Genomic DNA, 129,577 nt, shown 5'->3' with positions numbered 1-129,577 from the left:
GAGACAGACTGTTTGGTGAGCCATTGGCTGAAATCATAAAACAGTCCAAGGGTAAGGACTCTTCCTTACCACAGCCCAGAGCAAGTAAACCTCAACAGAAAAAGTGGCAGTCGAGGTTTCGGTCCTTTCGAGGCTCGGGCAAGGCCCAATTCTCCTCGTCCAAAAGGACTCAGAAAGAACAAGGGAGCTCAGATTCCTGGCGGGCTCACTCACGCCCCAGGAAAGCAAATGGAGGAACCGCTTCCAAAGCGGCTACCTCATGACTTTCGGCCTCCTCCCTCCGCATCCTCGGTCGGTGGCAGGCTCTCCCGCTTTTGCGACATTTGGCTGTCACAGGTCAAAGACCGATGGGTAACAGACATTTTGTCTCGCGGGTACAGAATCGAGTTCAGTTCTCGGCCTCCACTTCGGTTCTTCAGAACCTCCCCACACCCCAACCGAGCAGATGCCCTGCTGCAGGCGGTGGACTCTCTAAGAGCAGAAGGAGTCGTGATCCCTGTCCCCCCTCAGGAACGGGGGCGAGGATTTTACTCCAATCTCTTTGTGGTTCCAAAAAAGGACGGCTCCTTCCGTCCTGTTCTGGACCTAAAACTGCTCAACAAGCATGTGAACGCCAGGCGGTTCCGGATGGAATCCCTCCGCTCAGTCATTGCCTCAATGTCTCAAGGAGATTTCCTAGCATCAATAGACATCAAAGATGCTTATCTCCACGTGCCGATTGCTACAGAGCACCAACGCTTTCTACGCTTCGTGATAGGAGACGACCATCTTCAGTTCGTAGCTCTGCCATTTGGTCTGGCGACAGCCCCTCGGGTGTTCACCAAGATCATGGCGGCAGTGGTAGCAGTCTTGCACTCTCACGGACACTCTGTGATCCCTTACTTGGACGATCTACTGGTCAAGGCACCCTCTCAAGAGGCATGCCAACTCAGCCTGAATGTTGCACTGGAGACTCTCCAGGCGTTCGGGTGGATCATCAACTTCCCAAAGTCGAATCTGTCACCGACCCAATCACTAACGTATCTTGGCATGGAGTTTCATACTCTCTCAGCGATAGTGAAGCTTCCGCTGGACAAGCAGCGGTCTCTACAGACTGGGGTGCAGGCTCTCCTTCAAAGTCAGTCGCACTCCTTAAGACGCCTCATGCACTTCCTCGGGAAGATGGTGGCGGCAATAGAAGCGGTTCCGTTTGCGCAGTTTCATCTGCGTCCACTTCAATGGGACATTCTCCGCCAATGGGACGGGAAGTCAACATCCCTGGACAGGAAAGTCTCCCTTTCCCAGACGGCCAAGGACTCTCTGCAGTGGTGGCTCCTTTCCACCTCATTATCACAGGGAAGATCCTTCCTACCACCGTCTTGGGCGGTGGTCACGACAGACGCGAGTCTGTCAGGGTGGGGAGCAGTCTTTCTCCACCACAGGGCTCAGGGTACGTGGACTCAGCAGGAGTCCACCCTTCAGATCAATGTTCTGGAAATCAGAGCAGTGTATCTTGCCCTACTAGCCTTCCAGCAGTGGCTGGAAGGAAGGCAGATCCGAATTCAGTCGGACAACTCCACAGCGGTGGCATACATCAACCACCAAGGGGGGACACGCAGTCGGCAAGCCTTCCAGGAAGTCCGACGGATTCTGATGTGGGTGGAAGCCACAGCCTCCACCATATCCGCAGTTCACATCCCCGGCGTAGAAAACTGGGAAGCAGACTTCCTCAGTCGCCAGGGCATGGACGCAGGGGAATGGTCCCTTCACCCAGACGTGTTTCAGGAAATCTGTCGCCGCTGGGGGGTGCCGGACGTCGACCTAATGGCGTCACGGCACAACAACAAGGTCCCAACCTTCATGGCACGGTCTCGCGATCAAAGAGCGCTGGCGGCAGACGCCCTAGTGCAAGATTGGTCGCAGTTCCGGCTCCCTTATGTGTTTCCACCTCTGGCACTCTTGCCCAGAGTGCTACGCAAGATCAGATCCGATTGCAGCCGCGTCATACTTGTCGCCCCAGACTGGCCGAGGAGGGCGTGGTATCCGGATCTGTGGCAGCTCACGGTCGGCCAACCGTGGGCACTCCCAGACCGACCAGACTTACTGTCCCAAGGGCCGTTTTTCCATCGGAATTCTGCGGCCCTGAACCTGACTGTGTGGCCATTGAGTCCTGGATCCTAGCGTCTTCAGGATTGTCCCTAGGGGTCGTTGCCACCATGAGACAGGCTAGGAAGCCCACGTCCGCTAAGATCTACCACAGAACGTGGAGGATATTCTTATCCTGGTCCTCTGCTCAGGGAGTGTCTCCCTGGCCATTTGCATTGCCTACCTTTCTTTCTTTCCTGCAATCTGGGTTAGAAAAAGGTTTGTCGCTCGGCTCCCTTAAAGGTCAGGTCTCGGCGCTATCCGTCTTTTTTCAGAGGCGTTTGGCACGTCTTCCTAAGGTGCGCACGTTCCTACAGGGGGTTTGCCATATCGTACCCCCGTACAAGCGGCCGTTAGATCCATGGGATCTGAACAGGGTACTAGTTGCCCTCCAGAAGCCGCCCTTCGAGCCTCTGAGGGAGGTTTCACTTTCTAGACTATCACAGAAAGTGGCTTTTCTGGTAGCGATCACATCTCTTCGGAGAGTGTCTGAGCTGGCAGCACTATCATCCAAGGCTCCCTTCCTGGTCTTCCACCAGGACAAGGTTGGGCTGCGCCCCATTCAGGAGTTTCTCCCGAAGGTGGTATCCTCTTTTCATCTTAATCAGGATATCTCTTTGCCTTCGTTTTGTCCTCATGCAGTTCATCGGTATGAGAAGGATTTACATTTGTTAGATCTGGTGAGAGCACTCAGAATCTACATTTCCCGCACGGCGCCCTTGCGCCGTTCGGATGCACTCTTTGTCCTTGTCGCTGGTAAGCGCAAAGGGTCGCAGGCTTCTAAGGCCACCCTGGCTCGATGGATCAAAGAACCAATTCTTGAAGCCTACCGTTCTGCTGGGCTTCCGGTTCCATCAGGGCTGAAGGCCCATTCTACCAGAGCCGTGGGTGCATCCTGGGCATTACGACACCAGGCTACGGCTCAACAGGTGTGCCAGGCAGCTACCTGGTCGAGTCTGCACACTTTCACCAAACATTATCAGGTGCATACCTATGCTTCGGCGGACGCCAGCCTAGGTAGAAGAGTCCTGCAGGCGGCAGTTGCCTCCCCGTAGGGGAGGGCTGTCTTGCAGCTCTAACATGAGGTATTTCTTTACCCACCCAGGGACAGCTTTTGGACGTCCCAATCGTCTGGGTCTCCCACTAGAGCGCTGAAGAAGAAGGGAATTTTGTTACTTACCGTAAATTCCTTTTCTTCTAGCTCTTATTGGGAGACCCAGCACCCGCCCTGTTGTCCTTCGGGATTTTTGGTTTGTTTGCGGGTACACATGTTGTTCATGTTGAACGGTTTTCAGTTCTCCGATGTTACTCGGAGAGAATTTGTTTAAACCAGTTATTGGCTTTCCTCCTTCTTGCTTTTGCACTAAAACTGGTGAGCCAGTGATCCCACTGGGGGTGTATAGCCAGAAGGGGAGGGGCCTTACACTTTTTAGTGTAATTGCTTTGTGTGGCCTCCGGAGGCAGTGCTATACACCCAATCGTCTGGGTCTCCCAATAAGAGCTAGAAGAAAAGGAATTTACGGTAAGTAACAAAATTCCCTTCTTTGCCTTTATTTTAATAAAATCAATGTTTTTCCCTTCCCCCATGACAACCCCACCAGAGAGCGAGGTCCATCCATCCAGGACAGGAAACCACACTAAAATAAAAAGGCGGCACTTCTCCTCCAGCAGTTTCGGTTTCCTGTCCTAGTTGGGGAAGTCCAAGTGCTGGAAGGCGACCTACCTGCCGTGGCGTCGGACCTCTGCCCTGGAAGCACCTCCCCAGTGCCTCTGTGCCGCTTTGCCTCTGCGATGGCGGGCACAGGCATCAAGGACCGGAAACCGCACTAAAATAAAAAGGTGGCACTTCTCCAGCAGTTTCGGTTTCCTGTCCTAGTTGGGGGCTTAGGATGTCCCAGGGCTGAACAAGTGCTGGAAAGCGACCTACCTGCTGTGGCGTCAGATCTCGGCCCTGGAAGTACCTCCGTGCCCCTTTACCTTTGCGACGGTGGGCCCAGGCATGGAGGCTTGGACAGGGTCCTCTGCCTGACGTTGCCCCGGGTCTGTCTGCGTACGTCTCCCATCTTCCACATGGGTACCCTGTGAGAAGTGTATCGGAGTGAAGAATCCAGATGTGAAGGCAGGAAGGTCCGGCGTCATGCTCTGATGATGTGGCGAAAGTGGATTTTCACATGCGTGATCCACCGCACAGACCTGGCACATGGAGAGTGGAGTTTATATTTAAAGGTGCCCTGCTGGGGTAACGGCATCATGCCTCCTATGATGGAGAGGAGAGCGGCAGCAGCGAGCTTGCCCAGAAGGCAGTGGAGACAGTCGCTCTAGTATGAGTGCCAGCAGAACCAGCCAGAGGTCCAGGGAGTCTCAGAAAGATCAACCCCGTGACCTCGCCCAGCCTCCAGATCTATGTTCTAATGAGGGTCCCCCTTGTCTGCGTTTCCCTTAGGAGAGACCTAGGAAATGGATGGCAGAGTTGAAAGGTTGGGAGTGTCCTTCAGAGGGGCGGGGGGGGGGTGTGTGACTGTGCCTAACCCATGGTTGTATTATCTGGCCTCCCAGCTGCAGGATTTTAGAGGCTGGGGAACAGAGAAGAAATATCATGTTGGGGGTCGACTAATGAGGGAAGGGAACAAAATGGAAATACCCGGTATGCGCATTGGAGGTGAGACGGATGATATTTAACCAATCCAAATGTCCAACATTGACAATGATTTACAAAGTATGGGATAGAGAGAGAGAAGGTTCTACTTGGGATATCGGGTGTAACTAAGTATTATCCACTGTAGCACAACCCGGAACTGCCAGAGATAGGAAAGCTGTTTGGCTTCCGCTCTTGGGAGGACACCGGAATGTGCCTGATATTCCATTTATATCATAAAGTATTTAAGAGCTTTGAACACCTCCAAAATGAATATAGGTTACCATGTACGACCTTTTATCAGTACCTGCAATTGTGGCATGCAGCTAAAACACAAATGACAATTTCCATAATCAAAATTGAAAGGAATAACGCCATTATGGACCTTTTCACCTCCGAGTTTTCCAGGGATGCAATTTACACGCTATATAAGTCATTATTACAGGTAGTTATACAAAAATCCCCATTGGCGGTCACACTAAAGTGGGAAAATATTTTAGGGCCCCTAACAGACGATTAATGGACAGATATTTTAGAGCAGACGCCGAGACACATCTGAAAGTCAGAGACTATCGCAATTATTTCTTCTCCATAAAGTACATAGAACGCCCAGCTTCATAACAATAGGGGTTCGGTCAGATGCACGGTGCCTAAGGTGCAGACAGGATGATGCGCATCTTATCCATGTGATGTAGAAATATGGCAAAATAGAGCAATTCTGGAGGGGCACATTATGTCTTATAAGGCAGGTGTTTGATATTCTGATACACACGGATCCGTGTGTATGTGTGTTGGGCCTCTGGGAGGGCGGAGCTGATGGACTCTCCTACTGCACTGACTGTCACACGGGTGCTATATCAGGCAAGGAAGGTAATTGTGTACCACTGGATGGATCCTGCCCCTGCTACTAGTCTTGGGACTTAAAAATGAACAATATATTCCACATGGAATGGAAAAATGTTTATTTGAAAAGAAATGCTTTACATAAATTCCATAAAAGTGGAGGTGTTGGTTGGAGACTCCGGGCCTTCCGTCTGCAGCACTCATGCAGGATAGCATTATGGATCAGGTATTGATGCTCATGAGATAATCCCGAAGATTTGCACCAAATGTTATAGTCCTTAGCTTAGCATGGCAGTACTTTTCACGAGGCGACTGTGCTACACTTGGTAGGAGTACAAGGAACATGAATAGTTATGTTAAATGTATCCTGTGCAGTTAAGATCTTTTGTTTCCAATGAACAGGTCAGATTGTAGTCTTTGGAACACTGTATTGAATTGTTTGCTGAACAAATGTGTTTTTTTCTGTTCTTATATGTACAAAAAGTTGATTTATGTCTGCTATATTGAATTGTTTGAATCATAAAATCAATAAAAATTGAACCAGATTTTTAAAAAGAAAGGTTGTGTTACGGTTTGGGGTTCTCCAGAGCCTTGAACCACTCGTGCCTCGGCCTCATCTCCTGCTGTGGTGTTGGCTGACTCTCCTGCACCACCTGTCCGCCGCTCCAGGCGCTTGGCTGCTAGGTGTCAGGTGTCCAGGGTCTTTGTTTCTTCTGAGACTAAGTCCCTGTTTTGCCCTACCGTGCATGCGTGGGTTCCGGCTGCATTTCCTGGCTTTAAGTGCAAGATTCGCGCTACTGCGCATATGCAGATTTTCTTTATCGTTCCTTTGGGAGACCCAGACCATGGGTGTTTAGCTTCTGCCTCCGGAGGACACACAAAGTACTACACTTAAAAGTGTAGCTCCTCCCTCTGAGCTTATACACCCCCTGGTAGCCAGTCCTAGCCAGTTTATCGCTTTGTGTCAGGAGGCATACATCCACACATGCATTCTCATCTGATTTGTTTGACTTTTGGAAAGAGTTTGAAGAAAAGCGGGTCCATGTCTGGACCCCCGGCATGTCCCTTCTCACCCCACTGTGTCGGCGGTGTTGTTAAGGTTGATTTACAGGGCTGAAGCCTTACATGCCGCGCTCCTTCACCATCCGTTCTGGGCTCTGGCTTGAAGTGGGAGCCAGCACGGTCTCCATGCCTGGCAGGAGTCCGGTCTCCATCCACAGCCCCTTGAGGATTCTGCTGGACCGGAGCACTCATCCCCAGGGACATGGCCCTGCGTCTCAGCAGCTAAGTACCTGAGACGTTTATGTTGGGGGTCCCGTTTCTTTATTGTATGGGGAGAGTATGCTGTATGTGATTGTTTTTAACTTTTCCGGCGGGTTCTCCAGCTTTTGCCTGAGAACCGCGCCGATGGTGCCTGCTTGTCGGCCTCGTCGCATAAATTTAGGCCCCGTCTTCGCCGGAGGCCTAGTTTCGTTTTCCTGCCCTCGCATGTCACTCATTCAGAGGGACAGGTTAGGCTCCTCCCGGCGGCCGTTCTACACAGGGGAGGGACACTCCCCACTGCTGGGGCGTCCCTCCTTCCCTGCAGGTCTCTGTAGCCCTCCAGTTCCCGCTCTTTTATAGGAACGCCCCTAGTTCCGCCCCCTCTCTTCGCTCCAGCGGCCATTTCTCAGGCAGAAGTTCACTCTGCTCTGGGACATCCTGCATTCTGCATCTCTGCTGAGGTGCTGCGCACTGGGGGACCGGGCTTCGGGATCTGGAGGGCACACAACACCGCGCTCAGCGGTCTGGTAAGCCACAGCCGGTCTCCGGTTGTGGACCTCTGTATATTCTCCCTGGGGTTCATTCTCTGCAAAGCCCCCACTCCAGCAGCATGTCTCACACAAGGAGCAAGGCTCCAAAGCTGTATGCTGTATGCACTGCATGTAAGCTCCTGCTGCCTGAGCCGAGCATTTATCCACACTGTGATGGTTGCTCTAACTTGACGGTGCCACAGCCTGGAGTCTAACCCCCAGTGGTCTCTCAGGCTGCTGCTGCTGCACCTGTGACTGAAACCCCGGCCTAGGTAGAGTCCTTTTCTAGGTCCATATCCCAGTCATTTGCTGAGTCCATGGGACTTTTGTCCAGGACTTTGATGAATATGCATCAGCCCCCCTCACAGGGTGCCTCTAATACTCTTGACAGAGGACTCCTATCCTCTGACCTCCGTCCATCAGAGCTCACGGAGGATTCATCATCTGATCCCAGACCCCGTCCTTCTAAGAGAAGGCGCAGGGTTTCCTCCCCCTCCCCATCCCACGGCTCTGTCTCAAGAGCTGACTCTCAAGATGAGGAGGATGCCCTCACTGGGGGCTCGGAGGCTATGTATCCCATCGATTTCTCTGAGGGTGACTCAGACCTTAGGGATTTGATTGCTTCTATTAATTCTGTGCTGGATCTCAATCCGCCAGTGTCAGAGGAGCAACTCTCTTTGGCAGAAAAACATCAGTTTACCTCGCCTAGGAGAGTGAAGAGTGTGTTCTTTAACCACTCCAGTTTTCAGACCGCTGTGACCAAACCCAGGGCCTGCCCTGACAAACGCTTTCCAAAGCGTGGTTCTGATGACCGGTTTCCATTTCCACCTGAGGTGGTCAAGGAGTGGTCTCACTCCCCAAAGGTAGACCCTCCGGTGTCTAGGCTATCAGCCCGGACCGTTGTGTCGGTGGCTGATGGCACCTCACTTAAGGATTCCACTGACCGTCAGATTGACCTTCTGGCCAAATTTGTGTATGAAGCTGCGGGGGCCGCGTTTTCCCCGACTTTTGCAGCAGTGTGGGCTCTCAAAGCCATCTCTGCTTCTCTAGAGGAGATGCATTCCCTCACCAAGGAATCTATGCCTGAGATGGTTACCTTAACTGCTCAGGCTTCAGCCTTTTCATCTTATGCCATGTCTGCCATGCTAGAGGCTGCTCACCGCACTGCGGTGGCTTCAGCTAATTCTCTTGTTATCCGCAGGATTTTGTGGCTTCGAGAGTGGAAGGCAGATGCTTCTTCCAAGAAGTTTCTTGCTGGGCTCCCTTTTGCTGGTTCACGGCTGTTTGGTGAACAGCTGGATGAAATCATTAAGGAAGCTACTGGCGGGAAGAGTACTTCCATGCCACAAACCAAGACCAGGAAACCCGCCCAGGGTAGGAATCAATCGAGGTTTCGTTCCTTTCGTTCCTCCAACTGGTCATCCTCTAAGCCTTCCGCCTCGTCCACTAACTCAGCCAAGGATCAGAAATCCAACTGGCGCCCAAAAGCGCGTCCGCAGAAGACCGCAGGAGGTTCTGCCACTAAGGCAGCTTCCTCATGACTCTCGGCCCGCTCCAGCCACGTCCTTAGTCGGTGGCAGGCTCTCCCACTTTGGCGACGCTTGGTTAAAGCAAGTCTCCGATCAGTGGGTGAGAGACATCATATCTCACGGCTACAGGATAGAATTCTCTTCCAGCCCTCCAAACAGATTTTTTTCTCTCAACTCCCCCCTGCTCCAAGGCCGCCGCCTTCTCGCAGGCCGTGGCGTCCTTGCAGGCAAATGGAGTGATTGTCTCAGTTCCCGCTCAGGAACGGTTCAGAGGTTTTTACTCAAATCTCTTCCTAGTTCCAAAAAAGGACGGTTCCTTCCGGCCCATCCTGGATCTCAAGCTTCTCAACAAGCATGTCCGGGTGCGACATTTTCGCATGGAGTCTCTGCGATCAGTCATTGCCTCTATGACCCAAGGGGAGTTCCTGGCGTCCATCGACATCAGAGATTCCTATCTGCATGTGCCAATCGCAGTGTCACATCAGCGTTGGTTACGTTTTGCGATAGGAGAGGATCATTTCCAATTCGTGGCTCTCCCCTTCGGGTTAGCCATGGCCCCTCGGGTATTCACCAAGGTCATGGCGGCAGTGATTGCGGTCCTGCACCTCCAGGCGTTAGCAGTGCTTCCTTATCTGGACGACCTTCTGGTCAAGGGTCCATCCAGCGCAGACTGTCAGCGGAGTGTTTCGCTCACTCTCGCCACCCTAGCCCAATTCGGGTGGATTGTCAATGTTCCCAAATCCACTCTGACTCCGACCCAGAGTCTCACGTACCTAGGGATGCAGTTCGAGACTTTGCCGGCACTTGTGAAGTTGCCCTTAATCAAACAGCAGTCTCTCCGGCTAGCGGTGCGCTCTATCCTGAGGCCCCGCCGTTATTCCCTCAGGCGCCTGATGCAGGTGCTGGGTCAAATGGTGGTTTCCATGGAGGCGGTTCCCTTTGCCCAGTTCCATCTGCGTCCTCTGCAGCTGGACATCCTCCGCTGTTGGGACAAGCGGCCTTCCTCCTTACAAAGGTTAGTGGCTCTGTCGCCACGGACCAGGAGCTCTCTTCAGTGGTGGCTTCGTCCCCTCTCCCTGTCCCAGGGGCGCTCTTTCCTGGCTCCGTCCTGGGTGATTCTCACCACGGATGCCAGCCTATCTGGCTGGGGAGCGGTACATCTCCACCACAGAGCTCAGGGCACTTGGACTCCGTCCGAGTCAGCCCTTTCAATCAATGTGCTGGAAACCAGAGCTGTGCTTGTAGCTCTCCTAGCCTTTCACCACCTGTTGGCGGGCAGGCACATTCGAGTCCAGTCAGACAACGCGACAGCGGTTGCCTACATCAATCACCAAGGCGGGACACGCAGCTGCCTGGCAATGTTGGAGGTCCAACGCATCCTTCAATGGGCGGAGGACTCCAAGTCCACCATATCCGCAGTCCACATCCCTGGCGTAGAAAACTGAGAGGCGGATTATCTCAGTCGTCAATCCGTGGACGGTGGCGAGTGTTCCCTGCACCCGGCAGTGTTTCAGTCAATCTGCCGCAAGTGGGGCACTCCGGAAGTGGACCTAATGGCATCCCGTCACAACAACAAGGTTCCGGTTTACGTGGCTCGCTCCCACGATCCTCAGGCCTTCGCCGCGGACGCTCTGGTTCAAGATTGGTCCCAGTTTCGTCTGTCCTACGTGTTTCCCCCTCTAGCTCTCTTGCCCAGAGTCCTGCGCAAGATCAGAATGGAGGGCCGTCGAGTCATCCTCATTGCACCGGACTGGCCCAGGCGAGCTTGGTATCCGGGCCTACTCCAACTGTCCGTGGAGATGCCATGGCATCTTCCGGACCGTCCAGACCTGCTCTCGCAAGGTCCGTTTTTCCGCCCGAATTCTGCGGCACTCAAATTGACAGCGTGGCTCTTGAGTCCTGGATTTTGACGGCTTCTGGTATTCCTCCTGAAGTCATCTCCACTATGACTCGGGCCCGTAAGTCTTCCTCCGTCAAGATCTATCACAGGACTTGGAAAATTTTCCTGTCCTGGTGTCGCTCTTCCGGCCATTCTCCTTGGCCATTCTCGTTGCCGACCCTTCTGTCTTTTTTACAGTCCGGTCAGCAGCTAGGACTGTCCCTCAACTCTCTCAAGGGACAAGTCTCAGCTCTATCAGTGCTGTTCCAGCGGCGTCTCGCCCGGCTGGCTCAGATCCGCACCTTCATGCAAGGTGCGTCTCACATCATTCCACCTTATCGGCGGCCCTTGGATCCCTGGGACCTTAACTTGGTCCTCACGGTATTGCAGAAACCCCCCTTTAAGCCTCTTAGGGAGGTTTCTTTGTCTCGTCTTTCTCAAAAGGTGGCCTTTCTAGTTGCCATAACTTCTCTCAGGAGAGTCTCTGATTTGGCTGCGCTCTCCTCGGAGTCACCTTTTTTGGTTTTTCACCAAGACAAGGTAGTTCTCCGTCCGATCCCGGACTTTCTTCCTAAGGTGGTCTCTCCCTTCCACCTTAACCAGGACATTACCTTGCCTTCCTTCTGTCCGGCCCCTGTTCATCGCTTTGAAAAAGCGTTGCATACTCTGGATCTGGTGCGTGCTCTCCGGATCTATGTGTCTCGCACCGCTGCTCTTAGGCGGTGCACTTCTCTTTTTGTGCTAACCACAGGCCGGCGCAAGGGCCTCTCGGCTTCTAAGCCGACCTTAGCCCGTTGGATTAGGTCGACCATTTCGGACGCCTACCAGTGTACTCAGGTGCCTCCCCCGCCGGGGATCAAGGCACACTCGACCAGAGCTGTCGGTGCCTCTTGGGCTTTCAGGCACCAGGCTACGGCTCAACAAGTCTGTCAGGCTGTCACTTGGACTAGCCTGCATACCTTTTCGAAGCACTACCAAGTGCATGCTCATGCTTCGGCAGATGCGAGCTTGGGCAGACGCATCCTTCAGGCGGCTGTCGCCCATTTGTGAAGTTAGGTTCTGCCTACTTCTTAGTTTTCTGTTTATTTCCCACCCATGGACTGCTTTGAGACGTTCCATGGTCTGGGTCTCCCAAAGGAACGATAAAGAAAAAGAGAATTTTGTTACTTACCGTAAATTCTTTTTCTTATAGTTCCGTATTGGGAGACTCAGCTCCCTCCCTGTTGCCTGTTGGCAATTTTCTTGTTCCGTGTGTTATCACCGGCTGTTGTCGTGGACAGAGTCTCCGGTTGTTCCGGTTCTTACTCGGTTCTACTTGTGGGTGGCTATTCTCCTTCAGCTTTTGCACTAAACTGGATAGGACTGGCTACCAGGGGGTGTATAAGCTCAGAGGGAGGAGCTACACTTTTAAGTGTAGTACTTTGTGTGTCCTCCGGAGGCAGAAGCTAAACACCCATGGTCTGGGTCTCCCAATACGGAACTATGAGAAAAAGAATTTACGGTAAGTAACAAAATTCTCTTTTTTACTAAAAATGTCCTGAAGGGGCAATTTAAGGGTGAGATTTTTACTAAAAATGTCCTGAAGGGGCTCAAAGGGACTCTTGGTTAACGCCTCCAACACTAAATTTAAATCCCAGGGGGGAACTCTGGGGATGGGCACCAGGGTGGACCTACTTTAAGATCTAACGAACCTTTTGACCCAGGTATTGTCAGCAAGGTTGTAATTGTACAAGGCCCCGAAGGCCGACATCTGCATCTTAAGGGTACTAATAGCTAAACCCAACTCCAACCCCTTCTGAAGAAATTCTAGAATGGACCTAATTGGAACTTCCCCTCTCGGGGTCTCCTGTAAGCTAGAGAGGAATTTCCTCCAGATTCTACCATATATTTGGGCTGTTACCGGTTTCCTATTCTTCAGGAGGGTGGAAATTAGACCCTGAGAAAACCTGGTGTTCCATTAGAAGTCCCTTCTCAAATTCCAGGCCGTCAAATATAGGCTTGAAGGGGAAACACTGGCCCCTGTGAGAGCAGATCCGGAGTCTCTGCTATAACCCAAGCGGGTGACACTGACAGCTGACACACCCAGAAGAACCATGACCTCTTTGTCCAAAATGGGGCAATCAATATCACTCTCGCCTTGTCTTTTATTTTCCTCAAGACTGCTAGAACTAGCAGGAGAGGGTGAAAAGCATAAAGAAGGCCTGACCCCCAGCATATTTAGAAAGTCTCCACCAAAAGAGGGCTGATGCTTGGGTTAAGGGAATAGAATTGCTCTAACTTCCTGTTGTCTCTGCTCGCGAAGAGATCTGTGTCTGAAACACCCAATTTTCCTATAATATGAGTGAAGATTGTCACACTTAGGGACCATTCCCCCTATTTTATTGCTCAGAAAATCCACAGTGAGCAGAGTAGTTTTGATAAAATTCCTGTTTAAACAGCAGCAGATTATCATTACAGGACTACTTGGCGTGCTGCCAGGTAGTCCTGCATATTTATGAGCTCTGTATTAGGCCCAAGCCACACGGCGAGAAAATCGGTGTGAGTGGAGTGCGATTAAACATCGCATTCCACTCGGACCAATTCTAGCCTGTGTGTCAGCACACATCAGTGATTATTTTCTCAGTCCTAATCGGAACGAGAAAACAATCGCAGCATGCTGCGATTGTAATGCGAGACTCTTTTCTCTCGCACCCATTCAAGTGAATGGGGCGAGAGAAAAATCGCACTGCACTCGCGGTACATCGGTGTACCGCGCGTGCAGAGCGAGAAACGCAACAGCCGGCTACGAAGGAGAGAGGAAGATAAATCTCTCCCCTCCGCAGCACCGGCCCGCCCCTCGCAGCTGAGGTCCGCTTGCACAGTTGGACCGCAGTGGCAGGGATCCTAGCATGACACTCAGCTCCTGCTGTGCTGCCAGCGCGAGCCAAGTGTCATGCGAGCATCGCACTAGTGCCCCGTGTAGTCCCAGCCTACCTGCTAGATCTGCAGCAGAGAAAACAATGATTTTTATCAAAATAACAGCAAACAGCTCAGTAAGTAACATCACTGGAATCAGGGTCTCTGTCTCTACATTATGCTGCTCTTAGGGGAGTAAAAACAAGGTGCCAGATTCTCTTTAAAAGGGAGTTATCGCCATTCACCATATAATGGGAGTACGGTATATACAGTTAGGTCCAGAAATATTTGGACAGTGACACAAGTTTTGTTATTTTAGCTGTTTACAAAAACATGTTCAGAAATACAATTATATATATAATATGGGCTGAAAGTGCACACTCCCAGCTGCAATATGAGAGTTTTCACATCCAAATCGGAGAAAGGGTTTAGGAATCATAGCTCTGTAATGCATAGCCTCCTCTTTTTCAAGGGACCAAAAGTAATTGGACAAGGGACTCTAAGGGCTGCAATTAACTCTGAAGGCGTCTCCCTCGTTAACCTGTAATCAATGAAGTAGTTAAAAGGTCTGGGGTTGATTACAGGTGTGTGGTTTTGCATTTGGAAGCTGTTGCTGTGACCAGACAACATGCGGTCTAAGGAACTCTCAATTGAGGTGAAGCAGAACATCCTGAGGCTGAAAAAAAAGAAAAAATCCATCAGAGAGATAGCAGACATGCTTGGAGTAGCAAAATCAACAGTCGGGTACATTCTGAGAAAAAAGGAATTGACTGGTGAGCTTGGGAACTCAAAAAGGCTTGGGCGTCCACGGATGACAACAGTGGTAGATGATCGCCGCATACTTTTTTTGGTGAAGAAGAACCCGTTCACAACATCAACTGGAGTCCAGAACACTCTCAGTGAAGTAGGTGTATCTGTCTCTAAGTCAACAGTAAAGAGAAGACTCCATGAAAGTAAATACAAAGGGTTCACATCTAGATGCAAACCATTCATCAATTCCAAAAATAAACAGGCCAGAGTTAAATTTGCTGAAAAACACCTCATGAAGACAGCTCAGTTCTGGAAAAGTATTCTATGGACAGATGAGACCAAGATCAACCTGTACCAGAATGATGGGAAGAAAAAAGTTTGGAGAAGAAAGGGAATGGCACATGATCCAAGGCACACCACATCCTCTGTAAAACATGGTGGAGGCAACGTGATGGCATGGGCATGCATGGCTTTCAATAGCACTGGGTCACTTGTGTTTATTGATGACATAACAGCAGACAAGAGTAGCCGGATGAATTCTGAAGTGTACCGGGATATACTTTCAGCCCAGATTCAGCCAAATGCCGCAAAGTTGATCGGACGGCGCTTCATAATACAGATGGACAATGACCCCAAGCATACAGCCAAAGCTACCCAAGAGTTCATGAGTGCAAAAAAGTGGAACATTCTGCAATGGCCAAGTCAATCACCAGATCTTAACCCAATTGAGCATGCATTTCACTTGCTCAAATCCAGACTTAAGACGGAAAGACCCACAAACAAGCAAGACCTGAAATCTGCGGCTGTAAAGGCCTGGCAAAGCATTAAGAAGGAGGAAACCCAGCGTTTGGTGATGTCCATGGGTTCCAGACTTAAGGCAGTGATTGCCTCCAAAGGATTCGCAACAAAATATTGAAAATAAAATTTTTTTTTTGGGTTTGGTTTATTTGTCCAATTACTTTTGACCTCCTAAAATGTGGAGTGTTTGTAAAGAAATGTGTACAATTCCTACAATTTCTATCAGATATTTTTATTCAAACCTTCAAATTAAACGTTACAATCTGCACTTGAATTCTGTTGTAGAGGTTTCATTTCAAATCCAATGTGGTGGCATGCAGAGCCCAACTCGCGAAAATTGTGTCACTGTCCAAATATTTCTGGACCTAACTGTATAAAAACTGGTACAGTGGAAAAGTAGACCTGTCTGCATAGCAACCGCAATCGTTCCAGCTCACATTGAGAAGCGATCTGGATGCTCAGTGCAGATGTTCCAGGTTTCCTTTGCTCTTTTTCTAAAGATGATGATTTTTTTTTTATTTCCAAAACTAAGGGGGTAGGCTCTGAAATCATAGCTGCCAGGGACTGAGCCGCGGTATTACTAGTCGTATAGTCGGATCCCCGAGGCTTCTCCCCACCCAATGACCATGACTGACAAGTTCATGCCTATACTCTCACTATTTTTAAACCCTCTCCCTGCATATGGAGAGGGAAGAAAATTTAACTACTTAAATGCCACTCTCAATTACGGACAGCAGTAATTTTAATGGCGCTGTTGCAAGTGCTCATGCGCTTGATGGGTTACCATGGCAACAGACCACCGTCTCCGCTATCTTACTACTAACTGTGACTCTTAGCCACAGGTTGCGTTTCATGGGAGACCATGATTTTCACTGTATACTGCAAAACTATGGTGGCTATATAGCTCCCCCTTTAAAAATAAAAAAATGAAAAGCTAACAAAAAAACCCCCAAAAAACCATATCTGTCGCGTCAGTAAAAGTCCAGCCTGTTAAAAAATAAATAAGTAAGGTAAATGCTGTAAAAAGAAAAAAAAATCACAACTCCTGAATTGTGATTGTTAGGTCACCTCTCCTTTCTAAAAAAGAATCTAGAAATCCTTATTGCTCAATAGCAAGAGATCACATTTTCCCTTTCTAGTCTATCCAGTATTTCCATATCACCTGCTGCACCCATTACAGCTTCAGTAATGGTACAATAACAGTTTTTCTACAACATTCAGAGCCTGTCTGACCAGTTTAGTCGGCAAGTAGTCATGGGGCCCCATAGCAGAAGCTCTAAATGCCTCCCCAAAAAAACAAACAAACTACAAGTGCATCTCAATAAATTAGAATATCATCAAAAAGTTAATTTATTTCAGTAATTCAATACAAAAAGGGAAACATTATATAGTCATTACACACAGAGGGCTCTATTTCTGTATATTATATACAGTCATTACACACAGTGATCTATTTCTGTATATTATATAGAGTCTTTACACACAGAGTGATCTATTTCTATATATTATGTAGAGTCATTGCACAGAGCGCGATCTATTCCTATATATTATATAGAGCCATTACACACAGAGGGATCTATTCCTATATATTATATAGAGCCATTACACACAGAGGGATCTATTTCAAGTGTTTATTTCTGTTAATGTTGATGATTATGGCTTATAGCCAATGAAAACCCAAAAGTCATCTAAAAAAATTAGAATATTATATAAGACCAACTCAAAAAAAGATTTTAACCTCAAAAATGTTGGCGCCTACTGAAAAGTCTGTACAGTAAATGCCTCAATACTTGGTCGGGGCTCCTGTCGCATGAATTACTGCATCAATGCGGCGTGGCATGGAGGCGATCAGCCTGTGGCACTGCTGAGGTGTTATGGAAGACCAGGTTGCTTTGATAGCAGCCTTCAGCTCATCTGCATTGTTGAATCTGGTGTCTCTCATCTTCCCCTTGACAATATCCCATAGATTCTCTAAAGGGGTTTAGGTCAGGCGAGTTTGCTGGCCAATCAAGCACAGCGATACTGTGGTTAGTAAACCAGGTATTGGTCTTTTTGGCAGTGTGGACAGGTGCCAAGCCTACTGGAAAATGAAATTTCCATCTCCAAAAATCTTGTCGGCAGAGGGAAGCATGAAGTGCTCTAAAATTTCCTGGTGGACGGCTGCGCTGACTTTGGTCTTGCTAAAACCGTGGACCTACACCAGCAGATGACATGGCTCCCCAAACCATCACTGATTGTGGAAACTTCACACTAGACCTCAAGCAGCTTGGATTGTGTCCTCTCCACTCTTCCTCCAGACTCTGGGACCTTGATTTCCAAATGAAATGCAAAAATGTACATTCATCTGAAAACAACACCTTGGACCACTGAGCAACAGTCCAGTTCTTTTTCTCCTTGGCAGAGGTAAGACTCTTCTGGCGTTGTCTATTGGTCATGAATGGTTTGACACAAGGAATGTGTCACTTGTAGCCCATGTCCTGGATACGTCTGTGTGTGGTGGCTCTTGAAGCACTGACTCCAGCAGTAGTCCCTTCTTGTGAAACTCCCCCAAATTTTTGAATGGCCTTTTCTTAACAATCCTATCAAGGCTGCAGTTAACCCAGTTGTTTGTTCACCTTTTTCTACCACACTTTTTCTTTCCACTCAACTTTCCATTAATATGCTTGGATACAGCACTCTTTAACAGTGACCTTTTATGGTTTACCCTCCTTGTGGAGTTTGTCAATAACTGCCTTCTGGACATTTATCAAGTCAGCAGTCTTCCCCATGATTGTATAGCCTACTGAACCAGACTTAGGGGTACTTTACAAGCTGCGATATCGGTACCGATATCGCTAGCGAGCGTACCCGCCCCCGTCGGTTGTGCATCACGGGCAAATCGCTGCCCGTGGCGCACAACATCACTAACACCCATCACACGTACTTACCTTCCCTGCAACGTCGCTCTGGCCGCCGATCTGCCTCCGTTAAAAGGAGGCAATTCGTGCGACGTCACAGCGACGTCACATGGCAGCCGTCCAATAGCAGAGGAGGGGCGGAGATGAGCAGCCGAAACATCCACCTCCTTCCTTCCTCATTGCCGGTGGACGCAGGTAAGGAGATGTTCGTCGTTCCTGCGGTGTCACACATAGCGATGTGTGCTGCCGCAGGAACGACAAACAACATCGTACCTGCAGCAGCCACGATATTTGGAAAAGGAGCGACGTGTCAACAAGCAACGGTTTTTCACAATTTTGCACTCGTTGATCGTCGCTCCTTGGTGTCACACGCTGCGATGTCGCTAACGGCGCCGGATGTGCGTCACTAATGGCGTGACCCCGACGATATATCGATAGCGATGTTGCAGCGTGTAAAGCACCCTTTAGGGACTAACACTTAAGGCCCCGTCACACTAAGCAACATCGCTAGCAACATCGCTGGTAACGAACAACTTTTGTGACGTTGCTAGCGATGTTGCTGTGTGTGACATCCAGCAACAACCCGGCCCCTGCTGTGAGGTCGTTGGTTGTTGCTGAATGTCCTGGGCCATTTTTTAGTTGTTGCTGTCCCGCTGTGAAGCACAGATCGCTGTGTGTGACAGCGAGACAGCAACAACTAATGTGCAGTGAGCAGGGAGCCAGCTTCTGCGGAGGCTGGTAACTAATGTAAACATCGGGTAACCAAGAAGCCCTGTCCTTGGTTACCCGATATTTACCTTTGATACCAGCCTCCTCCGCTCTCACTGCCTGTGCTGCCGGCTCCTGCTGTGTGCACAGATAGCTGCAGCACACATCAGGCAATTAACCCGATGTGTGCTGTAACTAGGAGAGCAAGGAGCCAGCGCTCAGTGTGCGCTGCTCCCTGCTCTGTGCACATTTAGCTGCAGCACACATCAGGCAATTAACCCGATGTGTGCTGTAACTAGGAGAGCAAGGAGCCAGCGCTCAGTGTGCGCTGCTCCCTGCTCTGTGCACATTTAGCTGCAGCACACATCGGGTTAATTAACCTGATGTGTGCTGTAACTAGGAGACTGGGGGCTGGTCACTGGTTGCTGGTGAGCTCACCAGCAACTCGTGTAGCCACGCTCCAGCGATCCCTGCCAGGTCAGGTTGCTGGTGGGATCGCTGGAGCGTCGCAGTGTGACAGCTCACCAGCAACCTCCTAGCAACTTACCAGCGATCCCTATCGTTGTTGGGATCGCTGGTAAGTTGCTTAGTGTGACTGGACCTTAAGGAAGCCTTTTCAGGTGTTTTGTGGTAATTATTCTAACCTAACTTTCTGAGATAATGACTTTTGGGTTTTCATTGGCTGTAAGCCATAATCATCATCAACATTAACAGAAATAAACATTTGAAATAGATCACTCTGTGTGTAATGACTCTATATAATATGTGTTCCTCTTTTTGTATTGAATTACTGAAATAAATTAACTTTTTGATGATATTCTAATTTATTGAGATGCACTTGTATTTGGCTGGGTCATATGAGAACATATCACACCTTTTGAAGCTCCCCTCCACACAACCCTCCATGCAGTATAATGGGCCTCCAAACACTAATGGTCCCCAACACAGCCCTTCGCACAGTATTATGGACCCCACACAAACCTTTACACTGTATAATTGCTTGAACACAATATAATGGCACTGAAATAGCCCTCTATAAAGTATGAAGGTTCCCTCAATGCCTCCAAATAGTATAATGGCCTCTACATAGTCCTCCAAATAGTGTAATAGCCCCCACACAGACATATAGTATAATGGGCCTCACATAGTCCACAATAAATAGTATTATGTGCCCCATAGTTCTCCATATGTTATAATGGATCCCACATTACCTTCAGTATAATGCACCCCCTATAGTCGTCCATATATTATAATGCATTTCCCCTAGTCCTCCATTATAATTGGCCCTACATAGTCCTCCACATACAGTGGTGTGAAAAAGTGTTTGTCTCCTTCCTGATTTCTTGTTCTTTAGCATATTTATTAAAGGGAACCTGTCAAGTGCAATATGCATCCAGAACCACAAGAAGTTCTGGGTGCATATTGCTAATCCCTGCCTAACCGTCCCTGTATACACTAGCATAGATAAAGAGATCTTTAGAAAAAGTATTGCTAAAGATCTTTTATCATATGCAAATGAGTCCAGGAACTGGTTGCAAGGGCGTTATTTCCCCCCCGACTAGTCCGTTTTCTTATGTTAGTACGCCCACAGGGGAGTGCTCACATGCTACTCAATGCAGCATCACCAGTTGTGATGTGTGTACCTGCGTTCGCTGTGACCACTGATCAGAAGTCCCCTGCACTTCCAGTCATGCACAATAGACCTCTATGAAGCCAGGACGTGTACACCCGGCTTCATACTGTGCATGACCGGAAGTGCCCACTATTCAGATCAGCGGTCACAGGTACGCGCATACAAAAACTGTCCACGGCGTCTCCACAAACTGTCACATGTGCTCAGTGTGAATCTGCTCTCATCCGTGAAGACCACAGGGTGCCAATGTCAAGTCTAACAATATTCAATATTGCTGTTCTCTGGCAAATGCCAATCGCCCTGCACAGTGTTGAGCTGTAAGCCCAACACCCACTTGTGGACAATCAGCCCTCATACCACCCTCATGGAGTCTGTTTGTGACAGTTTGAGCAGACACAGGATATTAGTGGCATGCTGGAGGTCAGTTTGCAGGGCTCTGGCACTGTTCCCCCTTGCACAAAGGAAGGGGTAGCAGTCTTTGTGGTACCCCACTCTTAACTGTGACCCAATGAGAGTGTATTCCATTAATAACCACCCTTTGTTTGCTATCAGTGATCTAGTTGTTAACCCAGTTACACATATTGGCCCCTAGTCCCATTAGTCTAATTTAATGTACCAACTTTTTTGTGTGGCACCGTATCAAACGCCTTTAAAAAGTCCAGGTAGACAACATTCACTGTGTTTCTCTGGTCCAATCTGGAAATGCAGACTGGACCAGGGATCTTGGAATAAAAAGTTCAACTATTGGATGTGATTAAAAAAATTGTTCCTCATTTAGAGAGGCTGGGTAGGGGGGCGTTTAAATATAACAGGGTAGGCAAATAAGTCTATATATGTGCATAGGTTTATACATGGAAATGTGTAAGAGGTGTGGGGCTAAGGTTTGTTTTTTTTTTTTCCTCTCTCCCACAGTCCCTCTCTTTAATAGATACATAGGTCATTAAAGTAACTTTGGCTTTCAATCCGGGGCAGGTAGCCATGCATTGGAAAGCACTCCCCGATTGGGATCAACGTCACGCGTTAGTGACCTTGTTGTTCTATCCCACAGATACGTATTCTAAGAGACTGTTGTTCAGTTTAAATATTTAAAGTGATTTAGGGTGCGATAGTACCCAATAGTTTGTATTATCTTGTTTTCCTTCTTTTTTAGCATCCTTTCTCTTCTTTCTCTTACCTTTTCATCTTCTCTCTCTTGGTCTTTCTAGGTGCTTTTTTCTCTCCCTCTTTCTTCCATATTACCTTTCCCCTGCTTTAACTCTAAATTCCTCCTGCCTAATCCGCATCGGGCTCACCCCTGGTCTATATTTCAGTTGGGTCCCCTCTGGACTTAAGGTCCAGTCACACTAAGCAACTTACCAGCGATCCCAACAACGATGGGGATCGCTGGTAAGTTGCTAGGAGGTTGCTGGTGAGATGTCACACTGCGACGCTCCAGCGATCCCACCAGCAACCTGACCTGGCAGGGATCGCTGGAGCGTCGCTACACGAGTTGCTGGTGAGCTCACCAGCAACCAGTGACCAGCCCCCAGCGCCGCGTGGAAGCGATGCTGCGCTTGGTAACTAAGGTAAATATCGGGTAACCAACCCGATATTTACCTTGGTTACCAGCGCACGCAGCTACACGAGCAGGGAGCAGCGCACACTGAGCGCTGGCTCCCTGCTCTCCTAGTTACAGCACACATCGGGTTAATTACCCGATGTGTGCTGCAGCTAAATGTGCACAGAGCAGGGAGCAGCGCACACCGCTTAGCGCTGGCTCCTTGCTCTCCTAGTTACAGCACACATCGGGTTAATTACCCGATGTGTACTGCAGCTAAATGTGCACAGAGCAGGGAGCAGCGCACACCGCTTAGCGCTGGCTCCCTGCTCTCCTAGTTACAGCACACATCGGGTTAATTACCCGATGTGTACTGCAGCTAAATGTGCACAGAGCAGGGAGCAGCGCACACCGCTTAGCGCTGGCTCCCTGCTCTCCTAGTTACAGCACACATCGGGTTAATTACCCGATGTGTACTGCAGCTAAATGTGCACAGAGCAGGGAGCAGCGCACAATGCTTAGCGCTGGCTCCCTGCTCTCCTAGCTACAGCACACATCGGGTTAATTAACCCGATGTGTCCTGCAGCTACATGTGCACAGAGCAGGAGCCGGCACTGACAGTGAGAGCGGCGGAGGCTGGTAACAAAGGTAAATATCGGGTAACCAAGGACAGGGCTTCTTGGTTACCCGATGTTTACTGTGGTTACCAGCCTCCGCAGAAGCCGGCTCCTGCTGCCTGCACATTTAGTTGTTGCTGTCTCGCTGTCACACACAGCGATGTGTGCTTCACAGCGGGACAGCAACAACTAAAAAATGCCCCAGGACATTCAGCAACAACCAACGACCTCACAGCAGGGGCCAGGTTGTTGCTGGATGTCACACACAGCAACATCGCTAGCAACGTCACAAAAGTTGTTCGTTAGCAGCGATGTTGCTAGCGATGTTGCTTAGTGTGACGGGGCCTTTAGTTTCCCCCATATTAATATCCTTTCCTATCAGCTTCTGACCTCTCGTTCCCTTTTCTGGAATCACCTCTCCCTCTCAAAATAACACAAATTAAAGGGGGATCCATTAAAGCAAGGGGGCTGAATGTCCCGCAAAAGGAACCCAAGTGTTCTATGATATGCATAAAAAAGGTACATATTCTGTTGATACAAGAGACACATTTTAAGACTGGCCATCTCCCCTGCTTTAAAGACAGATACTATACATCATGGATACATGGTACAAACCCGGAATCTAAATCAGGGGGGGTATCTCTATAGGCTTGCATAAGTCCCTGGTTCATTCGGTTAAGGATCAAGTAATAGACGCCAAGGGTAGATATATCTTCTTAAAGATTTATGTTAACTCCACCATTTTCACCATAGCATACTGGTACCTCCCTAATAGAGATCATCTATGTGCTTCTCCCTCCTGTCCGCACTGGCAGAGTTTGCGGAGGGTATTTTGGTGGTGGGGGGGGGATTTCAACTTCACATTGGATCCTAAGTTGGATTCTTCATCAGGCTCCCATCCCGTCTCAAAGGAAAATCAATGCGGTGAAAAGAGCCATTCAACATCTCCGTCTGGTAGATGTGTGGAGAGCGCAACACCCCACGGATCGCGATTATTCATACTTTTCCCCGGCGCATTCCTCATACAGTCGCATACACTTATTCTTAATTAGCCAGCGTGCTCTGACCTGACAGATACAGTCCTCTATCGGAAGTATCTCCTGGTCCGATCATGCCCCAATATTCCTGTGTGTCACTATACCAGATGGGGTGGTGAAACCATGGAATTGGAGGCTCAATGACACACTGCTGAGAGACAAGGGGTGCGTAGACGAGATACGGCGCACTATTTCAGAGTTTTTGGAGGTGCATGCGGGGGACCCCACGGCTCTTCCAACACAGTGGGAAGCGCTCAAATGCGTTGTAAGAGGGATCTTAATAAAGAATGGGGCCAGGCTTAAGAGGGAAAGAGCGCAGGCGATCTCATCATTGGTAGAGAGGGTATCAGTCCTGGAGCGGGCCCATAAGAAATCACTTTTGCCATCTGTAATGAGCGATCTCACCAAAGCAAGAGAGGACCTCAAAATTATGGTTAATCAGCATTATGAGCGCCAAAAAATTAGATTCAAACGTTTTATATACGAACATAGTGATAAATGCGGGAGACCATTGGCCAGACTCCTTCACCCGCGGGGGGATCCTTGCTATATCCCAATGATTAAGCGCAGGGACGGTACTGCTACTCAGAATCCGATTCAAATTGCGGAACGGTTTCAAGAATTTTATAGGGACCTGTACCACATTAAGGGGCAGTTTGGAGATATGGCCCTAGAGGACTTGGAGCAAAAAATTGAGGAGTACATACAAAAAACATCTCTCCCGTCTGTCCCCGTGGAATCGATAGAGGCACTGGAAGAGGATTTCTCGGAGGCAGAGGTCACAGACATCATTGGGGAATCTCCGGCGGGGAAGAGCCCGGGCCCGGACGGTTTCACACCCAGGTTCTACAAATTATTCAAAGACCAGATAGCATTAAATAATCTTGTTAGAAATGGGGCTGTCTCTGTTAGTGCCCCCTGGGTAGCCCAGTCACTGGAGGCACATATAAGCGTTATCCCCAAGCCAGGAAAGGATCATACGGGAGTAGCCAATTACAGACCTATTTCCCTAATTAATATCGATATCAAACTATATTCAAAGGCCTTGGCCAATAGATTGGCTCCGTTGCTCCCGGAAGTAGTACACACAGACCAGGTGGGGTTTGTTAGGGGTCGAGAGGCCAGAGATAACACCAATAAGCTGTTCCTCCTTATGGCACGGTCGTGGGCTCGGTCATTACCCATGTGCCTGCTTTCGGTAGATGCAGAGAAGGCCTTCGATCGTGTCAGCTGGAGGTTTATGCTGGTGTCTTTGCGGCAGTTGGGGTTGGGGGTCAAAATTTATAGAGCGGGTGGCATCCTTGTATAATGGACCCACGGCAAGAGTGCAGGCAAATGGATTTTTGTCCTCCCCATTCCATATTCATAACGGAACCAGGCAGGGGTGCCCATTGTCTCCACTGCTGTACGTTATCACAATGGAACATCTGGCAGTAGCCATCCGAAGCAACAATCACATTCAGGGAGTCGAGATGGGGGGGGAGACAGTGTAAATTGGACCTCTTTGCGGACGATCTCCTTTTGTTCATTACTCAGCCGCGGATCGCGTTTCCTTCCCTCATTAGAGAGTTTGAGGTGTTCGGGAATCTAAGCAACTTCAAAGTGAACTTCTCCAAGAGCGAGGCCTTGGATGTGACCTTGCCGGACGAGGACTTAGAGTTTCTTAGGGACAATTTTCCTTTTAAATGGCAGAATTCGGCTTTAAAATACCTGGGGATAATGGTTTCAAAGGACCCTACACAAATCTTTTCTTTAAATTTCTTGCCCCTATTGGAAAGAACAATTAGAGACTTGAATACATATGATAAACGTAGCCTTTCCTGGTTTGGGCGTATCAACGCAATTAAAATGGATATCCTCCTTCGATTTTTATTTTTGTTTCAGACTATCCCTATGGGACTACCAGCTAGTTTCTTTGCCAAACTCCAGTCGGCTCTGTCGAGATTCGTGTGGGGAAACAGGAGACCTCGAATTGGTTTTAAGACCCTATCAAGGCACAAAGACACAGGGGGAGCAGGGCTTCCAAATTTCAGAGTTTACCACAAGGCGGCCATCCTCACGAGACTGTTTGACTGGCAGTTCCATGGAAGGTCTAAACAATGGGTGAACTTAGAGCAATCTACAGTGGAGCTTCCTTTACAGTATCTCCCATGGTTGGGAGTGGCATGCAGGGGTCGATTGGGAAAGGAGACAGAGCTGATAAAGGTGGCGTTGAAGGCTTGGGACTTGGAGGTTAAGGCTGGGGGATTATCCTCGGGGAGGGGACCACTGACTCCTCTTTTTGGCAACTCAGAGTTTCCCCCTGGTCTCTCTTCAGGACGTTTCTTGGGGTGGAGTCGGGAGGAGGAACCTCGTTTCCATCATATCCTTGGGGGCCAGGTGTTGCCTCCTCGGGAGATCCTTGCAGCTACAAGGGGGAGGTGTCTTGGTTGGAATACTCACAGATGAGGTCTTTTCTTTCCAAAGGAGGAGGGTATTTGGGGCATGTCCAACTCAGTTTGAAAAGTTGTTCCTTATGGGGGCGGCACCCGCTCACTCTATCTCACTTTTATACAAGTATATGAACCGAAGAAATGAAGTGGACAGTCCCAAGTTCGTTATGGGTTGGAGGGAGGAGCTTGGAGTGGATGTTGGGGAGGAGGAATGGCAGCGGGCGTTTTTCTGGACGCACAAATTATCGATGGCTTGCTCAGCACAAGAAAAAAATTATAAAGTTCTTACTCGCTGGTACCGCTGCCCAGCGACCTTACATAAGATGTTCCCCGCGGTTTCGGATAGATGTTGGAGATGCGGAGTGGACAGAGGTTCCATGCTACACATCTGGTGGAGCTGCCCCAGGATTCAACCCTTTTGGAAGTCTGTATTTTCAATCTACTGTAAGAGGAGTGGGAATCAGGTGGATAGTTCTCCACAGATAGCTCTTCTCTCTGTCCTCCCGGGCTCCGTTAAATCCCAGAGATGTGACCTACTAAGATTTTGCTTAACCGCAGCGCGGATGGTTATCCCAAGACTGTGAAGGTCGGTGGAGTGTCCTGCCGTGGGGGACTGGGTGAGGGAGATGGCCAATCTCCAGAGGATGGAGGACCTTACTGCAGAAAAAGATGGTACAAGTGACAAATATACTCGAATATGGGGACCTTGGATTATGTTCTTGGACTTCCCCGAGTTCAGAGAGATACTTGAACGAGTTTGAGCGGGAGAGGTGATTCCTCCCCGCCTCTTTTCCTTCCCCTTCCCCCTAGCACCTTCTTAATCCTTAATCCTTTTTTTTTTTTTTTCCTCTCTCTCTCACTTTCCTTTTCTTTATTCTTACCTAATCATTCACTCTAACATATTTTCTTCTTAATTCTTGTTCTTAAAGTTTTCTCCCTATCTGTTCTATTTCTTCTTTTATGTACTTATGCTTTCGGTTAGGAGGTCATGTAGGGTATTTAAAATATTAGAGAGTAGGATGTTCTTAGCAACATTGTCCTGCACACCCTATGTACAGTTATTTCTGGAAAAAACTCATTGTAATTGAGTATGTGTCAATATGTTATGCTAATAAACACAGTTTGAACATAAAAAAATTGTTCCTGTGCTGAGATAATCATATATTTTTTCCTGCTACTGTGTAATGGCCATGTCTGACTGTACAGGGACTGATCATACCACCTTTTCACTCTACTCCAGTTCACATCTCACCACCTGTCCACTTGACCCACTCCCATCCAACCTCATTCCCAATCTCACCAGTCTTCATCCTAACCCATCTCTTCAACCTATCACTAAACAACTGGCGTATTCCCTTCATGCTTTCAACATGCCTCCATCACCGATAAATGAAAAAGGTGATCCAGCTGAGTGATCAGGTGATGAATTCAGTGCAGTTCAGACAATGCATAGAGACGTTGTTAACACGTTTCTGGCTAGTGAATGACTAGTTGTTAATCATAACAACTAGTCATTCACTAGTTGTTACGATTAAGGGCGTTAAGCCAGAAACGCGTTAACAACGTCTCTATGCATTGTCTGAACTGCACTGAATTCATCACCTGATCACTCAGCTGGATCACCTTTTTCATTTATCGTTGCTGTGCGGCCAGGGCAGGGCCGGATCCGAGTCTGAGGCACGGTGAGGTCAGACGTGGGTGAGCTGGATTCCTATACATGCCTCCATCACACCCATCCTCAAAAAGCCCTCCCTTGACCCTTCCTCTGTGTCAAACTATCTCCCCATATCACTTCTCCCCTATGCCTCAAAACTACTGGAACTGCATGTCCATCTTGAACTGTCCTCACACCTCTCTTCCTGCTCCCTCTTTGACCGGCTACTATCTGGCTTCCAACCTCATCACTCCACTGAAACTGCCCCAACTAAAGTCACTAATGACCTACTAACTGCCAAAGCCAAGCAACACTAGTCTGTCCTCCTCCTCCTAGACATTTCCTCTGCCTTTGACACAGAAGACCACTCCCTCCTATTACAGATTCTCTCGTCTCTGGGCATCACAGACTTGGCGCTATCTTGATCTCCTCATACCTAACCGACAGAACTTTCAGTGTCTTCCACTTTCACACCACTTCCTCATCTCGCCCCCTGTCGGTGTCCCCCAATGTTTTTGGACCACTGCTGTTCTCCATCTACACCTTCGGCCTGGGACAGCTCATAGAGGCCCACGACTTTTAGTATCACCTCTATGCTGACAATACACAGATCTACCTCTCTGGACCTGACATCACCTACCTACTAACCAGAATCCCAGAATGTCTGTCCGCTATTACATCCTTTTTCTCTGCTCAATTTCTAAAACTGAACATAAACAAAACAGAATTATCTTGCCTCCTCCTCACTCAACCCCCCCCCCCCACCCCCACCTCACATATCCATCAAAGTCAATGGCTGCTCACTTTCCCCGGTCCCACATGCTCGGTGCCTGGGAGTAACTCTAGACTCTGATCTCTCTTTTAAGCCACACATCCAAACCCTCTTCACCACCTGCAACTCAAAAATATTTCCTGGATTCGTACATTACTTTCCCAAGAAGCTGCAAAAACCCTAGTGCATGCCCTTATCTCCCGTCTGGACTATTGCAACCTCCTGCTCTGTGGCCTCCCTCATAAAGGGTGCTTTACACGCTGCGACATCGCTAGCAATCTCGTTAGCAATGTGACTTGCAAGATCGCAGATGCGATCTGCCGAGATCGCACATGTGGCCGGTGCTATAAAACCAACTTATGTGCGATCTTGGCAGATCGCATCTGCGATCTTACTTGTCACATCGTTAACGATATTGCTAGCGATGTCGCAGCGTGTAAAGCACTTAGACTTGCACCCCTACAATCTATTCGAAACAATGCTGCCCGACTAATCCACCTATCCCCCTGCTACTCCTCAACCTCTCTACTGCCAATCCCTTCACTGGCTTCCCATTGCCCAAAGACTCCAGTTCAAAACCCTAACCATGACCAACAAAGCCATCCACAACCTGTCTCCTCCCTATATCTATGACCTAGTCTCCTGGTGCTTACCCGCACGTAACCTTCAATCCTCACAAGATCTCCTCTACTCCTCTCTTATCTCCTCATCCCACCACTGCATCCAATATTTCTCCCATGCATTCCTCATACTCTGGAATGCTCTGCCACAACATATCAGAGTCGCCTACCTTGACAAGCTTCAAAGGAAACCTGAAGACCCACCTCTTTCAACAAGCCTACATTCTGCAGTAACCCTCAGTCCGCTACAGCACCGCACAACCATCTCTACCTTCACCTACTGCATCCTCACCCATCCCTTGTAGACTGAGCCCTCGCGGACAGGATCCTCTCTCCTCCTGTACCAGTCTGTGCCTTGTCTTATTTATGATTATTGTACTTGTCCCTACTAAGTATAACTCTTTTCACTTGTAAAGCACCATGGAATAAATTGCGCTATAGTAATAATAGCGCAGCTCCTGGACCAGGGAGGACACAAAAGTATTCGTATAACACAGAATGGGAGCACAGCTGATTCTTTTTGTGAGGTAAAACATTTCACTGCCTGTTTTTACGCAATGTTTTACCTCAAGAAAGAATATTTTGTGATCCCGTGCTGTATTGTCTGTATACTCTCCTCAGTCCAGGAGCTGTGGTATGATCAGACTATATCCCTGTAAGGTCAGACACGGCCATTACACAGTAGATAGCGGGACACATATACAAGATTTTTTTAAATCACATCCAATTGTGGAACTTTTTAATTCAAAGATCTCTAGTCCAGTCTGCATTTCCAAATTGGGCCAAGGAAAAACCAGTGGATGTTGTCTATATGGACTTTTCAAAGGTGTTTGATACGCTACCGCACAAAAAGTTGGTACATTAAATTAGACTAATGGAACTAGGGGCCAATATGTGTAACTGAGATCACAACTGGATCAGTGATAGCAAACAAAGGGTGGTTATTAATGGAACACACTCGCATTGGGTCACAGTGAAGAGTAGAGTACCACAAAGATCAGTATTGGGCCCTCTTCTTTTTTAACAGTTATTATGGAGCTTCTTTTTACATCAAAATCTATTGATTAAAATTACCTTTGTGGAAAAACCCACTTAAAAGAGGAAAACATTTTTTGTACAGGGTGTTAAAAGAAAAACTTATTTTAGACAAAAAGGGAATAAAAAAAAACAACACATAATATAAAATAATTGTTTAATTCATACAGAAATTCATTGTAAATTTTCCAGACCATAAAAAAATTACAAATATTTATTCATTTAATTATTTTATACAAGAAACGCTGTTAGATATCCACATACCAGTCAAAAATATAGGGAAAAAATATATATATATATTACACAGCCAGCATTCCTCCACAATTCTTTCCTTACCAGCGACCTACAATATTAATTATATATGTGAGGTGCAGCTCCTTATGGCTCAGAATTAGAGTTGAGCGAGTATCTAACTATTTGTACTCGCTATACTCTTAATGAACGTTTAATACTCGCGTATTTGTTCAGAATAGCATGTGCAATGCAAGTCAATGGGGAATACTTGCAATGTAACAAGTAACTCAAATTTCGCACTGTTCACTACTTGCACGAATAGTACGGCATTTGGGTTACTCGATACTTTGCAAGTTTTTCCTATTGACATGCATTGCACATACGTGAGTATTAGACAGTTCTCGTTATGAGTATAGCGAGTACGAATAGTTAGGTACTCACTCAACTCTACTGAGAATCCATTCTGATCCAGTACTGCAGAATTACCAGAGGGTAGATTAAAATTTGTTTTCCTTGTTAGAAGATAAAAATATTTATTTTTTTATTAAAAAAAAAAAGTTCCTTGCACAATGGTTGCATCAGATTAGGAGCACTTCCATGGATGGTTTGTGGTGTTGCAGCTCAATCCCTTTAAAATGAATAGGACTGAGCTATAATATAAGAAACTTGCCACGTACAAACGTATTTCAAATCCACTTTATTAAAAGCCACCAGTAAGTAATATCACCATCCCCACCACCCTATCCAATCTCTATATATTCGCCTGCAGGTCTTTGAAAGCTAAATCCATCAGCCCCTTTATATCTTCTATCTGTTGCTGCATTCCCGAGGAGAAATTAGTGGTTTCATTCATGTGTGTGTGACAACACTTGTAGAGTCTCTACCTCCCCAGGTTAATTCCCACCAGCTTCTTTAGCCTGAGTGATAGCCTAATGTCGATTTCCTTACCTGGTGCCTGACATCAAACTGAAGAGAGTAGTGGTAGGTGGGGAAACAACCTCAGAAGGCAGAGGCTATTTGAAGTGCTCTGTCACACCCAGAGCACTTAACACTTCAGTTGCATATTAATTAAAATACTGATTTCTTGAAAATGTAGCAACAGATAAAAGCTATAAAAGGTGTTGATGGATTTAGGGGGGGGGGGATCTTAACTACCAAATTCTCTTCATATCTGCATGCAGATAATATGCCATATACAGGGGTATGTTTATCAGACCACCTAATAATGCTTTACCTGCAGAGACTGTGGCTTGGTATCATGGCCAGATGTCTTCGTGCCACCTATAGATTGCATGTATAGTCATTTACAGCATAAAGCTCACAATATTGTAACAAATATAGTGGGTTCTCCAGCCAGTCCTCAGAGAAATACCCCAGTACTGCAAATTTCATAATTACTGAAATCGGAAAAAAAAAAAAAAAAAAGGGAGTATCCAAAACAGCCAAAGTCTCATGGTATCTTCACTTAGGAAACTGAGGTGTCTCAGGGACTCTGAGCACGTCTGAAGACCATCATGTCCGCTATAAGAGTGTGGGCCCCCAGAACGGGATCGTGCCAATCGTGCCAATTCAGGAAAGGTTTCACACACCATATTTGGCTACACTAAAAATGGTACATGTATTGTTCCTGATATTTTAACTGCACTTTGCCATTTTTTTTCTATTAATTTTCCATATTAAAAATTTGATGTCATTTAAATACTCCATTCAGGTACCAATACATGGAGTATATACACATCAGGATATGTAAATCTATGACAGAAATTAGCGGTAGACCGTCCGGATTCTCCCTTTGATCTGCACAGGGGTCTGCCCCATTCAGAGGTGCTAATCCTCTGGACCAGCATAAGATTTTTTTGTAACTTTTGTTTTCCCATGTGGATTTTAGTGTGAAAGTGCTTTTTGGCACCTTGCATGAACATACTTTAAGAGTTAAATGATTACACCCAAAAAAAAGGGCAGGGTTATTTTCAAGAAACAATGTGTAAGAAGAGGTCCGGAGGTTTGGGTTTTTGTTTGTTTTTTTTTTGTAGTGGGGGGGTAACTAAACAGGCACTTTCTTACATTGAAAACATTTGCTGTTAAAATTAAAGGGAATCTGTCAACAGGTTTTTGCTACCTCATCTGAGAGCAATATATTGTAGGCAAAGAAATTCTGAATCCAACGGTGTATCACACAGATTACTGGCTGCAGCTGTTCTGTCACAATCAAAGAATTGGAGTTTTTAAGCATGTAGCTGAGCCCAGGGAGCTGCCCCCATCCCACACCAGGCTCTATAGAGATTGTGCATGGACTGTGGTGTGGATCATAGCAGGGGGAGTGTTGGACTGGTGTGCACTGAGTTTCTAGTCCTGTAAAGGTAATCACAGGTTAATAAACCATTAGATTACAAACAATATCTCACACACAGATAAGAGAAGCACAGTTGCTTTTTGTTTTTAAACTCTTACAGCATGCTGTTCTCAGCCTACATAGCAAAAACCTGCTGACAGATTTCCTTTCACTGCTAACATGTCTCTAAAAATCCAATGTGCAAGGCATGAGAATTACAGCTAAGAAGTGATATGCACGTCAGGTTGGAAGTGCATTGATTCTTCCAAGGGCACTAACACACCCTCAATGCACTTCCAACTTGATTTGCATATGGCTTCTATGTTAAACAGCGGCTTTTTCATGTGCCAGGAAACGTAAAGTAACGGAATAGTGGTTTCTCTGTGCGAGTTCTCAGTGGTTTTTTCTTGGATAATTAATGTGGGATTATTTCAGTATTACAATTCAGGAGTTCTGTCGGGTGGCTCATGCTTTTTCTTTAATGGATGTCTGACAAAATGCTGTCATTTATAGATTTTTTTTTCTCTAAGATTCTGCCAAGAAAATTCTTGTATCCAAGAACCAATCAATCAATGAGAGATGGAGTAGTAGAACGTCACCGATATATCGGTACAATAGATGGTCTTACCCTGTGCTGCTGAGATATTTGTAAACTATTATATTCAGTAGATAAAGGCGATTTAAAGGGAATCTGTCACTTTTTGGAGGAGTTATTAATATGGTCATACAGATTGTATACAGCTGAAATTAACCATACCTGTATGCCTCCTGGATGATGGCTTGTTCTGTAAAAATCATCTTTTATAGCTTTGATCTTCCAGGTTATGGGGCGTGCGCTGCCCAGAAGATAAGACTACCTCTGGGCTTCATTATACAGGATTACTCCTCCTCTTCTCCTCCTCAGAGTCCCTGTGACATCAGGAGCGCAGCCAGAGATCCCGCGCCTGCCGTCCCTCCCTGCGCTTTCACCCTTCTGTGGGCAATGTCTTCAATTTTGATGTGCAGGGGAGAGACGGCAGTCAGAATGCGCAGGCCGAACATCTCACATCACAGGCACAGTGGAGAAAAGGAGAAATCTTCAGTAATGAAGCCAGGAGGTAGTCCTACCACCTGGGCAGCGAATGCCCCATAGTCTGGAAGATTGAAGCTATAAGGCGAGTCACACTTGCAAGTGATTTGCGTTGCATCAGCTGGCATGGCCTGCCGCTCTCCGGATAGGAGCCTCTCTGCTGCATAGAAATACATGCTGCTGACCCGCTCCTGTCAGGAGAGTATGCGGCCATGCCAGGTGATGTGAAGCGAGTCACACTGGCCTAAAAGATGATTTTTACTGAATAAGTCATCATCTATAAGGCATACAAGTATGGTTAATTTCAGCTGTATACAACCTGTATGCCCACATTAATAGTCCTCTAAGGGGTGACCGATCCAATGTCGTCTTCCACAGAATTCATTGTATCCAATCTTAATTAAATTCAATTAATGTCATCAATAAATGTTATCACTATATATATATATATATATATATATATATATATATATATATATATATATATATATATATATATATATATTATATATATATATATATATATATATATATATATATATATATATATATATATAAAATTAATCAGAGAGCTTAGTTTGCATTCCAGAAACAAATAGGCGAATATTTTTTCCTCAGTTTTACAGAGTGAATCATTACTACAGGGCGAGGTTATAATGACAGCACTGCTGGAGACTGGATAGGCAGGATTATATGGGCGTACACACACGGCACCGGCTATATGCGGCACACATCTGCTATGTAGGGTCTAATGAGGGCTTACAAAAGTAAATAAGAATCACCGTACACATCCTTGAATACATAAAAATAAAATGTGTGAGACTGATACAAGTGGATGTGTCACCCCTGACCGGTCTGTAGAGTAATACCTGCATCCCGTATGAAAGGCTTCTGAAGCTTTTCTTAAATCTCTACATTGTGTAGTTCCTTTTATCAACAGAATGAGATCTTCTTTGTAATGTAAAACCATTAAACATCCAAAAAAATATATAATTTTTTTTAATTATTAATCTGCAGGTGCCCAGAAGAATAGTGTCTGAATTCTGTGTGGTGGGCTCCAGGCTGGGGCTGGCGCTCCCCTACTCACCATGTCGGCACAGTGAAAAGTTTGTAAAGTTTTTGAGATTTTGCGGCTCTAACAAAAAGAATTTTTTTTTCATACTATTTTTTGAGCTCTTACAAGTACTGCTTAGTTTTTTTAAAGGGAACCTGTCACCAGATTTGGCCCCTATAAGCTGCAGCCACCACCAGTGGGCTCTTATATACAGCATTCTAAGATGCTGTCTATAAGAGCCCAGGCCACTGTGTAGAACGTAAAAATCACTTTATAATACTCACCTAGAAGGTGGCTGCGGTGGAGTTGGGTCATATGGGTGTCTCCATTCTCCAGTGTCGGCGCCTCCTCTTTCGGCCATCTTCGTCATCCTTCTGAAGCCTGTGTGCATGACGCTTCCTATGTCAAGCACACTCGCCGGTCCCGCGCACTACAATACTTTGATCTGCCCTGCTCAGGACAGATCAAAGTGCGCCTGCTCAGGACCTCAATGCCGGCGAGTGTGGATGACGTAGGACGCGTCTTGCACCCCGGCTTCAGAAGGACGACAAAGATGGACGAAAGAGGAGGCGCTGGCACCGGAGACGCCCATATGACCCAACTCCACCGCAGCAACCGTTTAGGTAAGTATTATAAAGTGATTTTTATGTTCTACACAGCGGCCTAGGTTTTTAAATACAGCATGTAAGAATGCTGGATATAAGAGCCCGCTGGTGGTGGCTGCAGCTTATAGTCACCAAATTTGGTGAGAGGTTCCCCCTTTAAAAAGAGTTATTCTGGCTCTAATCCATTCTGCATGGTGCTGCTGACATCCCGTCTGTCGGGACGTCTGCCCTTTCTGCAGGGAGCACCTTCCCGATGCGGAAGTTACCGGCTTTGGAATAACCCTGTAAGTTTCTTGTGATCTATACAACTTTTAAGTTTTACATAGTTTAGATTTTTAGAAATATTTTTCTGGGGGATATTATTTATTTTTTTGATCCTCGAAGTACTGAGAGTCTATTGGAGTGGATTTGGTGTTCTCAGCTGCGGGATGGGGCTTACGGGTGACAAACCCCCACTAAGCGGATATTGAGGACCTATCCTGGTGGTAAGTCTGAACAACCACTTTTATACGGCTATGTTGGCTTCCTAAATACAATCTGAATTGTGTTCCTTTGTTACACCCCTTGGAAACATTAAGGCGACTAGTTCCAGTCTCAATCAATAATGCATGTCCCTGCCGTCCTTGGCACCGATCTGTGCCAAATTGTGTAGACATACTCCCTGGTGACAAGTGGAATAATAACACTCAGTCGCCAACTGATTTATAGGAACAGCAGAATGCACAGTTCTAAGAAAGGATGCCACGGAATTGTGATTACATGGAATATAGACGTAAAGAGCAGCATAAGACCACGATGCAATATTAAAAATGGAGAGTCCTAATTCCCCCCACCCATATTACCAAATCACCAGTCCTATGTATCTTACAGGAAGAGCAAACATGCCACCAGGGTGCTGGACTGTGGACTCTTAATAAAATGAAGAGGTGCCATCACACTAGACCACCTTCTAAAAATACCAGAAGGGCGTCACTGGGGGACACCACGTCTTGTGACACGTATACAAAGCTGCCCTGTGCTTCGTACAAGCTGTATGTGGATGACGTAATGGGGTTCGGGCCTCATGGTAAGAAGGGAACGTGCCCTCTAATACCAAACAATGTCATTTGGCAACATCACCTATGTGCGATGGAGGTGACAGACGTCAGCTCATTTACACTCTCCCATAGGGAGCAGCCTGAAGAATTGTACAAAGCTCGCTGACCACAGAAACAAAAAAAATGTCAACCCAGATCTTCATGAAGTAGAAAAATAGAATTTGAGTGCAAAAGTCATCACTATGTAAAATCAGTTGCAGTCAGAGTAGTAAACCAAGTATTGAGCAGTCCCCGACATGTGGGAAGACTGAAGCTTCTAGAATGTGAAGGGAGTAAATTACACATGTACACGGATCCCGTTCCTCCTTTCCGGAACTACCATCTTCCTCCCGTAAATAAATAGAGCCACCAGTTTTGATTGATTTGTTTCTTCCTTAGTCCTCGTCTCCGAATTTCAGAATTTAGTACACCGTAGTGTATTCAGCTGTGATGTGTATAGAAGACTTCACGCGTTTCAGTCGTTATCAGAATGCGGAGGGGGTAAGAAGACCAGAGCGTCGTTAAAGCTGTGCCCATATGCCCGCAGCCTATACACGCCGTACATCATAACCTGCATGTGGTTCGGAGATATACCACTGAATGTGATGGCCATGTCTGAGCAACAGCCTTCCACAACCTTCTGAGGATCATTTGCCATGGCTTCTTTAATTAAGGCCCCTACAGATTTGGTGTTGAAGACATTCTTCCCTTCGGAGTCTTCGGCATTTTCCGCCACTACTCCCTTGTACTTCAGGCACATGGCCAGCTGCTTATCTCCTGGAACTTTCCATATGATGCCACCTGTTTCTGGACACTTATCAGGCTCGTTCATGACGTGGATAAGACGATTTAATGACCCGATACTGAGCACGATGCCGCCTGCCAAATCCACGTAATCAAGGTCCCCATCTTTAACAGTGTGACCGATGTAGAAAGGCTCCAAAGGATTTTTCTTCAAAACAAAATACTTTAGGTTTTCAATGATGGCAAAAGTAGAGGGCTGAGCGATGAAAAACCAGTTGTACTCCTTTTTATGTTTCTCATAAGCCATCTGGATGGCTTTCCTCATCATGGTCCACATGTCGCTGCTGTCAACGACAATGGATTCAAATACCTTGACATGCTCCGAGCTGTAGTAGTCAGTCCGGTCGCAGTGCTTACTCCACGTGTTTATGACGGCAGACCAGAGGCTCAGTTCTTTTGGTTTGACAAGGATGATACAGTAGACCCGCATGCTCTTACTCAACTCCATCCTTTCGACATTGGAAAGCTTCATAACATCTTCTTTGTTAGGTGCCTGGATATGATGGTGCTCATGGGGGGAGGCAGATTCATGTCCCAACTTAATGTGTCCGAGAAGAGTTACCACCAGGCAAAAGGCACCTCCGATTAACATGCCCCGCATAAACGAGCCACCCTCTGAAATCATCTTTCCTGGAACACAAAAATAACATCTATTACTAGGCTGATGACTATAAATAATTAGAGGGGTTGTCCATTACTGGACAGCCCCTGCTTAATCAATTTGAACACAATTAAAATAAAAAGTATATACCTCCCGAAGGCACTGTCCCTGCGAGGTGAGGGATGCTGTTCCTAGAGGGAGATGTGACAGTGTAGTCTCTTGTGCCCGCTGCAGTCAATGATTGGCGGCTGCTCATCATTATTACATCAGAGAAGATGATATAGGGGAAACTATAGTCAAAGAGCATCCAATCATTGGCTGCAGCCTACAGGTGACTCAACAATGTCACGTCATTCTCCAGGTACAGTGGTGCCAACAATACTTGGACGGTGCCACTGCGGGAGGAGAGTACACACTGGTTCTATTTTAATTGGGATCTAAATCCTGAATTGATTACACAGGGGTTATCCAGTAGTGGACACACTCTTTGAGGAGTTGCTCTACAACTTTTATACTGATGAGCTACCTATAAATAAGTTATTGGTATCAGATCTGTGGAAACCCAGCACCCCCACTTGTCAGCTGTTCTTGGTGCCAGCAGTTACAGAGTTGACCAGCTCAGCTCTGTACACTGTAGTGACAGTTTCAGGGTGCTGCAGATCAGACCCCATGCTTGTCACAATAAAAGCTGTTCAACTATATAGATCCAGCCACCAATAGTGGTGAGAACAGCTGATTGGTTAGGGGGGCTGAATGCCAGACCCACGCCATTCGTTAGGGGGGCTGAATGCCAGACCCACGCCATTCGTTAGGGGGCCTGAATGCCAGACCCACGCCATTCGTTAGGGGGCCTGAATGCCAGACCCACGCCATTCGTTAGGGGGCCTGAATGCCAGACCCACGCCATTCGTTAGGGGGGCTGAATGCCAGACCCACGCCATTCGTTAGGGGGGCTGAATGCCAGACCCACGCCATTCGTTAGGGGGGCTGAATGCCAGACCCACGCCATTCGTTAGGGGGGCTGAATGCCAGACCCACGCCATTCGTTAGGGGGGCTGAATGCCAGACCCACGCCATTCGTTAGGGGGGCTGAATGCCAGACCCACGCCATTCGTTAGGGGGGCTGAATGCCAGACCCACGCCATTCGTTAGGGGGGCTGAATGCCAGACCCACGCCATTCGTTAGGGGGGCTGAATGCCAGACCCACGCCATTCGTTAGGGGGGCTGAATGCCAGACCCACGCCATTCGTTAGGGGGGCTGAATGCCAAACCCACGCCATTCGTTAGGGGGGCTGAATGCCAGACCCACGCCATTCGTTAGGGGGGCTGAATGCCAGACCCACGCCATTCGTTAGGGGGGCTGAATGCCAGACCCACGCCATTCGTTAGGGGGGCTGAATGCCAGACCCACGCCATTGGTTAGGGGGGCTGAATGCCAGACCCACGCCATTGGTTAGGGTGGTTGAATGCCAAACCCACGCCATTGGTTAGGGGGGCTGAATGCCAGACCCATGATGATTTTGTATTCCTGATCTATCCATTTTTACTGTCTTCAGGCCTCAATAAAATACTACACAAATATGAATATTTAACCAAAGAAATCATAGCCTTTTTTATTCTATCATTGTAATAAGTAGTTCAGTGTGTGTGCCGACGCGCCCTTCTCGGCTTTTAGTACAGCTGGATTACACCATCCTGCGCCCCTCCTTGTCAGGTGCCATTCTGGTTTCTCCTTCTTCACAAAAGAAATGATCTTCCAATATGTCACATGTATATCTCAGAAGATCAGAATGTTAAAGTCACTTCTACATCAAGGATTGTCAGGAATGTTGGAAAAATCCATAGTATTACAAAAAAGGACAGGACTAAGGAGGCGCAGCATGCTTGTTTTTTTGAATGGCCTTTTTTTAAGAAAGAAAAAAAAAATCCTCCTGGATGTACAGGAATTTGCATTACAGAATCCTTCTGCCCAAACTGTGGTAATCAGAGACCGATCCCCTCATTACAATCATGTAATGCTGCTAAATTATAGAGAAAAGCACAATGGAAGCGGAGTCGGGACAAGGTGACGAGCGCTGACGTCTGATTTCTATGGCCCCTGACAGCTTCTGTCCATGCAGGACAAACAATGGGGCAAGGGAGGAAGCGAAGCAAATCCAGCCACTGAGGAGCCGGCACGTAACATCTACCATAGAGCCATCCGCTGCTCCGCAGAACTCACCGCGGGTCCGGAATACCTGGTCCAAATGCTTAAAGGGGTTGTCTGGTGAAAACAAGCTTGTAAGGAGAGGTGATAACTTGCTGATTGGTGGGTCCTCGGGTGCAGGACCCTCACTGATCAGTGGGACGGTAAGGATGGAGCTCTAGTGCTCGTGTGACTGCAGCTCCATTCATTCCCTATGGGGCTGCCGGAAAAAGCTGAATGCAATGCTCAGTTACCCACAGGGAATGAATGGAGCAGCGGTCACACGTGCACTACAGCTCCACTCCAAAGGGGATAACATGGCCTGCTCTCTTAAACAATGTGGGTCCCAACGCTTGGACCCCATCAATCTGTCAGTTATCACCTGCAATGTGGACTAACCCTCTAAGCTGCATGAATGTATTCAATATTTACCTACCTCAGTGGCAAATCAATACAATAATAAACTGGGCAGTTTGCTATATGAATGAAAGATTGTGGCAGTCTGTACAGTGCTCCCAGACCTGCTCATGTAGGGGGCTGGGGCCTCACTCCTGCGCACGGGCCACCGGGGGATTCTCCTGTTGTCCTGCGGGCCAGTCGGAGTCTGGGAGCACATGACCTCAGCAGCCAATCACTGACTCTGCAGCACTGGTAAGCCCCTGGGTTATCTGGGACCCGTATTGATCAGCAGGATGTGGGGGCTGCAGTGACGCTACAGATAAGCGCGACCACCTGTGTGCGGGCCCCGGCTAGTGCGGTGTGGACCTCCGCGGACTGTGCACTGTGGGGCACTGCTACAGTGAATGATCACACAGCAGCGCAGCCGGCACTATGTGTATATGGGGGATCCGAGAGAGCACAGCACCCGCTACACTGATCCGCATACACACGGCCGTGACGTAAACTGCTCCGGGGAAGGAAGGGTTAACAGGTCCCCGCTGGAGCCCCGGTGTCCGGCCCGGGCCCCGCACTCACCCTGCCGCTCCTGAGCGCCGCCGTCCACTCTGCTGCTGCTGCTGCCGGATCTTGGATTTCCGCCTTCATGCGCAGGTGACATGGAGTCACGTGTGCTGTCGTGACGTGTCACTTCTCCAACTTGAAGCGCCGCCTGGCCGCCATCTTTGATCCTGGCATGAAAAAAATATCAATGTACGAAGTTGTGAGAAATTAATGATACCGTGGAATTTTGAAAGGAGAATTGATGTAAATGAGAAGTGACCTGAATTTTGAGGTCTATTATATACAAAATAGAGAAGCTTTCTGAATTCCAGTACAGAAAATAAAAGCATCACTGGTTGCTATGGACGATCGCTCTTCTGTATGTTCAGGACAGGAATCACTGTGTATATATATATATATATCTATATATATAATTGCCTTATTCTGTCTGTCTGTCTGTCTGTCTGTCTGTCTGTCTGTCTGTCTATCTGTCTGTCTGTCTGTCATGCTCCAAAATTGTGTCCTTACGGTGACACAAAGCTGATTGGCCGCTGGGCTCGCCATGGCCCCGCCCCCCCACACGGATTGGCCGCTCGCCCAGGCTGCGCCCCCACACGGATTGGCCAGCCGCTCGCCCAGGCTCCGCCCCCCCCACAGATTGGCCTCTCGCCCCGGCACCCTGCAGGCATTGGCAATTCAGCCACGCCACGCCCCGCCCCCCTCACGCAATGCACGTTAGCTCTGGCCCCACCCCCTCCCTCCCCCCGCGCATTTCTCTAACTGACACGGCTGTCACGGAGGTGAGTACGGTACTCCCTATCCCCCCCCAACCCTCCCCCCCCCCCGGCCCCCGCTCCCAAAGGGGTGGTGTGGATACTCGCATGGTTACAAGCGCTGTCACGGAGGTGAGTACTGTACTCCCTCCCCCTCCCCCGGCCCCCGCTCCCACGGCAGTGGTGGGAGTGGTGTGGATACGTTGGTAACCATGCTCGCATGGTTACAAGCCCATCAAGGTCCTGCTGCGCCGGAAGGTCCACACGCACACACACAAACATACACACACATCAGATCACACTCACACTCACTCTCATACACACCTCACACACACCTCACATCGCATCCACATACTCACGACATCCTGGGATATCGCTTGCTTCTCGGCGGCGAAAATGTGCTGTTGTGATCTTCCAGGACCTGACGGAGGATCACATGGCCAGAAGCATGTGATATCCCCGGATGTTGTGAGTATGAGCGCGTAAGTGCGATATCGTCAGTGTCTGTGTGTGTGAGTGGATGCGATCGGGTGTGTGTGTGAGTGGATGCGATCGGGTGTGTGTGTGAGTGGATGCGATCGGGTGTGTGTGAGTGGATGCGATCGGGTGTGTGTGTGAGTGGATGCGATCGGGTGTGTGTGTGAGTGGATGCGATCGGGTGTGTGTGTGAGTGGATGCGATCGGGTGTGTGTGTGAGTGGATGCGATCGGGTGTGTGTGTGAGTGGATGCGATCGGGTGTGTGTGTGAGTGGATGCGATCGGGTGTGTGTGTGAGTGGATGCGATCGGGTGTGTGTGTGAGTGCATGCGATCGGGTGTGTGAGTGTCGGCAGAGGAGCAGGGCGTGCTGGAGGAGGCTGGGAGCAGAGAGGCTGATCATGGGGAAGAGGGAAATGCTGATGCTGAAGGAGGCTGGGATCGGAAGGCTGGGAAGAAGGAGGCTGGGAGGAGAGAGGCTGATCCTAGGGAAGGCTGGGGAGAGGAGGCTGATGCTGAGGGAGGCTGGAAGGAGAGAGGCTGATGCTGAGGGAGGCTGGGACGAGGGAGGCTGATGCTTAGGGAAGCTGATGCTGGAGGAGGCTGGAAGAACAGAGGCTGATGCTGGTAGAGGCTGATGCTTGGGGAAGCTGATGCTGGGGGAGACTGGGAGAGGAAGGCTGATGCTGAGGGAGGCTGGGAGGCGGAGGCTGGGAGGAAGGAGGCTGAGAGGAGAGAGGCTGATCCTTGGGAAGGCTGGGAAAGGGAGGCTGATGCTGAGGGAGGCTGGAAGGAGAGAGCCTGATACTAGGGACAGAGACGCTGATGCTGGGAGGAGAGAGGCTGATGCTGCGGGCAGAGAGGCTGATGATGCGGGTAGAGAGGCTGATGCTGGCGCAGCATGGCGGATGGAGCACGTTTGGTAATGCGCAGCATGGCGGATGGAGCACGTTTGGGAGTGCGCAGCATGGCGGATGGAGTACGTTTGGGAGTGCGCAGCATAGCGGATGGAGCACGTTTGGGAGTGCGCAGCATGGCGGATGGAGCACGTTTGGGAGTGCGCAGCATGGCGGATGCAGCACGATGGCGAGTGCGGAGTATGGCGGATGGAGCATGTTTGGGAGTGCGCAGCATAGCGGATGGACCACGTTTGGGAGTGCGCAGCATGGCGGATGGAGCACGTTTGAGAGTGCGCAGCATGGGAGATGGAGCACGATGGGAGGTGCGCAGCATAGGGGATGGAGCACGATAGGGAGTGCACTGCATGGGGGATGGAGCACGATGGAGAGTGCCCAGCATGGCGGATGGAGCACGTTTGGGAGTGCGCAGCATGGCGGATGGAGCACGTTTGGGAGTGCGCGGCATGGCGGATGGAGCACGTTTGGGAGTGCGCAGCATGGATGATGGAGCACGATGGGGGGTGCGCAGCATAGGGGATAGAGCACGATGGGGAGTGCGCTGCATGGGGCATGGAGCACGATGGGGAGTGTGGAGTATGGCGGATGGAGCACGTTTGGGAGTGCGCAGCATGGTGGATGAAGCACATTTGGGAGTGCGCAGCATGGCGGATGGAGCACGTTTAGGAGTGCGCAGCATGGGAGATGGAGCACGATAGGGAGTGCGCAGCGTGGCGGATGGAGCACGATGGGGAGTGCGCAGCATGGGGAATGGAGCACGATGGGGAGTGCGCAGCATGGCGGATGGAGCACGTTTGGGAGTGCGCAGCATGGCGGATGGAGCACGTTTGGGAGTGCGCAGGATGGGAGATGTAGCACGATGGGGGGTGCGCAGCATAGGGGATGGAGCACGATGGAGAGTGCACACCTCCCCCCAACACACACACACACACGCGCGCGCGCGCACTGCACAACACACCACACACACACACTGGAAACCACAAACAACTGCCCTACACAGACACCCACACACAGACAACGCTGCACACACAAATATACGCACATACTGCACATATATATAACAAAAATCATACATGAACTACACAATACGTAAATTCTAGAATACCCGATGCGTAGAATCGGGCCACCTTCTAGTATATATATATGTATATATATATATATATATGTAGATATATAGATATATATATATATATGGATTAGGCTACACTGGGAGCATTTTATGTTGGCCAACTGTCCCTCAACGTCCAGGAGGCTACCATGATGAAGGAAAGAGTTGGCCAATCACCTGGGCACCGAGGCTTCCAATAGCCCCAAAGAGCCCACAGTCCCCACCGCTCCATTCAGTATGGGGTGTACAGCTCCACTGTCGATGTGTCACACCTCCAATTATGGGATTACTGGGGGTCCGAGTAGTCAGACCCCAGCTTTCAACAAGTTGTCCCCTGTCTCTTAGGCCTCCTTCACAAGTCCGTGTCTCCGGTACGTGTTTGGTCCATTTCCTAACGTGCCGGAGACACGGGCACACGTAGACCCATTAAAATTAATGGGTCTGCGCACACGTGCGTGTTTTGCCATGCCCCGTGTGTCCGTGTGGAGCATACGTGTGCCCGTGTGCTTCACATGTAGACATGTCCGTTTTTCTCCGGCATCACGGGTGTCACACGGACCGCACAGATGTGATCTGTGTGACACGCACCAGTGAAAACACACGTGTCTGTGAAAAAAAATAATTTCTATACTCCCCTTCTCCAGCACTGCTGTCTCTGCCGCTGCTGTCACTCACTTCCGACCCCGCTTATTATGCTCATGGCATATTCACTCTACTGCAGGCCGGAAGCAGCAGCAGCGGAGAGTCGGCAGGAACAGAGACCGTAGATCAGCACCACGGACAGCAACACCAGGGCAGGTGAGTAGAAAGTTCCCGTTCTCCGTGTGTTATCACGGATAACACACAGAGAACATACGTGTGCCATAAACACGGCACACGGAGGGCAATACGCACCTTTGACACGTCCGTGAAAAACATGCATGATTTTCACAGACGTGTGAAGGGGGCCTTAGATAGAGGATAACTTGATCTTTTGGGACTCAGCATTTAAAGGGGTTTTCCAATTTTAGAAACCCCTGTTCCCTAAATGGAATTTGTTTTAAAAATTAAACCATGCCTTACCCACCCTCTCCGGGTCCAGTGCTGAGTCTCGGCATCTATTATTGTCTGCAGCCCTGAGATCACATTGACAGCACTGCAGCCAATCAGTGGCTCGTGCCATAACCTTGGGCAGAACTACTCAGCTGAATGATTGGCTGCAGTGTTATCAAGATGTCAGTGCTGCAGACAATAAGGGACAATGGAGCAACAGCGAAGACTCAGCGCTGGACACGGGGAGGGTAAGTAAAAAAAAAACTGCAGCTGGGGACAGAGGTTTTCTGAAACTGAGTAAAGACTTTAAATGCTTATTCCCAAAAAAAGCAAATTCCGTCTTATCCATGTGATAGTGCATACCTTGCTGATTGCTGAGAATCTGAACACATGGACCATCAGCGATCCCAAAATCGGGGCTTTGGACCTCAATAACTTCAATAGGGAGGGAGGCCATGCAGCGATATGCTGATGGTTCCAAGGTGCAGCCCCGTCCTGATGGAGCCAAGGAGCGCATGTGCGGCCATTGATCCAGTCATTGTCTGCATAACTGCTCAGTACAGCGCTCAGCTATTTTCGGTAATCCCATAGACAATAGAGTGGAGGCTAAGCAATCACACCACCAATCAGGATGGAGCTGCAGAGCCCCATTCTCTAGGTTCCAGAGTCCTAATATTGGGATAACTGAGGGTCTTGTGGTTGGACCCCCAGAAATCGTCAAGTCATCCACTATCCTGCGGAAAGGGTATAACTTGATTTTTGTGATTAACTGTTTAATTCAGGCCCTAGACAAGACTACATCCTTGCACTTAATTTATCACACCCCCTTCACATGGGGACATGTCTTTGTATGATGGATCTGGCATGTCTGAAGGAAACTCTAATGAATAAGGAATACCAATAGTTTCCCCTTTAAAGAGAATCTGTCAAAATCTAGAGTTGGCTCATGTGCATGTGTCTGATATTGGCAAATTAGATTATGAACATGGTAGAGAAGAATGGATTCACAGGACCAAGGGCAAGTGGCCATATGAAAATTTCTGAACCGGAGCCATGCAAACTTCCTCCTAGTATACAGCATCGCCTGTTTCTCTTCTTATTAGTAGGTCTGGTGTCTTTGATACTGAAGAGGAGAGGAAACCAAGGAGAATGCCATTCATGGGACTGCTGTGCAGGAATTCAGACATGGCCACTGGACCAGGATCCTACAACTGCAAACAAATTTAATGGAAGTAATACAGGCAATGGGTAATTGTGGCCATAGATATGGAATGGTTGGTGATTCCAATGATTCATAAGTTGAAAGTGATGTGTGACAATAACTTAATGGCATTGTCCCCTTTCAGAAATCTTGTGCTTGCCATTGTGGTGTATGTGTACATGGAGTCATTTTGTAGAGTTGTTGGAGTGGAAACTGGCAAACTAAATTTTTGAGAAGAATTTGGATAGTTTCCACTCAGTTTCTGCTCCAAAACCTAAATAAATGCTATGCGTACATACCCTTGGGAGTAAAAAGGCTAACTGAGCTCAGTTGTTTGTTCCCCCCACCTCCATCTTTCTCCCCCTTGCACAAGTTTTTTAAAAGTCTACAACCCCATTAAGCCATTTAGAAAAGCTGATAAGAAGGAATGGACATTATTATGTTCATAAAAATGCAGTCAGCCGGGGGGCGTGTCCAGGATGCTGAGCTGAGTGGACGTGGGGAAGAGGAGCTCCTGTTGACCCTCAGCTAAATCAGCACTTATCATAAGCACAAACCTACTCACCGGCTCTCAGGATGGGACCACGGAGGATTAAACCGTCGCAGCAGGCATCGGTGGCCCCCCCGCTGCACACCACGGCGCTGGATACTTTCTTGGGCCTGGAACAGGGTCCAGGGGAGGCCCGGACGCCATCTTTCCAGGAGCATGGAGGGGAAATGGAGGCACTGGCCCGGCCTGCTAAGCAGCAAGAGAAGGAGGAGTGGGTGAGCGGGGACATAGGGGGGAGTGGAGGAATCTCTGCAGCAGATCCAACAGGGGATGCCTTGGCTCAGCAGCCCTGCACTGCATCGGATCCTCAGGCACAGCAGCAGCAGGCCCAGGAGCACATAGTGGCTGTGGGAGATAAGGTGGAGGTCGGGGGGCAGCCCTCCCCACTGCCGGGAGAAGAAGGGACTGCAGCTACAGCTGGTAATATCAGGGAACAGAGCAGCCTGCTTCCCCCCTCTGGGCCTCGGTGTGGAGATCAACCTCCCCAGCTTCCCCAGCACCAGACTAAAACTCCAGCGTCTATTACTGCAGGTGCTCACCTTAAAGGGCCAGACACCTTCTATAAGGACATGCATGATTTCATAAGTAAACTTCCTTCTAAAGAGGACTTTCAATGCCTCATACGTGAGGTTAAAGCAACTTGCAGGTCAGAAATAGCTGAAGTGAGGAGAGATTTGCAGCAATTGTCTGGCAGAATTGAATCCCTGGAGGAAGAGCATGACATCACCAGATCCCATGTATCAGAATTACACAAACTGGCAACATCGCAACAAAAAATAATGGAGGATATGCAGTCTCACATAGAGGATCTCGACAACAGAGGACGCCGTTGCAATGTCCGTGTGAGGGGGGTCCCAGAGTCAGATGGGCCCGAGGACACAAACTCCATACTACAATCCATCTTTAATGAAGTGTTGGACGCTCCCCCTTCTAACATCATCAAGCTGGACAGGGCACACAGGGCTTTACAGCCGAAGAATTTATCCACCCAACCCCGGGACATCATTTGTTGCATTCACGACTTCTCCACCAAAGAACTGATCATGGCTAAGGCTAGAATGAGGCGCACGGCACCTGTGTTCAATGGCAAGGAAATCCAGCTTTTCCCGGATCTTTCTCGCATCACACTCCAGAAAAGGCGGCACCTCAAACCCCTCCTCACGAGCCTGAAGGAGCACCAGGTTCCATACCGCTGGGGTTACCCGTTTGCACTAACAGCGCGCAGAGGGGGTAAATCGGCGACCCTTCGCACTCCAGCAGATACCACTCTGTTCTGTGAAGCACTGGACATTCCAGCGGTCTGTATCCCAGATTGGGACTTGCAAAGGTTAGAAGGGCCGCCCCCTCCCGTGTGGTCCAAGGTGAGGGGTGGAGGGCGTGGGGCTTTGGGGGGGAGAGGAGGTAGGGGCCGCGGGTCGCCCCCCTCCCCGGCTCACCGTTGAGGACACTTCTTAACCTGGTTGGTGCCTATTTCTTATACCCTCTGAGTTCCAGTGGCTGAGCATGCTTTGTGATACTGTGACTCTCTCTACAGCAAGCCTCTGACTGTCCATTGTGTCATCTGCGGCCCTCTGGGTCTGTTGAGCTGCATAAGGGGGGGGGAACTGTAGCCACAATGATGCCGTGGGTGGTAGGGGGGTTGGCGGGAGCCCGGTCCCCTTACTTGGAGTTAGTGGTTGAGGTTTTTTGTTTTGTTTTTTTTTTCCCTTGTTTCCTTTTGGCACGGGCCCGTGCCCACTGGACTGACCCCCGTGGGAGGGCTACTGGGGAGTGAGGTGGGTGGCTCTCTTAGCTCAGACGGGTTGGGGAACCTCCCTCTAGGTCTCTCCCTTCCGGGTTGACCCCCCGGGAATCTATGCCTAAGGTTTATGCATTTTGGTTAATGTTCTTAATTCATGTTCATTTCTATGTTTGTCCTTGTCTTCCCCCCTCCCCGATGTTTTTTCCTTATGTGTCCTTTCAGGTACCACCCCTTCTAGAGTCCCTGGGAGCTGCGGCCCTTTGTCGTATGGACCATCTCCTCTGGCCGGCTTCACAGGGGAAGTCATGCCCCCGACGGTATAGGTGTGCCATTAGCTTTTTCTTACTTCTAAGTTTTAGATATGACCCGCATTATCTCTCTTAACGTAAAAGGTCTGAATTCACCCCGTAAGAGGAAATTGCTGCTACAGGAACTGAAAACATCAGGTGCAGACATAGCCTTTATCCAAGAAACACATTTTGTGGAATCAAACACTTTCAAATTTGCGTCCCACCGCTTTCCCATCCATTACTCGGCTTACTCGGGCTCCAAGAGGGGGGGAGTTGCTATTTTAATATCCTCCAGTTGTCCTCTACAAATTACGGGTTCTCACTGCGATCCAGAGGGTAGATATGTGATTCTGGAGGGCCAACTGGGGGGATCCCCGCACATACTGGCCAACATTTATGCACCTAATGAAGGGCAGATACGCTTTCTTAAGAAAATACTCGATCTGATAGGCGGACTGGCACCGGCCTCTACGGTGTTGGGGGGAGACCTTAACATCCCTTTTTCGGAGGTGGCCGACAGACTCTCTGTGGGTGGACACCCTCCATCGGGTGCTTTGAAAAATTTGTCCCGGGACTTTCGTAGGCTCATTAGATCAGGGGCTTTATACGACGCTTGGAGGGTGGACCACCCGGGAGAGAAGGCCTTTTCCTTCTACTCGCATCCGCATCAGACGCACACCAGAATAGACTATTTTTTCATTGACTCACAGCTGCTGGGGCGTCTTGAGAGGGTGGAAATGGGATCCATTACGTGGTCAGACCATTCCCCACTCATAATGGACTTCAAGAAAGATGGTCCTCGACCTAGGCCTCAGCATTGGCGCCTTAATGAATCTCTGATCAAAAATCCCGACACTAGGGCCTTTTTAAATAAGCAACTGGTCGAATTCTTTCAGTTGAACACGGGCACGGTCACGTCGCCGGCAACACTCTGGGAAGCTCACAAGGCAGTGATGAGGGGACTATGCATTAGAGAGGGCGCCAGGGCTAAAAAGAATGCCACAAGCCAGCGGGACTCTATAACGGCCCATCTTAAGCTACAGGAGGGGAGACTGGCGGCTGCCCCATCACTGACTATTCTTAGGAGAGTCATCAGCCTTAGGGAAAAGTTGAGAGACTTGGCAATTGGCAGAGCAGAAAAATTGCTAACCTTTTCCAAACAAAGATACTATGAAAGGAGTAATAAGGCTCATACCTTACTCGCCAGGCAGCTTAAGGAGCGCGCTACATCCTCATGCCCTCAGGCTCTGCGCGACGAAAAGGGCACTATCCACTATCACCCCGCTTCAATAGCTGACATTTTTTTCAATTACTACAACAAGCTTTATAACCTTCCGGTTCCCCCGGGCATGGCTTCGCGCGGGGCTGGGGCACTTGGGGACTATTTTTCGGCCCTTGAGCTCCCTTCACTGCCTTGCGGAGCAGCCGCGGCTTTGAATGAAGAGATTACTACAGAGGAACTGGAGCAAGTTCTGGAAGCCCTGCCTGGCGGGAAGTCACCGGGCCCGGACGGCTTTACTTATTTTTATTACAAGGTGTTTGCGGCGGAGCTCCTCCCACACATGGCCGCCTTGTTTAACTCTTTCCTTCAGGGTGACCCTATCCCTCCATCCATGCTACACTCCCATTTAATCCTCCTGCCCAAGCCACCCAGGGACCCATTGGACTGTGCTAATTATAGACCAATAGCCCTTTTGAACTCCGATTTGAAGATGTTCACCAAGCTCTTGGCGGCCAGGCTTAATCGATGGTTGCCCCAACTCGTGCATAAAGACCAGGTGGGTTTTGTCCCTTGCCGTCAGGGGGGGGACAACACCAGGAAGGTCATAGACCTGGTGGATGTGGCAAATCGGACGAAGCAACAGGCGTTGGTGTTGAGTCTAGATGCAGAGAAGGCTTTTGACCGCCTTGCGTGGCCTTTTCTCTTCAAGACAATGGAGGTCTTTGGGATCTCGGGTGGCTTTATGCGGGCCTTGAAGTCCCTGTATAGCGCTCCTACGGCCTCTATCAAACTCCCCCTCCACATCTCTAAGCCTTTTCTCATCTCCAATGGCACCAGGCAGGGGTGCCCCCTGTCCCCCCTCCTTTTTGCGCTATGCATAGAGCCCCTCGCGGCCTCGGTCAGGAGCAACCCAGACATCTCGGGGGTCCTGGTCAGGAATAAACCGTTTAAAATCTCACTTTTTGCCGACGATGTGCTCATTACACTTACTAACATCTATGTGTCCCTTCCAATTTTAATGTGCACCTTGGGTAGGTACGGGAGCCTTTCGGGGTATAAGATCAACTCTAGCAAAACGGAGGCAATGCCCTTGAATCTCGACCCGGTGGCCCTGGATTACCTGCGTTTGAATTTTAAGTTTCGTTGGAAGACAGATGCGGTCAAGTACCTGGGGGTTAACCTCACATCTACTTATGATTCCCTCTATAACCTTAACTTCCCCCCCCTTTTCCGAGAGCTGAGAACTCTTTTGAGCAAGTGGTTGCCCCTCCCTCTTTCGTGGATGGGGCGCATTGCGGCGGTTAAAATGAGCTTGCTCCCAAAATTATTATATTTCTTTGAAACCCTCCCAGTTAAGGTACCAATAAAGGAGCTGAAGTCCCTTCAGGCGGCTATCCTTAGATTTATTTGGTGTAACAAACGTCATAGGGTGGCCAGGGAGGTGTTGATGGCTCGGAGAAACAGGGGGGGGGCTTTCTGTCCCGGACATCCTAAAATACTATTGGGCGGCCCATCTTAGGAGGATCCCCTGTTGGGTGTCCCTTTGGGCATGCAACAGGTGGACTGAGATTGAAAAACTTTGGCTGGCGCCTATACATCCAAACGCGCTCCTGTGGCCCCCGGCCCGGTGTGATTCGCCCCCCCCTCTTCTTGGACCGATGCAGTTCACTAGGGACCTCTGGGCATTTTGCATTAGAAGATTTCCTTTGGCATCCCCCTGCTCCCCTCTGGTGTCCTTCATATACCAACCCTTGCTCCCAAGCAGTCTGGAGTCGGACATGGTGCACCCCTGGCTCAAGGCAGGTCTATTCAGATTTGCAGACATTATAGATGGAAGTACAATGCAGATCCATTCCTTTGAGTACCTTAGAGATAAATTCTCTCTCTCTAATCGAGAGTTTTTCCAATATCTGCAGATCAGAGACTTGGCTGGCTCCTTGTTTGGCAGGGCAGGGGCCTCGATTCCCACAGATTTTGAGAAAATTTGCAGAAGGGGCACTGATACTAAGGGGCTGATTTCGGAAATTTACATTTTGCTTTCTGATTCACGGGAGGGGCCCGAGGGGTCTTTTCCATACATGCGGAAATGGGAGTCTCTATTGGGAAGGCGGATACTTCCTCAGGAATGGGCAGCAATCTGGGGAAACGCCGCCAAGACGTCAATATGCACACTATATAAGGAAAATATCTATAAAATTTTGCTATTTTGGTACCACACTCCAGATTTCCTTCATGGCATAGACCCCTCCATACCGGCTTGTTGCTGGAGATGCGGGGGAGGCAGGGGCACCATTCTGCACATATTCTGGTCCTGTCCAGGGATAGTCCCCTTCTGGGAGCGGGTTAGAGGGTTGATCCATAAAGTACTATATATAGAGGTTGATCTTGATCCCCTGATCTATGATCTGGGTCTTGGGAATGGGGGATTGGGAAAAACGGCCTCTAAGCTTTTGTCCCACATCCTTACGGCGGCCAGATGCTTAATTGCAAAGAATTGGAGGCAGCCAGGGACACCCTCACTCCAGAGCCTCAAGTATAGATTACTGGACGTTAGACGCATGGAACATCTCACGGCACTATTGCATGACACAGTTGACCGCTTCCAGGCCGTGTGGGCACCATGGGACTACTTTGCGGGACAGGAGGATCTGTGAGACTGAGGCCTATGGGTCCTATGGAAAGAGCATGGACTCTTGAAACCCTTCCCTCTTCCCTCCTATTTCTCCTCTCCCCTCCTAAACCTCCTCACCTGTCCTGTCATTGTTTGTCTAGGTTCGATAAGAATTGTGAATTTTATGTTTTATTTTATGTATGAAAAACGTAAATTGAAAATCTCAATAAAAATTCAAAGTTTAAAAAAAAAAAATGCAGTCAGCCTAATCAGGGATAGTACATCAAACTTAGATAATGGTATAATGCCTCAAGCATATGGAAAAATGTTGGAATATACAATGAAAAATGCTACTTGCTAATTTGAACATGTGAATAATGAATTGCATACCTGCTATGAATATTAGGAAAAAGGAGATATTTAGCAATCGCATTGATCAATGTAACTGAGCCCCAAAACCTCGTCAAGGTACATCTCTATATTGGGGTCCCTAGCTCTGTGACCCTAACTGTGTGTCATCTCATTGCAATTAAAAACTGCTATGGGTGGAGAGGGGTAACTAAGGACTTTCTTATATAGGAGATGGAAAAAACATGGCCGAAAGGGGCGGAGCTGTGTTCACATTCAGAAAAAAAAAAAACAAAACAAAAAAAAAAAACTACATATAACTGAATAGGATAACTGAAGTGAGCACTAATATATATATATGAGTGCAAGCCAAAAATACATACCATATATAAGAATAAGGCTGCACATCAAACTTAGATAATGGTATAATGCCTCAAGCATATGGAAAAATGTTGGAATATACAATGAAAAATGCTACTTGCTAATTTGAACATGTGAATAATGAATTGCAAAAACTTGGGGCTCAGTTACATTGATCAATGCGATTTCTAAATATCTCCTTTTTCCTAATATTCATAGCAGGTATGCAATTCATTATTCACATGTTCAAATTAGCAAGTAGCATTTTTCATTGTATATTCCAACATTTTTCCATATGCTTGAGGCATTATACCATTATCTAAGTTTGATGTGCAGCCTTATTCTTATATATGGTATGTATTTTTGGCTTGCACTCATATATATATATTAGTGCTCACTTCAGTTATCCTATTCAGTTAATCAGGGATAGTAACTGACAATCAATCCACTTGCATGTAGTCGATCTGTGGTATTTGCCAGCCATGATCATCCTGTGTATTCCTGGCCATAGGCCCATATTTCCATTGAAATCGCAAGCACACTGGTCATACCAACTTATAGGAGGAGATATGAATAGGGCATTACACCTCAAGTCCAGATGAAGTTCTAATCACAACTGGGAGGCAAAGCAATGCCAAATCTGACCAGGCATCATCCTCAGCATGCGCCATATTAATCACCAGGCTGCAGGAAACTGATTGTATTCATATATCTCCTCCATAGTGATTTCTTACACTAGCTGACAGGTTCAGCTAATTTTACTAATAGCGTCCATCTGTTGTTTTTTTTTAGTGTAAGGAATTGTATAAAACATGAAGCATTGGAGTGGGGGTGAAGTATTGGGATGGGAGTGAAGTATTAGGGTTCATGCGCACGTAACTGCTGACTATTCTGCAGCGATTTGACAGCACATGTGCACTTCAAATCGCTGCAGAAACACTGCATAATGAATGCATTTTTTTTTGTAAAAAATAACCCGATTTCATGCGCTATGGCTGCTGCCCCCACCACAGACAGAGTGGGAGCTGCATCCAAAGCGCACAAATTTATTGACATGCTGCTTTTATGACTGCACGGATTTGGGTCAGAATTTTAGCAACCAAATCGCTGCGATCAAAAAAGCAACGTGCGCACGTATCATGCACAATCTATATAGTTTGTGCAGGGGACGCAGGACGCATGCATTTACGCTGCAGTGCAATACGCAGTGTAAATGCTACGCAACGTGTGCTTGAGCCCTTAGGGTGGTGCTGAGGTATTGGGATGGGGGCGACGCATTGTGGTGGAGCTGACACATTGGGGTGAATCAAGTATTGAGATGGGGTGAATTATTGGGGTGAGGGTAAAGAATTGGGGTGAGGGTGAGGCATTGGGATGAGGGTGAAATATTGGGGTGGGGCTAAAGTATTGGGATGGGAGTGAAGTATTAAGGTGGGGTGAAGTATGGGTTGGAGTTAAGTATTAGGGTACTGCTGAAGTACTGGGATGGGGGTGAAAATGAAGTATTGGAATGGGAGTGAAGTATTGGGGTGGGGAATGAAGTATTGTGATGACAGTGAATGAAGTATTAAGATGGTGTGAAATATGGGTGAAGCATTGGGGTGCGGGTGAATTATCGGGGTGGGGGTGACACATTGGGGTGGAGGGTGAAGTACTGGAATGGGGGAATCACATAGACGCACACTGATTTGCTGTATTCTGGTCACTCTCCACTTTCTAGAGCAGTTGTCTTTACTATGGGTAAGAAAACGTGCATCAAACGCAGCCCGGAACTTACATTCTCTGCCCTTGTTTCCGGTCGGGGCTATTTGTTGTTACGCCGCATCATAACAAAGGCGAACTGTGATTGGCGGAGACGGTCTCGCTGTGCTGCCGCTGGGGATGGCGGGTGAGCGGCAGGTCGTAGCCTGGATCAGCAAGGCGGAATGGGAGCAGGTCCTGGAATATCTGTACAGCCGGGACTGCAAGCTCCAGCAGTATGCGCTGCACCAGATCTCCGCCTGGAAGAGCAGGTGAGGCGTGTGTGCCCGCTGCTGTGCGGTGTCTGTTGTGGCGCTTTCCTGCCCCTGTGTGGCCCAGGCTAGTAGCCAACTGTACAGAAATCAGTCCACCTGATCATCACTAAGGGTCTCTCCTGCGCTGTTTTCCCCAGTGTGATCCCGGCCATACAGACATAGCTGCTGCCTAGTGCGTGTGGCACATGTAGGATCCCTGCCAGGCATGTGAGACTCAGGGACGCAGCAGTGTTTCAGAGAAGAACATATTCTAAAGGGAATCTGTCACCAGATTTTTACCACCTAATCTGAGAGCAGCATAATGGAGGGGCACAGATCCTGATTCCAGCGATGTGTCACTTATTGGGCTTTTTAGCGTAGTTTTGATAAAATCACTGATTAATCAGCAGTAGATTATCATTACAGGACTACTTGGCGTGCTGCAGGTAGTCCAGCATATTCATGAGCGCTGTATAACTGCTAGATCTGCAGCAGAGAAAACATTGATTTTATAAAATAACAGCACACAGCTCAGTAAGTGACACATCGCTGGAATCAGGGTCTCTGTCTCTACATTATGCTGCTCTCAAATGGGGGAGCAAAAACCTGGTGACAGGTTCCTTTTAATATCCACTGGGGATCAATCTTCGAAGCAGAGTAGTCATCCAGGCGGATCCCTGGCGCTTTCTCCCCACCTGCTGTCCTGGAGTGATAGCTACCTGTGTGCATGTTTAGGGAAACCTCTCAGTGGGCGGAGAAACTGTGAGGACCTGTCTTGGTGACTAGTGTGCTTCGTGGTTTGGTCCCCAGCGGCTATTAATGTGTTCTGAAACGCCGCAGCATCTCAGTCTCACATACGTGGTTGGCATCATACCTGCTGCGCACAGATTAGGCCGCACATATCAGCTGACAGGTTACCTTTAACTGCATAACATTATTAGTAAAGCCTTGTGTTACAAATGTCTCTAATGGAAAAGCCTTTCTGAAAGTGTCCTTCTAATGAGATATTTATGACTTCTCCATAAAAGTCTGCCTGTCTGAATTCCATCTCTGGGACCCTTACATCTTGGAGAGGCTGGTCTCTAGCCTGCACATTAGTCACTAAGGTAATCCCCCGGGCCGTATTTGGTGTTCATGCTGCAGTGGGCAACTTAGGTGGACGCGCTCCCTACCGGTAGGACACACTGTGCACCGGATGTCTGGTGGTTTTTGGTTTTTTTTTTTGCCCCCACCCCTTTTGGTGATTCCACTCTCTAACCCACTTGAAGGAAAAACAAAAAAAAAAACCTGCTAAGCACGCACCGGAAAGAATGAACATATATATGTACTGCAGTGTAACAACTACTTGCTGAGCATATGTAGAAGTGTTTGATCTACCTTCTAAACTCTTCAGGCTTCCAGAAATGAAAGACTTTTAAAAGAAGTGAGCGGTTTATACTTCAGTGTATTGAATACAATTTACTCACCTATTGCTGCTCTCTTCGGTGTCCAGCGCTGGTCTGCTCCACCTCTCAGTGACATCACTGTATTTGTGACCAGCCCGCTCTCTATGCATGAGCCAGAAGGCCCATTTAGCTTGGGTTCGCAGAAGCTTACAAGAAATCAGTCCAATTTTCATCCAGAAAAGTGGGGCTTTTTTTTTTTTTTCCGTTGCTTGTCATCTGTGTGCTGTCCACTTAGTTTCCCGTGTTTACAGAATTGCAATGTATCCGTAAAAATCATATGCTATACTACAGCATCTCTTTTTCTCACACCCATAGACTTGAATGGGTGAGTATCATCCGATTTCCAGAATAAGGCCTGGGCCACACGGGGATCTACTGCGATCCTCGCATGACACTTGGTTCACGCTGGCAGCACAGCAGGAGCAGAGTGTCATGCGAGTATCCCTGCGACTGAGGTCTGACCGTGTGAGCGAACCTCAGCTGCGGGGGGCGGGCTGGCACTGAGGAGGGGAGGGATTTATCTCCCTCTCTCCTCCGCAGCCGGCTACTCTGTGTATCGCGAGTGCAGTGCAATTTCCCCACCCCCCCTCTCGCCCCATACACTTGAATGGGTGTGAGAGAAAGAGTTTCGCATTACAGTTGCAGCATGCTGCGATTTTCTCTGTCCGATTAGGGCTGAGAAAATAATCGCTCATGGATGCTGACACACAGGCTAATATTGGTTTGAGTGGAATGCGTTTTTTTGTTTTTTTTTCTATCACACGCCACTTGCACCGATTTTCATGCCGTGTGGCTTGGGCCTAAAATTGCAGCATGCTGGAATTTTTACATGCCGAATGTTCATCTACACTGCCTCTTTGAATAACATTGGTCCAAGTGCGATCTGTTTTTAAATCTTTCCTCTTACCTATTCAGTCTTGAGCATAAGTCCTTACAACCAGGGCTGTGGAGTCGAAGTTGGAGTCAGAGCTCATTTTGGTGGAGTCAGAGTCAGTTTAAAATGCACCGACTCAGACTCCTAAAATATGTAATAAATTGGGGACAGTAGTGCAATGCAGAATGTGCTGATTAATTTTTCATAGGAATTTGGGAAAGTTATGAAATGTCCTATAAATGACTACTCCATTCCTGATATAAGGCTACATTCACACACAGCGTTTTTGCTGCGTTTTTTGAGGATACGTTTTTCAGCTGCAAAAGCAGATCAGCTTTTTAAAAAACCGCTTCACCTGAAAGGTTTTTGAGCTCATAAATAATGCTTTCAATAGCAAAAGCAGATTAGAAAAACACCACAAACTGACTGCTCATTCTCTGTGAGGATCCTCACAAAACGCTGTGTCTGAATGTCATGTCTTGAAACCCATTGCCTTTGCTGGATGCCCGGAGTCACTGCATTTCACTGAATTATTTTGCCATCAATGCTCGATATGTTTGTGACAAGAAAGAAATTGTAAGTAAGACACTGGCAGTAACAGATAGTAAAGTTCATCACAGCAGCCAGTTTCTCCAGGCCTTAGTGGAAAAAGTTCTGCAAGATTAGGAACACAAAAAAGAACAGGTTCTTGCCATTGTAACGGACAATGCTTCAAACATAAGTACAATTACACTGATGATTGAGAGTAATGAACAACAGAATAAAATTTAGGATTTGGTATGTGTGAGATGGAGCCACAGTGCTGCTCATGTAACTGGGGAACAAACGGATAGTACAACAGAAGAACAGCAAAATGATACTTTAGGATTAGATGATCTTGTTGAAGCTGCTTCAAAACACTTTCATATTCATCACATGCGCTGTGTTGTGCACACGCTGCAGCTGGCAATAAGAGCGAGTCTGCAAGAGGGACCCCGGTTTCACACATCTGGCTTTTCGCCGGTTTGGCGGATGTGGCGCACTCCAGTACAGTGTATACAGTACAGTGGCAGTGCGACAAACGACGGTCACATGCTTTCATATGACTGGAGCATGTGACTCGGAAGTTGTGGCGCTGCCACTGTACTGTATCGTACTGTACTGGCGTGCGCCACATCCGGCAAAAAGCCGGATGTGTGAAACTGGGCGGACATGCTGGAAATCTGATTGGAAACGTGAGGAAGTTGGGTATTGCTGCCAGAACCCCTAAAATTGATTCCATCTTGAAAAGATGCTGGGGAAGGGGCAATTGTTGATCAAGCCACTCGCTGAGGCAGCACTTATTTAATGACTGAGCGATTGTTTGAACTAAAATCGTTTCTTATAGATATGGTGAACCCTCAAGTAACTTTAAATGAAGGTCAATTGAATGGAAGGAATTGCTTAATCACCCATTTACCGTGACTAAAAAATTACAAGCTGAGGATTTAACTCCTGGCATTTTCATAAGGGAGTGGAAGAACTTGCTATTTTGCCTGTCCCAAAGAGGAGGTTTAATTGCAGATGGCTTTTCTGCTTCAAAGAAACGGAGAGAGACACAGCTATTGGAAAATCAAATTCTTCTGGCAGCTGTTTATGTGGACCCAAGTCATCGTATACTGCTTGATGATCAACAGCTTAGCAAAGGAAAAGAAGCTTTGAGTGAGATAGCAGTTAGGATGAGCGGCTACAGGACTGCCAGGCGCAAGAGGACTTGGGGCCTGACAGTGCTACTGCTGCCATATCTTCATCCTCATTAGATGAGGAGTTTAACTTTGACAAGTATTTGGATGACATGGAGCAGCAAAGCATTGCCGCAAGGAAAAAGATTTCACTCCGTCTCCTATAGCAGCAGATTGACCAGATTTCAGTAAAATTTTTCACTTGCTCTCAAAGAAATAGAAAAATTCAACCATTCATCAAAACTGACTGTGCATGAGGCAATTCCTTTATACCCGGAAATTGTTAGAGATGTTGCCCATGTTACGGCTTTGCCTCCAACCCAAGTTACTGAAGAGAGGTTGTTCTCTAGCCTTAACATTATTAGGGTAGATTCGAGGTCATCTGCAAAGGAGGCTCTGATGGAGGCAATTCTATTTCTTACAACAAATTCATAGACTGCACAAATGTTATTTACTATGTTTTTGTTGAAAACTGTTTTTTGCCACTTACATAGTGTATTACATAGTGTTAGCTTATTACATAGTTTATTATATAGTGTTCTATATAACACTATGTAAGTGGCAAAAAAGTTTTGAACAAAAACATACTGAATAATAAGATTTAGTATATTGCTTTTATTTAAGTAAAAAGTGTATTGTAGTACAATGTGAACATCAGACATTTAATCATTTTTGATACAATAATCAAGATATTTAGAACATAAAATATATTTATTGGAATACAACTTTAGAACACAAACTGTAATAAATTGTAAATATGTAATACAATATGTAATTATATATAATACTGAGCTGTTTGCTGTCATTTTGATAAAATCCATGTTTTCTCTGTTGCAGATCTAGTAATTAGGGTATGGTTCCACTTGCGCAGAGTTTCTGATGCAAGAGCATTGGAAGCGATATGCTAATGACCCTCGCAGCAGGGTCATGCGACTATGATGTGATCTTGCGATCGTAGTACAACTGCGGAGAAGGGTTACCCTTTTCCTTCTTTTTTTTTTTTTTTTTTCCCCCTTTTCCTGCCTCTCTGATGTTTTATCAGATTGCACTGCTATCTGATTAGGTGGCAAAAATCTGGTGACAGATTACCTTTAATTAGTCCACAAAAAAACAATTGACAAAAGAAAAAAGTTAAAATCCCAAAAAATGTGTTTCAAGTGGGTGTCCCTCCCACCTCACCTTACGATTAAATGGACTCTGCAATCATGCTTATAGGAAGTCTCCAGATGAGTATGAATGGCTAGCTGGAGGAGTATTTTATCTCCAGTATGTTTGGTTTACTATTTCCAGAAATCCCATAGCCGTGAATGTAGGGAGCCATACATGTGCAGACACCGCTATATTGTCAGCAGAAGACCGGACCTATTTTTGGCATAGTGGAACCCACAACCATTGTATATTATTGGCATGCCCTGTGGATATGATGTAAACATCTGTCATGGAAAGGTGGAAATAACCCTTTTACTGAAGTTTGCAAGCTGATGTTATCTGGCAGTGTATAACTGAATGGGCGCTGTATAGTGAATGTGTGGCTGCTTCTTTTCCAGGTATGGGAACAGCATGCCGCTGGCTGTGGACTGCACCGCTGATCTGGTGCGCTGCAAAATCCTGGATGTCAGTGGCGGAATGGGAGAACAAGAATTGGAGTTACTTTATGGATTGGCTCTGGTCAGGTAAGCATGCTACTGTTTTGTATCTGCATGGTATGTGGTGTGGTTTTTCTTTATCGTTCCTATGGGAGACCCAGACATTGGGTGTATAGCTTCTGCCTCCAGAGGACACAAAGTACTACACTCAAAAGTGTAGCTCCTCCCTCTGAGCTTATACACCCCCTGGAGAACCAGATCTAGCCAGTTTATCGCTTTGTGTTCAGGAGGCATACATCCACACATGCATTCTCATCTGATTTTTCATTTTTGGAAAGAGTTTGAAGAAAAGCGGGTCCAAGCCTGGACCCCCGGCATGTCCCTTCTCACCCCACTGTCGGCGGTGCTGTTAAGGTTGATTCCAAGGCTGGAGCCTTACATGCCGCGCTCCCTCACCATCCCTCCTGGGCTCTGGCTTGAAGTGGGAGCCAGCACGGTTCTCCATGCTTGGCAGGAGACCGGTCTCCATCCGCAGTCCTTCAGGATCCTGCTGGACCGGAGCACTCATCCCCAGGGACTTGGAACCCTGCGTCTCAGCAAGCTAAGTACCTGAGACGTTTATATATTGGGGGTCCCTGTACTTTATTGTTGTGGGAGAGTGTGCTGAGTGAGTTTTATGACATTTCCGGCGGGTTCTCTGGCTGTCGCCTGAGAACCGCGCCGATGGTGCCTGCGCGCCGGCCGCACCGCTCAAATTAAGGCCCCGGCTTCGCCGGAGGCCTACTTTCGGTTTCACTGCCCTCGCATGTCATTCATGCAGAGGGACAGCGCGGCTCCGCCCAGCGGCCGTTCTGCACAGGGGAGGGACACTCCTCACTGGTTACATGTCTCCTCCCCTGTAAGTCTCTATTGCCCTCAAGATCCCGCTCCCAGAGTGAGTACTGCCCCCTCTCTTCGCTCCGGCGGCCATTTTCTCAGCGTTTTTCCCTGCGATCAGCACTGGTCTGCAGCATCCCTGCTGAGGTGCTTGGGGGTCCGGGCTTCGGGATCTGGAGGGCACACAACACCGCTCCAGCGGTCTGGTAAGCCACAACCTCTGGTTGTGGACCTCTGTATATACTCTCTGGGGGTCATTCTGGCAGAGCCCCCCACTCCAGCAGCATGTCTCACACGAGGAGCAAGGCTCCAAAGCTGTATTCAGTATGCACTGCATGTAAGCTCCTACTGCCTGAACCGAGCACCTATCCACACTGATGCCTGCTCTATCCTGACGATGCCTGAGCCTGGAATCGCACCCCCAGTGGTCGCTCCGGCTCCTGTGGCTGAACCCCCGGCTTGGATGGAATCCTTATCTAGGTCAATCTCCCAGTCTTTTGCCGACTCCATGGGACAACTGTCCAGGACTTTGCTGAACATGCATCAGCCCCCTTCACAGGGTGCCTCTGCTGCTAGGGCTCTCTCAGGACCGGAGCTCACAGAGGATTCATCATCTGGTCCCAGACCCCGTCCTCCTAAAAGGAAACGCAGGGCTCCCTCTCCTTCCTCGTCCCGCGGCTTTTTCAGAAGCTGACTCGCAGGACGAGGAAGATGCCTTTACAGGGGGCTCGGAGGCTAACTCCATGTGCCCCATTGAGATGTTAGTGATTTGATTGCGTCCATTAATTCTGTGCTGGATCTCAATCCGCCAGTATCAGAGGAGCAACCCTCTCTGGCAGAAAAGCACCAGTTTACCTTGCCTAAGAGGACAAAGAGTATGTTCTTTAACCACTCCAGTTTTCAGGCCGCTATGACCAAGCCCAGGGCCTGTCCTGACAAACGCTTCCCAAAGCGTTGTTCTGATGACCGTTTTCCCTTTCCACCTGAGGTGGTCAAGGAGTGGGCTCATTCACCCAAGGTAGACCCCCCCCGGTGTCTAGACTCTCAGCCCGGACCGTTGTATCAGTGGCTGATGGCACCTCTCAAGGATTCCACTGACCGCCAGGTTGACCTTCTGGCCAAATCTGTATATGAAGCGGCAGGGGCCTCGTTCTCCCCAACGTTTGCAACAGTGTGGGCTCTCAAAGCCATTTCTGCTTCTCTAGAGGTGATGCATTCCCTCGCCAGGGAATCTATGCCCGAAATGGTTGCCTTAACTTCCCAAGCTTCGGCCTTTTCATCCTATGCCATGTCTGCCATGCTGGAGGCTTCTCACCGCACTGCGGTGGCTTCGGCTAATTCCCTCGCTATCCGCAGGATCTTGTGGCTTCGAGAGTGGAAGGCAGATGCTTCTTCAAAGAAGTACCTTGCTGGACTCCCTTTTGCTGGGTCCAGGCTGTTCGGTGAACAGCTGGATGAAATTATTAAGGAAGCTACTGGCGGGAAGAGTACTTCCATGCCACAAACCAAAACCAGGAAACCTGTCCAGGGTAGGAATCAGTCGAGGTTTCGTTCCTTTCGTTCCTCCAACTGGTCGTCCTCTAAGCCCTCGGCCTCGTCCACCAACTCAGCCAAGGACCAAAAATCCAACTGGCGCACAAAAGCGTGTCCACAGAAGACCGCAGGAGCTGCTGCCACTAAGGCAGCCTCCTCTTGACTATCTGTTCGCGCCAGCAACGTCCTTAGTCGGTGGCAGGCTCTCCCACTTTGGCGACGCGTGGTTTCAACACGTCTCCAATCAGTGGGTGCGGGACATCATATCCCATGGCTACAGGATAGAATTCTCTTCCAACCCTCCAGACAGATTTTTTTCTGTCAACTCCCCCCTGCTCCAAGGCCGCCGCCTTCTCTCAGGCCGTGGCATCCTTGCAGGCCAACGGAGTAATTGTACCGGTTCCCGCCCGGGAACGGTTCAGAGGTTTCTACTCAAATCTCTTCCTAGTCCCCAAAAAGGACGGTTCCTTCCAGCCCATCCTGGATCTCAATCTTCTCAACAAGCATGTTCAGGTGCGGCACTTTCGCATGGAGTCTCTGCGGTCAGTCATTGCCTCAATGACCCAAGGGGATTTCCTGGCATCCATCGAGATCAGAGATGCCTATCTCCATGTGCCAATTGCAGTTTCACACCAGCGTTGGCTACGTTTTGCAATCGGAGAGGAACATTTCCAATTCGTGGCTCTTCCCTTCGGGTTAGCCACGGCCCCTCGGGTATTCACCAAGGTCATGGCAGCAGTGGTTGCGGTTCTGCACCTCCAGGGGTTGGCAGTGATTCCTTACCTGGACGACCTTCTAGTCAAGGCTTCATCCAGCGCAGACTGTCAGCGGAGTGTCTCGCTCACTCACGCCACTCTAGCCCAATTCGGGTGGCTTGTCAATCTGCCCAAATCCACTCTGACTCCGACCCAGAGGCTCACGTACCTAGGGATGCAGTTCGAGACTCTGCCGGCACTTGTGAAGTTGCCCTTAATCAAACAGCAGGCCCTCCAACTGGCGGTGCGCTCTCTGCTGAGGCCCCGCCGTTATTCCATCAGGCACCTGATGCAGGTGCTGGGTCAGATGGTGGCGTCAATGGAGGCTGTTCCCTTTGCCCAGTTCCATCTGCGTTCTCTGCAGCTGGACATTCTCCGCTGTTGGGACAAGCGGCCTTCCTCCTTGCACAGGTTAGTGGCTCTGTCGCCACAGACCAGGAGCTCTCTTCAGTGGTGGCTTCGGCCCCTCTCTCTGTCTCAGGGACGCTCCTTCCTGGCCCCGTCCTGGGTGATCCTCACCACGGATGCCAGTCTATCCGGCTGGGGAGCGGTATGTCTCCACCACCGAGCACAGGGCACTTGGACTCCATCCGAGTCAGCCCTCTCGATCAATGTGCTGGAAACCAGAGCCGTGCTTCTGGCTCTCCTAGCTTTTGACCACCTATTGGCGGGCAAGCACATCCGAGTCCAGTCAGACAACGCTACAGCGGTTGCCTACATCAATCACCAAGGCAGGACACGCAGCCGCCTGGCAATGTTGGAGGTACAACGCATCCTTCAATGGACGGAGGACTCCAAGTCCACCATATCCGCAGTCCACATCCCAGGCGTGGAAAACTGGGAGGCAGATTATCTCAGCCGTCAAACCGTGGACAGTGGCGAGTGGTCCCTGCATCCGGCAGTGTTTCAGTCAATCTGCCGCAAGTGGGGCACTCCGTAAGTGGACCTAATGGCATCCCGTCACAACAACAAGGTTCCGGTTTACGTGGCTCGCTCCCACGATCCTCAGGCCTTCGCCGCGGACGCTCTGGTTCAAGACTGGTCCCAGTTTCGTCTGTCCTACGTGTTTCCCCCTCTAGCTCTCTTGCCCAGAGTTCTGCGCAAGATCAGAATGGAGGGCCGTCGAGTCATCCTCATTGCTCCGGATTGGCCCAGGCGAGCTTGGTACCCAGACCTGCTCCATCTGTCCGTAGAGGTGCCGTGGCATCTTCCGGACCGTCCAGACCTTCTCTCACAAGGTCCGTTTTTCCGCCAGAATTCTGCGGCACTCAAATTGACAGCGTGGCTCTTGAGTCCTGGATTTTGACGGCTTCTGGTATTCCTCCTGAAGTCATCTCCACTATGACTCGGGCCCGTAAGTCTTCCTCTGCCAAGATCTATCACAGGACTTGGAAAATTTTCCTGTCCTGGTGTCGCTCTTCCGGCCATCCTCCTTGGCCTTTTTCCTTGCCGACCCTTCTGTCCTTTCTACAGTCCGGTCTGCAGCTGGGACTGTCCCTCAACTCTCTCAAGGGACAAGTCTCGGCTCTGTCAGTGCTGTTCCAGCGGCGTATCGCCCGGCTGGTTCAGGTCCGCACCTTCATGCAAGGTGCGTCTCACATCATTCCGCCTTACCGGCGGCCCTTGGATCCCTGGGACCTCAATTTGGTTCTCACGGTTTTGCAGAAACCCCCCTTTGAGCCTCTTAGGGAGGTTTCTTTGTTTCGTCTTTAACAGAAAGTGGTCTTTCTAGTGGCCATAACTTCCCTCAGGAGAGTCTCTGATTTGGCTGCGCTCTCTTCGGAGTCACCTTTTTTGGTTTTTCATCAAGACAAGGTGGTTCTCCGTCCGACTCCGGACTTTCTCCCTAAGGTGGTTTCTCCTTTCCACCTTAACCAGGACATTTCCCTACCTTCCTTTTGTCCGGCTCCTGTTCATCGCTTTGAAAAAGCGTTGCATACTCTGGATCTGGTGCGTGCTCTCCGGATCTATGTGTCTCGCACCGCTGCTCTTAGGCGGTGCACATCTCTTTTTGTGCTAACCACATGTCGGCGTAAGGGCCTCTCTGCTTCTAAGCCGACCTTAGCCCGTTGGATTAGGTCGACCATTTCGGATACCTACCAGTGTTCTCAGGTGCCTCCCCCGCCGGGGATCAAGGCACACTCGACCAGAGCTGTCGGTGCCTCTTGGGCTTTCAGGCACCAGGCTACGGCTCAGCAAGTCTGTCAGGCTGCCACTTGGACTAGCCTGCATACCTTTTCAAAGCACTACCAAGTGCATGCTCATGCTTCGGCAGATGCGAGCTTGGGCAGACGCATCCTTCAGGCGGCTGTCGCCATTTGTGAAGTTAGGCTCCGCCTACTTCTCAGTTTTTCTGTTTATTCCCACCCATGGACTGCTTTGAGACGTCCCAATGTCTGGGTCTCCCAAAGGAACGATAAAGAAAAAGAGAATTTTGTTTACTTACCGTAAATTATTTTTCTTATAGTTCCGTATTGGGAGACCCAGCACCCTCCCTGTTGGCAGTTTCTTGTTCCGCGTGTTATCACCGGCTGGTGTTGTAGACAGAGGCTCCGGTTGTTCCGGTTCTTGCTCTATCTCTACTTGTGGGTGGCTATTCTCCTTCAGCTTTTGCACTAAACTGGCTAGATCTGGTTCTCCAGGGGGTGTATAAGCTTAGAGGGAGGAGCTACAATTTTGAGTGTAGTACTTTGTGTGTCCTCCGGAGGCAGAAGCTATACACCCAATGTCTGGGTCTCCCAATACGGAACTATAAGAAAAAGAATTTACGGTAAATAAACAAAATTCTCTTTTTTTTTTTTTTTTTCTTATCGTTCATATGACAATATTTAGATGATGCTTCTTCTCTAGCCTATGGATACTCCAGCCAAGTCTGCTTTTAGCATTGAATCAAACCTTGGTTGAAAGAGAAATGTCAGAAGATGCTGCGTTCTGATGAACATGTCCTGTCATTTGCTGTCTGTGTTCTAAGTCTCACATGTTGTGTTGGGTCCGTTTTATTAACCCCTTTGTAACGTGACCTGTCTCTAGACGGCGTATGAAGCGGGCTCAGGAAACATTCTTATGGTCTGTTATTTATTTTCTGAAATACCTGCCTACTCTCCCTCTGCCTCTAAACTTGTCTTGGCTGGCTTCAATGTCAGCTCTTTATCCACACCACTGCTCATCCACTTGCACCATACTGAGACATCTATAGAGTCTCAAGATGGAGACAGCTAAATCATGGTTTCTTCCTTAGATTTCTCATACTTTTGTTCATGAAAATATCCTGCAGTAAGTAATGTTACATGTGCCGACAATGGCTCAGCTAAGGCTCCCTGTCCTGTATGGGAACACTGAGTCGTATAATGGATGCTCACTGCAATGCCCTTCACCATTTTCCCTAGACAGTCACTAGTCTATAGTCTTAAGGCCCCGACACACACAGCAATATCGCTAGCGAGCGTACCCGCCCCCGTCGTTTGTGCGTCACGGGCAAATCACTGCCTGTGGCGCACAAAATCGTTCGAAGCCGTCACACGGACTTACCTGCCTAGCGACGTCACTGTTGCCGGCTAACCGCCTCCTTTCTAAGGGGGCGGTTTGTTCAGCGTCACTAAGCGGCCGTCCAATAGAAGCGGAGGGGACGGAGATGAGCGGCCGTAACATCCTGCCCACCTCCTTCCTTTCTCATTGCCGGAGGACGCAGGTAAGCTGAGGTTCGTCGTTCCTGCGGTGTCACACACAGCAATGTGTGCTGCCTTGGGAACGACTAACAACCTGCGTCCTCAACAATAATGCGTTTTTTCACTTGGGGTTTTCCTGTGTGTTTTTTTTTTTTTTTTTAAGGGTTTTTTTTCGCCGGGTCTCTGGCTGATATTTATAGCTGGGACCCACTGTGCCACTCCCAGCACTTTCACCCCCTGAATGCATTACAGCATTCAGGGGGTGAATCACAGTGCGATTGCAGTATTCAGAAGGCAGGGAGAGAGATTGCTTACCGCTCCTTGGCGATCGGATCCCTGTAATGTGATCACGGGGACCCGATCAATGCCATAGTAACCTTGGGTCATCACGATGATGACCCTGGGTTACTTATCTATGTAGAGCCTCACACACCATGCTGTATGCACGGTGTGTGAGGCAAAGTGCTGCGCTATAATCCACTGTAGTGATAAAGCCCTGTAGGGGATTATAGAAACTCAGAAAAAAAATCCACAGAAACAGTTGACATGCTGCTTCTTTTTCCAGCAACACACAACCTGCGAGGAGAAAAAAGAAGTGGCGTGTGCACAGCAAGTCATGATTCTCATAGACTTTGCTGGGATGCTTTTTCCTTGCTTTTATTGATTTTAAAATAAGCAAGAAAAAAATGCAAAAAAAAAAGCCATGTGGGCGCATAGCCTTACTGTTGTGTATGGAGTTTACTATGCCTGTTTTGATGCTAAATTTTCTGATCTTTACCAAGGTGGTGTTGATCACTTTGTGATGATGCATAGCAGCCTAAAGACAGAGAATCCTGGGAGCAATAGTCCTTTTATAATAATTAGCGCTAAACATAATATATCTGGAACCGTATGGTGGATATGTTTAACTAATAAATAACTCTTATTTTTTATCTGGAGACAGTTATATTAATGAGTATTTCTTTCAGTGATGTGCATAATATTACTATTTTGAGACTGACACACATTTTGCTTTTCATTGAAATTACTGCTTCAGTTCTTATAGTGACAATTTGCATTACCTCCTAGATCATAAATTGTAAAGTCATTGCAAGCCATGAAAATTAATTTAAATGGGTCATCTGGCACGTAAAATCTTCTCCTTTCTTAATATCTGTCTTTTATCCTCGAGAGCTTTTGAAATTTGGCTTTATTACACAATACGCTAAACTTCTCTCCATCTAGCTAATCACTAGATGTTGTGTTTTTTGTTTTTTTTTGGTTTTTTTTTTTTTTTTTCCCTGCCGTTCCTGTGACGTTTCATTTGAGGAGTGAAAAACTGTATGTCACAGGAGGCTGGGGCTGCACTCTCCTCCCTGCAACCTCTATTGTCCCTCCTGGCACAGGGCATTATCAGGGGACGGTGCTGAAGTTACTTGCCTCACCCCCTTTAAAAAAATGTCCTGGATCCATGGTCCTAGACCCCGAGGGAGAAGTGAGTGCAGCACCAGCACTCTGCTTCTATCTCTGAAGCTTCTAACCGTGACACAAGATGTTATCAGGTGGCAGAGATGGAAGCAGTGTGAGCGATGCCAGCACCACCCCACAGCTTCTAGAAACACCCTCACTTAAAGGGAAGGTGTCACAGTTTTTATTTTTGTATTAAAAATAGTGATTATGAAATAAAGTATTTTTAATACAAAAATAAAATCACTGTTTATTTAGCTTTTATTCAATTCTAATTTTACTGTAGGCACTGGGGGCTGCCATGCTGGATTGTGTGTGTGTGTGTGTGTGTGTGTGTGTGTGACACGACAGTTACTCACTCCTTTTATGGCAGCCCCTGTGCATAGAGAACAGTGGTCGGGATCCGACCCCATTTAGTAACGTTATAGTAGGCGTCTGCTGTGACCTGGATGCGCCCCCTGGGCTGTCCAGATCACAGCAGAGGGAGGAGATTGGCGCCATCATTGTGGAGCTCACAGCTATGCTGTTTGCTCCACTTTACCCCTGTCAACCGCCGGAATGTGTGAGTACGGGCCGCCTACCCTCCCCTTCTCCCGCCGTTACCGTCTCCATGACACCCCCTCCCTCCGCTCTACCCAACCCCCGCTAATGCTGCCGCCGCCCCTCCCCCCCCCCGCTGTTACCGTCTCCATGACACTCCCTCCCTCTGCTCTACCCAGCCCCCGCTCTGCCCGCCGCTGCTGTTTGTGTGCCTCTGCATGTGAGTACTGGCGCCCCTCCCCCCACCACCGCCGCTGCTACAGTCTCCAAAAACACCCCCGCTCAACCCTCCCCCTTTCCTCCTGCAACCTGTCGGCCTGTGCGTGAACCGGTAATACTGTATGCAGGGCTGTGTATCTAATCCTATCCTGTGTGATTCGGTCTGCTGAGCCAACTAATCCATAGATTCTCCCAGACTGATAATACCAGCCCCCAACTGTCTGCTTTACCTGTGCTGGTTATCAAAAATAGGCCGGATCCAACAAAATTTTTGTTTATTTATTCCCTATCCACATTTGTTTGTAGGGCAATTGACCCCATTTTGCTTCCTTTTGCAGCCCCCAAGCCCCTTACTATGATCATGTAAAGATAAGTGGACATGAACTTCCACGGGTCCACTCATCTCTACTGATTAAATGAGAATGTGTTGCCATCAGTCATTATAAACTTGATGTATTTGTTTCTAAAAGTTTTATAAATATTTCATAGGATTTTATTGAAAATCACAAACAATATAAACATCTGACTAAAGGATTGAAAAAACACTGGAGCAGGAATCTTTGTGAAAAACAGAATTTCTTACTTTCCAAACTTATGGCCACTTCTGTATATATTGTGATTTTATTTTATTTATTTATATTTTTTTTCCTTTCTTTTTTATAGGTTTGTAAATATAGTCACAGAACCAAAGCAGAAATCCGTTGCGATCCCCTTAAGGCGCCTGGCTAATGAGGTGAGCAACCACAATCTCTCTCCTCTCACACATCAGAGTTTCTTGTGCTTCTTCTGTTTGTGGTATTTTTCCACAGATAGAACTTGGACCCCCTTTTAGTCTTGGAGCTGGTTTCCTGTTAAGGCCACTTTACACACAGAGATAAATCTATGGCAGATCTGTGGTTGCAGTGAAATCATGGACATATTGTTCCATTTGTACACAGCCACAAACCTGGCACTGATTGTCCACAATTTCACTGCAACCACAGATCTGCCAAAGATTTATCTCTGTGTGTAAAGTGGCCTTTACTTTTTCTACCTGTGTAAAGTGTCATCAATTTTACACTGATAATCTGGTTCAAAACACCGATTTTAAAACATATTCAGTTTCATATACCAAGACCCCCTCCCCAAAATCATGTTAAACCACTCTAAGGCCCTGTGCGCACTTGCCGGTTTTTGCCGCGGATTTCCTGCGGTTTTGCTGCAGAAAATGTTCATAACATCTCTGCAGTGAATCACCAGCAAAACCTATGGGGAAAAAAATGCTGTGCGCACTATGCGGATTTTGACAGCTGCATGTTTTGCTGCGGGATTCCCGCAACAAAAACAATTGCATGTCACTTCTTTTCCGCACGTCGCTGCGGGATTTCCCTCCATTGTCTGCCATGTAATCGTGAAATCCCGCAGGGAATAACGCAGGCAGCAAATTCTGTGCGGTTCATTGCGTTATTCCCTCCGGTATTTTGCGGTTTACCTGCGGTAATGTACATCGCTGCCTGCGGTTTGCAGGGAAGTGATGTCATTATGACAGGAAGAGGAAGCGGAGCAGAGAGTAAACACACACACATATCACAGACATAGAATACACACACATCGCACTCACACACAGACATATAAAATACACATAGAAAGCAAACGGAAATATAGAAAAAAAACACGTGGGCTCCGCTGTATATTTACCGTCCAGCTGAGGTAAGCACACAGCGGCGGCCCGGTATTCTCAGGCTGGTGAGGGCGAGGGGCAGGGTTAATATCCTCCCTCCTGCAGCCGAGAATATCAGCCGCAGCTGCCTCGGGACTGTCGCATCCGTTATGCGTCAGTACCAGAGTGTCCCCAGCTCTTCTAGATGCCGTGATGCGGTGGCGATCCAGGTAATAAGGAGTTAATGGTGGCAGATCGCCGCCACTAACTCCAGGCTTGATCATGGCAGCATCTATGAGACAACTGACATGATCAACCCGTAAGTAAAGTGAATAAACACACACCGAAAAATCATTTATTTTAAATAAAACACAAATAAGCCTCGTTCACCCGTTTTATTAACCCCTCCCGAAACACAGAGCTCCGGCGTAATCCACAGGTCCTGCGATGTTTGCATCCATCCGCGACTGACACAGCGCTGAATGAATGCAGCCTCTCAGCGAGACAGCAGAGGTAACCACAGGGCATTTCCCACGGCCGGTAATGTGAACAACACATTACCGCTTGGGAGAAATGCAGCGTGTTCTCACAGGGACTCTGTCTATCCCTCTGTCTGTCTATCCCTCTGTCTGTCTATCCCTCTGTCTGTCTATCCCTCTGTCTGTCTATCCCTCTGTCTGTCTATCCCTCTGTCTGTCTATCCCTCTGTCTGTCTATCCCTCTGTCTGTCTATCCCTCTGTCTGTCTATCCCTCTGTCTGTCTATCCCTCTGTCTGTCTATCCCTCTGTCTGTCTATCCCTCTGTCTGTCTATCCCTCTGTCTGTCTATCCCTCTGTCTGTCTATCCCTCTGTCTGTCTATCCCTCCTGTCTGTCTATCCCTCCTGTCTGTCTATCCCTCCTGTCTGTCTATCCCTCCTGTCTGTCTATCCCTCCTGTCTGTCTATCCCTCCTGTCTGTCTATCCCTCTGTCTGTCTATCCCTCTGTCTGTCTATCCCTCTGTCTGTCTATCCCTCTGTCTGTCTATCCCTCTGTCTGTCTATCCCTCTGTCTGTCTATCCCTCTGTCTGTCTATCCCTCTGTCTGTCTATCCCTCTGTCTGTCTATCCCTCTGTCTGTCTATCCCTCTGTCTGTCTATCCCTCTGTCTGTCTATCCCTCTGTCTGTCTATCCCTCTGTCTGTCTATCCCTCTGTCTGTCTATCCCTCTGTCTGTCTATCCCTCTGTCTGTCTATCCCTCTGTCTGTCTATCCCTCTGTCTGTCTATCCCTCTGTCTGTCTATCCCTCTGTCTGTCTATCCCTCTGTCTGTCTATCCCTCTGTCTGTCTATCCCTCTGTCTGTCTATCCCTCTGTCTGTCTATCCCTCTGTCTGTCTATCCCTCTGTCTGTCTATCCCTCTGTCTGTCTATCCCTCTGTCTGTCTATCCCTCTGTCTGTCTATCCCTCTGTCTGTCTATCCCTCTGTCTGTCTATCCCTCTGTCTGTCTGTCTGTCTGTCTATCCCTCTGTCTCAAAATGAAATTACTTTTTTTTTTTTTCAATGTGCTTTATTGCATTGAATGCAATAAAGCACATGTACCAACCCGCACGCGGTAAAACCGCAGCAAACCGCATGTGGGTTTTGGGTGTGGTTTGCCACGTTTTTTTTTTTTTTTACCGCTGGTGCGGTAATCTTTAAATGCCTGCGGAATTTTCTTGAGAAAATTCCATTTTCCTGTGCGCACAAAGCCTAAAGGTCCAGCAAAGCTGCATATTGATGGAGGAAAAAGGGGAAAAAAACCCAGATCACTAAATCGGTGTTGGATAGCCAAACATGGCTTTACCGTCCATCTTCTGACTACATTTCTTTTCTCTGTATCATAATATCATTAACAGAGGTGTTTACCGCTGAATATATTGACCATATGATATTTGGGTCATGCATTCAAACAAATGGGTTTGTATATTCAAAGACCCATGCAGTCAACCAAACTCGTTTTACAGTGCCATGTCTGCGCCACCAGACCTTACCCCTCGCAAGTTCTATGTTAATTGATGAAGGTTTCTCATTTTTATTGACTGGTGATGTGTTCAAAGCTAATGTTTACAGTTGTTTGCCACAACGCATCATTCTAAAAAGAAGCAGATTTTGGCTGTGCTAGTAGGGCCATTGCACTTGTGTTAGCCATCAGGTTCACTGATGGCTGGCAGGAATTAAAGGGGTAGTTCACCTATTAATAATAATAATAATAATATAATATATTATTTATTATTATTATTAGGCTATGTTCACACACTGCGTTTTTTACCTGCGTTTTTGGTCCGTTTTTGCTGCAGAAATTTCTTGAGAAATTCTTGTAACCTTTCTGCAGACACTCCTCAGCAAAACCTATGGCAAAAAAAATTAGCTGTGCGCACACTGCGTTTTTTTTCTTAAGAAAATTCTTTCAGTAGATTTTCTTAAGAAAAAGAATGAGCATGTCACTTCTTTTCTGCAGCTAACTGCGTTATTTGCCATAGATAATTGGCACAATAACGCAGGGAGCAACCAGCGGTAAAAATGGACCGAAAACGCGGCAAAAACGTAGGTGCGTTTTTGGTGCGTTTTTTTAACGCAGGTGCACTAATCCTTCACTCTTAAGAAATTTCTTAAGAAAAATCATTTTTCTAGTGTGAACATAGCCTTATTATTATTTTTTTTTTTTTTTTTTTTTATTCTCTATCAGTGTAACTTACCGTTTCAATTGTCTTCTTAATTGCCTTCTATTTCCAGTTCTGGCACTGAGCGGCGCTATCCTCCTTGATCAGTGCCAGTCACATGACACCCTGGTATAGATCAATGCAAAAGAGCCCCAAAACCAACGCCGAGGTAATCTCTCTATTTTTGGGGTCCCTAGCCTATATGTAACCTCACCTGCAGTTAAAAAACTTGCTCTGTATAGGAAGCAAAGGACCAAGCTATATATGTGAAGTGAAACACACAGCAAAACAGCTATGGGAATACTAGACTGAAAAATACAATGAACTATCTGAAAAAGTGAAAAAACATGAAAAATGGAATATGCATAACTGCTTTGAATAGGAATATAAGAGATATTTAGCCATTGTATTGATCAATATAAAAGAGCCCCAAACCAACGCCAAGGTAATCTATTTCTGTTTTTTCACTTTTTCAGATAGTTCATTGTATTCTTCAGTCTAGTATTCCCACAGCAGTTTTGCTTTTTCATCATTCTCATATACATTGTGACTTGTGTGGAACTCTTTATCCTATTGTATAGTTATGTTTTTTGAGTCTTGCAGCATGTTCACACCAATGGTGTTCCAGGCATACATTCTTTAGTTAGTATGCACTTTTTGTCTGAGAACCCTGCCCTACCCACAGCCATTTGTTTCACTTCATATATATAGCTTGGTCCTTTGCTTCGCATACAGAGCAAGTTTTTTAACTGCGGGTGAGGTTACACGTAGGTTAGGGACCCCAAAAATAGAGATTACCTTGGCGTTGGTTTTGGGGCTCTTTTGCATTGATCAATACAATGGCTAAACATCTCTTATATTCCTGTTATTCATAGCAGTTATGCATATTCCATTTTTCATGTTTTTTCACTTTTTCAGATAGTTCATTGTATTTTTCAGTCTAGTATTCCCATAGCAGTTTTGCTTTTCATCATTCCCATATACATTGTGACTTGTGTGCAACCCTTTATCCTATTGTATAGTTATGTTTTTGAGTCTTGCACCATGTTCACACCATTGGTGTTCCAGACATACATTTTTTAGTTACATGACCCCCTGGTGCTGCGGCCTCTGGCATCCGCTGATATCGCATCAACTTCCGGACTCTGAAAGTTGACGTTACATCAGCAGCTGCCTCTGATCCTTAGTGACTGGGCTGTGGGTGGTGTTCACTGCATATCACATCACAGCATGAGGAGAAGGAAATGAGGGTTTACTTAACATCCTGCAGCTGTGTGCAGGGCTGGCAGCAGGAGTGAAAGGAGAGGAGGAGTTGTGATGTCGGGTGAGTATGTTATTGCGTGGGGGTGGGAGGATGTGCAGAGCGCAGGCTGCCACTGCAAAGGATTATGGGAGTTGTAGGAACTGAACCCAGGAAGTCAGGAGAGAGATTAACCCCATCAAATCTTGAGCCGACAATGAGGATGTGCTGCTACAACATAATAAAAAGTAATATTGCTGAAATAACATAATGGATGTGTGGAGAGGTACATAATAAGATTTAGGAGAAAAAAATATAAATCAGTTTTGGTAACTGGACAACTTTAACCCCTTCACGACCAATGACTGATATATCCGTCATGGATCGTGTGAGGTTAATCCCCCCCCCCCGCCCCCTGCCGTGGGCAGGTCACGGCGATCCGCGCACATATCAGCTGTTTTCAACAGCTGACATGTGTGCCTACATGTTACGAGTGGAATCGCATTCCACCCGCAACATTTAACACCTTGCATCTCACTGCCAAAGTCTGACAGCGAGATGTATATGTGCGCCGCCATTATTTTCACTTACCGCCACCCACACCGGAAGTCATGTGCGTGATCACGTGACTTTCGGTGGTTGCCATGGTAGCACAGGGTCATGTGATGACGCCTGTAGCTAATGAGTCACTTCCTGTCAGTGCCGGCATAGTGCCAGCATGGAGAGTAAAGCAGCATATCTGCAGATCTCAGCTCTGTAGCTGAGATCTACAGATGGGGTAGAGTGATCGAATTGCTGATCGCTATAGCCCCCTAGGGGGACTAGTAAAATAAATAAAAGTTTTTAAAAAAAAAACCCAAGTTCAAATCACACCCCTTTCGCCCCATTGAAAATTAAGAAAATACAAAATATACACATTTGGTATTGCCGCGTTCAGAAATGCCCGATCTATCAAACTGTAAAATCCATTAATCTATTCAGTAAACGGTGTAGCGGAAAAAAATTCCAAATGCCAAAATTACGTTTTTTGGTCGCTGCAAAATGCAAATAACAGGCTATCAAAACGTAGCATCTGCGCAAAAATGGTACCATTAAAAACGTGAGCTCTAGATGCAAAAAATAAGCAATCACTGAGTCATAGATCCTGAAAAATGAGATCGCTACAGATTTCGGAAAATGGCGCAAAATGTGCGCCACTTTTATTGGACAAACTTGTGAATTTAACCTCTTAGATATAAGTAAATCTACACATGTTTGATGTCTACAAACTCGCACCGACCTCAGGCATCACACTGACCCATCAGTTTTACCACATTCTGAACACTGTGAATAAAATATCCCAAAAACTATTGTGCCATCACACTTTTTTTTGCAGTTTTTCCACACTTGGAATTTTTTTTCCGTTTTCCAGTACACTATATGGTAAAACTTATGGTTTCATTTAAAAGTACAACTCGTCCCGCAAAAAAACAAGCCCTCATATGGCAAGATTGACAGAAAAATAAAAAAGGTACGGCTCTCTGAAGGAGGGGAGCAAAAAATAAAACAAAACTGAAAACTCCCTGGGGCTGAAGGGGTTAAAAGACAAAGTACATTGGAAAGTCACAAATGGTTAATAAATTCAGAAGTGGGCTATTAATAAGCTGTGTGCAGAATGGTTTTGTTTTTGTTTTTTTTTTTGTTTTTTTTTTTATACCGATCTCTATATTTAATCCTTTGTTTCGTCCTTTCAGCTAAACATTCCAGAATGGGTGGTAAACCTTCGTCACAGTGCAACTCACGGAAAGTTGCCCAAACTGAGTCTGTGCCGCAAAGGTAAGTGAGCTTCATTCTCAATCAGTGGGTTTACTAAAGGGTCGTCCTGGACATGATTAGAATTCAGATCTTCTTAGGCACCTATAGGAGACCATTGCCTGCCTGTAAAAACTTGTTTCTAGGTAATAAAGTGTTGCTTGTTTTAAGACAGTTTGTGAATTTACGGCTGGTTGGTAAGTCTGTACCACGTAGCTGTTTATATAGGATGTTGAATTTTGTTGTTGGTGGTGTTTGTTTTTTTTTTTGGGTTTTTTTGTTCCTATCCAGACAAGCGTTAAAGTTTTCCCCACTAAATAAATCTATTTGGTATTTACAGGCTGTGTTCTAAATGTATAATTGCTTGGAGACCACTTTGTAAATGGTGCACAGCTTCTCCCTTCTTGGGACTGATGTACAGTTTCTAGAAGTGATCACACCGGATTTTGGAACCTCTGTTCTCTAGACTGTTGGGGGACCTTTATTCACACCCCAGTTATAATACATTGATCACCCTACTCTGATAAAATCCCTTGAATAATAATGCTCTGGCCTAACTTGTTTATATGCATCAATTAGGTTTCTCCTTCCTCTTTTATATTAGAGGTGAATGCTATTTTAGGCCTCTGTCACACGTTCGTGCCTCCGGTACGTGTTTTGCAGTTTTCTCACGTACCGGAGACACGTACACACGTAAACCTATGTTTTCCTAATGGTTTGGACACACGTAAGGATTTTGGAACGGAACGTGTGTCCATTCCGTACTTGTGTCCGTGTGTTGTTCACGCCGACATGTCCGTTTTCTCCGGCATCACGGGTGTCACACGGCCCGCACCCGTACCACACGGATGTAGTGTGGATGCGGTCCCGTGTGACATTAGCCGGAGAAACACATCATTTTTTTTTTTTTAAATAAAAAAACAACACATACTCTCCTCCATAAGCCCTGTAGCTTCTTCCGCTGCAAACAGTTGCTGCTGACCGCCGCTCATTATGAGCTTGTTAAGGAGGTTTGTTTGGTTTTTTTTGTCGTCCCCCCCCCTCCCTTTTTTAGCAAAACTTAGGTGCTTGATGTTTTAGTAGAGACTAAAAAAAATTAAGTTTTGAACACCTCACCAATTTTCTAAGCAAATATATTTCTAATGGTGCTAGTCACATGAATTTCTCACCAGATGTCTGTAACAATGTATCCAGTACCCACAGGAAAATAAATTCAACCACAGATGTCTGAGTTACATTGTGTAGTAATAATGAGAAATGACACCAGGAAACAATATTGAAAACTTGCAGAGAGGTGAAAAAAAGCTATGGAAAGTAATCGCACAAGCTGAAATCTTTCAGTAATTAGAAAGCAATCATATCACTTAGTGAAAAATATCAGCTGGTGTCTCATTAGAAAAATACCAAACAAGAAACATCTCATGATTGGTAAAACCAGTGAGCAGTCTCAAGACCTTTGCAACCTTGGGTACAGTAAATAAATTGGGTACAGTTCAATGCAGTATGCTGAATATTTTTTCATAAGAATTTGGAAAAGTTCTGAAATGTTCCATTCATGATCAAAGGATCTAGGCTTTTAGTTGAGATGAATTTGTGCTGCACTTTATGCACAAAAGTAGTTAAGCTCGTTCTCTACATGTAAGGGTAAAAACACACTGGGAAGAAAGGAACGCCTGCACTCCTATCAGAACTGCTAGAACAGTTTCTTGCTATTGTTACTGACTATACTTCAAACATAAGTACAATGAAACTGAGAATAATGAAGGTGAACAGCAACTAGAAGAGAACTTCAGATCCAGTATGTTTGAAATGGAAGGCCACAGTTCTGTGCTGTTCCTGTAACTGAGGAACAAACAGACATTTACTACAGAAGAACAGCAAAAAGATACTTTAGAATTCGATTATCTTGTTGAAGTGGTTTTCACATTGTTCTTAACTTATCACATGCGCTGTGTTGTTCACAAGCTGCAGCTGGCAATTAGAGTCTGCATGAGAGACATGCTTGAACTTTGGCAAAGTGAGGAAATTGGTTATTGCTGCCAGAACCCCTAAAATTGATTCCATCTTGAAGAGAATTGCTGGTAAATGGGCTACTGCCGATTTAAGCCACTTGTTGGGGCAGCACTTATTTAATGATTGAGCGATTGCTTGAACTGAAACCCATTTCTTGTAGACATGGCCAACCCTCAGGTAACACTAAATGAGGGTCAATGGACACAGGTGGCTGAATTACAGGAATTGCTTCATTACCCATTCACCGTGACTAAAAAGATTACAAGCTGAGGATTTAACTCCTGGCATTTAAAAAGGCGTAGAAGAACTTGCTGTTTTCCCTGTCCCAAAGAGCAGGTTTAATCGCAGATGGCATTTCTGCTTCAATGAAACTGAGAGAGACACAGTTATTGGAAAATAAAATTCTTGTGGCAGCTGGGTATGTGGACCTCAGGGTACAGTTCCACTTGCGTATGACTCGTGCGAGTCTCACACAGAAGCGGATCGGCTGCATGTATTTCCATGCAGCTGAGGCGCTCCTGTCCAGAGTGCGTCAGGCTGTGCCGGGTGATACAGAGACTCGTACGAGTCATACGCAAGTGGGATCCGTACCTGAAGTTATCGGATATTGCTGGATGGTGACCAGTTTACTAGAGGAAAAGAAGCTCTGACTGAGGTAGCAGTTCGGATGAGCGGCTACAGGATGGCTAAAAACTAGAGGAGTTGTCATCCACAGCTACTGCTGCCGTATCTTCAGCCTCATCAGATAAGTTTAATTTTGTAAAGTATTTGGATGACATGGAGCAGGAAAGTGTTGCTGCATGGAAAAATATTCCACTCCCATAGCAAACAAACAAATTGATCAGATTTCAGCAAAATGTTTCACTTGCTCTCATAGAAGTAGAAGAGTTCAACTGTTCATCAAAACTCACTGGCATGAGGCAATTCCTTTTTATTCCCTGAGATTTACAGATGTTGGCCAAGTGGTTACGGCTTTGCCTCCAACCCAAGTTAGTGTAGAGAGGTTGATCTCTAGCCTTAAAATAATTAGGTCAGATTTGAGGTCCTCTATGAAGGAGAATGTGATGAAGGCAATTCTATTTCTTACAACAAATTCATAGACTGCACAAATGGTATTCAGTAAGTTTTTGTTGACGCTTTCTTTTTTTTTTTTTTTAATTTTTTGTTAATTCGTATTCCACTAAATGTTATGTTAATCACAATAATGATTAACAGCCTGATTGTTAACTCTTTACTACAGTAAATATTTCACTTAAACATGAGCCATGTATGAGGTAGTCTGAGTCGGAGGTTAGCGTTACCGACTCCACCGCTCTGGTCATGATACACGCCTTGTTTGAAGGCTAAAAGGCACAGCATATTGCCCCGAAAACACCATATCGACAGTGAATTTTGGAGATGGGAATATCATAGTGTGGGGCTGTTTTTCAGTATGCAGCACTGGCAAACTTCATATAACTGAAGGAAGGATGAATGTCTTGGTACGTTTGTCCATTCTTGATAGAAATCTGCTGTCCACTACCAGGATGATGAAGATGAACCAAGGGTGGATATTCCGGCAAGACAACGATCCCAAACACACAGCCAAGGAAACTTAAGTGGCTGGGCCATTCTGGCAGCTTTGGTTTCAGAGAGAGAGAGAAAATAATCATTTATCCTCAATCCAATAGAAAATTTATGGAAGGAATTAAAGTTCAAAGTTCATAGGAGCCCAATATATGCATGATTTGAAGAGTGTTTGTGTGGAAGAATGGACCAAAATCACACCAGAGCAATGAATGCAACTAGTTTCTCCATGCCGGAGGCGTCTTGAATCGGTTATCACCAACAAAGGTTTATGTACGAAGTATTAAATTTTCAGTAAGTGTGCTCAATACTTCCCAACCCTTGTGGTGTTTCTCATTATAACACACAACTTAATTTTTGGACTTCTTTGGTTGGATTTCTTTGCTTGTGTGGATTGGATGGGTTGTTGCTGACATCTGGTGAGGGTGATAAATTCATGTCAATAGTGCCTTGTAGAAAGATACTTATTTTACCCGCTCTATGCCTAAACATTTCGAGCAATAGTAAAGATTTTAGGAGAGAACCCTTGACTGCTTATAATTAGTCTATTAGTCTTACATTTTTTGTTTTGCACACTGTCTAATCTTGCAGCAGATCTTAGATTATTATATAGATGTATATTATATATATATATATATATATATATATATATATATCTAAAATATAATTTAATTTTTATTTTTATTTTTTTGTGTGCAGGTTGGGACTTTGTGATGGACTGGCTGAGACGAGAATATTGGTCCCGTCAGCTAGGGAAATCCTCAAATCCGGAGTGGGTGTCTGAAGATAGCAATGATTCGGAAGAAGCAGATGTTTTTCCCTCTTTATCTATAAAAGATCAGAGGGAGCAAGCCCTCACCGGTTAGTGTTGCCTAATATCAGATTTGTGCAGCTCCTGCTCAATCTGTCATACTTATTTATTTTTTTTCCCCCACTAGTAATGTTATGTTTTCTTGTTGGGGTATACAAGGTATTTGTGGGGTGTGTGTTGTTGTGTGGTTTGTTTTTTTTTTTGTTTTTTTTTTTTTTTTATTGTATCTTTTCTCTTAGGCTATGTTCACACTAGAAAAATGATTTTTCTTAAGAAATTTCTTAAGAAATTTCTTAAGAGTGAAGGATTAGTGCACCTGCGTTAAAAAACGCATCAAAAAACGCACCTGCGTTTTCGGTGCGTTTTCGGTGCGTTTTTACCGCTGGTTGCTCCCTGCGTTATTGTGCCAATTATCTATGGCAAAAAACGCAGTTAGCTGCAGAAAAGAAGTGACATGCTCATTCTTTTTCTTAAGAAAATCTACTGAAAGAATTTTCTTAAGAAAAAAACTGTGTGCACAGCTAATTTTTTTTTGCCATAGGTTTTGCTGGGGAATGTCTGCAGAAAGGTTACAAGAATTTCTCAAGAAATTTCTGCAGCAAAAACGGACCCAAAACGCAGGTAAAAAACGCAGTGTGTGAACATAGCCTTAGGCAGTTTCACTGTGTAACCCACCGGAAAACGTGCTGCATAAACTGTAGAAAGAATGAATAGATGCCCTGCAATGTAGAAACGTTCTGCGGTTCATTTGTTCAGTCTCTTTGAGTTTTATTTATTTAAAGGGAACTGATCACATAAAAAAAAACTTTTTACCTGCAGATATGGGGGTTAATATCATTCTGAACCTGCCCGGTCCCTGCACATTAAATCCCTGTCGGGAGGAAATTAACTGTATTCCTCCTGGCAGCGTTGGGACTTCAGTCACAGGGGCGGCGCCAGTGCAGGTTCAGTCACTGCTCTGTGAATGGAGAGTGGCGGCTGTAACTGCGCCCTCCGCACTGACTCGCAGCCGCTCTGCATTAGAGGAAGCTGTCAGTCAGGTTACAGCCGCTGCTCTCCATAGACACAGCGGTGGCTGAACCAGCACCGCCCCCGTGACAGAAACCGGAACACTGCCCGGAGGAATAAAGTTAATTTCCTCCCGGAAATGGGGTTTATTGTTCAGGTTCAGTATGCTATTAACCCCATATCTGCAGGATGATAGCATTTTTCCACGGAGCAGGTTGCATTTAAGTAGTTCATGTTTCCGAATATGCAGGGCGGTTAAAGGTGACTGGTCCATTGTCCAGGCAGACACTGTGTGGAAGCCGCTCACTAGCTTATTCAATGAGAGTTCTGTAAAAAGCCAGCTGCAAATGAGGTCAAACGCCCAAAAATACACCTAAAAAGATGCCCCAGGATAGAAGACGTTGGTGTGTCTTCAAGCGTCTTCCTCCTTTCCCCTTCACAGTGCAGTCGAGATAGGTAAGGCGCACACATTGTACAGGTTACTTTCTCCAGTACAGATGGCCGGTTTTGAGTATGTAAGGGCTGTACTTTATATATCTATAAATGATAGTAAGTGAACGCATAAAAACCTACCTCTGTATTATGCAAGATTTGGGTCTACACCATCCACGCCACCCACTTCTCAATTCCCCCAGCAGTGAAATTGGTGTCTTCTTGCCTCTTTTGGATCTCCCCCGTTTTGAAGTACTGTAATAAGCATAGTAAACTCATGAACAATATGTGGAGGACATTTAACACATGGCCACTAGATGGCGCTCCAGGGAAATGGTGTGAGCGTTTCAAGGAGACTTTTTCTAATAGAAATGTGATTTTGATTTAAAACTGATTCTGAATGTAACATCTGAGCGCATCGTGTACCATGGAGATGTAGAGATCTGCAAAGGAGCTGTAATAACACAACTGGAGGAATCTTGTAAGCAAGACTTTTCTACCAAGGTGATCTGATTATTATATACATTGTCAAGGGTGTAACTGTAAGGCTATGTTCACACAGGACATTTTTGCAGCGTTTTTTTCCTATCAAAATCTGATCTTGAGCCAGGATGTCTCCTGGGAGTCATCTGCGGTTTTTGTCGCGTTTTTTCTGTGATGTCAAGACCTGCAAGGGTTCAAAAGTACCCGAGTGCTGGGCTGGCCGGGATTGACCTGGATTCGGCACTCCGATAGTAAAGCATGCGCGGTATACTTACCAGTCTCCGGTAGATGCTAGTGTATTGGCTCCTTCTAGGTATGACGTCATTTCAACATACCCCTATCACATGGGGGCAGGGGGGGGCAAAGAATAATCTAGTGGAAGGGAGAAAACCTCATCGCCAAGCTCCCTAACCAAGCTGGTCACGCCCACTAACCTGGAGGGAGCCTATACATTCTAGTCTCAACCGTACTTTCTCCCGTGGCCTTTACTACTTCCGGTCCCGCTCATTAGCCTCATGCATATTCACTGCTTTCCCAGTGCACTGGCCTCTGTGATTGGTTGCAGTCAGACGTGCCCCCAGCCTGTGTGACCAGCGTCTGACTGCAACCAATCACAGACCTGGTCTTGGGGGTCTATCGTACAGTAAAAAATAAAAAAAAAATGACGTAGGGTCCCCCCATATTATGATACCCAGCACAGATTAAGCATACCGCTGCAGCCCCAGCTGTGTGCTTATCTTAGTTGTGTATCAAAATATAAGGAACCGCATGCTGTTGTTGTTGTTGTTGTGTGGTTTTTTGTTTTTTTTTTTATTTAACTTATTTAAATAAATCGCGTGCTGTTCCCCCAATTTTGATACCCAGCCAAGATAAAGCCCACAGCTGGGGGCTGGTATTCTCAGGCTGGAGAGACCCAGCCTAAAAATATCAGCCTGCAGCCGCCCATGATTGTCGCATCCATTAGATGCGACAATCCCAGCACTTTACCCAGCTCTTCCCGAATTGCCCTGGTGCGGTGGCAATCTGGGTAATATCAGCGGTTAATCGCAGCCCACAGCTGCCCCTAAGCCCTAGATTGGTGATGAGGGGTGTCTCAGATGCCTGCCATTACCAATCTGTAATAAGTGAAAAGAAATAAAGGATTTTTTCGGTGTTTGTATTTATTTGAAATAAAATACAAAAAGCCCCCTCTTTTACCACTTTTTATTAACCCCATGTGAGGTCCCACGATGATTCAACTCTGCTACATCTGAAAATCACGGAGAGCGGCCATGCAACAGGACTGCCCACTGTGAGCTTCAGAGAATGAATGAGCCGCACGATCAGTGGTGACTTCACTCAGGTGACTTCTGGTCACAGCTGGCGATACCTGTGACTGTAAATAGCCTGAGTGAGGTCACCACTGATTGCGCAGCTCATTCATTCTTTGTATAGACCCGCAAATCGGGCCTGTGATTGGTTGCAGTCAGAGGCTGTCACTCAGGCTGGGGTTGCGTCTGACTGCAACCAATCACAGATGAAAGCAGTGAATATATAATGAGCGGGGAAGTGGAGGAGCTGCGGGAGTGTACAACCGCGCTGGTGATTCGGTAAATATAGCGTGCCTGCTCCTATACCCACCACTATTTTTAAGAGGCGGACAGATACCCTGGATCGGCGGGTCTAACCGGGTTAATAACAAAAAAAAAAAAAAACCCGGTTCCAGCCCGGAATTGTTCCAGGGTATCTGCGAGTCCACCCGTCACAAGGTTGAAAAACCGTGACAAAAGCACTGAAACGAGTTGACATGTTCATTCTTTTCATAACTCAGCAAAACCGGAGGTGGTTCACAAAACCTTAGGGTGTGTGTGTGTGTGTGTTTTCAGAAATCTCAGACTTTGCTGGAACTGTAAAAAGGAGCGTTTTATTAGCACAAGGCAAATCCATAGCTAAATAACACTGCAAAAACGCCCAGTGTGAACATAACCTAAAGCCCTGTGCACATTCTGCATTTTTTTTTTTCTTTATGCGGTATTTGATGCAGTTTCTCAGAAATCTGCATGCTTCTCCTGAAGCCAGCAAAGTCTATGGGATTTTTGATTTCCTGTACACACGGTGCGTTTTTTTTTTTTTCATGAGGTTTTTGGTGCAGATTTTGATGCAAAAAAAACCTGCAGCATGTCAAATTATTGGTCAGGTTTAGCAGCATTTTTTTCACTGTGGTCAGGGTTAACAATTTTAGACTTTGTAGGAATTTATTGGCAAAGAGAAAGATAGCTCCCATTAGTTAATTTATTCTTACATTATCAGAAGGATTACAAAGGACCAACATAATGTCCCCAAAACATTCTGGTGCATTATCCTAGAACTACAACCAGATTAACAAAACAAAAATTTACCATCATTTGGACTGGGAGACTGATCAAACCATGATCCCAATTATTTACACAGAATTAGACTGGAAAAAGACTTCACAATAGTCGTAATCAAATGTTCAGCGGTTTTCACAAAGCTTTCTGCTTCAGTTCTTATACTAGCATTTTGTTGTATTAAGTCTTGACTGTTATGAAGAGTGATTTAGGAAAAATTGCAAATGTAAATCAACCATTTATTGGGTCATCAAGAACTTCAAAGAGTAAGGTTCAATTATTGTGAAGAATTCTTCAAGGTGTCCAAGAAAGTCTAGAAATTGCCACTGGATCAGTGCAACATCAGTGCAGAGCTTGCTCAGGAATGGCAGCGGTCAGGTGTCCATGCACAGTGATGCAAAAAGGTTTGGAGGCAAGCCTAGTGTCATGGAGGCCAACAAAGAAGCCACTTCTAACCAGGGAAGACCCAATGGACAGTATAACAGTAGGTACAGAGGACTGGTGGGGTAAAGTTATTTCAGACTGTTTGGGCCATCTGGAGAAGGAAAGGTGAGTACTACCATGAGTCCTGTGTCATGTCAACAGTAACGTATCCTGATACCATTCATGTGTGGGGGTTTTCCTCCCAAGACAGTGGTCTCCCTCACAATTTTATCTAAAAAATGCATTTATGAACAAATATATCTAATCCCCCTCCAAGATCAACTTCTCCCAACAATACAGGAGCAGTTTGGCGATGAGCCCCCGTCACATTTAACGACTTACCAGTGATCCTGAAAAAGATGTGACCTGATAAGGATCGCTGGTAAGTCGCTGGGAGGTCGCTGGTGAGATGTCACACAGTCAGATCTTACCAACGACGCAGTAATGATCAGCGACCTGTATAACGATCTCGGCGGGCGTTGGGACTGTGTTAGGAGATTGTTGGTGGGCATCAAACACAGCGATGCGTCCTGTCCAGCAGGACATCGCCTTTGAAGAAAATGGTCCCAACCATTCAGCAATGACTAGCGATCTCACAGCAGGGGCCTGATCGCTGGTAGGTGTCTCACATAACGAGATTGTTGCTGCGGCACAGAAACTGTGATGCAACAACGATCTCGTTAGCGATCTCGTTGTGTGTGACAGGGCCTTTAGCTTTTTCCAGAATTTGTGATCCAGCCTCAGGGGTACTTCTCACATAGCGAGATCGCTGCTGAGTCACATTTTTTGTGACGCACCAGTGACCTCATTAGCGATCTCTCTCTCTGTGTGTGACAATAAGCAGCGACCTGGCCCCTCTGTGAAATCGCTGCTCGTTACACACAGTGCTGGACCATTTTTTAGTTGTTGCTCTCACACTGTGAAGCACACATCGCTGTGTTTGACAGCGAGAGAGCAACGATCTGAATGTGCAGGGAGCCAGCGTCTGGCAGCCTGTGGTGAGCTGTAACCAAGCGAAGGGCTTTGCTTGGTTTCCCAATATTTTACCTTGGTTACTAGCATCCGCCGCTCTCAGGCTGCCAGTGCCGGCTCCCTGCTCCCTGCACACACAGCTATGGTACACATCGAGTAAATAAAGCGGTTTGCTTATTAACCCGATGTGTACTCTGGCTAGGAGTGCAGGGAGCCAGCACTAAGCGATGTGCGCTAGTAACCAAGGTAAATATCGGGTAACCAAGCAAAGTGCTTTGCTTGGTTACCCGATATTTACCTTAGTTACCAAGTGCATTATCGCTTCCACGCGTCGCTGGGGGCTAATCGCTGGTGAGATCTGCCTGTGTGACAGCTCACCAGTGACCATGTAGCGACACACCAGCGATCCTGACCAGGTCAGATCGCTGGTGGGATCGCTGGAGTGTCGCTAAAGTGTGACGGTGCCCTCAACCCAGTGCACAAACAAGAACAAAAAAATTGTGATAAAACTCCAAGCACTGATTAGATAAGATTGGGAAGTCAACAGTCAAGACTTGGCCCAGGAGTTCATATTCAGCATTTCAGGGAAGATTCTAGAAGTCTTGAACAATAAGGCAACACTGTGTAAATACTGAGTCTTTATATTAACTTGATTTATTTGTCTGTAAAAAAAAATCAAAAACAAACAAACGCATTGTTTGTTCTTCAGTAACCACATAATTAAAAGATCTGAAGACACAGAAGCAACAAAGTTTTGTGAAAACCAAACTTTTGGCCTCACCTGTACTTGCTGCTTTTTATGCCAAACATGTTATCATCACATCATTTTTTGTGAGGTTAATTAAAAATCATTAACTACAAATTGGGGGGGATAGCACAGCCAATCGCTTACTGCAAATGGCCACAACAGCAGATACAATATAGAATAATTTTGTATCATGATGGCAATAACTAAAATTGGAGACAAGTTAAATTAATGACAAATGAGGCACTGATATGAATTATTGGGTGACCACTTCCCTGAGGGTCATTCTCCGAACTACACCACTTGTTCTACCCAAATACATAATCCATGAATCGCTCCCATATTATGCTATCTATGTGCAACAAGTAAGTTTTCAATTACTTGCAGATATATTAATGCAGCACAGATACCAGTAAATACACTTAATTGTCATTCAAAGTTGATGGAATCAGCAAATGGCTAAAATTTTACCATGTATCCATAACATTTTTAACATCCCTCAGGACAAACCTATAGCAAAAAGCTCCTGGGATGGTAAATATCTGACCCACCTAGGATGCCACTATTGATGATGTCGTAAAAAAACACAACAAATAAACAAAACAGTAAATGGCGTGTACAATTTCTATTCTATGGATGCTTGCCCACGATCAGTGTTTGCAGCGGTTTGGACGCAGCCTGCTTCAGCTGCGTCCAGAACATTGCGTTGTACAGTACAAGCACAGTGGATGGGATTTCTAGAAATCCTGTGCTTGTTTTTTCCGCAGCAAACACTGACCTGCAGTGCATCTTTCCAGACTACAGCATGTCAATTGTTTGCTGCTAAGTCACAAGTGTCCTCCATAGGGAGAACAGAAGCAGGAGACCGCAGCGCCTTGAACCCTGATCGTAGGTACAAGCAGCTGCGGTCTCCTGTGGAGGAGACTCATGGCCCCACAGGTCAGGACCCGCTGCGTCCAAGACAGAGTCCTGATTGTGGGCACATACCCTCAGGGGGTAGACAGTGGTCCTCCCACACTGAGAAAAAGAAAAATGCAAGTCCATATGAGCCAAGGTGCATAGATATTTCCACCAAGCCACGTTTCGTCCTGACACATGCTAGCAGTGTGGCTATGTGTTAGCTGTGACAGAGGACCTTATTCCCTGAAAGAGAGAGTGTCTCCTGAAGAGTCCTTCCAGACGAAACGCGTCGGGACACACATGACGGGTCTGTCACTGCAGGGGTTCAGTCTAGCAGAACCAGCTGTGGCCTGTCCTTGTAAGGATGGGAGTCTTTGGGTTTTAGTAGGGATTTTAGTTTCCCCAGGATTTGTTGGGGTCAGTTTCATTATTTGATAACTATTGGCCCTGGCTTGGTGGAAATATCCATGCACCCTGGCTCATATGGCCTTGGGGAGACCACTCCATTTATCTACTCAATATATTGTACGTGGCTGACCACTGTCACTGTGAAAATCTGAGTATTTTGTGGGTGTTTTTTTTGTTTGTTTTTCCCTTTCCAGTGTGGGAGGACCACTGTCTACTCCCTAAGGATAGCAATTGTACACTTTGTTTACTGGTTTTTTGTTTTTTCTTTGTCGCTCCATTGGGAGACCCAGACAATTGGTGTATAGCTTCTGCCTCCGGAGGCCACACAAAGTATTACACTTTAAAAAGTGTAACCCCTCCCCTCTGCCTATACACCCTCCCGTGCATCACGGGCTCATCAGTTTTTATGCTTTGTGTTGAAGGAGGCACACATTCACTCAAGCTCCCATTTTAGTCAGCAGCAGCTGCTGATTGTATCGGATGGAAGAAAAGAGGGCCCCCAACAGGGCCCCCGGCATGCTCCCTTCTCACCCCACTAAGTCGGCGGTGCTGTTAAGGTTGAGGTACCCATTGCGGGTACAGAGGCTGGAGCCACATGCCGTTTTCCTTCCCCATCCCTTAGAGGCTCTGGGAGAAGTGGGATCCTAACCGGTCACCATTCACTGGGACCGGGCTCCCTCCGCAGCCCCTGGGGGAATCTGCCGGACAGGAGACTTGGTATCATCAGGGACAGGCCCTGCATCTAAAGGTACTCTGTGTCCCCTTGGGGACGGTGCATGGAGCGCCTGTGTCACAGACGCTGCAGCGGCTGCTGTTTATTTGTGACGACCGGGACTACCGTGCCGACCGCGCCTGTTTGCCGGCCGCGTTATTAAATTTAGTCCCCGGCTTCATGCGGCCTAGTACCATAACTCCCGCCCCCGGGCCTGCCAGTCAGGGGTAAGGGCGGGACGGTCGACTGGACGTCGGCAGTGAGGCCTGGAGCATACTTAGGTGTCCTCCTCCCCCTCACTGATCACTGTGGGGCACCAGATTCCCGCACTTTATTAGTCGCCGCCCACGGCTCCCTCCTCCCCTGAGAGCTCCGGCAGCCATTTTTACAATCACTTCTGCCATGAATGCCGTCCTGGACTCTGCGAGCCGTACAGCGGTAGCGTCCGCCAATTCGGTGGCAGTCCGCAGGGCCATGTGGCTACGAGAATGGAAGGCAGACTCTGCTTCCAAGAAGTTCTTAACCGGTTTGCCATTTTCTGGCGACCGTTTGTTTGGCGAGCGATTGGATGAAATTATTAAACAATCCAAGGGAAAGGACTCGTCCTTACCCCAGTCCAAACCAAACAGACCTCAGCAACAAGAAATTCAATCGAGGTTTCGGTCCTTTCGGCCCTCAGCCAGGTCCCAATCATCCACGTCCAACAGGCCACAGAAGGGCCAGAGGAACTCTGATGCATGGCAGTCTAAGTCACGTCCTCCAAAGACCGCCGGAGGCACCGTCTCCAAGGCGGCCTCCTCATGACTTTCGGCCTCCCCAAACCGCATCCTCGGTCGGTGGCAGGCTCTCCCGCTTTTGCGACGCCTGGTGGCCACATGTCCAAGACCGATGGGTGAGAGACATTCTGTCTCACGGTTACAGGATAGAGCTCAGCTCTCGTCCTCCGACTCGTTTCTTCAGAACATCTCCGCCCCCCGAGCGAGCCGATGCTCTTTTTCAGGCGGTGAACACTCTGAAGGCAGAAGGAGTGGTGATCCCTGTTCCCCTTCAAGAACGTGGTCGCGGTTTTTACTCCAACTTGTTCGTGGTGCCAAAAAAGGACGGATCATTCCGTCCCATTCTGGACCTCAAACTGCTCAACAGACACGTGAGAACCAGACGGTTTCGGATGGAATCTCTCCGCTCGGTCATTGCTTCGATGTCCCAAGAAGACTTCCTAGCATCAATCGACATCAGGGATGCTTATCTCCATGTGCCGATTGCACCAGAGCATCAACGCTTCCTGCGTTTCGCCATCGGGGAAGAACACCTTCAGTTTGTGGCACTGCCTTTCGGCCTGGCGACAGCCCCACGGGTCTTCACCAAGGTCATGGCATCCGTGGTGGCGGTCCTACACTCTCAGGGCCACTCGGTGATCCCTTACTTAGACGATCTCCTAGTCAAGGCACCATCCCGGGTGGCATGTCAACACAGCCTGACCATTGCTCTGGAGACTCTCCAGAGGTTCGGGTGGATCATCAATTTCCCAAAGTCAAAATTGACACCGACCCAATCTCTGACTTACCTCGGGATGGAGTTTCATACTCTCTCAGCGATAGTCAAGCTTCCGCTGGACAAACAGCGTTCGCTGCAGACAGGGGTGCACTCTCTTCTTCGGGCCCAGTCACACCCCTTGAGGCGCCTCATGCACTTCCTAGGGAAGATGGTGGTAGCAATGGAGGCAGTTCCCTTTGCGCAGTTTCATCTGCGTCCACTTCAATGGGACATTCTCCGCAAATGGGACAGGTCGACGTCCCTAGACAGGAACGTCTCTCTTTCACTGGCAGCCAAAACCTCTCTTCAGTGGTGGCTTCTTCCCACTTCTCTGTCGAAGGGAAAATCCTTCCTGCCCCCATCCTGGGCGGTGGTCACGACGGACGCGAGTCTGTCGGGGTGGGGAGCGGTCTTTCTCCACCACAGGGCTCAGGGAACCTGGACCCCGACGGAGTCCTCCCTTCAGATCAATGTTCTGGAGATAAGGGCAGTGTATCTAGCCCTAAAGGCGTTCCATCGGTGGCTGGAGGGCAGGCAGATCCGCATACAGTCGGACAACGCCACGGCGGTCGCGTACATCAACCACCAGGGCGGCACACGCAGTCGTCAAGCCTTCCAAGAAGTTCGGCGGATTCTGCTGTGGGCGGAGGCCACAGCCTCCACCATCTCCGCAGTTCACATCCCGGGCGTAGAAAACTGGGAAGCAGACTTTCTCAGTCGCCAGGGCATGGACGCAGGGGAATGGTCTCTTCACCCGGACGTGTTTCAAGAGATCTGTTGCCGCTGGGGAACGCCGGACGTCGACCTCATGGCGTCTCGGCACAACAACAAAGTCCCGTTATTCATGGCACGGTCTCAAGATCACAGAGCTCTGGCGGCGGACGCACTAGTTCAGGATTGGTCGCAGTTTCGACTGCCTTATGTATTTCCTCCTCTGGCACTGCTGCCCAGAGTGTTACGCAAGATCAGGTCTGACTGCCGCCGCGCCATCCTCGTCGCTCCAGACTGGCCGAGGAGGTCGTGGTACCCGGATCTGTGGCACCTCACGGTGGGTCAACCGTGGGCACTCCCAGACCGACCAGACTTGCTGTCTCAAGGGCCATTTTTCCATCTGAATTCTGCGGCCCTCAACCTGACTGTGTGGCCATTGATATGGGGAGATAAGGTATGCACACCAGTGACTATGGAAGGGGAATACATGCAATAGCAGAAACTGCCGTGTGAATACTGACATGAAAAATTCAATAGCTATGTGTAAGAATGAAATGTGAAAAATGGAACCTGCATTACTGCCATGAATATATGAATAAAGAGAAATTTAGCTACTGAATTGATCAATGCAATAGAGCCCTATTGCATTGATCAATTCAGTAGCTAAATTTCTCTTTATTCATATATTCATGGCAGTAATGCAGGTTCCATTTTTCACATTTCATTCTTACACATAGCTATTGAATTTTTCATGTCAGTATTCACACGGCAGTTTCTGCTATTGCATGTATTCCCCTTCCATAGTCACTGGTGTGCATACCTTATCTCCCCATAGTGATGTTTTTTAGGTTTTTTGCACCCAGTTCAGACATAGAATGGAGTTCCAAACGTTATTCCTTAATGTGTGGCCATTGAGTCCTGGCTCCTAGCGTCCTCAGGGTTCTCAAGACGTCATTGCCACTATGAGACAGGCCAGGAAACCAACGTCCGCCAAGATCTATCACAGGACTTGGAGGATCTTCTTATCCTGGTGCTCTGATCAGGGTTTTACCCCCTGGCAGTTTGCCTTACCCACTTTTCTTTCTTTCCTTCAATCCGGAATGGACAAGGGTTTGTCTCTCGGCTCTCTCAAGGGACAAGTATCGGCGCTTTCCGTGTTTTTTCAAAGGCGTCTAGCCAGGCTTCCGCAGGTCCGCACGTTCCTGCAGGGGGTTTGCCACATAGTCCCACCTTACAAGCGTCCGCTGGAACCCTGGGATCTTAACAGGGTGCTAACGGCTCTTCAGAAACCACCTTTCGAGCCGCTGCGGGATGTCTCTCTATCACGTCTTTCGCAGAAGGTGGCCTTCCTAGTGGCAGTCACATCACTTCGGAGAGTGTCTGAGCTAGCAGCGCTGTCATGCAAAGCCCCCTTCCTTGTGTTTCACCAGGATAAGGTGGTTCTGCGTCCGGTCCCGGAATTTCTCCCTAAGGTGGTATCCCCTTTTCATCTCAATCAGGATATCTCCTTACCTTCTTTTTGCCCTCATCCAGTTCACCAATGTGAAAAGGATTTGCACTTGTTAGATCTCGTGAGAGCACTCCGGCTCTACGTGTCTCGCACGGCGCCCCTGCGTCGTTCTGATGCGCTCTTTGTCCTTGTCGCTGGCCAGCGTAAGGGGTCGCAGGCTTCCAAGTCAACCTTGGCTCGGTGGATCAAGGAACCGATTCTTGAAGCCTACCGTTCTTCTGGGCTTCCGATTCCTTCAGGGCTGAAAGCCCATTCTACCAGAGCCGTGGGTGCATCCTGGGCATTGTGGCACCGGGCTACGGCTCAGCAGGTGTGTCAGGCGGCTACCTGGTCTAGTCTGCACACTTTCACAAAACACTATCAGGTGCATGCCTATGCTTCGGCAGATGCCAGCCTAGGTAGGCGAGTCCTTCAGGCGGCGGTTGCCCACCTGTAAGAGGGGGCCGTTTTTCGGCTCTTTTTAACGAGGTATTCTTTTACCCACCCAGGGACTGATTTTGGACGTCCCAATTGTCTGGGTCTCCCAATGGAGCGACAAAGAAGGGAATTTTGTTTACTTACCGTAAATTCCTTTTCTTCTAGCTCCTATTGGGAGACCCAGCACCCGCCCCTGTTCCCTTCGGGCTGTTTGTTCTTTTGTGTACACATGTTGTTCATGTTGAATTGTTCTTTTGGTTCATGGTTTCAGTTCTCCGAACATCCTTTGGATTGAATTTACCTTAGACCAATTTAAGTTTCCTCCTTCCTGCTTTTGCACCAAAACTGATGAGCCCGTGATGCACGGGAGGGTGTATAGGCAGAGGGGAGGGGTTACACTTTTTAAAGTGTAATACTTTGTGTGGCCTCCGGAGGCAGAAGCTATACACAAATTGTCTGGGTCTCCCAATAGGAGCTAGAAGAAAAGGAATTTACGGTAAGTAAACAAAATTCCCTTCTTTTGCTATATCCTCAATAGTGGCATCCTAGTCAAGTCACTGTCAAGATTCTTGATATGGTGCAAGATACTTCCTATCCTACGAGCTTTTTTGTTTGTGTTTGCCCTGTGGGACGTTAAAAATTTTATGGATATATAATAAAAGTTAAAATTTTAGTAATTTGCCGATCTCTCTCTATATAATTGTTTTGCCAGCACGTTTGATAACATGGACAACCCCTTTAATATAGATGCGCTGTCTGCTCTCCTAGCCTTTCTGTTAATCATGAGATTAATAACCTGTTTTGGCGTAATGGAGTGTGTTTGGTTTTTTTTTTTTTTTTTTTGTTTTTTTTTTTTTTTTTTTAAATGATCTCCAGTAATTTATAGTTAGTGTTTTGATCTAAAAACTGAAATAAGAAAGGGGGGGTTCCCACACATGGTGCCTTTTTTATCCAGTGGTAACAGAAGAAATTATTTTAGGTGCGCTAACCTGATACACTTGTGTAAAGACACAATTGCTATCAACACGTAGTATGACCGGCTGCTGCAGAACCCATGGAAACAGCAATAGAAGTGGGTGGATGAAAAGGATTAATCCGCGCTGCCTGAAGATCGATGGAAATAAAAGTATCGGAGTTTATTGTTCTACGCGTTTGTCATGTGACCCCCCCCCCCCCCACCTCTTCAGGGTCAAAATCAATAATGTACATTATTCATTTTGTTCCTGAAGAAAGGTCGCATGACTGAAACGCGTAGAACAATAAGCTCCGATACTTTTATCTCCATCGATCTTAAGTGATCTTCTTCTGGCAGCGTGGATTAACCCTTTTCACCCACCCCCTTCTATAGGTAGTGTTTTGTGTGAGCTGTGCTTCATGCATTCTATTAGCGGGGGATATTTTGCTTTCCTAGGGGGGGTTCCACCTACCACTTCTGCAATAAGTGGCATGCTGTTTACCCTCACTTGTGGCCAGATTGCTTCACCAGGAAACAGATAACATTTAATTCATGCTCTTTTCTCCTCTCAGCAGATAACGTTGTTTAGTTCTTTATTTATTGTATTATTTCCTTACAGTGAAGCTGCGGGAGGCGTTACGGTCCTACAAAAGTGAGCAGTTTAAGGTACTGTCCCTGCGTCTCTTCCTTGTACTCGCCAGCAGTGCAGGGTTATTTCCCAACAGTCACATCAGTGTCGTATAAACGGTCTAATCATTTGTATCCATGAGGGAATTTCTTGCAAGGGGATTTTTATAATCATTAACTGTGCAGCTTGCATAACGTAAAGCCCGAAGAGCTAAAGCACCACTTCAGCAGGTTTTTGCTTTTCCAGTGCTGGACTGGTGCTTTTAATCTATAGTCCCTGCCTCTGGGTTTGTATTTGCCCAACAACGTCTCTTTGGTCCTGTGGCGCCATCTTGTGCCTGTAACATCTGAGTGGCCAGAAGCAAGAAGTTATGTCACAAGGTCCCAATACAAGTCTGAGGGCCAGAACGAGGCTCTCATAGACTTTCTATCAAGTATTGACCCTTCCAGATTACTGTGTGTATATATAAGAGCCCAGGCCGTTTTGTATAACTTAAAAAACTCTTATAATATTCACCTAGGGATTGGTCCGGTCCGATGGGTGTTGCTGCTCTCTGTTCCAGCACCTCTCTGCGGCAATTGCCATCCTTCTTCTATCCAGCCCACTGTGGATGATGCGTCCCATGTCATCCACACAGGCCGGCATTGCGGTCCTGCTCAGGTGCACTTTGATCTGCGCTGCTGAGGGCAGATCAAAGTATTGTAGTGCGCTTGTGCGGGCGGTCTTTAACCTTTCATCGCGCCTGCACATTACAGTACTTTGATCTGCCTTCAGTAGGGCAGAAACAAATACACGTGTGGAGGACTGGAATGCCGGCCTGTGTGGATGACGTAGGACACCTCATCCACATGGGGCTCAGGAGGAGGAGGTCGGCGATCGCCAAAGAGAGGAGGCACCGGACAGAGAGCAGCGACATCCATCCAAACAGACCGCCCCCTAGGTGAGTATTATAAATGTTTTTTTATGTTATACAGAGCGGCCTGGGCTCTTCTATACAGCATTCTGGAATACTTTATATAAGAGCTCACTGACAGTGGCTGCAGCTCATAAGGGAAATACCTTGTGACAGGTTCCCTTTTAAGAAGAAATCAGCCATTGAGTTCACTGACCCCCTTCTAGCACTAAAATACATAACCTCTATCTGTGCCTCAATGATCTGCTCCTTTTGGGCACAAGGTCAGGACGGCTCTATTTTTATCTTCGGATTTTATGTACATGCTGCGTAAAAAAAGAAATTAGTGCAAAAATTGACTTTAAGTGGATTCCACCCTCACCATTGTATGGGGTGATATTTATATCAGGTCTTTATGAAACTGTCGGATGTGCTAAAGCTTGAGACTTTACAAAAAAATACTTTTCATCCGGTGTGAACATACCCCTAGAAGCTCCCCTCGTGAATGCAGAGAATGCCTACTATATTTTTTCTAAATTTGCTCAACCTTACAGATCCTCTTTATTTGTCACCCATCGTTCCCAAAACACAGAATTAAGACGCGGCCAAAAATAACTTCAATCTGCCAGTGAACAGTAAATCCCGTTAAGACATGAAGGTGATTGATTTCTGGGTTTACAAGCTGTGGGTAGCTGTTTTCCGCAGACGTGTTGTCAGGGGCTTCACCGGTTTCACTGCTGACGTTTGATGCTCAATGCCTGGTTTAGCATGGCTCCGGTTACAGCTTCCCGAATGTGCAAATCATGAAGTCACTTTCAGCAGGTTTTCCTGGAAACCAAATCATTTGCATTTCACATCAGCAGTGGGGATGTTCTCTGCTCTCCGAAACACTGTAACTAGACCACTCCATCATCGATGATGGCTGAGGAGTCCACATTGCCCCGGTGTGTGAGGGCAGGGGCCTGTTCTCTTCTGGCGGCTGAGCGGCCGGTCGCTGAGCGGCGTGACTCAGTGTGGGGGAGTGTTTATCTGCCTTTCAGTTATTCATATGGCTCTATTCCAAAATGGAGAGTGGGGGGAACGATACTGTACCACGGTCGACTCATCCTTGGCTCAGTCCATGAGAATCCCACAGGATTATGGCATAATACGAGCAATAAAAACAAATCTCATCATGTGTTTTGTCCTCATAAAAATAAATGTTATATATAATTCCTATTTTTTTTTAAATACAGATTTTTGGAGACTTACATTGTGATTCTGCATCTCTGAAACCATGGGCCGCCACGGCTAATCTGGAGTGGATTATAGCACAAGTCTCAGAACTAGTGCAGCAATGCAGGTAATGCCGGACGTATGCTTGGGTGTACGCGCTGTATGAAAGAGCGCTCGGGCTCCGTTCACATGCAGTGGAAATGTTTATGCCCAAACACCGGAGCTGCTGTGGTCAAATAATGGCTTCATATAGAGTCACTTAATTTTGCAGGCGAAATGGTGGATTCACTGCTAAACTATATAGACCTTGAATAAAGCGTTCCAGGTCTCTGTGGCTGTTGGCGCTGATCGTGGCTGTTGTGTGTGACCATATTCTTAACTTTTTTTTCACTGAACAACCCCTTTATCACCTATCTATAAGAGAGGTGTTAACTCATTGACCGCTGAGGGCCTGATTGCTGGCACCCGAACTGATTGGCAGAACAAGGTACTTTAATAATCCCTATAAGTCCTAAGACACACTGCATGAAAATCGGTGCGAGTGGAGTGCGATAAAACATTGCATTGCACTCGGACCAATATTAGCCTGTGTGTCAGCGCACATCAGTGATTATTTTCTCAGCCCTAATCAGACCGAGAAAACAACCGCAGCATGCTGCAAGTGTAATGGGAGACTTTCTCTCACACCCATTCAAGTCTATGGGGCGAGAGAAAGATCGCACTGCACTCGTGGTACACCGGTGTACACCGAGTGCAGGGCGAGAATCGCAATAGCCGGCTGCGGAGGAGAGGGGGAGATAAATCCCTCCCTCTCATCCTCGGTGCCGGCCCGCCCCTCCTCAGTGCTGGCCCGTCCCCCGCAGCTGAGGTCCGATCGGACCTCAGTCGCAGTGACCCTCGCATGACACTTGGCTCCTGCTGTGCTGCCAGCGTGAGCCGAGTATCATGCGAGGATTGCATTAGTCCCTGTGTGGCCCCGGCCTTAGAATGGAGCAGCAGTGCGCTTACTCTCTGTGGTGCTGCTAACCACAACACTCGGCATTTTCTGGCAGCCTCCTGGAGCACGAGTTGAGTGACGGTTAGGCATTAGGCATCCGCAGTGCTCCCCCCCCCCCCCTCCTTATTTTGGAACTTGGAATAAAAAATGTTTTCTGCTAATTGTTGCGGATCACAAGAGTCCAAACCCTCCTGATCAATAAGGTATAGTGTAATCCTGTGGATGCCTTATGGCTTACTTTTACAGAAACCTGTAAAGTGACTTTCATCTCACAGCCTTTTCTTCTAAAGCCACCATAAACATACAAGCTTGGAACAAATGATTATTTCAGTGGAGAGCCTGGAAAGTGCCCTATAATGATTAGTTACTGAACAATTGTGCCCCATATGGCACTTTAAGAGTATATTTTAGAAAGCCACCAGCTAGCGAGTCTTGATAGCGGTTGATAACCAGAATATTTGGGGAGGTCTCTGCATGTAGTAAAATGTCTTCTGTTTTTTCTCCTCCCAGAATTCGGACTGCAGTAGATGTTCTCCTTGAAGACTGTTTTCTTGTACCTACAGGAAAACAGCTAGTGACCCTGAAGATAGAGCCAGGTAGTGTATACAGTGCACGAGACGTAATACTGAGGACGTATGTTACACAAATAGTAGTTCTTCTCTTCTTTGTGGTCAGGCCGAGTAGTGTAATGTGCAGCAGTGACTATTAAATCTGTCAAGAAATGCAAGTATCTGTAGGCAAACCGAATTCTCATCGCCAACCTTTCTAACTTCTGATTTTCAAGCACATGGTCATTTTTGCATTTCGGTGGGACTTTTTTTTTTTTTTTTTGGACAGTCCTTATCCAGGGCAAATTGCCCTATCACTCAGCTGTAGGAAGGGGCTACTTATTGCTGTTAAATGTGACACCCACAAGTGTAAACCATTTCCTGATGTCCTCTATTGTCACCTAGTACTTGCTCATTGCAATCTTAACCCCAATCAAGTGAGTGTATATATACAGTTTTGTCCCAATTGCGGATCCATCTCACAGGTAGATTGCATTCATGCATCCATTGCCTATATAGCAGAACATGCGGCCTAATGCTCTGCCCTCACATAAATCTGGTATGGTTATGGTATAAATGTCTGCCCCCAGGATGGGCTCTTACTTATTCTGGCACTTGTTTGTACACAATTTTTGAACCATTTACATGAGTAATATAATTGTACAGTTCTGCCCATATCTTTTTAAGGAGAATATATCAACAGTTTTTTTGTTATTTTAATCTGAGGGCACCACACTGTAGGGGCAGAGAGCTTAATTCCAGGGATCTCGCTAATGGGCGGTGTGCTGTAGTGTTAGCACAATCTGTGTTTTATCAGCAGGAGATTATCACTAGAGGTCTGGGTCTCACCTGCACTGCAGTCATACTATTCCAGTGTAAACCTCACTCCAACCACTGATTGGCAGCTTGGTGACAATGTACAGTGTGCAAAGGAAGCTGCCAATCATTTGTGGGTGGGGTGATGCATAGCTCAACATTCTGAGCACCGCTAGATCTACAGCAGAGAAAACCAACGATGTCTCAAAACTGCACCAAACAATCTAGTAAGTGACATCAGGGTCCCCGCCCCCTATGTCATGCATCTCTCCGATTACATAGCTAAAACCTGCTGACAGATTTCCCTAGATTTCTCCTGGGTGTATTTCCCAATTATTCTACTGACAGTTACTACTCCTATGAATTTAGATCAAGGAGAAGAACTTCGCCTCCCGCGCACCCTCCTACGTTTCTGGCAGCCGCTCCTGAAGGTCCTGCACTCGCAGGCGTTCACCCAGGAGTTACTGGAGATGATGTTTGCTGGCTTAGGAAAGTCCAAGGAGAGGAAGACACAGGCGCGGGTGCACTACCTCAGCTGCTGGATCTCCGAGGTCTTACAAGCCAACCACAGAGCAGGTGTGTGCACATTTTATCTCACGTGTGCCGTCTGTAGTGGGATGCCGGTCTACATATCCCCTGGTGCCGCCTTCAGCAAAGGGAGTGTGGCTTTGTGTGGCTGTTGAAAATTTACAGCAAAATGTGTCAATGAGCAGTGGCATACAGCTGAAGTATACTACTGTGATTTGCTGGGTATTATCATTTATTTGTAAATTTTTTTTATTTTTTTTTTTTTTAAAACCCCAAAAGATGGGGTAGGGCTTAAAGGGGTGGTTCACCCATATTTTTTATTGTCTAGATCGATATTATATTGAGAAACAATGTTTCTCTCAAATACCTTATGTTGTCAATAGTGCCTGTGAGAGGCGCTATTGCAGACCGCTGCTCCCCGTCCAGTGACGTACCCGTCCAATGCTGCCACGTCACATCCGTGCGGCCGGCTGCGTTCTGAGCCCATCTTCTCCCTGCTCCTCCTCCTCCTCCCTCACAGCACGTCTCTTGCTTGCAGCGTTCTGCGAGGAGGGAGGGGGGAGCAGGAGATGTGCCGTGCTAGGAGGGAGGAGGGAGGAAGGAGGAGGAGGGGGGAGCAAATGGGCTGTGACAGCAGTGAAACACCGCTCACAGCTCAGAGTCTGGAAGACTGTAGCTGGCCGCACGGATGTGACGTGGCAGCATTGGACGGGTACGTCACTGGACGGGGAGCAGCGGTCTGCAATAGCGCCTCTCACAGGCACTATTGACAACATAAGGTATTTGAGAGAAACATTGTTTCTCAATATAATATCTATCTAGACAATAAAAAATATGGGTGAACCACCCCTTTAATTTCGTGTGTGTCCCAAGAACAACAATCCACATTTATTCATGTACAAAAAAAACAAACGATAGAGAGAAAATATATCTAATCCATAGAGAGAGGTAGAGAATATATATGTATGTATGTATGTATGTATGTGTGTGTGTGTGTGTGTGTGTGTGTGTGTGTGTGTGTGTGTGTGTGTGTGTGTATTATATTATATTATATTTATTATAGCGCTGTTAATTCCACAGCACTTTACATACAATGGCAAAACTGTCCGCATTGCGGCTCACAATCTAAGTTCCCTACTAGTGTGTTTTTGGAGTGTGGGAGGAAACCTAAGAACCCGGAGGAAATCCACGCAAACACGGGGAGAACATACAAACTCCTTGCAGATAGTGTCCTTGGTGGGATTTGAACCCAAGGACCCCAGTGCTGCAAGGCTGCAGTGCTAACCACTGAGCCACCGTGCCGCCCATATATTCACACATAACAATATTCACTAGACATAGATTACATAGTTTATCTGGAGCATGTTGTCAAAATGGCCGCATGGTCCCTGTCTATGATTAATGCCAAAAATAGTCTGGGCATAAACTCCTATAATAAATAAACCTGTGTGTAACCACAGATTGGCCTACTATATTCTTATAAGGTATGAAGAATACAAAAGCCTTTTATTGCTACAATTACAACATGAAATCATGTAATAAAGTACATTGTAGTGCGATATATCAAGGAATAATCCAGAAAACACCCAGGGAATTGGAGATGGAGGTTCAAACAGTATGCAAAATAAATATATAATTTTATTTTTACATGACACACATCACATAGAATGCAAGCTTGTATGAAAGGGGAAGGTATTGTAAAACCCGACACACACAGGTCAGTGTCGTACTGTCATGTGTGTCTTATATTGAATATAAAGCAGAAACTGTAGTCAATGACCCTGTGTCCAACAAATCATCTACATACTGTGAGACTGTGACCGGGGTTATCTATGACGGCCGGTATGTCTCGCCCCGGTTGTGCTCACTCCATGATAGAAAGTAAATCCACTCTAGGGTTAATCCTGTTTCCCTACAGGCTGAAGGAAGGGTTAAATGGAAACAGGAACGAGGGCAGGTGTGCCGGGTGTGAGGGAGTGAACAGAACTCCCTGAGCTCTCTGCTGGAGAGGCACATGTATATATTGTTGTGGACTTTTTTTTGTTTGGACATTAAAACCGTGTGCTGTGAACCTTAATGCCTGGATCCCGTGTCTTCTGCTGCGCAGCCGACCACGCTACCTCACATATGGTGGAGAATCGGCGGGCATGACAGCCGGTGAGGTGTAGCATCATCCCTGGTGACCCAGCAGCACATGTCCTGGATCCGAGCGGCTATACTACAGCCCAAACCCGGTGACGCCATGGAGGACATACTAAGGCAGCAGCAACAGACCAATGCACACCTGCTCCGGGCGTTGGAACGTCAGCAGCAATCCTTGCAAGCGCAGGAAAAAAGGCACCAAGAACAGATGGTTCTCCTGGCCAAGTCGATCCGTGCCGGACCGGCAGCAACAACCCCGGGACCGGGTGATGACGGCAGCGTCCGGAAAGCGGTGAGACAAGCGTTGCAAAAGATGACCCCGGGGGACGATGTGGAAGCGTTCCTGGCGGTGTTTGAGCGGGTGGCCGAGCGGGAAAAGCTGCCGACCCCCCAGTGGGCTGAGGTATTGTCGCCCTATCTGACGGGGGAACCCCAAAAAGCGTACCTGGACCTCTGTACCGAGGACGCCATTGACTATGTGACCCTAAAAGCCGAAATACTGGCACGGTTGGGGGTGAATACCTATGTACGGGCTCAGCGGGTAAATCAGTGGTTCTATGAGGAAGCCAAACCTGTACGCTCCCAGGCCTATGACTTGTTGCATCTTGTAAAAAAAATGGTTGCAGCCTGACACTCTGAGCCCGGCGCAGATGGTGGAAAGGGTAGTAGTGGATCGTTTTGTGCGCACTTTACCTGTCACCGTTCAACGGTGGGTAGGACAGGGCGACCCGAGTACCCTGGACCAGTTAGTGTCCCTGGTAGAGCGGCATGTGGCTACGCAGGACTTGATACGGGACACTGAGACTTTGCGTACCGCCCGTCGGTCCGGCCCCTCCAAGCCTAGGGCCAAGGACCCACCGCCGACAACGGTGCAGGAGTCCCCTACCGTCCCGCCTGAGGCCGCGGCCGCCAATCCTGAGGTCCGGAAGGTTCTGTACCCTAAACGACAACCCGTCAAGGGGGTTTCCGTCCCCATTAGATGTTGGCGGTGCCAGCGGGTGGGACATATGGAAGCCCAGTGTCCACTCACCACGGAGCCCATGGATTGTGGGGTTACCCGGCGGGGTTCAATGTATGCTCAGGTGGTGTGTACCGCTGACCTGGTCTCCCCAGAGACGGAGCCCCACTTGTGCCAAATACAGGTGAATGGATGTCCGGTTACAGGATTGTTGGATTCCGGAAGCTTAGTGACCCTTGTGCGATCCACCTTGAGGGCTAAAGTAAAGGCCACAGGACGTACCGTGGGGGTGGTTTGCATACATGGGGACCGCCGAGACTATCCCACGGGGATTGTCACCATCACAGCACCTTGCGGTCAGGTGCAACATGAGGTGGGACTTCTTAATACTCTTCCTTATGACGTGATCCTAGGAAGGGATCTGCCCTATTTTTGGACTTTATGGAAGGGACCCCCTAAGTCTCCTCAGATATTGGTCAGTCCGGGACCTGAGCCCTACAATCCTGAATCCGGGACACCTGCCGTAGGGGTCCCCATGATAGGGACAGAATGTGAACCCGATAGGTCGCCCCTAGAGGTATTGGCAGGAGAGGCTGAGACGGTCGAACCCATCCCGGAGTTGGAGGCGTCCCCGGATACGATTGGGACTGCCCAACTCCAGGACCCTACATTAATACATGCCCGGAGTCGGGTGACAGTAATTGACGGGGTGGCACAGCTGCCCGGTGCCCAGGTAGGGTACCCCCATTTCGCTCTTAAGCAGGATTTACTCTACCGGGTAGATGAAATACGGGGCGTGGGGGTAGAGCAGTTGGTGGTGCCCCAGCCGCATCGTCGGCGGGTCCTCGACTTGGCTCATAAACACCTGATGAGTGGCCACCTAGGGGTCAAGAAAACGCAGGAGCGAATATTGCAAAGGTTCTATTGGCCCGGAGTCTTTGGGGAGGTAAAACGGTTCTGTGAAACCTGCCCGGAGTGTCAGCTTACCGCACCCCTGACCCATTTTCGCAGTCCGTTGGTACCGTTACCCATTATAGAAGTCCCTTTTGAACGGATAGGGATGGATCTGGTGGGGCCCCTCGTAAAGTCCGCTCGAGGGCACCAACACATCCTAGTGATCGTTGACTATGCCACCCGGTATCCCGAGGCGATACCTCTCAGACATACTGCAGCAAAGCTTATAGCTCGGGAGTTGTTTGCTGTGTTCTGCCGGGTGGGGTTGCCCAAGGAGATCCTTACGGATCAGGGGACCCCATTCATGTCTAAAGTGACCAAAGAGCTATGCCGGCTACTCCAGATCAAGCAGTTGCGTACGTCTGTGTATCATCCTCAAACGGACGGTTTAGTCGAGCGTTTCAATAAAACCCTGAAAACCATGCTAAAAAGGGTGATTTCAAAAGACGGGAAAGACTGGGATATGATGCTTCCCTATTTGATGTTTGCCATCCGTGAGGTGCCACAGGCATCCACGGGGTTTTCGCCTTTTGAGTTGTTATACGGGCGACATCCCCGGGGATTGTTGGACCTGGCAAAGGAAACATGGGAGCAAGAGCCCACCCCCCATAAAAGTGTGATTGAACACATTTTGGGTATGCAGAACCGCATAAGCGCGGTCATGCCAATTGTGAAGGAGCATTTACAGGAGGCTCAGGCCGCGCAAAGCGGCCGCTACAATAGACAAGCCACCGTGCGGACCTTTAAACCCGGGGATCGGGTGTTGGTATTAATCCCCACGGCGGAGAGTAAATTCCTGGCTCAGTGGCAAGGCCCCTACGAGATAAAGGAAAGAGTTGGGGTGGTTAACTATAAAGTATTGCAGCCCGGTAGGCGGAAACCTGAACAAATATACCATGTCAACCTATTAAAACCCTGGCAGGAACGGGAAAGCCTGATGGCTGTTTTTTCCCCATCTCCCTCCTCTTCGGGTCGATCACCTCCGGCTCCAGCGACCTCCGGAGAGGACGAACCGGAAGTAAGGATTGGAGAAGCCCTCACCAAGACTCAGAGGCGAGAGGCCAGACGGTTGGTTCAGCAGAACCCCGATGTCTTCTCCGAGCTGCCCGGTAGGACCAGTCTGATACGACATGATATTGTCACCGAGCCCCACCTGAAGGTACGCCTAAAGTCATACCGGGTACCGGAGGCTCGACGACAAGCCATATCGGAGGAAGTAAAGACAATGTTACGCCTGGGGGTCATCGAAAAATCCCGGAGTGAATGGGCTAGTCCGATCGTCCTAATACCAAAACCCGATGGCTCCTTAAGGTTCTGCAATGACTTTAGGAGATTGAACGAAATATCCAAGTTCGATCTCTACCCCATGCCCAGAGTGGATGAGCTGATTGATAGGCTGGGACAGGCGCGGTATTTTACCACGCTCGACCTGACCAAGGGGTACTGGCAGGTGCCACTGACGGAGTCCGCCAAGGAGAAAACCGCTTTTGTTACGCCGGAGGGTCTCTTCCACTATGTTGTCTTGCCTTTTGGGTTACATGGCGCTCCAGCCACGTTCCAGAGGTTGATGGACTTAGTGCTGGAACCCCACCAGGCGTATGCATCAGCGTACCTTGATGACATCATTATTTACAGCTCCGATTGGCAGACCCACTTGGAACAGGTACAAGCGGTGGTGGACGCGCTTCGAACAGCCGGATTGACAGCCAATCCCAAGAAATGTGCGTTGGGACTCACGGAAGCCCGCTACTTGGGCTACGTGATAGGCCAAGGAGTGATTAAGCCCCAAATTAACAAGGTTGAGGCGATCCAGAAGTGGCCTAGACCCCTGACCACGAAGCAGGTTAGGGCCTTCCTGGGTATCGTGGGATACTACAGGAGGTTTGTAAAGGATTTTGCGGGACTATCAGCCCCCTTGACGGACCTTCTCAAAGGCAAGAAGTCCGTCATGGTGCGCTGGACTCCGCAGGCCGAGGACTCCTTCCGGGCCCTGAAGGGGGTCCTGTGCGGACAGCCCGTTCTTGTACACCCTGATTTCCGGAAGGAGTTCATAGTACAGACTGACGCCTCAGAGGTCGGCCTGGGGGCAGTGCTGTCTCAGGTGGTTCAGGGGGAGGAACACCCCGTCACCTTCTTAAGTAGGAAGCTCACCCCTCCCGAGCGGAATTATAGCGTAGTGGAGAAGGAGTGCCTGGCGATCAAGTGGGCCTTGGAGTCCCTACGCTATTACCTGCTGGGACGGCAGTTTCGCTTGGTGACGGATCACTCTCCACTGGTCTGGATGAGGTCCGCCAAGGAACGGAATGCCCGGGTTACCCGGTGGTTCCTTTCTCTGCAGAACTTCCGGTTTACGGTTGAACATAGGGCCGGTAGGTTGCAGGGCAACGCCGATGCCTTGTCCCGCGGCCCGTGTTTGATGGCGGGAGTTCAACCCCGCACGCTTGAACTGAGGGGGGGGGTATGTGAGACTGTGACCGGGGTTATCTATGACGGCCGGTATGTCTCGCCCCGGTTGTGCTCACTCCATGATAGAAAGTAAATCCACTCTAGGGTTAATCCTGTTTCCCTACAGGCTGAAGGAAGGGTTAAATGGAAACAGGAACGAGGGCAGGTGTGCCGGGTGTGAGGGAGTGAACAGAACTCCCTGAGCTCTCTGCTGGAGAGGCACATGTATATATTGTTGTGGACTTTTTTTTGTTTGGACATTAAAACCGTGTGCTGTGAACCTTAATGCCTGGATCCCGTGTCTTCTGCTGCGCAGCCGACCACGCTACCTCACAATACATAATCTCCAGTTCCGTCTGTCCACCTATTCTGGCATGCACCGCGGCAGTCACTTGCACAGCCGCAGTTCAAACAATGCTCCGGCTTCCAGGTCCTCACTGCACATATACACACATACAGCAGACACACATGGATACCCCGATCACATACACACAGCGCACATGCATGTATACACTGAACACAGACACACACATGTCTTCACATACATACACACACTGCTGTATACTCACCTGTCCGGGGCCGCCACTTCTGCTGTCAGCACTTTACTGCAGTTGAATGCTGTGTGGCACCGTAAAGCATTCAACTGCAGTAAAGCCATGACCACATCCTGCAGCGGCACCTCTGTACACCGGACGCTATCATGGAGAGGTCTGTGTGCCTGAGGACTTCAAGAAGCAGCTGGAGGCTCTGCGAGCACGGAGGAGAGGTGAGAATATCTTTTATTGTGTGGTAACAATGGCATAATAGGGGACAGAAGGGAACCAGCAGGAGCACATTATTAAACAATGGGCTCATTACTGCAGGGGACATTACTGAACAATGGGTACATTACAGCAGGGGACATCATCCCCCCCCCCCTCCTAATCAAATCCTATGCCCCACCACCAGATTTGTATGCCCCCCCACCACCAGATTTGTATGCCCCCCCACCACCAGATTTGTATGCCCCCCCCACCACCAGATTTGTATGCCCCCACCACCAGATTTGTATGCCCCCCCCCCACCACCAGATTTGTATGCCCCCCCCACCACCAGATTTGTATGCCCCCCCCCACCACCAGATTTGTATGCCCCCACCACCAGATTTGTATGCCCCCCACCACCAGATTTGTATGCCCCCCACCACCAGATTTGTATGCCCCCCACCACCAGATTTGTATGCCCCCCACCACCAGATTTGTATGCCCCCCACCACCAGATTTGTATGCCCCCCCCCACCACCAGATTTGTATGCCCCCCCCACCACCAGATTTGTATTCCCCCCCCCCCCACCACCAGATTTGTATGCCCCCCCCACCACCAGATTTGTATGCCCCCCACCACCAGATTTGTATGCCCCCCCCACCACCAGATTTGTATGCCCCCCACCACCAGATTTGTATGCCCCCCACCACCAGATTTGTATGCCCCCCACCACCAGATTTGTATGCCCCCCACCACCAGATTTGTATGCCCCCCACCACCAGATTTGTATGCCCCCCACCACCAGATTTGTATGCCCCCCACCACCAGATTTGTATGCCCCCCACCACCAGATTTGTATGCCCCCCCCACCACCAGATTTGTATGCCCCCCCCACCACCAGATTTGTATGCCCCCCCCACCACCAGATTTGTATGCCCCCCCCCACCACCAGATTTGTATGCCCCCCCCACCACCAGATTTGTATGCCCCCCACCACCAGATTTGTATGCCCCCCACCACCAGATTTGTATGCCCCCCACCACCAGATTTGTATGCCCCCCACCACCAGATTTGTATGCCCCCCACCACCAGATTTGTATGCCCCCCACCACCAGATTTGTATGCCCCCCACCACCAGATTTGTATGCCCCCCACCACCAGATTTGTATGCCCCCCACCACCAGATTTGTATGCCCCCCACCACCAGATTTGTATGCCCCCCACCACCAGATTTGTATGCCCCCCACCACCAGATTTGTATGCCCCCCACCACCAGATTTGTATGCCCCCCACCACCAGATTTGTATGCCCCCCACCACCAGATTTGTATGCCCCCCACCACCAGATTTGTATGCCCCCCACCACCAGATTTGTATGCCCCCCACCACCAGATTTGTATGCCCCCCACCACCAGATTTGTATGCCCCCCACCACCAGATTTGTATGCCCCCCACCACCAGATTTGTATGCCCCCCACCACCAGATTTGTATGCCCCCCACCACCAGATTTGTATGCCCCCCACCACCAGATTTGTATGCCCCCCACCACCAGATTTGTATGCCCCCCACCACCAGATTTGTATGCCCCCCACCACCAGATTTGTATGCCCCCCACCACCAGATTTGTATGCCCCCCACCACCAGATTTGTATGCCCCCCACCACCAGATTTGTATGCCCCCCACCACCAGATTTGTATGCCCCCCACCACCAGATTTGTATGCCCCCCACCACCAGATTTGTATGCCCCCCACCACCAGATTTGTATGCCCCCCACCACCAGATTTGTATGCCCCCCACCACCAGATTTGTATGCCCCCCACCACCAGATTTGTATGCCCCCCACCACCAGATTTGTATGCCCCCCACCACCAGATTTGTATGCCCCCCACCACCAGATTTGTATGCCCCCCACCACCAGATCTGTATGCCCCCCACCACCAGATTTGTTTGCCCCCCCACCACCAGATCTGTATGCCCACAGCCCCACTCACCACTGCTCCTGACCACACCACTAAGCATACAGATGTTCATTTCACCGCACTCCTGATGCGATAGCATCAAGCCTATTTCTAGTGTCATATAAAAGCAGGTTTATATAATCATGTCATCACACACACATACGGTTCATACCAGCCTGTCTACTTATAGTTCATCTATGAAATAATGAAGGAAAAAATCTGTACAGAGACTTTATAGTTGAAATAGATACAAATTTTATTAAATACAAATTACAAAAGACAAAAGATTGTTGTGGTTAAAATTTGTAGAGACAGGTGATGATAGCCACCAATGATACCCACATACCAACCTGGCACGCTTTACATGTTTAAAGGCAGTCAGAAAGCCAAAAAAGCAAAAACTAGCTGGTCAAAAAGCGAATGATCAACATGGATGCAAACATGCTGCTGCATAAGCCCTGTGCTGAAATAGTAATCTTGTTCACACAGCAAATGTATGTGTGACTGATGTCACAGGGCATCAACCCCCATTATGCTGACCCACTATGAAATATCCACCACGTTATGCAAATATAATTGTGTGGAACATATAGTCAGCCTATGGGAGTCCTAATCCAAATCACCAAGGCTATTGATTGCAGCAGTGTAATTACCGCTCAAAGAAACGGAGTCATACATGCAAAACAGCACAAAGGCAGCCATGTGATCAATCAAAAGGGGTGTAAAGGCTACTGTTCACACAGTAGCACATGCCCATATTTGGAAGCTTCCGGTTTCGCGTCATTCATGGGGCGGAGCCTGATTCGGCTCCTTGAACCATTCACTAATGGCAGGCGCTGTTATAACATGTCCTGGTGGGATAATATATTATTGGACGTTTTGATTGGCCGGGACTGATATGGTTTAGGATTGGATGAGTCTTATTTATAAGGACGCTCTTTTTATTCTGAGACCTACCCCCGGAAGAAGGATTACGAAACCTATAGGTCGGGGTGCCTTACTCTCATACCACACCTCAGGTACGATATTGATCTGTATTTTGATACCATGTGCCACTAGCTATAACTGCACTTTGAGTCTTTACTGGTATTATATTAGGGTGTTGGCACATGATATCTTTAGCAGTCAGTAGCCTTTACACCCCTTTTGATTGATCACATGGCTGCCTTTGTGCTGTTTTGCATGTATGACTCCGTTTCTTTGAGCGGTAATTACACTGCTGCAATCAATAGCCTTGGTGATTTGGATTAGGACTCCCATAGGCTGACTATATGTTCCACACAATTATATTTGCATAACGTGGTGGATATTTCATAGTGGGTCAGCATAATGGGGGTTGATGCCCTGTGACATCAGTCACACATACATTTGCTGTGTGAACAAGATTACTATTTCAGCACAGGGCTTATGCAGCAGCATGTTTGCATCCATGTTGATCATTCGCTTTTTGACCAGCTAGTTTTTGCTTTTTTGGCTTTCTGACTGCCTTTAAACATGTAAAGCGTGCCAGGTTGGTATGTGGGTATCATTGGTGGCTATCATCACCTGTCTCTACAAATTTTAACCACAACAATCTTTTGTCTTTTGTAATTTGTATTTAATAAAATTTGTATCTATTTCAACTATAAAGTCTCTGTACAGATTTTTTCCTTCATTATTTCATTCATATTCTGTATATGGCTTTCTCCATATGCTAACTATGGCACGAGACTTCTCGTGTATACTGGTATTGTTTGTTTATAGTTCATCTAGACTACTGCAGTTAAAGGACCTTTGGTGACAACACAGTCACATGACCATGATGTCACCAAAGAACCTTAACCAGTTTTAACCTCTGGTTTGGCAATGCTGAGGACCCCTAAGAGCTGTAGTCAGTTCACCAGTTCCCATTTCCCACCCAACACCCGCCTTGACTGTAACTAGGGGATATTTTCGGAATAGGGCTTATATTTCAAGCGTACTCCAGAAATCTTGTAAAATCATGCTAGGTCTTATTTTCGGGAAAACACAGTCTGTGTCTGACTGTATATACAAGCCAGTAGAGCGCCTTCACATGGCTGTAATACTAGTCCAGCTCTGTGCTTGGTGCCAATAGCAAAATTTGGATCCCATTAGAACAAAGCTAAAATAAACAATTTACCAAATAAAAGCTTTTGCAGCAGAGTTTCCCCCGGTGTACTGATGGCATTCAGCCTTGTTCTTGGCACTAAACATACAGCTTCCGTATTACAGCAGCCTGACCCGGATGCCGGGGACTCGTGGAGATGGAGCGGCTGCACGTCATGGGAAAGTTGTGACTTGCGATTCTTACCTGAAAATGTAAATGAAATCGAATTCTCATTTCCTTTTACTCAGACAAAAAATGCGCTGCTGGTTCTCGTAACCAAACGTGTGTGAAAGGCAAATGGAAGCTATTTACCTTCGGCGTGGTTTTACAGTGGAAGAAACTGTTGCAGAAGTGCCTTGAATTTCCGTGCCAGACGACCCCACAACTACTACAGCTGTAAGTAGTGCTGTTACCAGGAGGGTAAAAAGCATCCGCGCAGCCCAGGATTGCAATATACTGTATAGTCACTTCTATTGTGAGGGATACAAAAACAATGTTCAACCTCTATATGGATGCTATAGGTGTGGTTGCGGTGTTTTTGTTTGTTTTTTTTTTTTTTCCCCAGAGCAGAACCGTGCAACACTTTGTTTACAAATAATAAAAAGGGCATTTTTTTTTTTTTTTTTTCTCCCTTCACCATTAATCACTACGTTCCTGTTTTAGGATCTTCTCGAATTTGAGAACAAGCTTGCCAGTCTCCATGCAGGAGAAGCTGCTGTGCCTCTGCCTGATCTACATCCAGGATGAAGGGGCGGATGGCTCGGTAGACTATAATGATCAGCCCATCTACACCGTGGAGAGCTTACAGTGGAGAATAAAGCAGGAGTCCAAAGCCAGATCCTTCAGACATTGGGGAAGAGCAGAACCTGACGACGAAGAAGAGATGAGTGACCGTTCAGAGGATGATGAGATGAGCACCGAGCCTTATGAGGAGGAATACATTCAGATGATTAACGAGAAAGCTGCAACCGAGAGAAGAGCAGCACTGGATGGCTCCGTCTGGGGTGTCAGCTCAGGTATCTGTACCCTCGTATATAACAAATGTTCATGGAGTAGAGCGCAGCTACAGCAGATTGTGTATGTGTAGCTCCATGATTGGGGCTTTAGTGCAGAGCTGCTTACATTGCTGTCTATATAAGCCGCTCTCCTGAGCGGACGTCAGATGCTCCTATTAGTATGACTGACCTCATCGTTGAATATCCTGGTTATCTTCTGGTTATCCTTTATTTATAGTTGGCATTTATCTCTTGTATTATAGAATCTGTGAAGTGGGGCGAGTATCCTCTAGGAGTAGTGCCTGGACAGACTGAAGACCCTGGCTGCCTTTTGATTAACTGTTACTCAAAGATGACGGTGTTGGAACAGCAAGACTCAGAGTCCCAGAGTATCCCAGAGAGGTGAGCTGCATATACAGTACATACCAAAAGTTTGGGGACACCTCATTCAAAGAGTTTTCTTTATTTTCATGACTCTGAAAATTGTAGATTCACATTGAAGGCATCAAAACTATGAATTAACACATGTGGAATGAAATACTTAACAAAAAAGTGTGAAACAACTGAAAATATGTCTTATATTCTAGGTTCTTCAAAGTTGCCACCTTCTGCTTTGATTACGGCTTTGCACACTCTTGGCATTCTCTTGATGAGCTTCAAGAAGTAGTCACCGGAAATGTTTTCACTTCACAGGTGTGCCCTGTCAGGTTTAAGAAGTGGGATTTCTTGCCTTATAAATGGGGTTGGGACCATCAGTTGTGTTGTGCAGAAGTCTGGTGGATACACAGCTGATAGTCCTACTGAATAGACTGTTAGCTGCTTTTTTCTTGCCATAATACAAATTCTAAGTAAAGAAAAACGAGTGGCCATCATTACTTTAAGAAATGAAGGTCAGTCAGTCCAAAAAATTGGGAAAACTTTGAAAGTGTCCCCAAGTGCAGTGGAAAAAAAACATCAAACGCTACAAAGAAACTGGCTCACATGAGGACTGCTCCAGGAAAGGAAGACAAAGAGTTATCTCTGCTGCGGAGGATAAGTTTCTCCGAGTCACCAGCCGCAGAAATCACATGTTAACAGCAGCTCAGATTAGAGACCAGGTCAATGCCACACAGAGTTCTAGCAGCAGACACATCTCTAGAACAACTGTTAAGAGGAGACTTTGTGCAGCAGGCCTTCATGGTATAATAGCTGCTAGAAAACCCCTGCTAAGGACAGGCAACAAGCAGAAGAGACTTGTTTGGGCTAAAGAACACAAGGAATGCACATTAGGCCAGTGAAAATCTGTGCTTTGGTCTGATGAGTACAAATTTGAGATCTTTGGATCCAACCACCGTGACTTTGTGCGACGCAGAAAAGGTGAACGGATGGACTCTACATGGCTGGTTCCCACCGTGAAGCATGGAGGAGGAGGTGTGGGGGTGCTTTGCTGGTGACACTGTTGGGGATTTATTCAAAATTGAAGGCATACTTAACCAGCATGGCTACCACCGCATCTTGCAGTGGCATCCTATTCCATCTGGTTTTCGTTTAGTTGGACCATCATTTATTTTTCAACAGGACAATGACTCCAAACACACCTCCAGGCTGTGCAAGGGCTATTTGACTAAGGAGAGTGATGGAGTGCTACGCCAGATAACCTGGCCTCCACAGTCACCAGACCTGAACCCAATCGAGATGGTTTGGGGGTGAGCTGGACCGCAGAGTGAAGGCAAAAGGGCCAGCAAGTGCTAAGCATCTCTGGGAGTTCCTTCAAGACTGTTGGAAAATCATTTCCGGTGACTACCTCTTGAAGCTCATAAAGAGTGTGCAAAGCAGTAATCAAAGCAAAAGTTGGCTACTTTGAAGAACCTAGAATATGACATTTTCGGTTTTTACACGATTTTGTTAAATATTGCATTCCACATGTGGTAATTCATAGTTTGATGCCTTCAATGTTAATCTACAATTTTCAGTCATGAAAATAAAGAGAATTCTTTGAGAAGAGGTGTGTCCAAACTTTTGGTCAGTGCTGTATATTATAATATAACATGTTTTTATTATGGTAATAAACAACTAAATAAATAATACATGTATTCTATTCTGTCAAAGGCCCCGTTCCATAGATTTTTTTTTTTTTTTTTTTTTTATGGCTTTCATGTTCTACTCCGAGTGGCTGCATGGCACTCTTCATGATTGGGAAACATTTCTGCTGATGTAAAGCGGAGTCGGCTTTATCCATGCCACTGGGACACCATCCCTGGGTATTCCTTGTGATGTAAATTGCCTACAGGGTCTTCCCATAAGTGTTTTGTGTTGTGGGTTGTCCCCTAAAAGTTTGTGTCTGACTGCAAAGTTTCAGTATGTTGGTGATTTGATTTAGTTTTTCTTAATTTTTTTTAAAGCTGCGATTGTTGCTAGACATATAATATTTTTTTTATTTCATTTGTTTTTTAACCCCTTCAGCCCCCGGGCACTTTCCGTTTTTGTTTTTTGCTTCTTCCGAGAGGCGTAACTTTTTTATTTTTCCATCAATCTTGCCATATGAGGGCTTGTTTTTTGCGGCACAAGTTGTACTTTTAAATGAAACGATAAGTTTTACCATATAGTGTACTGGAAAATAGCAAAAAAATTCCAAGTGTGGAAAAATTGCAAAAAAAGTGTGATCGTACAATAGTTTTTGGGATATTTTATTCACTGTGTTCACTATATGGTAAAACTGAGGTATCTTATTTTCATTTTCCAAAACCCGTAGCGTTCTCATTTTTCAGGATCTGAGGCTCAGTGATGGCTTATTTTTTGCGTCTCGACCTGACGTTTTTAACGGTACCATTTTTGCGCAGATGCTACGTTTTGATCGTGTTATTGCAGTTTGCGCAAAATTTGCGGCAACCAAAAAACGTAATTTTGGCGTTTGGAATTTTTTTGCCGCTACGCCGTTTACTGATCAGATTCGTTGATTTTTATATTTTGATCGGGCATTTCTGAACGCGGCGATACCAAATGTGTGTATTTTTATTTTTTTTAACCCTTTAATTTTCAATGGGGTGAAAGGGGGGTGATTTGTACTTTTTAGGTTTTTTTTTTATTTTTTTTTTATTTTACTAGTTCCCCTAGGGGGCTATAGTGCAGAGCGATCGGATTGCTGATCGCTATCTGCAGATCTCAGCTACAGAGCTGAGAACTGCAGATTTGCTGCTTTACTTTCAATGCTGGCTGTATTCCGGCATTGAGAGGAAGTGAGTCATGTTAGCTACAGGCGTCATCACATGACCCTGTGCTACCATGGCAACCACCGAAAGTCACATGATCATGTCACGTGACTTCCGGTTGGGGTGGGGTAAGTGACTGTCATGGCGGCGCGCATATACATCTCGCTGCCAGATATTGGCAGCGAAATGTAAGGGGTTAATGGCCGCGGGTGGAAGCTATTCCACCCACGGCTAGCAGGCACACATGTCAGCTGTTAAAAGCTGATATGTGCACGGATCGCCGGCGGCAGGGGGCGGGGCTTACCGGCACACGATCCATGACGTACCCAGTACGTCATGGGTCGTTAAGGGGTTAATGGAAAACCTCCCAAAATATTGTTAAGTTCTATTAGTGTATTACTGGGTCTACAACTGCAGCAAGTTTCACTTGTAATCCAATTTATGTATATCAGCTCACCGTGTACATGCTCACTCCTGGCCTTTCCCTGGAGCACGGACAGGCACTGCCGCAGCCCGAAATTGCAAGTAGAAGAAAGAAGGAACATCCAGCTCTTCAGGCGAGGAAAGCCATGGTCTCTATTTTAGCATGCAGAAACAACGGATGGCCTGAAGAGCTGGATGTTTCTTGTTTCTTCAAGTTTCACTTGTGTTACTAAATGTCCTTGTGTATATTCCGCTGATGAGCAGTCCCCTCTCCAGCACGGGTAGCATTGAGGTTATTCCAACTTTATTCGGTGATGATATATTGCGGAGCTTGACTTTTGCCGATCTCTGGTGGTCTGACCACCTCCTCATTTTCATGTTTTTTCTAATAAGTTTATTAATGTGAGCCATTGGACTGCTGCAATATATCTAACTTGATTTAATTTGCAATCTCCTATTGAATTATACAGTTATGATGATCTCCACGTTTGGCACATGCTGGCACCTGCCCTGCGGTAAGGAGGGCGGCCATTGTTTGTCTTGCTCTAATCCTGTTGCTGAACACAAGGGATATATTAATAAGAGCGTGGGCGGTGATATCTTGTTTCTCAGAAGGCAGAAAGTGAAGTGTTATCTGCCCTGAAACTGGTCAACAAGTGCGAAGACAAAGTGGATTTTAAAGTCCTTTTTAAATTGCTAGGGAAAAAATATATTGGTGTGGATTCACACAGTGTATGTTACACCACAGATTGTCACCGTGAATCCCATGTGAAATGAATGTGATTCTGAAAACTGTAAATTCCTAGAAATGTAACGTGCAGATTGGCCATAAAATTGTACATCACATGTGAATCCATAGTTTGGTTCCGGGCAGCTCCGCGGTCTATTCCATCCATACCATCACCACATTACTGGCTGGATTGTATAAACGCCTGGATTTAAAGTCCTAGTCCAGTTATTTATTTTCTCTTCCACCCCAGCACAGCATCTCCAACCTGATGATGGCGCTCTGCACTTCTGGTGTATGACCTTCCCTGCAGTTCTGCCTCCTCTTTGCTTCTTTTTGGCCTCCATCTTGACTCCCAAATCTTGCCCTGCATTTTATTCCTCTATGCACGACTATCAGTCTTTGGATTGATCAGTATGGCATCAGCAGGGCAGCCGGGATGATCTCTGCCTCCTGTGGTAACATTGATTATTCTTCCCTTTTTATAGCCTATGAAATAAGCTAATATAGGCAGTCCCTAAGGCACGAGCTACATATAGTCTGTAGCTTTGTTCATAACCTGGATATGTGAGTGATTACATGGCCTGTAAGGAGGAACAAAAAACGAATACTCACCACTGACCACTCCGGCCAACCCACTGCTCCTTGTCTTCGCCACTTTCCACCACGGAAAGCTGTATGTCCGGCCTTTTCACTATAGGTCAAGACTTCTGGCCACAGTCACGCCCCAGGATGTACTTCGAATCATAAATTTGCATGGTTAATTTCATGACCTAATGATGCACAATGACTTCTGGTGCCTAAACACTGCCGGAAGTCTTGGAGTTGCGCGCGACGGTGGAGAAAAACAAGAGGACCATACAGTGAGCAGCAGAGTTGAGGGTTCCAATACTCACTTTGCCTTCTGGTCCCCTTCTTTTGGTTGTTGCCGGGCGCCCTGCATCTCCAGCCTCTTCACTATAGGCCAAGATGTCCATCCACATCCAGGCTGCAGCTTACAGCGCATCATAGGGTTGCAATGAGAATGCAATATTATTGCACATGGTGATCTCCAGATTGGAAGCTGCCTGTAGTCATGGCCTATAGTGAAGAGACTAGAAAGAGGACTGGATAGCGATGAGGCGAGGATATTAGATGGTATTTATTTATTTATTTTTAAATCTACTGTTCATAACTAGCGTTCGTATGTAAGAAAGTCTGGGGATTGTAGGTAAGTATATACTAATATGCTGTTAATTATAGCCATGATAGGAGTTTGTCCCACCCTAAAGAGAACTCTAGTGGTACAGTCCATGCAATGTCATCGGTCAATTCTGGTAGCTGACATGGTGACTCCCGTCAGAGAAGAAAGCCATGCAATTCCCAGGGCTCGCCATGTGATCACCTGACCTAATTGAAGAAAAGGAATCTATGAATACTCAGATGGATTGGAACTAAATAGGATAATACTGGTTGATGTATATACTGAGCTTTAGTGATGATAAAATTGATTTAAAACAATGAGTCCCTGCAGAGTTGTAATAACCCTGTATCCTGTGTCTGCAGCCCCCCTCCTGTCACCACCTCAGCGGAGCAGTCCTGGAGCCAGACTGAACTCGATCACATCAAAGCCGGACTGCGGCTCTTCTGAAGACCTGTACTCGCCTGCAGAGAATCGTTCCAGCAAGTCTGTGATATTGCTGCGGAAATATTCATATTCATTGCAAGGATTTACAGCAGAAGGACACTTATTGTCATTTTTTTTTTCTTTTTTGAAATGTTTGTATTCACTATTCTACCCCACTCACCTCCTCAGTTCCTCTCATGTCTATAATATACTGTGTTTTATTAATGAGCTTGTGTTGTGTCCATTTTTATAGTCCCAGTTCTGAATATAGTATTGTAGATGACTCCCATGTAAGTAACTGCAAAATAACATCTGATGATGAATATGAAGGGGAAGGCAGTGCATTTGTGTAGTGTAAAAGACGGAGTTAGAGGGAGTGGCCTGGACGGACATGTGAGAGCTCTGAGCCTGATCCTGTGACCTCTGGGCACACACACACACACACACCTACACACACACACACACACACACACACACACACACCTACACACACCTACACACACACACACACACACCTGCACCTACACACACACACACACCTACACACACACCTGCACCTACACACACACACACCTGCACACACACACACACACACCTGCACACACACACACACACACACCTGCACACACACACCTGCGCACACACACACACACACACACACACACACACACCTGCACACACACACACCTGCACACACACACACATTGTGGCAAGATCAATACCCCTTACCCTCTGGTAGAAGCTGAGTCTGGGTGGCACAGCCTGGATGGCCAAAGGAGACTTTGACAGCTGACGCTGATGGGTAGATCCAAGATGGCGCCAGCACTCCTTTAGGGAGTAGGGACATATAGTGCACATGGCAGCCGCCACTGCAGAAAAACTGCCAGACTATGGCAGAGCCCCCAGCAAGGACCTTCTGGTCTCGGTGAATGTGTCCCTCAACCCCACCGTTTTGACCAATGCATTCTCAGGGCTGACAGGAGTCCATGCACCCTGCACCCACAGGGCTACGCCTTGCAACTCCCAGCCACAATCAGAGCACAGGCTTCTGCAGAGAGTCAGTCGCACATAGGCCCTAACTTTCTTCAAAGTGCTGCATCTTGCATTTCTCCACCACAGAGAGCACAGACACTCAGCTGAAACCCTACATCAGCCTACAGACCCTGAGCCCACGCTTCGGGATGTGCTCACGGCGGTCACACATTATGGATCCACTAGGATGGCCCTCTCTTCCCAGATGGGCCAGATCAGGAAAGAACTTTTCTACATGAGACAAGGCTTGCTAAAAGTTAATGACAGAGGTGGAAGATGGGGTCAGTGGTCTGGAGGACACTTTACCACAAATGACCTGTGACTCAGGCATGATCAGCAGATTCTGTCCCTTCGACTTAAAGCTGATAATTTAGGGAATCTGCTCAAAAGGAACAACATAAGGGTTGATTGGGGTACCTAAAAAAACAAAAGGTAACGTAACATCACCTAACATCACACCTCAAAAGAGAGGTGCAGTTCCAGCTATCACATTAATTACATGTTTGATTAAATATAGAAAGGTAAACTTTAAAGCACCACTCCACCATTTTTTTATTTATTTATTTTTTTTTTATTTCACCGCTGAAGTTGTGCTTTGCATGTACCGTATTTTTCAGACTATAAGATGCAGCCTGGTTTTAGAGGAGGAAAATAAAAAAATTTTAAGCAAAAAATGTGGTCATGACACACTTATGGGGTGAGGATCTGCTGCTGACACTTATGGGGATAATGTCCCCAAATTCTCTAAGGTACCCCATCCTGGTAATGATCCTCCTGCCTGGTATATTATCCCCATCCTTGTATATATGTCCCTCATCCTTGTAAATAACCCCATCCTGGTATGTTCTTCCATCCTGGTATATGGCCCGCACCCATAAAAACAAACATTTATACTCCCCTTGCTGCACTCCACGCAGCATCGCTAGTCTTCCTGTCTGTGCCAGCAGCAGCGCCGCTGACCTGTGTGGAGCCGTGCGCACAGCGATTATGTCATCGCTGTGCACATCGCTCTCCACACACATAAGCGGGAAGGCAGGAGGTCATCGCGATGCTGTAGGAAACGGTGATCAGTGAGTATACTTAGTCACTGCCCCCCGCACTGATGATGATACGTGGGGGGCAGTAAATATAGTTACACATGTTCACTCGAGGCTGTAGGAGCCAGGGATGATCACGCAGGCCGGCTGTTTAGTATGCGCGCTCTCCCCGCCCATCATCCCGCCCACCTCTCAGCGCTGAGAAATGATGGGCATCGGGATGCAGTGCATATGAAATGAGGCTAATGAGCGGGCCCACATGGTCACTGTAGGCGCTGCTACAGCCTGCTCCTGCCTCTGATTACCCACTCCATCACTACCGCATCCCCCTTCCTCGCAGCCATCGGACTATAAGACGCACACCCCTCTTTCCCCCAAAATTTTGGGGATAAAAGTGCGTCTATGTGCGCACGCTGTGGATCTACCGCAGAAAATATTTCTAACATTTCTGCAGTCATTCCCCAGCAAAACCTATGGGTATAAAAAAAAAAAAAAATGCTGTGCTCACTTTTTTTTTTTTTTTTTTTTTTAAGCTGTGGAATTTCTGCTGCGGAATTAATGTGCATGTCACTTCTTTTCTGCAGGTACCTGCGTTTTTTTGCCATAGATAATGGTAAAAACCCGCAGGGACCAACCCGTGGAAAAACCGCATGCGGAATTTGTTGTGGTTTTTACCACAGGTGTGGGATTCTTTGAGGGTCCAGATTTTCCTTAGGAAAAAGTCAATTTGTAGTGCGCACACATGGCCTTATAATCCGAAAAATATGGTAAGTCCTCTGCCCTTGGACTTATACATACTTTCACGTATTTTCACCAACGCTTGTGTTGGGCATTTTATGACCTACCGGCAGCTCTAGTTTTTCATATAGCGAGCCGTGGGTCATAAATCAATACAACTCTGAGAGCCTTGTTCTGGCTCTCATAGACTTGCATTGAGTGCTTGTGAAGTAACTTGTGACTTGCAGCCAGTCAGAAGTTACGGGCACAAGGTTACACCGTGGAACCAGAGTGGCACCAAAAAAAGGACAAATGGCAGGGGACTTATAAAGCACAACTCCAGTGCTGAAAAAAAAAAAACCCACTAAAAAATGCTTGTGGTGCTTTAAGTTGATAATGTTTAATGCCCAGTAAATTATGGCATAAATATCCAATGGCTCTTTGCAGAAAAAAGTTTGCCCACCCCTGCTCCATGGGGGTCAACAAAATTATTTGGAGGGAGGTGGTATGAGCTTCCATTTAACCTCTGTGTTGCTGTCCCTGGCAAAGGTAAAGAAAAACAGCCTCCTGTGGTACTGTTGTGAGGGGCATACTGGAAACTAACTGGAACATCCCACAAATGCTCGATCAGATCAAGAGCTGGGGAATGTGGGGGAAAAGTCATCACCTTAAACTTTTGTGATGATACTTACACCCTAGAAACCCTGTTCAGGAAAGGGTTATCACCTTGACATGGAGATTCAATGGACACAGGATCTTCTGGATAGCAATCTAGAGATTCAGAATTTGCTTAGTGCTATTAGGGAATACCGCTGCTATGAGGGCTACTTTGTCTGTGACATACTTCAACTATATTTTGGTAGGTTGTTTAACATCCACATTAGTGTCCAGCTCGAAGTTTACATGAAGAACCTTGCTCTCAGTATCAGGTGCTGATTTCAAGTCTGCATATTGGACACTAAGCGGGTGCGCTTTCGATCATGGTGTTCCTGAAAACAACGTAGATGGTCTCTCTAAATTTGTGGTGCAATATGGGAAAAGTCAACAACTGATGGTAGTGTTTCTTCAGTGTTGTCTTACCTGGAGATATCTGAAGCGGCGCCCATTTTGCCTAATTCACTTGACAAAGCTCTGAATTTCACTACCAAAATAGCTGGAAGTCTCTTTCATTGAGGGCACTCTTGAAGAGACATGTTCACACCATTTTTCAAGCCTGATCGATCTCTAGTGCTACCTGCTTGACACGTCTAAGCAGGTTTGCTTGTCTCCTAATTCGATTCTGGTCCTGCCTCCCATACTTTTTTGTTAGGTCTGCCATTCCGGTGATTGATTAGTCTATTTACCAGCTTCCTCACAAGAGATCCTCATGCTCTAAGGCACGTCTTCAAATTATCACTTTTTCCCATGACATTAACTTATTCAAATTCTGAGTCTCTGGATCCAGAGGATAATGTGTCCATTGAATCTCCATGTCAAGTCCTTGTTTTGCAAAATGCCTAACACTTCACTGAAGAAGGTTCTCTGATGTAATTCCTGACCTTCTCTTACGGCACGTTGGGAGGGGCCTTTCTCAAACTGCGCTGCTATCTCTCCTCAGATGACAGGATGGCATTTGGTCAAAGTGGTGTGTATTCTTGCTACACTAGGTGGGTAGGTTTGCTATATAAAAACAAGCAAAAAAAAAGAACTATAAAATATATATATATATATATATATATATATATATATATATATATATATATATATATATATATATATATATATATATATATATATACACACACACACACAGTCATGGCCAAAAGTTTTGAGAATGGCACCAAAATTATATTTTCACATGATCTGTTGCCCTCTGGTTTTTAAGTGTGTTTGTCTGATGTTTACATCACATACAGAAATATAATTGCAATCATATTATGAGCACCAAAAGGTTATATTGACAGTTAGAATGAGTTAATGCAGCAAGTCAATATTTGCAGTGTTGACCCTTCTTCTTCAGGACCCCTGCAATTCTCCCTGGCATGCTCTCAATCAACTTCTGGACCAAATACTGACTGATAGCTGTCCATTCTTGCATAAGCAATGCTTGCATTTTGCCAGAATTTGTTGGTTTTTGTTTGTCCACCCGTCTCTTGATGATTGCCCACAAGTTCTCAATGGGATTAAGATCTGGGGAGTTTCCAGGCCATGAACCCAAAATCTCTATGTTTTGTTCCATGAGCCATTTAGTGATCACCTTTGCTTTATGGCAAGGTGCTCCATCATGCTGGAAAAGGCATTGTTGGGCGCCAAACTGCTCTTGGACAGTTGGGAGAAGTTGCTCTTGAAGGACATTCTGGTACCATTCTTTATTCATGGCTGTGTTTTTAGGCAAGACTGTGAGTGAGCCGATTCCCTTGGTTGAGAAGCAACCCCACACATGAATCGTTTCAGGATGCTTAACAGTTGGCATGAGACAAGACTGGTGGTAGCGCTCACCTCTTCTTCTCCTCATAAGCTGTTTTCCAGATGTCCCAAACAATCGAAAAGGGGATTCATCTGAGAAAATGGCTTTACCCCAGTCCTCAGCAGTCCACTCCCTGTACCTTTTGCAGAATATCAGTCGGTCCCTGATGTTTTTTCTGGAGAGAAGTGGCTTCTTTGAGCAAGGCCTGGTTTCAAGGAGGGCAGCAAAGAGTCTCCGCCTCACAGTGCGTGCAGAAGCACTCACACCAGCCTGCTGCCATTGCTGAGCTAGCTCGGCACTGCTGGTAGGCCGATCCCGCAGCTGAAACAATTTTAAGATACGGTCCTGACGTTTGCTGGTCCTTCTTGTGCGCCCTGGAGCCTTTTTGGCAACAATGGAAGCTCTCTCCTTGCGGTTCTTGATGATGCGATAGATTGTTGACTGAGGTGCAATCTTTGTAGCTGCGATACTCTTCCCTGTTAGGCCATTTTTGTGCAGAGCAATGATGGCTGCACGTGTTTCTTTAGAGATAACCATGGTTAACTGAAGAGAAACAATAATACCAAGCACCAGCCTCCTTTTAAAGTGTCCAGTGGTGTCATTCTTACTTAATCATGACTGATTGATCGCCAGCCCTGTCCTAAAACCAACACCCACACCTGTGTTAATGGAACAATCACTAAAACAATGTTAGCTGCTCCTTTTAAGGCAGGAATGCAATGATACAATAATTAGAGCAAAAATAAAGTAAATTCTGCTCGTAAGAGCTTACAATCTACAATGAGGTGGGGTGGGGCAAGGTAAAAGTGCTTATTTACGACGACAATCCAGCCACCTCAAAGAAATGGGGGATAGATAAAGGCTGCAGTTTGACAGTTATGTTCTGAGATGTAGTGGAGGAACAATGTGACTTGAATTTAGTTAGGGCGTGTAATAGGCCACCATGAAAAGTTGTGTTTTTAGGAATCGTCTGAAGCTGAGTAAGTTGTGGTTAGTCCTAGTTTCTTGGGGTAGAGCGTTCCAGAGGATTGGTGCAGCTCGGGAGATGTCTTGGATCCAGGAGTGATAGGTTCGGATTTGTGTGGATGTTAGTCAAAAGTCGTTTGCAGAGCGTAGAGAACGGGTGGGGTTATAGACAGAGAGGAGGGTGGAGATGTAGGGGGTGCCGCTGTGTGGAGAGCTTTGTGGGTGAGAACAAGCAATTTAAATTGGATCCTATTCCTGCCCTTCAATTTAACCTGTGCTAACTGCGGTAACCTATATCTGCACTCTGCCGCCGCTTTGATGCACCTTCATCAGTGGGACTGATTTCCAGATGTATTAGTCTCAATGATAGGGCATGGCTGACTGCTTCCAGGTTTTTAGTGCTCCATTGACATCCATAAATTTTAAAGGGATCTTCCAATATGTAGTAGGTGTATTAATAATATTAGCAAATACTTCCGATTAGAAATGCAGTAAAGTTTCTGATATAGCCATGTCTCTTACCTTTATGTGCAGAGCATTGCAGCTTAGGTATCCATGGTTATGACCACGAGCGACTACCTAACACTCACTATGGTCATAACCATGGATACCTAAGCTGCAATGCCCTGCACATGAGGTAAGAGACATGGCTATATCAGGAGAACTATACTACATTTCTAATTGGAGGTATTTGACACTCGCGTACTACGCTGGGATAGGATCTTGGAGATTGGAATAACCCTTTAAGTCCCTGCTTCTGGCTAGGCTAGGGTGAACAGTTATACTTTATGTAGGAGAAAGAAGAACCAAATTAGAATCCCAGGTCTGTGGTAAATAGCATTGTAGAGCACCCTCTTCTCCTTCAGCAACAGCACTGATGACTGCAACGAGCTCTGCTCCTGAGGCTCCAATGAGTCAGTTTGTCATCTCAGTGCCTGTTGGTGCTCCCCTACAGTGGCTCCTAGGCTAGCGTTACATTTATTGATGAAACCTATATGAGAAGGAATGCACCCACTAAATAAACCAAAACGTTAGAGCAAGTAAGCACTAACACTGAAGACGGAATTTTTTTTTTTTTTTAACCCCTTCACCTCTAGGCCATTTTCCGTTCTTTCATTTCTTCCTCTCCTTCCAAGAGCCAAAAACATTTTTATTTTTTTTAGTCTTGCCATATGAGTGCTTATTTGTTTGCGAGACGAGTTGTATTTTTGAATGACACTATTCTTTGTACCATATAGAGTACTGGAAAACAGGAAAAACAATTCCAAGGGCAGTGAAATTGCCAAAAAAAATTCAGTTCCACAATTTATTTTTTTTTTGCCTTTTTATTTAACATGTTCACTATATGGTAAAACTGACCTGGCGTGATTCTCCACGTAAGTATGGGTTGGCAGATACCAAGTGTGTGTGTGTGTGTGTGTGTGTGTGTGTGTAAAATATATACACATTTTTTTTTTTTTTTTTAAGTGATAAATTTGTGGGGAAATTTATAAGAATTATTTTTTGCTTTTGTTGCCATTTTGTGAGACCTGTAACATTTATATTTTTCCGGATTTGTCGATAGCTTATATTCTTTGCGGACCGAGCTGGCGTTTTTACTGATACCATTTTGGGTATATATGAGGTATTGATTGCCTCTTATTGCAATGTTGCAGTGGCCAGAAAAACATAATTACGGCGTTTTTAAAAAATTATTTTCTTTGTCGCTCCATTGGGAGACCCAGACAATTGGGTGTATAGCTTCTGCCTCTGGAGGCCACACAAAGTATTACACTTTAAAAAGTGTAACCCCTCCCCTCTGCCTATACACCCTCCCGTGGACCACGGGCTCCTCAGTTTTATGCTTTGTGTGGAAGGAGGCACACATCCACTCATAGAAAAGAAAAAAAAAAAAAGATTTCTTTGTCGCTCCATTGGGAGACCCAGACAATTGGGTGTATAGCTTCTGCCTCTGGAGGCCACACAAAGTATTACACTTTAAAAAGTGTAACCCCTCCCCTCTGCCTATACACCCCCCCCGTGCATCACGGGCTCCTCAGTTTTATGCTTTGTGTTGAAGGAGGCACACATGCACTCATGCTCCCATTTTAGTCAGCAGCAGCTGCTGATTATATCGGATGGAAGAAAAGAAGGCCCTAACAGGGCCCCCGGCATGCTCCCTTCTCACCCCACTAAGTCGGCGGTGTTGTTAAGGTTGAGGTACCCATTGCGGGTACACAGGCCGGAGCCACATGCCGTTTTCCTTCCCCATCCCTTAGGGGCTCTGGGAGAAGTGGGATCCTATCCGGTCATCCAGGCACTGGGACCGGGCTCCCTCCGCAGCCCCTGTGGGATTCTGACGGACAGGAGACTGAGTATCATCAGGGACAGGGCCCTGCATCTACAGGTACTCTGTGTCCCGGTGCATGGAGCACCTTGATCTCAGACGCTGCAGCGACTGCGGTGTTGGTATGAGACAGGGACTACCGCGCCGACCGCGCCTGCTTGCCGGCCGCGGTTTTAACTTTAGTCCCCGGCTTTTGCGGCCTAGTGCCTTAAACTCCCGCCCCCGGGCCTGCCAGTCAGGGGGAAGGGCGGGACGGTCGGTCTGAAGCCGACAGTGAGGGCTGGAGCACACTGGGCTGTCCTCCGCCCCCCTCACTAATCACTCTAGGGCACCAGATTCCCGCGCAGGTACTCTGTGTCCCCTTGGGGACGGTGCATGGAGCACCTTGGTCTCAGACGCTGCAGCGACTGCGGTGTTGGTATGAGACCGGGACTACCGCGCCGACCGCGCCTGCTTGCCGGCCGCGGTTTTAACTTTAGTCCCCGGCTTTTGCGGCCTAGTGCCTTAAACTCCCGCCCCCGGGCCTGCCAGTCAGGGGGAAGGGCGGGACGGTCGGTCTGACGCCGACAGTGAGGGCTGGAGCACACTTGGCTGTCCTCCGCCCCCCTCACTATTCACTCTGGGTCACCAGATTCCCGCACTTTTGTAGTTACACCCACGGCTCCCTCCTCCCCTGTGAACGCCGACAGCCATGTTTTAAGCACATTCTGCCGGTGGAGGACTGGGAGACCCGAGGCAGGGAATCTGGTGGCCACACACTGTTGAGCGGTCGGTAAGCCAGGTGGCTTCTTCCCACCGGTGCTGGGCCCCTTAGAGTGCTGAACTGTATATATATATATTATATTTGTATACATTTTCTCGGTTCGGCTGTACTGTTAGCTTGTGGCTATATATCCCTCAGTGATCACTCTCCTGGGAGACTACAGCATGTCGTTCACAAGGAGCAAGGGTGCCAAGACACAGGGTTATTTTGCAACCTGTACCTCTTGTGCGGCTATGCTACCTGCAGGTTCCACCTACCCTCACTGTGAGCAATGCTCGGGCCATGTGGCACTCGCTCAGCCGGAGCCTGGGGCACTGGTGGGACCCTCGGCCCAGGTAGAACCGCCGGCTTCCCCTGCAGCTTTTGCTGAGAAACTCTCTGAGTCACTTTCACAATCCATGGCTCAGTCTATGGACAAATGGTCTGCTAAGATACTAGAAGCTTTGCAGCCCAGACCGGCCCTTACACAGGCCCCGGGCACTGCGGGATCGCCCCCAGGCCCCTCTCGGTCTGCGACGAAGCGTGCTCCTGGGGTGGCCTCTAGTTATTACGTGGAGGACTCCGGCACGGACCGCAGTCCCAGACCGGCTAAGCGGGCTCGCTTACAATCTTCCCCGACTTCATCACGCTGTTCGGGGTCTCAGCTTGAGGACTCTCTATAGGATGAGGCGGAGGTCGCAGCCCAGGACTCTGACCCTGACGTTGCTCTCAATCTTGATACACCTGAAGGGGACGCCATAGTAAATGACCTTATAGCGTCCATCAACCA

General features: G+C 47.3%; 2 protein-coding genes across 2 annotated transcripts; one reads left to right on the top strand and one right to left on the bottom strand.

The window, feature by feature from the left end:
- Positions 1-35,140: 35,140 nt before the first annotated feature.
- Positions 35,141-41,202, bottom strand: C1GALT1C1 (C1GALT1 specific chaperone 1). The gene is made up of 2 exons (XM_075322701.1): positions 41,125-41,202; positions 35,141-37,992 (listed from the first exon to the last, which is right to left on the bottom strand). Exon 2 carries the CDS (start codon positions 37,985-37,987, stop codon positions 37,034-37,036), a length of 954 nt encoding a protein of 317 aa, XP_075178816.1. The 5' UTR covers positions 37,988-37,992; positions 41,125-41,202; the 3' UTR covers positions 35,141-37,033.
- Positions 41,203-55,546: 14,344 nt separating this feature from the next.
- On the top strand, positions 55,547-119,746 carry LAS1L (LAS1 like ribosome biogenesis factor). The gene is made up of 13 exons (XM_075323896.1): positions 55,547-55,729; positions 61,278-61,403; positions 71,014-71,083; positions 77,644-77,725; positions 81,980-82,141; positions 96,268-96,314; positions 98,404-98,510; positions 99,891-99,976; positions 101,114-101,320; positions 112,831-112,978; positions 113,246-113,598; positions 113,841-113,979; positions 119,461-119,746. Exons 1-13 carry the CDS (start codon positions 55,599-55,601, stop codon positions 119,543-119,545), a joined length of 1,743 nt encoding a protein of 580 aa, XP_075180011.1. The 5' UTR covers positions 55,547-55,598; the 3' UTR covers positions 119,546-119,746.
- Positions 119,747-129,577: the final 9,831 nt, after the last annotated feature.

Source organism: Anomaloglossus baeobatrachus, chromosome 9 (genome assembly GCF_048569485.1).
Source record: "Anomaloglossus baeobatrachus isolate aAnoBae1 chromosome 9, aAnoBae1.hap1, whole genome shotgun sequence".
NCBI classification, from domain to species: Eukaryota; Metazoa; Chordata; class Amphibia; order Anura; family Aromobatidae; genus Anomaloglossus; species Anomaloglossus baeobatrachus.
This window is presented reverse-complemented; position numbering and strand designations above follow the sequence as displayed.

What these genes read in the sequence shown, in the direction of transcription:
- LAS1L (XM_075323896.1), top strand. Translation starts at nt 55,599, where the DNA reads ATGGCGGGTGAGCGGCAGGTCGTAGCCTGGATCAGCAAGGCGGAATGG. An exon ending in TATGGATTGGCTCTGGTCAG is followed by an intron (nt 61,404 to 71,013) that starts GTAAGCATGCTA and finishes TCTTTTTTATAG; the next exon opens with GTTTGTAAATATAGTCACAG. An exon ending in GAGGGAGCAAGCCCTCACCG is followed by an intron (nt 82,142 to 96,267) that starts GTTAGTGTTGCC and finishes ATTTCCTTACAG; the next exon opens with TGAAGCTGCGGGAGGCGTTA.
- C1GALT1C1 (XM_075322701.1), bottom strand. Translation starts at nt 37,987, where the DNA reads ATGATTTCAGAGGGTGGCTCGTTTATGCGGGGCATGTTAATCGGAGGT.